At 31.9% G+C, this 144,179-nt stretch overlaps 2 protein-coding genes across 2 annotated transcripts in view; both read right to left on the reverse strand.

The window, feature by feature from the left end:
- Nucleotides 1–6,687: 6,687 nt before the first annotated feature.
- LOC139522914 (von Willebrand factor D and EGF domain-containing protein-like) lies at nucleotides 6,688–109,367 on the reverse strand. The gene is made up of 22 exons (XM_071316549.1): nucleotides 109,232–109,367; nucleotides 99,496–99,661; nucleotides 97,068–97,280; nucleotides 95,974–96,092; nucleotides 90,128–90,385; nucleotides 89,587–89,790; nucleotides 82,452–82,613; nucleotides 80,989–81,054; nucleotides 76,465–76,745; nucleotides 76,187–76,273; nucleotides 70,511–70,894; nucleotides 69,937–70,086; nucleotides 69,257–69,469; nucleotides 66,489–66,700; nucleotides 61,107–61,377; nucleotides 60,733–60,882; nucleotides 58,800–58,986; nucleotides 55,875–56,059; nucleotides 54,119–54,370; nucleotides 49,292–49,331; nucleotides 39,697–39,805; nucleotides 6,688–7,046 (listed from the first exon to the last, which is right to left on the reverse strand). The coding sequence occupies exons 1-22, from the start codon at nucleotides 109,296–109,298 to the stop codon at nucleotides 6,815–6,817; spliced, it is 4,008 nt and encodes a 1,335-aa protein (XP_071172650.1). The 5' UTR covers nucleotides 109,299–109,367; the 3' UTR covers nucleotides 6,688–6,814.
- A 30,284-nt stretch (nucleotides 109,368–139,651) lies between these two features.
- Nucleotides 139,652–144,179, reverse strand: part of LOC139506767 (von Willebrand factor D and EGF domain-containing protein-like) — a 21,900-nt gene continuing 17,372 nt past the window's right edge. Inside the window, exons 12-13 of the mRNA XM_071295545.1 lie at nucleotides 142,823–142,928; nucleotides 139,652–139,862 (exon numbers count right to left, since the gene is read on the reverse strand). Coding sequence (XP_071151646.1) covers nucleotides 139,652–139,862; nucleotides 142,823–142,928 — 317 coding nt within the window. The remainder of the gene's footprint in view (nucleotides 139,863–142,822; nucleotides 142,929–144,179) is intronic.

Here is a 144,179-nt window from a genome sequence, read left to right on the forward strand (position 1 = left end):
TACTGAACTCCGAGGAAAATTCAAAAAGGAAAGTCCAAAATCAAAAGGCAAAATCAAAAGTACAAACACATCAAACGAATGGATAACAACTGTCATATTCCTGACTTGGTAGGTTAGCATGTGTACTGATTAAGCTCTAAAAATCTAAAACAATCCAAAAGAAAAAACCAACGGCCTGATTTATGTACAAAACAACAAGCGAACAAACAATTGTCATACAAACAAACGACAACGAATGAATTACAGGCTTCTGCATTTGGACAGGCACATACAAAATGAAGCGGGATAAAACATTTTTTGGGGCGCCAAATAGTTATCAAAGGTACCAGGATTATCATTTAGTACGCCAGAGACGCGTTTCGTCTACATAAGACTCATCAGTGACGCACATATCAAAATATTAATAAAGCCAAACAAGTACAAAGTTGAAAAGCATTGAGGATCCAAAATTCCAAAATGTTTTGCCAAATACGGCTAAGGTAATCTATGCCTGGAATAAGAAAATCTTTAGTTTTTCGAAAAATTCAATGTTTTGTAAACAGAAAATTTATAAAAATGACCACATTATTTGATATTCATGTCAACACCGAAATGTTGACTACTGGGCTGGTGATACCCTCGGGGACGAAACGTCCACCAGCAATGGAATCGACCCAGTGGTGTAAATAGTTATCAAAGGTACCAGGATTATAGTTTAGTACGCCAGACGCGCCAAACCCTCCCCAAACAATTCTGATAAGTTTATATATAAATCATTGATAGCCTTTGTGTAGTTGTTTTGTGTTACGGTGAAAGGAAGATTGCCTAGCATCGGTTTTATTAAGTAGTCAAATTATTCATCGTGTATTGTTTTCTCATTACAAATTAGCATTACTCAAAATAGAATTGTTTGTTTAGCAATAACTCAAAGTTTCAAATGAATAGTCAATTCAATTTCGGTTTGATAAATGGTTAGCAACAACATAGCAATAGAAATATTGCCTAGCAACGGTTAAAAAATTGTTATTTCTGCCATATGAGGTCTATAATTTAGTAATTTAAAAAATTTAAGACATGATATTTTATCAAATGAAGGATACATAAGAGAAGGGTTGATGGTTTAAAATATAGGATGGTCTACGTTGGCGCTGATGTCAAATATAGTCTCCAAACATGATTAGATTGTACATTTTTGTCACTTTTCGTCGTTTATTGCCTGTTCAAGGTCTTAGTTTGAACAGAACAGCGCACATACCACAATGAAATAATGAGCTATCTGGACCAGCAGATCCTGCAGTTCATTCCACCGGCGAGATTGGTTCCCACTTCAAAGTTTCAAATTTCTGGAAAAGGGGGAGCAGAAACAGCTCTTATCATATGTAAGATATTTTGGACATATAGGTTTAGTTGATTATGATATGTCGATGTGTAGGATAACATTGATAGTCTTTTAAAATTCAGACAAGCTGTTTACTCCAAAATTAGAGTAGCAAAAAACTACTGTTAAGGACACACTTAAATTTCAAGCTTGAAAATATAGAATATAAACTGGTCCACTAAAAACCAAAGATAAAGAACGTCAGAAGTCAATATTGTTTTTAATTTGTCTTCAACAAAGCGAGAAAATCCCGCAATCGGAGACGGACTTCAGCTGGTCCCTAAACAAAAATTTGTAGTAGTAGAGAGAAAATGGATTTCATACTAAACTCAGAAACATTAAAATGAATCAAAATAAAAAAACAAACAAAAAACAACAGAAGACAGATGTTCCTGACATGGGACAGTCGTAACATGCAGCTATCTTAAACATGTTCTGCGAGATCTCAACTCTCCCTCTATGTCTCTAGCCAATGAAGAATAACCAAATACACAGCATAAATGTAAAATCACGAAAATACTGAACTCAGAGAAAAATCAAATCAGAAAGTCCCTAATTGAGTGAATCAATAGTAATTCCGCAAATGGCTTCTTTAATGACCTGACAAAAGTATCGTAATGTCTGTTTAAATGTTTGGTTAGCTTTTTACGGTGAATGACTACATGTTTGTGCCTTGTATAGAATAATCACATAAAGATTCGATGTGAAGCATCTAATCGCATAAAATGACTGCGCGTAGATTTATGTCGAATAATGTCCCTTACCCGATCACAATAACATAAATGGAACCAATTTGTCTGCACCAGATACGCATTTCGACAATAAATGTCTCTAAGTGATGATAAAATATGGTAAATGTTTGGACAAGTTTGGACAAGTTTGCGAAATTTAAAAACCCTGGTCTTATAATTTTTCAGTAGACTTATTCGATTTTCGATTTATTTCATCAAAAATTTAATACGTTTTTACACACACAAGTGAAACAAGATAAAAAATATAAACACCATAAGATAGAAACGTCACCATCTAAAATTGTATACTTGTAAAAATAGGAAATTGAAAATCATCTCTTTTATTTTTGGATCAAGCTGCAAAATTATCTCCTAAAAAAATCTTGTGAATATGTATATGCTGCTGGTCATTGACGAACATGAATAAGGTGCATATGCATGTGCAGGCTATGTGATACCTAGGGATGTCTTGCTGCAAGAACGTCTTCTCTAGAAGCCAGTTTTATGTAATGTTTTTGGTCGGCTATTCGCAGTTGTTGGTTTGTTCAGGAGTTGTGCAAAATGTTACTTTCCGCTAATTTAAGCTTTTACCGAGGTTCAGTCACCTTGCATTTAACCAAGCAACAGCGCCTTCATGCGCATATCAGACTGTTGATAATACTGACATAAATATTGACTTATTACTGTTTTGGAAACAGATTATTTTCATATAATATATGAATATTGCTATTTATAAATCTGAATATACCAGTGACACTCACCGTTTTGTTTGAAACTTTCTTAGCTTTTGTTTTGTCTATTTATTGTTTATTAAGATAACATGCCTACATACTTAGATATACTTTACATTTAGCAATTAACACTGTAAATATAAACATGCTCGTGTGTGCTCATAAGAAGCATGCATTTTCCACTATACCATATTATTTAAAATACAGTTGTTAATATTTGATTTATACCTTGTACATGTAATATTGAGTAATTTTTCAGTAGTCAGACATACAGAAATTACACAAAATCAGTCAGTTTCAAATAAATAAAGTGTAAAAAACACATACATAAATTATAATCCTGATAAAAAGAAAATACAAATTAAAAACCATGATTAACAGTATCACTACAATTCAAAGCAGTAAGTAATAATACACAATTATAAAATGCCCTGAAAACAGTATCGTAACTATATCCCTTCCGAATGGGTGTTTACATGTTCGGTAAGCTTTTGTGTTGAATGACGATATTTTGTGCTTTTATAGAATATTCCTATTAAAAATTGGATGTCCGTTAACTTAAATATAACTACTCAACACCGTCTTCATGCGCATATCAGACTGTACCAAACCTTTGCTATGATGCTTTATCATGTAGTAGTGACATTGTATTTCGTATGTCTTTCAAATGTTTCAAGATTGCAAAATTGCAAAATTTCTAGTCAATGTAGAATAACCAAATACCCAGCATTACTCACAGCAAAAAGAAAAAATAGGGCTACTACCATCTAATGACATACAGTTCTCAATTCAACAGGTTGAAGATTATGTATTCGTCATTCGAAAATCAAACAGAATTTCTCCTGCTAGAGGTATAAAAACAATAAAGTAACAACAATACTGAACTCCGACGAATATTCAAAACGGAACGTAAATAATCAAATGGTAAAATCGATATACCACAACACAACAATCTAATAGATAACAATTGTATATTATCATACCATCATGAGATATACGAGGCGAACATAGTCCATATCAAGTCAACAACTTGTTTAAGAATGAATGTGCGTTAATATACAAATATGTTTATATCAGGTATATGAACGAAGACAAACTTTTTCCGGAGCCTGTAAATCAGTGGTAGTCGTTTGTTTAAGTGTTACATATTTGTTTTTCGTTCATTTTTTGTACATAAATAAGGCCGTTGGTTTTCTTGTTTGAATGGTTTTACATTGTCATTTCGGGGCCTTTAATAGCTGACTATGCGATATGGGCTTGGCTCATTGTTGAAGGCCATACGGTGAACTATAGTTGTTAATTTATGTGTCATTTTGGTCTCTTGTGGAGAGTTGTCTAATTGGCAATCATACCACATCTTCTTTTTTATATTTTTAAATTTTCATTCTCAATTTTATAAGACATATTAAACAAATGCATCAAATAAAGACCTTTTTAATGTGTAATAGCAATGAATAAAACATCTGTCAGTTACAAAAATACATAAGTTCAGTATTGGCAAATATACAGAAATAACACAAATCAGTCAGTTCAAAATACATCAAGTGTAAAAAGCATATACATGAAATTATAATCATGATAATTAAAAAGAAAATACTAATTAAAAAACATGATAAGCAGTATCAATACAATTCAAAGAAGTGTGTTTAGTTTGAACAACTGATATTATACACAAATTCATGGCAATGCATAGCAAACACTCTAATGGAAATTGACATGAAAATTGTTATTATATAAAAAAAATGTTATAAATTAAAAGGAATCTTCAGATCTTTTATACCTTTATCGAAAAAGATTTTTTTGGAACATATTTCATCAAATAAAAACAATATAGTACTAGAACACTAAAAAGAAATCTGTACGGATAAACACACACAAAAAAAGACAATCAATATAGTTTAACAGTTAACAATGTTGATTATGTTTCAAAATTCACATCAAAACAATGATAAGGACAAATAGCATGGTCAATCAAAATCAGACACTTTAAGTCAAAGCAAATCCTATATTATACACAATTATGAAAAAAAAACACTTTTATTTTGAAATTCAACTCTCATATCTAACAGTGTTACATGTCAGTCTTAATCAAGTGTAAAAAATTCTAGTAAAAGTATGATATATTTTATTCTTTAACAACAAAATACTTTAAACACTATATCGTAGAACACATTGGCAAATCGTAAATATTTTTTTTCCTTTCCTTTTCCAGTCATGATTCTACTTCGTCAAAATTATCTCCCAATAACGTCAAGTACTTTTTACAATCGTCATTATAAAGGAAGCAGTTATAGGGATGACGCTCTGACAATTTTGCTCTTGAAAACCGGTTGTATTTTGAAAGACAAATGTTTCTACTAGCATTTGAGCATCATTTAATGTATTTTTCTGCATTTAGTCAACTTTTAATTATTGTCTGATAGGTTGTCAGCTGGAATTTTTGAAAATTCAAACAATTTAAAAAACATTTTATTCACTATTTCGTGGAAGGGTAGACTAAACAAATTCATGGATTGAATACTTATAAACCTAGATAACACACACACACAAAATAAAGTATTTTAAGTTTCTAAATGTTTTAAAAATCCACTTTTAAAGTGTGCAAACATGTACTCTGTTGTTATGACTCTTTAGGTATTTCACTTGACAGGCATATTTCATATTTATTCCTGTAAATTTTCAACTTTTTACTTGTTTGGCTTTATAAATATTTTGATATGAGCGTCACTGATGAGTCTTGTGTAGACGAAACGCGCGTCTGGCGTACTAAATTATAATCCTGGTACCTTTGATAACTATTTACACCACTGGGTCGATGCCACTGCTGGTGGACGTTTCGTCCCCGAGGGTATCACCAGCCCAGTAGTCATCACTTCGGTGTTGACATGAATATCAATAATGTGGTCATTTTTATAAATTTCCCGTTTACAAAACAAAAGATTTTCTTATCCCAGGCATAGATTACCTTAGCCGGATTTGGCACAACTTTTTGGAAATTTGGATCCTCAATGCTCTTCAACTTTGGACTTGTTTGGCTTTATAAATATTTTCATATGAGCGTCACTGATGAGTCTTATGTAGACGAAACGCGCGTCTGGCGTACTAAATTATAATCCGGGTACCTTTGATAACTATTTAATGTTTTTATATCAACCTGTAACCTTGATGTATACAATTAATAGAATCTGAAGCGATATGATGTACCAAATAGTTTTGCTTCAAACGTTTTAAAAACAGAATAGGCAATTCAAACACGCCAAAAGGTGCACTTTTCTTTCTATGAAATATATTTGCACCTACCACAATCGAATGTTTTATTAAAATTATCTATGTTTTAAAAGTTTACATGTAAGATGTGTCAAAGCTCCATACTATATGCACATTTATAAAACTTTTAAAGACCATAGAAACAGATGTAAACAAATTTCAATTCCAATATACCAATTTGACTGTTTTACCTTCTTTAACAAATAGTTCCCTTTCTTTTGTTTAATATCAACTGGGCATTCTCCTTTTTAATTAAACTTTAGAAAACTTATGTACATTACGAAATAAAAGCACTTCAAAATGAGAAAAAAGCATCAAAACATCAAAATGCATCCTTTCCCTATGAAAATAAAGTAAATCAAAATCAGAAAATGTTGAGCGAACATTTGTAATATTATCATTATATATAGTATCATCTTATTATCATTATAATTATTTGTAGTAGTAATTGTATTATAATTTTTATTATTATTATTATTATTATAATTATTATTATTATTGTTATTATCATTATCATTATCATTATCATTTCATTTGGAGTCAATTGATGATTATCCTTTTTCATCATTCGTATTAGTATACTATTGAAACATACTATAAGGAGAGTAATACTTTATAAATTGAAATATCTTGCTAACTTTTTATACTAAAACCTTGATAAACTGAAATCAGGTGATAAACTCCCCTTCTTCGGCTTTCTTTTTGATATCTTTAATTTGTATCTTAAATCACTGCCATTTAAAATTTTCAGGCATACGTTTGTAATGACTTGGTGGTGGTACAAAATGTAACGGTTTTTCGAACATCTCAAACGGCGAGTCACCTCTATTTTCATCGATTTCAAGTTGAAGGTCACTGATAGTTTTATCTCTTGTCATCCAAACCTGGCTTCCGTTGCTCTGATCAAGATAAAAATTAGGCCTTTCTTCTAGTTTATCAGCAGACGCATTAATCTTTGCTCTATAAAAAAACATACTGAAATTAATATGCTGATGACGTATATATGTATGTAAGAATATTTGTTTGTATATATATCTATATGCTAGTCATCGAAAGACAACATATAAAACAATGCTATGTATTAAACAATTATTTATAATTAAATTGAATATTCTGTATATTTCAAGAAAGAGAAAATGCTACAAAAACAAAAAATCTGTCCTGGCATAAACACTTACGAAGAAAATCTCTAGACTTTATTGTAAATAAATAAACTTTGAGTTTTTTAAGTTCGTACCACCTTTGTGTCTATAGTACGCGCTAGACTTAAGAAATATTGTTAGGAGGTACATTTTACCATTGATGTCAATCAGATGTAGATTAAAAAGAATTAAGATCCTCTCCAAAACTTTCCTAACACTCTTAAAATTTATAGTTATATTTTAAAATATCTTATTGTCTAATTAAACAGAGATTTATCTATGAAAATTAGAATAGTAGATCCTTATTTCTCATTGTCTTATTCTAAGTGATGTGAATCCTTGATTTGTGCACCGAGTCCAAATCATATGCACAAATTGTACATGTGATATCAAGAAAATCCCGGAATGATTTAAAGATATGGCAAAATCAAACGTACTTTATTCATATGATTTGCACCACGTGACTTTGGCCCCTTTTTTTTTTTTTAAATTAAATTACTTCGTTTAAAACTTATGTGTTTTTAAAATGTCCCTCGGCGGATTTTTACAAAAATATTGTGTAATTCTAATGGAAAATGCTAAAGTTTTTACTTTTAACGAAATGGGAAGGTTGAAATCATCATGTTTTTAAAAGAATTTGGCCGAAAATTTAAGATAGTTAAAAGTTTTTAAACATTGGAATTCAACCTACAAGGTGCCTCCTTATATGCGGAAAAATCATGAACAATATCTTCTTGCATCTTTATTTTGTGTTGAATCTTGCATTTTTACAATTTTTCGTTTGATTCGATATAGGTATTGGCATATTGGCATTATTATTTAAGGGGCTCCTATTATGGAACGCCGACACTGTCTTATTATGACATTTCTCATTATATGATGTTCATTTGCCATTATATGATGTCATTTTACCCTTATATGATGTGCACTTGTCCTTATATGATGTACACTTGTCATTATGTGATGTGAATTTGTCCTTATATGATGTACACTTGTCATTATATGATGTGAAGTTGTCCTTATTTGCTGTCCAAACACATTTATATGAGGTGCAAGCATCTTTATATCATGTCCACAATTCATTATATGATGTGCTTTCTCCATTATGGTATGTGATTGAGTCCTTATAGTATGTGATGCTTTCCTTATACGATGTAGAAACGGCATTATGTGATGTGCAATCACCTTTATATGATGACAATTTGACATTATCTGATGTGCAAATTATATTATATGATGTGCAAATTATCTTATATCATGTACAGATGTCTATATATTACGTGCAAACTTAATATATGATGTGAACTTATCCTTATGTTATGTGCTAACATCGTTATATGATGTGGTAAGGTCATTATATTATGACAATGTAACATCATAGGGTGTGGTTCGGTTTACATCTTTATATATGGTGTCAGAACATCATGATGATGATGTGCATTCATCGTCCTGATGGTCAATGAACATGATTACGATTAAAGCGATTACTCACTACGTCAGAACTGATTCCGATCTGCTTCTGCGGAGTAACAATTAATCAGGCTCAAACTTATAGCTGTCGTTTGGAAAATGGTTGAGATTTAAAAAGAGATAAACCTTGGCATGTTAGTACTTCGTTTTAATATGTAAGATGTAAAAATCACATCTGATATTGTTGGAAAAATGTCAAAATATATGAGTTTTGTTTTAATAGACTGGTCTAAAATAATAAACATACGGAGTCTGCAATAATGAACATACGGTTAAAATTATCAAATTTAAGAAATCTTCCTTTTTTTCATGCTCTATGCTCATTTTAACAAGGGAGGGCATTATATTTGTCAATTTATGTACACCATAAAAAAAATTCTATAAGAAGTTAATACACGAATTTCTAGTATGTAAATTAATGTAAATTTTGCCTGGCTGATTATTTTAGCTGTTCGAGTTTCTCTTTATATATTCTCAAGATAGACACAAACGAATGGGGGAAACAATCAGACTTTGATAGGGTAATTGCTCATATAAGGGACCAGTCATTTGTAACCCCAAAAAGGGGGGATAGGAAGAAATAAAAGGGGCCTTTAATTTCATCATTTTTTTAATGGAAAGGTGCATTCAATTTTATATAGTTATAGATTTGCGGTATACAATGTAATGTTATGGCGATGTCTTAAAAATCCGTAGGCATCAATTTTTACTCCTCGTTCCGCTCGCCTCAATTTTTAAAACCTGAATCCTTAGTTTCAATAATTTCACTAGCAGAAAATTTTTGATTTTTGATTTTTTGAATATCGAATGAAGGTGTGGTAAATATTAATGAGACCATAACCGGCAAATCCAAATTAAGTTCGTGAAGACACAAACAACTTCCACACTTGAAGATTAAGATCCACTACTGATGCAATATTTTAAACTTATAATGAATGCATTTAGGAACTTTTTTTTGTTATTACGATCAAAAGTATTGAAAATATGTGTATGTGCGTTTGTGTGTAATTGTCAGGTGGTGGCTTTTTTTTGGGGGGAAGAGGGGGGAGGTTAATATTTGTAAGTCTTTGGAAAAGGGGGTATTTATTGACTGTTTTTCCTTCTTCAAGGTGTAGACATGAAAAAAAAAAAGAAAAAATACGAGAAAATCCACTGTTTCCTCACACGTCCCCACCCCAATGAAAGAAAATTACCATAATTATTACTTATTTATTTGTTATAACATTCCGATGTATTGTTACCAAAGAGATTTCTACTAACGTAGCTTTCGTTTCTGGCTGGTCTACCGATTTATAAATACGGACATTCCTTATCGCTTGTTATAAATTTATTTCTTCAATGAATACTCATAAAATTTTTTTTTTAGATCACAGATTAATAATATATAATTGTATCACTACAATATAATAGTTATTACGGCGAGGTTGAATTCCCGATCATTTATTCATCAACCACGCACGAATTTGTCACAGAAAAAAAATATCTCTGTACATTAACATTACTTTATTATTTAATATGATTTTTTTTTCTGAGACAAGTGCTTGTGACCATCCACAAGAATGTGCGGTCATCCGATGATCAGTACTTCACTACTTTGATTATATCTGAGTGTTCTTGTCTATACAAGTTTTCAAGAAAAGGTTTCTCTATAGATAAGTTATCAAGATAATAGCCAATAAAACAACAAAACTCTGAAGAGCCAAAATTGCCCAAAAAGGACCTTTACTATAGAGTATACTCAGACACATTGCTCTTAATTTTTTTTAATCTATTATAGTTCCAGGTTATTAAAACGCAAAATATTAAAAACCGCTGCCGTAAATCTTCACTTTGAAAAATTCAAAACACAACTCTCTATCTGTAAAGAGAACAACAGGGATCAGTAAACAATAAATAAATGCAGTGTTTAAGTTCATTTAGACACCAATATTATTTGATTACAGGTATTGTGTGTTCAAGCTTTGCTTACGCCGATCTGAAAACGCTCAATTCAAGATCATTGGGATTCTCTGGTTTTGTCGGATTGATCCACACCTTCAAACATATGAAGGCTGAAATTTCATTGGCTGATGTAATATTAACCAGGACAGAAAGTAAAACGAAGTGTTGTCAGATCCTTGTAACCAAAGCTTAGACAGATGATCTGTACATTATATATTATTCATTTGTTAGACACCGACTGCAGTGTGGGTAGGAGCACGTGTATTTCCTTGATGGACTTTAATAAAAAAGAACATGGTTATTTTTTTTTAATTTCATCATTGTTTTATTTTTCCCTGAATTTAAATGGAAACAAACTATTTCGCTTCCCTTCTGAAAATATAAAATCTCTTTCAAGAAATTTGGAATCAAACATTTACCAAAAATCCGGCTCAGGGTGTCGGTCTAGTACAAAGCATGGGTTAATATTCATATCACATTACAGCTATTTTCCTAATGCATGCAGTTTGAAGGTTTGTTTGGCTTGCTTGCTTTGTTTTTATAACTGTTTGCTCATGCATTTTAATCAAGTTTTACAATTCTAAGCAACAGAAAGGCTGGGTTTCAGCTTGTATGATGTTATTGAATGCTTGAACAAACATTTATATAGACAAAGAAAGCAAGCCAACCAAATCTTTAAACTACATACATTAGGAAAATAGCTGTTACATGTTTTTGTACGAATATGCTTATCAATTTGCCGCTGCACATCAAGCATCCGTCCATAACCATCTATATTGAAGTTGTGAAATATATGCACGAAAACATAATAAAAAGCTGAAAGCAAATGAAATACACCGAGTTGAAGTTCATTCCATATCTCCTTTAAACAATTTCGGATGAAAGAGATGGGCACTCGCTGTCGAGTGGTGTGAATAGTCTAACTACTGTATCACTAGTCTGTCGACACATTAGGTGTGTGAGTTCGAATACCGCATGTGGCAGGTAAGCTCGACTCCTATCTTAATTGACCTGAATTGTCAGTTTTCCAAACGAAGGTCGGATGGTCTCACTGGGAACTTCGGCTTCCTCCACCAATATAAACTCACCGCCACGAAATAGCATGAAAGTGTTGAAAGTGGCGTTAAATATTAATCAATCAACAAATCAATCAAATCAATCATCCATACCGGTATAATTATGGCCTCTAAATCTATATCTTTATTCTCACAAAGTCAATGTATGACATCAGTAAAGAGATAACAATAATAACTTTACAATATATACAAAACAAGAGAGAGAGAGGTTTCAAAAGTCTTAAGTCAGGAGGACAAACGCATGTGTTTATATTTTTTTTATAAATGAACAATCTTTTAAGCTTATGCAGGACTGGTTTTCGAGTACTCGACACAACATATTAAAAAATTTAAGATATATTTCTAATTCTCTTTCCAGATCTTCTGGTATAGTTCTGTTAAGTCCTGTAATACATTTGTATTTTAACTCACTAAGAATTTGTTTTAGTCAATCAAAAGTAAAGAAAATAGAAAAGGTGATAAGTTTTCTCCTTGTCGAACACCATTGTCACAAGTAAGCAAAGTATTCCGAATTATAAAATTTACTAGAAGATGCCAGCGAAATCGCGGAACAATTGGGCAAGTGTTGAAACAAAGAGTGTGGACACAGTAATAAGGTGGACACAGTAATAAGGTGGACACCGTAAGGATTTGGACACGGTTAATGCAGTTAATTCTTTTTCTTCAAAGAGAAGAAAACGAGGAACATAATGCAAAAGACGGGCATCACCCCATTCATCTCTGTTGGAAAATAAAAATATCAAATACCCTCAATTGAAAAAGTGTGGCAAAGTGTGATTAATAGTGTTTTTCCCCTTTTAACTAAAAAACCGTATGTACTACGTAAAATGCTTTGACATTACCGAAAAGGATGAAAATGAGTACACAATGAAAAAAATCTCATCTAATCGGATGAAAAATTAAATCCAAAACACTTCACCAGGAATCAACTCCTCTGTATCTCAGAAACCGTTGACGCCACTCCAAATCTGTTGACATACTCAATTTGCAGAATTTTATTAGCAATTAACAAAATCTCCATTAAAATAAGTTGAAAATAAACAATCTGTATATATGTTAGCGGCAATAAGTGAAATTAGGCATTAAGCTTAAATCCTAGGCAATAAGCTAACGCCTAGGCAGTAAGTCTATTGCCTAAATGATGTTAGGCATTAGTCTTAAATCCTAGGATTTAAGCTTAAATCCTGAAAAATGTGAGCAGGCATTAAGCTTAATGCCTAAAATGTAAATGCGAGTAAATAAAAGACATTTATTCATTTAAATTAAAATATTTTTGTTACATAATAATATTATGATGACTGTGGCCTGTTTATCGACACTGTCCTAAGATTAGTCCTATAAGATATTCTTAGGACAGAAAATATGATATAGTTAGGATCGACTTACGACATTTCTTAGCATTCTGCACATCGAAAGCTATCTGAGGATTTCATTAGCTGGGATGTCCTAAGTCAGTCCGGAATGCGGTTCGATAAAATTGCTCCCCTTGTTTATTTCGCTCTCCTGTTAAATCATGTAATTTCACTACCTCCAATGGTAGACGCTACAACGATGGGTGTTGTCAAGAAAGGTACGATTAAAGGAATCAGCTAGGAATTAGACGATCACCATTGGTGTAGATGAGTTGTTTAATAGTTGTTGCATTGGGATAAATGCATGTTTTGGATTAATTCATAATCAGGAAAAGCTGGGAAGAAAAGAAACGTGTTGCTACGTGAACCCGGAAAGGCCGGGACGAATTTAAAAAAAAATCTAGAGACGATCGTTCTGAGTGTGCCACCTACACATTCAAACGTGTACACAAGGACAGTATTCTCTATCTATGTAATGTGTTTTCATAATTATGTAATATAGGGCAAAAAAAGGTAGCAGTTTTTTGTGTCTTGTTGTTAAGCATATCCAGGGGAGATAATGTTATTTTTCACGGTGTGTTTGATAGGTTTGTTACATTGTAAAATTATATAATACACACTCATAAAGTGGATTAAAATAGCCTCCCACACTCAATTAACTGAATGTCAATTATTTTATTTACCGTAGTGCTATTACATAAGACTTCGGAGGTTCATATCACTTATATTCAACGTTTTTATATCGGATTTTTTTTACTATTGATGTTGAACGGTTCATAGTAAAAAATAATCAGATAAAACCGTTGAATGTAAATGATATGAACCTCAGAAGTCTTATATATTGTCCTTTAATATAAGACCGGAGGTTCATATCATTTACATTCAACATTTTTTATCGAATTTTTGTTTACTTTCAATGTTGAACGGTTCAACATTGGTAGTGAAAAAAAATCCGATAAAAATTAATGGTTCAATATTGATAGTAAAAATAGATCCGATAAAAATGTTGAATGTAAATGATCTGAAACTCTGAAGCCTTACATTATTGGACTAACGTTTATTAGTTCTTTATCTTAACTAAATGTTTTTTTTGTGGTGTATATTACAAAAAAAGGGGGGCCTTTAAAAACACCAAAAATACCTTACCAATCCTACAATATAAAAAGAAGTTGTGGTATGATTGCCAATTTGACAACTGTCCACAAGAGACCAAAATGACACATACATTAACAACTGTAGGTAACCGTACGGATTTCAACAATGAGCAAAGCCAATACCGCATAGTCATTTATAAAAAGCCCCGATAAGATAATGTAAAACAATTAAAATGAGAAAACTAATATCTGTTTACAGAATGAGAGAGATATTTCGTATTCTAAAACTCATTTTTCTCACATGTTTGTTAGATATGTTGAAAATACAGACACATGTTTAGTACGTATACCCATCCCCTCTTTTTCAATTCATTAGTTCAAGATACAGCTCTGAAGAATATGCAATAACCTAACATTGATAATTGAGCTAACAATAACTTCAGTACATTTTTCTAACAAGTGAAGTACATTTTTCTAACAAGTGAAGACCAATGAAAACATTTGATATGATTTGAAAACATGACCAATTAAGTAGGATCTTGTGGTTTCGTAGACATAAATGATAATTCAACATTTTCGATTTATATTTTTCTTTATTTCATATTCTAGTATATTTGATAGCATGTTTATATTTTGTGACGCATCTGATGTATAAATCCAGTGCCAGATCCGGGAAAGAGCTTTTAGTTCCGATCCGTTTGTACGGGGAACATGTGGTTGCAACCCCTCTTTAATAGCCTGTTCTGTTTTTTGTTTGCAGTGTCGAAAGTAAGACAGCAGTTTTATCAAGAAGTTATGTGAAAGTTCTGCTATACATCTGACAATCAGGAATTATTCTGAAGTACACATGTCGACCAGAGGCATGGAACAGAGAGGAGAGGTTTTAAAGTACCAGATGCTTATCTGAGATTCCAATTTGAACTAAAGAAAGCAATATATAAAGATATGTAGGAGAAATAATCTATATGAATAAAGTTATGCCACAAAAGGAACTTGTTTTTTTTTCATATACAGAATATGTCATACGTATCCATAACAGAAGAGATGTCAATGCATCCTTTATAACCTTGCAATAATGATGGTAATAATGTATATAATTTCTGAGATGATATAGCAGTGCCATTGGTTTCCCCTTTCTCCTTCTTCAAAGAACTTGATCATCTGAACTCTTGTTTTTTTAAACTGGAGCCCTGTTCAAGAACAATTAAAAGATCATATATATGCTTAATTTTCGTTGTTTTTTAGAATCATCATATAACCTCCTTGATATAATGGAACTTTGATATCCTTGAATCTATTTCTGAGTTGTGAAGAAACATACAACTAACACAGTTATTCAAGAAAATTACTATAATACAATCGAGTCTTTATGTGATAAACTATACTAAAATTGAGTTTAATGTAAAACTGTAAAATAAGTAAAGACTTAACGTCTTGCAAATTTTCGACTGTAGGTAAAGTTAACTATTACACTGTGTCTAAACCACACCGGCAAAATTTGTTCGGACTCGATGGTATCTAACATCCGGCACAATGACGGAACATTAATAGACAGAAGAAAGCTAGGTTTCTCCTTATTTTCTTATTTTTTTTATGATATCGAAGAATATAAATACACATACAACTATTTTCTATTGTGATATGCAATATTTTCTACAACCGTTCTATATTAATGGAAAAATAAGTAAAAATGCACGTCAAAATGACGAATTGAGTGAACCTTGCCTCGAAATTGTTTAATTTCTCTTTAAATTGTTCACATTGTACGGAAAGAAAGGTACGGGAAGATAGATATTGACACGGAGATTGCAAATTTAGTTATTATGAGCATCTCAATAATTGTAACTCTGTGTATGGAACGGAAGAAATGGGTCATGTCAAAATGGAACTGGCCGGTTTCGTCAATGTATACAACCCGGTTTCGTCGTAGATTTCAAAATGCATAACCCGGTTTGGTCAAATAAAAAAAATCATAATCGCATTACATTATAATTGATTATTTAACTTCAGCGTTCAAAATGAGTTTTGTGGGTCGTTCGAAAACAAGTTCGTTCACCGGACAGCGGCTTATTATTTATATGAGTCTCAGATTCAAATAAATAATAAGCAAATTCCTACTCTTATAGAACACAAATATTTTAATTTTACTTTGCATTCCGAACTTTTTTAACAGCATATTGAGATTAAAGCTCTCTAAATATGCGTTTTCTATATGAGTTATGGGAAAATATGTTGAACATGTTTAAACTTGAAATTAAAGTTTACGGTCTTAAAAATCGAAACACACAATTGATATGTGATTTTCTCGCACAAAAGAATGGACACCTTTATAAGTAATCTAATCATTCCATGTATGTAATCTTTTCTACCATCGTTAAAAATAAATCTTCTTAAGGATAAACGTTGATAATAAGACAAATGTATATGCATGCATAATCGACATAGAAAATGAATGTAGGATTACAACTACCATGCATTAAAATAAAATTTATTTATCACTAATTGTAACTATACTGCTATGTACAAATTAGTATAATAGTCTCAGGTCATCGATAAAATTCAATAATAATTATTTTGTTAACATTATTAAAACTAGAGGCTCTAAAGAGCCTGTGTCGCTCACCTTGGTCTATGTGAAATTAAACAATGGACACAGATGGATTCATGGCAAAATTGTGTTTTGGTGATGGTGATGTGTTTGTAGATCTTACTTTACTAAACATTCTTGCTGGTTACAATTATCTCTATCTATAACAGTACTTTCTGTGGAAAATGTTATTGAAAATCTTCAAATTTTAAGAAAATTGCTAAAAATTGACTATGAAGGGCAATAACTCCTTAGGGGGTCAATTGACTATTTTGGTCATTCTGACTTATTTTTAGTTCTTAATTTGCTGTACATTATTGCTGTTTACAGTTTATCTCTATCTATAATAATATTCAAGATAATAACAAAAAAACAGCAAAATTTCCTCAAAATTACCAATTCAGGGGCAGCAACCTAACAACCGATTATCCGATTCATCTGAAAATTCCAGGGCAGATAGATCGCGACCTGATCAACAATTTTACTTCCTGTCAGATTTGCTATAAATGCTTTGGTTTTTGAGTTATAAGCCAAAAACTGCATTTTACCCCTATGTTCTATTTTTAGCCATGCAGCCATCTTGGTTGGTTGGCCGGGTCACCGGACACATTTTTTAAACTAGCTACCCCTATGATGATTATGGCCAAGTTTGGTTAAATTTGGCCCAGTAGTTTAAGAGGAGAAGATTTTTCATAAAGATTACTAAGATTTACAAAAAATGGTTAAAAATTGACAATAAAGGGCAATAACTCCTAAAGTGGTCAACTGACCATTTTGGTCATGTTGACTTATTTGTAGATCTTACTTTGCTGAACATTATTGCTGTTTATAGTTTATCTCTATCTATAATAATATTCAAGATAATAACCAAAAACAGAAAAATTTCCTTAAAATTACCATTTCAGAGGCAGCAACCCAACAACGAAATGTCCGATTCATCTAAAAATTTCAGGGCAGATAGATCTTGACCTGATGAACAATATTACCCCATGTCAGATTTGCTCTAAATGCTTTGGTTTTTGAGTTATAAGCCAAAAACTGCATTTTACCCCTATGTTCTATTTTTAGCCATGGCGGCCATCTTGGTTGGTTGGCCGGGTCACCGGACACATTTTTTAAACTAGATACCCCAATGATGATTGTGGCCAAGTTTGGTTAAATTTGGCCCAGTAGTTTCAGAGGAGAAGATTTTTGTAAAAGTTAACGCCGGACGACGGACGCAGGACGACGACGGACGCCGGACGCCAAGTGATGGGAAAAGCTCACTTGGCCCTTCGGGCCAGGTGAGCTAAAAACCGAGTCTGTACTGTCGCCATTGTGTTATGATGATCGTACACTGACGTTGGTCAATATATTTTGACAATATATACGGACAGACGGATTCAGTTTATTTCAAAGTGGGCGTATTTCGAACAACCTTTACATACCGCCGAGCGTAGCGAGTCGAACAATATTTTGATTATTTTTTGCTTTACAAAATCGTTAAATACAGGAATCAATATAGTTTTGGCAACCGAAGGTGGGGTCGGGGCGTGCAACCTATACGTCATCTAGATTCGCCACTTATCTTATAAAGTGTATACCGAATTAAAATATTGTAAGAAATGAGAAAACAGGGACACCCGGGAAATCGGATTATGTGAGTTGGATTATGTTTATTATAATAAATGCCGAATATCAAGTTCTTTTTATCGATTTCTATACATTTTTCTCAAATATATATAAAAGTTATATAGGAAAATGATAAGGCAGACAAATATACAAATAAATCGACTTGGCCGATATCCTAATAAAACTTATTGACCTTTAATTACGATTTTTTTTTCATTTCTTTGCGTTTTTACACGCCCGTCCCAATTTTGACAGGACGTATTATTGTATACACCCGTCTGTCCGTCCGTCCGTTCCTCCATCTATCAGTCATTCGGTCCGTCCGTCTAGCTATCCGTCTATCTTTATGTCCAGCGTAAACATGTCGCACCGTAACTTGAGCTTATCTAGTTTTCATGAAACTTAACAAAGTTATTTCTTGAAATGGTCAAACGATTTGTAAACCTTTTAGTGAAAATCAAATTAAATCTTTTTGAGTTACAGAACTTTGTAAGTAAAACAGGAGTGTGTTTTTTGTTAACATGTCGCGCCATATCTCAAAATGATTTATCATTATTGCATCAAACTTTACACACTTCTTAGTAATATAAATCTTAACTTCTGCATACTTTATGGTGATGTTTTAAATTTTGTTTTTTAAGCGTTAATTAGGTTTTCTTTGTAAAAAAAAAGGGGGTCACATACTGCGATGTATCTCAAAACCTATATAAAAAAAATATCATAATGTTAATGTTAAAAAAATAATTAGATATCAGTGTTTGCTATTGAGTATTTATATTCCATTTAAAATTAGTTTGAAGATCAGTGAAATAACGGGTACGACTTTCATTAGGAAAATGTGTAGTACTATAATTACCTATGTAAATAAATGTAAACACGCCAAGTTTACTTTATAATACATATATATTTAATTTCTTTCGAAAGACAATGTTCAGATCCGTGTTAACGTTGCTTTTCATTAATTGTTGGTTTTAAAAAAATATAAAAAACCGGGTGATATATATAGACGAAACCGGGTGTTGTGTAGTAAACAACAATGACGAAACCGGTGTATTTTTATTTGACATGACCTATTTCTTTCGTTCCATACACATAAATACAAGTATTGAGATGCTCATAATGACTAGTTTTGCAATCTCTGTGTCAGTATCTATCTTCCCGTACCTTTCTTTCCGTACAATGTGAACAATTTAAAGAGAAATTAAACAATTTCGAGGCAAGGTTCACTCAATTCGTCATTTTGACATGCATTTTGACTTATTTCTCCGTTAATATAGAACGGTTGTAGAAAATATTGCATATCACAATAGAAAATAGTTGTTTATGTATATATATTCTTCGATATCATTAAAAAAATAAGAAAATAAGGAGAAACCTATCTTTCTTCTGTCTATTGATGTTCCGTCATTGTGCCGGATGTTAGATACCATCGAGTCCGATCAAATTCTGCCGGTGTGGTTTAGACACAGTGTATTAAGAAAAAAATAAGATCACGGCCGACACTCGGCTAACCGAGAGATAGTCGGTTAATCTATATTGAGTATGCGGCTATATCGGCGGTTGGTCTGTTAATCGGGTTGGTTATACGTCTGTTAAGAGTAAAACGCACAATTTTAATATTGAAATCTATTTAATATACAGATTTTAGGTACATTATAAGAATCAAATCAAAAAAAGAAAAGTGTCTGACAAAATGATATATATCATAGAACATTTTCCAACTGTAAAAACATTTCATAGTCTGCGCAGTTTTCAGTAAAACTAAAAGGCGTCGCGCAAGTATGTAGTATATATGCTTATACGCATATCAATTTTTGTAATGAAAGGCGAAAAAAACAATTTTAGATATCATTTAAAGGACACAAAATCGTACTTTGGTTCTAAAATATAAATTGAAATAAGTAAATATTTCATAATTGTAATATAACGTCAGTAATACCACGTTTTAGTGAACATTATGGGAATAAAGTCTGTTAATGGGTTGGACAATTGAAATTGTGTCAGTTAAGAGTTATTTAGCCACGACAATAGTTGTGCTACCTTTATATTTTCCCTTTGAAAAAGTTAAGAATGAGATGCTCTTGAGTAAAAAAAAATGACAATACGCTAGTAAGAACATTTTTATTTTGACTTCCTTTGCATTTTATTAAGGAGTGTGTCACTTCAATATATGGATATGGATTGCCTGCTGGAATATGCATGAATCTATTATTAACGTTTTCCTCAGCCTTAATTTTTGTGTCTGTTCAAAGTAGCACGTTCTCAAATCCGTCCGAAAGTGTCTTTCTAATACAACACAGGGTACATATAACGTGTTGTCGTTCTCATGTGCACATGATATTTGTCACTGGACGTTAAACTCTAAATCGTCAACATCATTCGATTGGTTCTTTTCTTCTATTACTGAATCATCTGTTGTTTACAAATCAGTCTAAAGAAGTAAATGGAAAGGAGCGAATGCAGCTACATTTGGTTATCTTAAGTTTTAATTCATTTTATTCCGTTTAGTTCCTTTCTACATAAGTGCAGAGGAGAACTGCAGTTGTCCGCATGTAAACTTTCAGCATTTATTACCAATATGAGTACATAGCAATCCGTTACTGTTTCAACACCCAGGGAAGTTTCATGTCTTTATTCTCAAACAGTTATTATTTTGTTCTATCTTTTTTTTATTAATGCATCACTTCCTACTCTCCTTATCTAATATTCTATATTTTCTGTGTTTCCTTCCAGATTCTCGTGTATACAATGAGGGTCCGGATTGGGGGTGTTGTTTATTTCTATATTCTTTAAATTGTCTGTTACTTTTCTCTACATTTTATTTTATCTTACTCATTATTATTTCTTTATTCTTTATATATTCTAGCATCCCAATATATTTTACTTACTGATGTTTAGTTACATTACGACGTTTATCTCTGATTTATATACTGGTTAATATCAATTTAGATACAAATTAGTGTCATTCATGACAACCTAAACAGAATCCACATGATATATGCGACCATTCTTGGATGAAATCAATATGTATAGATTATAACATGCCCTTTTCTATATTAGCCCTGGTATCATCCCGAGACTCCGAGGGCCGATATGGATTGAGGGATGATACCAGGGCAAATATGGAAAAACATGTTATCATCTTTAAGCTTTTTATCACATATTTAAGTGTTGCAGAAAAGAGGGGAAAAAAGTTCAATTATAACAATTTAATGAAACATAAAAGGTAAATCTTCAAAATGTATCCGTATCCATAACAAATATGTGATAAGATATAAAAAACACATAGCTGAGAGGGTGATAGAGCAGATTTGGGTCCCGAGAAAACATTGTCAACCGCGGCGAAGCCAAGGTTGACAATGTTTTTTCGAGGGATACCGATCTGCTCTATCACCCTCTCAGCTATGTGATATTTGATTTATTATAATGAATGTCCTATCATCTTTTTCTATAACAGATGAGTTTTATTATAAAGTATTTTCTATGTAGTCACGTACTTGACAGCGTAACGGGTATTTGAAAAATCATCAGAAGTGAAGTAAATAGACAATAGTAGTGCATTGACTTGACATATAAACGATACAAGGATTTGGCCAGAAACGGGAAAAAAAGCTCTGCTATCAAGAAAAAAAATATTTTCAATTGTTGTTATTTTGTTATTGTTATTTATTTTATTTAAATTTTGGGTAAATACCCCTTTCAAAAGGCCTCATATCTGGCTGAGAAATATACATCACAATGAACATGATGAAATGTACATCACCAGTTGAAACCCATCGATGGTGAACGAATGCGTTTAATATCAACAATAAGCATAACACACAATGATTTATAGGTTTTAAAGTAAAAATATTAACAAGTGAAATACGTTTTTCCAACAATTGTAAAAGGAATAAGTTTGAGTCGTTCCACGCTTCGTTGTATAGTAAATTAGAACTTTAAGCATTGTCTATAAAATAACTTGATGTAGATTCAATTCATTGTCGTTTAAATGCCGATTTTTGATTGGTCTAGCCGAGAGGGTGACATTCCAAAAAAAATGTCACCCGCTCAGCCATGTGATAGAGTAAATTAAAACCTTAGGCAATCAAAATATGGCATTTTAACATGATGTATAATAATACTTTAATATTACACTTTTTATATCAGTTTTCAATATTCATGGCCTAAATTCATTGTTCATGTCAGTGTTTCCGTATATATTATGTTTCATTGCTCATGTGTTGTTTCCGTATATTTTAGCCACTCGTCTTGAGCCTACCCATTTTATCCGATAACACTTTATACAGCAATAAAATTATACTTTTATTGCCATTCGTAACTCTTAACAGACCAATTAACAGACCGGGTTTTATACATCCGACCCATTAACAGACCAGGTTTTAAATAAAGATTGATTTATGTCACCAAAATACAGATTTTTGTGTAGATTTTTCACACAATGATATCAATTTGGTTGACAAACATAATGCCTGTCTTTGTTCGATGTTCAGATACCGCATGCAAGTAAATTCAACCAACGTGTCTTTTTGTGTACATTTTGTGTGTGTAAAATGTGTATAAATTTATTGATGAGTAACACGCCTTTTCATTTTATAGATCGTACATCGAAGCTAGAAAAATAATAATTACACCACTGGATTCGGTACATTGAATTGTTTTGTTAGACATGAATAATTTATATGATAAACATATATTTAAAAAGTTATACAATGAAACATGCAGAATTTCCAATGATTTCCTCGATAACACCTGATTAACAGACTTTAGCCAACCCGATTAACAGACCCACCGCCGATATAGCCACATACTCAATATAGATTAACCGACCAATCCCTCGGTTAGCCGAGTGTCGGCCGTGAAGATATTTAATAGTAAGTTCAAATCGTATGAATCGTATGAATAATATTGACGAACAAAATAAGTATCACATTATGTCGTCGGACAATTGTAAGATGCTATAAGATAGACTAAAAATGTATCGAAAATATAGCACAAAAGAAATCATGAAATAACTCAGTGCAATCCCAATTTAAGATGCAAAGAAAAAAAAAACATCCATTCGCGGGCAACTACCGACTTATTATACTGTATAATCGAACACAAACATAGCCAAAATATGACACTCAAGAAATAAGACGCAAACTAAATTACAAGAATTGCAAGATCAATAAATTATGTAGAAAAAATAATTCCGAACGACAATTGGTTAACACAAAAAAAAAGAATACAACGATATAAATCTATGCTACCCCAAAAACTCAACTTTACAATGGTCAACCAATCCGGGTTACTGTATAACTAAGGTGTAACAAAATGTTTAACAAACCTTTTTTTAATAATACAGAAGTTATGACTGTCGGTGTAATTGTAATTGTTTAGAAAAAAAACATGTCAAGCATGCAAATATTATTTAAAATTTTTTAGTTTTAATCACTTAAAAGTCATGTGATGTTACATATATAGGACGGGTGTGTTCGATGCGCAAATTAATTAACAAAACCCCGTCATATAACATCCAACTTTGAAGTTGCGTCCAAATGTCAAATTTAGGTGTGCCACTTTGGGAATGGTCTTAAACGATTGACAATTCATTTCTTAATTTTTGTAATTTTTCCCAGATTTTTTCTATGTCGGGCAAAAAAAAGTAGCAGTTTATAAGGAGACCCCCTAAATGACGTAACAGCTTGACTTATGGTCGTTTTAAAAACGATTGTTTGCAAGTTGCATTGTGAACAATTGTACAATATGAAAATTAAACAACGTGAATTCAAATATTTATAATGACTTTACTGAAAGTAACTTTTGTGACATCTTGACAACCGTATACAAAGATCATTACACTTTTCTACCTTCTAAACACAAGAGGTCGAATTCTTTTGTTCTATTTAAACCGCATATCGGACTGAAGTATTGGCGTAAAAGAAAATAGCAAATGAAAAAATGAAATATTGTATCAAATTCGACCAAAAACTTTAATTCACACACCGATTAATTATTAGAAAATAATTACTAGTTTTAAATGAAAGGTTATAAATATTTTTTATATTATAATTGTAGATCTAAACTCTTTGAAACAAAATATAAGTAAAAAATATAACTACGTTTTATATTAGAATTGAACAAAATAATTGTAAATAGTAAAAATTAAATATATAATCGGTAAAATCATGTTATGCTTTGAGGGACCAGGGGCCTGGTTTTCGAAAGTATCTTACGACTAAGACATGTCTTATGATGGTCTTAGGACATGTCATAGTCGTAAGACATGTTTTCGAAAGTGTCCCAAGTTACGATTTGTCATAACTTTTGTCGTAAACTTAAGACCCCTCGCGACATGACTTATGATGGTCTTATGATTGTGAACTAAAAGTTTAATTTTCTTTCATGTATTATTTCATGTTAATTGCAATAAAAATATTTGTTGTGTTTCTCAGTTAGCTAAATAGTAAAGATTTTATTTTTCTCAACGACGTGAATTAAAATTTGAATCTCCTGGGACATACGTTTTGGAATTCTTTTCTAACTCATGGTTTTGTATAAGAAATATACATATTATTTCGTTCCCAGTATATTTAATAGTACTATATTAACGTATGTGCACGGGCATTTCGTTAAGCGGATACTCGATGTACCGAATCTAAAAAGTATTCACAGTTAAATAACAATGCATGTTTGATAATACACGAAAGCGAAGTTCAAGATTTATTGTTCAAAATTTATTATATATTACATACTAAATTTAAACAAAATTATTAACTTATATTTTAATTCCTTTTTGTAAAAAATTTCATGTTCATTATAATGAAACAAATAAAATATTCGTAAATACTAAGAATGGTTATAATTAATATGTTCATACTTTTCATTTTTATATTTATCACTTTTTAATCATTATTTAGAATAAATAAATGTTCACTTATGACAGTCATAAGAGCATCATAGCAATGACTCTCTTAGACAGCTTTGATTTTCATCCTATGACATATCATATGATAGTCATAAGATGATCATAAACTATGTCCTAAGATATATCTTATGACATATCTTATGATACTTTCGAAAACCAGGCCCCTGAATTCGAAGCGTCACGGTTTCATACTTAAAAGTTCATAGGAAAATCTCGTGCATCTTCATATAAATACTGAATACTTCAACTATTTTATTTTATTACTGCAAATAACATACGTTTGAGAATGAAAAGAAGAAAAAAATCAAATTTCACCGATTTTAACAATGCAAAAGTACAGGACCCAGTGTCATCCTAAATATAAAAAAGAAGATGTGGCATGATTACCAATATGACAAATCTCCACAAGAGACCAGAAATAAATTTACAAATAAAATATGTTATTTATATTAAAATGCATCAAATAATAATTTAGAAATATAAAAACTTGATAGAAATTTGTGTTAAAAAATCATTTTGTTATCACAAATTGTCGAACTATTAACAAAGACAATTTACTTATCCAATAAATAAAAATAGAAAATGGTGTGATAAAAAAAAAATCCAATCTTAATTTGGTCTACTTTTGACAAGTTCAAACCAGCTCGACTAATGAAGTGTACAAATTTTCAAATAAATATAATTATAATTATTCTATAGAATCTCCCCCCTTTTTCAATTGGATAAAATTACTTTTTTTAAGTCTTTTTGATACTTATTTATACCACACAAACACGAAAAAAGTATGAGTTTATTCTGTTTTTCAAAATTACTAAATAAACTTACTAATTTTGAAGATCTGTCAAATGAATGTATATTTATAAATGTAGAATTAGAAATATAATAAAAAAAAGACTCTTTATCAAGAATAAATCACCCAATATGCATAAATTCCAGAGTTTACTTATTGCCTAAAATTATCTTTGGCAATAGGATGAATAATCATCATCAGATTTCAGGCAATAAGCTTAATGCCTGAAAATTTCAGGCAATAACTTAATGCCTAGGCGTTAGCTTATTGCCGCCTAGGATTTAAGCTTAATGCCTAATTTTACTTATTGCCGCTAACATATACAAATATGAGAACATTACCCAACCTGACCATTTCGCATTTCGCGGGCAGTATGTGGACTAAGCACGCGGTCTCCGAATTTGGATATTATGGCTTATTCTGTGGAAAAAAGATTGTTTAAAGACAAATTAAGGAAGTACAAAACACTACATGTATACGTCATATCACAAATATTTCCGACTTTATATGGTTTAGGAGGAGTAACACTACATTATACATCTTACCATTTATATTATTCAATAATACATCTTGCCATATTATGCATGAGTAGATAATTCTATAGCTATTGTTGTGAAATATTTTTAAAACTGACTGTGAGTTCAATGGTGTATTTTGCAATGAATAGAAATAAGAAGATGTGGTATGAGAGCCAATGAGAAAACTCTCCATCCAAGTCATAGTTTGTAAGAGTAAACAATCATAGTTCAAAGCACGACCTTCAACACGTAGCCTTTGCCTAACCCAAATAGCAAGCTATAAAGAGCTTCAAAATGTTTTATCATATTTTCGCTACAGCCGCAAATTTCTCCAATTAGCTCCTGTATTAATTGATCTTAATCTCCCTCCGAAATGTTTGAAACGTTGATTTTGTTAAATCGCACTGTCTCATTTTTCCTATTAATTACACTCTCGCTAACGATAGACACATATTTGAGCCGGGTTTATAGTTTACAGAAACAGATCGGAATCAGTTATGACGTAGACAGTAATCATTCTAATCGTAATCATGTTCATTGACCATAACGACGATGAAAGCGCATCATATAATGACGTTTCGACATCATATAATGAAGTACATTTTGTAAACCAAACCACATCATATAAGATTACAAGCACATAATATAATGACACAACCACATCATATAAATATATTTCCACATAATACAAGTGTGGACACAGATGAGTGTGGATAGTATGTTTGAATGTTTGACAGTGTTTTATGATAAATGTAGTTCTATGATTTTCCTATATGTGTTATTAACTGTGTTGCACGATGACAACCAACCGGAGCATTAGGAGTATTGTTTATTTTATATGTAGTTTAGTTTTTATGTTCAAGACAGGCATGGAAGAGACACTAATTGCATTAGTTACCAAATGATTATGATAGAATATGTTCCACATCTTTGATTTTGGATACATTTTATAGCTAGGAGAGCAACACATAATAGGTTCAATTTTTCGTGATTTTTTTAAATTGGGAGATGATATCTGAGAACATGATATAAGGAGCCTGTAATTCAGTGGTTGTCGTTTGTTTATGCGTTACATATTCGTTTTTTCTTTATTTTTTGTACATAAATAAGCGTTATTTTTCTCCTTTGAATTGTTACACATTGTCATTTTGAGACCTTTTATAGCCGACTATGCTGCATTAGCTTTGCTCATTGTTGAAGGGTGTGTGGCGACCTGTAATTGTTAATTTCTATGTCATTTTGGTCTGTTGTGGAGAATTGTCTCATTGGCAATCATATCACATCTTTTTTTATATGTATTTGCTAACTATTTGTATGGTTCTATTTATATATACTGTCAGAGTGCCAATGAAAACGCAACACTTGGTTTTTCAAAAATAAAATTTATATTAGAAATCATGATCTTTCAAAATGAATTGTTCTTGAAAATTAACAATTCTAACAATAGATCGATATCAAACAAAAATGTTTCATTGTCATCTTTCGGGCGCAATAGATAAACGAAACATCCAATGACGAATCATCAAATCACAGTCCTAACAAAAAATGTTACAACCCTGTTGTGCAGCGCAATCTCGACAGCGCCGCGGAATTGATCATCCCGGACGTTTAATGTGATCTCGAGGATTGTTATTCCACTTGTCCCGCAAAGCAAACTCAAGCTGACTTTTTGATATTGGTGGTGGTTTTCATCGTCTAAACCATGTCAAATCTGATGCAAAATTTGCTCTATCGGACCTAAATCTGGCGAAACGCATGACTTTTGGCCAAGGCGGGTGCCAAACGTCTATGTAACCACCACTGACGATTTTTGGTCTACAGAATTCGATGTTTACGCCAGACGGCCATTAAGATGTCGGCTGTGGTGTTCTTTAACTGTTGAATTTCTGCGCAAATGGTGCTTTACTGAAATTGCTTCAGAGGATCTACCTTGACTACCATTGAACTCTCGTGACCTTTGGACATCCTTCAGAGTCGATATCGGATATGTTAAAGACCAAATGTATCGGTTTTGCTGAGCGTTTCTTGCTTTTTGAACCCCGGGATGTGGCTTATCATTAACTGATCCATTTTTGTTGAATTTGTGGATGATTTGGGTTATTGTAGAGGCTACAGTCTTCTCGAAATTGAATGCTGTGAAAGGCTTCATTGGATCATGCCGGAAACTGCATGTCGCTGGTTGTCAGAAAGTCCTGGCATTTACTCAGATGTTTATTGCAGTTTCCTTACAATAAGGGCGGGAAAATTCACGACATTAGCCAAGCTTTAAATGACAAAATCGTGAAAATGGTGCGTATATTGAAAAGCGGTGAACTCGGTTTATGTCCGTTCAAAATAACCCTTACTTCGCATTTGTTCCAAAAATCACCCAACTGTAAAGTTGTCGACAATTGTCTTTAAAGTCATTTTCAACCAACTTTACAAAGTTCTAATATAAAATAAATAAAAATTATCAGACTTTTTTGAAAAACAAAAGTGTTGCGTTTTCATTGGCACTCAGTATATCTTTGTGGTGGCTTGTCAGTATCATTAGTATAACACTTTAAAATGTTGAATTGATCGTCAGATTAGAAGAAATTTATTGGATTTTAGTAATGACAATGCCTAACATGATGCTTGGGCCTGATGAGCTAGAAAGTAAGCTTCTGTGCTGTTTTCTATCAATTCTTTGATAATATCTCCTTCAAAGCTGGTGAAAGCAAAACAAATTTGGTCAATGGACAAATAATGTTTGGTTCAAACAAAAAATAAAATGCTTTTATCTCCCTGTTACTTACATTGTACATAGAAATGATAATACATGGAGACATCCTTGTACATGAGAGTTGTCTGTAAAATCTTTACTTCACAAAGAATGAATTGCATAACAATGAACCGAGCTCAAAGCAAAGCACTTTAATAATACACTTAGACAGAGAGCTTAATCCAGTGATATACTTTGTACTACAGGTCCTTCGTGAACATCCATCAACCAGAACCATATCTCAATAACATGCCATTCTACATGGTTGGATCAGAAGTCCTGAAAAAGACATGATTTTTTTTTTTTATCGTATTTAAAGTATATATGCATAGGTTAAAACTTTCACAAATTTGAGGTATAATCATTCAGTGTCTGGCAACTATCAATCGCTTCATGCACAAACTGATATAGGTTGAGCATGAGTGCCCTCTGTTGGAAATAAAAACATACCTCCACCTAATTTTAGTAAACTGATGAAGAAACATTCAAAACTATAAAATGTTATCCAAGACTTGTCAGTGTCTATATATAGCTTTTCACCATCGCCACTGAATCAGTGATATATGTACACATAAATACATGTAAGACTAAAAGAGGCCCCCCCCCCCCGTCTGGAAAAATATGGTTGATTATTTAGAGGACCACTGGAGCATGATCAGAGTGGGCCCTCTCTCAGGCAGTCAGTGGGCCCGCACTTATGAAAATTTCTGGATTCGCCACTAGAAATATCCCTCTAACAGACTAGCATTTAAATCCCAGTTTTCTAATATGGTAGCTAGGTGGAACCTTAAACTAAAAAATTTGAAAAAAATATTTTAAATATATTTCAAATGCATGTATATGTGATAATATAAATTCTCCAGATTTCACTGTATTTTCCCTTTTGATGTTTTTCAACTACAGCCAGTTTGGTGTGGGTTGATGTTTGATTGTTGTACATGTACATGTTATGTAACGACATGAGATTTGTTTATATACATAATACTTATTTCCCTAAATTCAAATAAAATAGATGTGAGAAATTAAAGGAAACCATATGCAAATATTAAAAAAATAATTTGCATTTGTTCTGTTGATTGATAGTGGTACACATATGAAGAAATGGTGAAATCACTTATATATAGTTCTGATCAAAAGTTTCATGATAGACATGCATGGTAAATAAGTAGTAGGTTGTTTGAAGTTTGCAGCATATTCAACTTTGAAAATCTTTTTCAGGTCTACAATCCATATAAAAATCTGTATATATGTGGTATAATTTCCAATGAGACAGCTTTCCAGAGGTTAAAATAACAAAGTAATTATAGGCAACCATACAGCCTTAATAAGTGAGAAAAAAACAGTCTAGACATGTTAAGTAAGCAACAATTAATGTAATGGCCTGATTTGCAACTTATAAACAACAGGTTTGGAACCCTCCCCCCAAAAAAATCAAAGAGCAGATTGCTCTGACGGATACGATTGCCGTTGTTTCGTTGACACATGTACATGTATACATGTAGCTGGATAATATTATTTTCAAAACTAATTCAACTGCACATGTAAAATAGTTACAAAATAGCCAATCCCGGATAAAAGTGTATGAACAATGCGATTAGGCCTATTGTGTTTTATTTTTGTACTATCAATTCCAAGTTTACTTTCCACAGCAGTCACTGAGACTCAGAGTGAGAGAAGGTATTTCACTTCGTGTCTTATCACCTATTTTCCTACGTTAATTCTAGGAGGAACCCCATTCCTAACTCTTTAAATATTTAATTTCCTTTCGGTCAGTGATCATGACTCCTTTCCGTACACATTTATCGGTTTAAATTTCGATCATTTTTAATATAATACACTTTATTGACAGAACGAGCTAATACTCGACATATTGTTTTAATTCAGAATTCACGGAAGTTACTTCCAGAAGGGAGACAATTGGAAACAATAATATGGAAGACTCCATTTTGCCTGAAGGGGTGTTCTACGATGTGGACTATATTTATTTTCATTTAAATGATGCATATGATTTAAAATTATGCAACAATAATAACCTTCAATAGCAGACATACATATAAAAGATCCCACGAGTTTAAAATTAATTAATTGAGTGGGGAATCCAGAGCAACCATTCAATTGAAAACCCCTCAAAGTCAAGAAAACTATACGCATGCGCATAATTTCCAAAAAAAACCTGGAGCAAGAACGTATATTAAATGTTTATTAAACGACCTAGATAGTTCTCTATTTCTTTATGGAAGTACAATCTCAAATATCAGTTTCATAAAGGTAAAATATAAGAAAAACTCCACTTCAGTTCTTATATGACAGAAATAGATTTATCGGAATTCAGAGAACTCTCGCATTTTATCAAACTGGGAATTCCCTCTAACGTGTTTCTAAATTTAGAAAAACACTAAATATAAATACTGCGTAATTCTGATTTTCCGTGTTGTTAAAAACACGCATATAATTAAAATACTAATAACTCAAAATTTGAATCATCACCAAAAAGTATACAGATCTTTAGGATAATATAACAAAGACATGTGTAAAGTTTGAAGCAAAAATCATAATTTGTTTTCGAGATATGGCCGACATGGAAAAAAACCTCCCCCTTTTTTACAAAATACCCAACAATTCAAAAATGAAATTTTGAATCATCACCAAAAAGTACACAGATATTGAGATTAATATAAATAAGAAGTGTTTAAAGTTTTAAGTCATAATCAAGAATGGTTTTTGAGATACAGTGTGATAAAGACACCCCCCCCCCCCCCCTGTTTAGTTATAAAGTGCAGTAACTCAACAATTTTATTTTCACCAAAAACAGATCATTTGACCATCATAAGAAACAACTATATTAAATTTCATGGCATTTGGATAAGTCGTTCTCAAGTTATGGTGAGACATGTTTACGCCAGACAGCCGGACACCAGACATTTCTGTACCATAATATGTCCTGTCAAAATTTTGATGAGCGTATAAAAACAATCCATTGATGTACCTTTCCATTATGTTCATTATTATCTTGTGTTTAAATTTCACAGATTTCTATTTACTTATACTAAAGTAAATATGCGGAAACCAAGAAAAATGCTCATTTCGGCTTTTTTTTGTAGCCCCAAATTCCAAAACTATTGAGACTATAACCCCCAAGTTCTATCCCCACCTTCCTATGGTGGTATTCAACCTCCAAGTATAAAATTTTCAGAGATCCATTCACCAGAACTAAAGTTACTGCAGCAAACTAAATAAGTCTCAGTACGAAGACGCAGACAACATGATAGCATTATATACAACGCAAAGAAATTGTTCTGGTCATATAAAAAAATGTTAAGCGTCTTAATTTTCTTTCAGTCTTAGTACCGCCTACTTAACGTTTTTTTTGGTACAATTTTCAATAAGCACTGTTAAAGTGTGTGAATAACGTATAAATGTTAAGTTTAATAAAAGACACAAAAACTGTATTGCTATCAATTCTAAAATGAGTTTTGAGGGTGGTGTGAAGAAGCAAGCTTATTATAATTATATATGCCAATCTCTTATTATATTATTTATTGGCAACCCTTATTACCCTCGTGACACAAGTTCTATTTATTTTTCACTTTTAAGAGGAAAATAAATGACTTAGGGTTAGCGCTAAAATTAGGGTAGGTCATCAGGTAACGGTAAACAAACATATACTATTTTTTTGCCTAAGACTAGTCATTTTGCCACTGAGTTTTGAGGGCAGTGTGAAGAAGAAAGCTTATGCCAATCTCTTATTATATTATGCAAGTGTATTTCAAAAATTTTGAGGAAAATACAGCAAGATTAGAGTTAGTTTAGCATGGGCTTAGTTTATTTATAAACATAATGTAAACTTACCTAAATTTTCACTATTAACTACTGAACAGGATCCGGAACACTAACAATACTATGGTACGAAAATACTTCTAATCTGCAACACCTACTAAGAGACCAAGAAATAAAGAGAAATCAAAAAGTGAAATAAATAAGTTTGATTGCACCTTGAGTGAATAATTCTACATATTCCCAAGAATTCATTTTTTATTGAATCTTGGATTTCTAAATACCTAAATTGACTGGCTGATTAAACATACACATGTATCAATGAACTTTAATAGATCAGGTTTTCAATGATCTTTCACTATTTTGGTTTCCCTCTTACACCTCAATTGATATCAATAACCCCAAATAAGAGGCCCACAAACCATAAACTGAATACAATTTCATTAAATATCTGGGAATCCACCCCCTTTATAAGTAACGTACCACTCAGAAATATTAATCTTAAATTTATGTAACTGAAAAGTAAGCTCCATAAATAAAATTCAACAATGTGGCTAAAAATTGACCATAGATAGACAAACAATTCACTTACATTCGCATTTGAACTATGTTTTTGTTAGGCCACGGTTTTTTTATTTGTTGGTTTACGGATCCGCCGACCCGATTTTGCCGATTTTCAGAATAAAAATAAAATTGACGTTTCATGCTTTTTTATTCCCGCCGACCCTTTTAAATGCATTATCCCTGAAAAATAATTAAATTTTTCTTTATTATGAAATGAAATGCATTAATCATTAACAAAGTTGACTGTAACCCTTTCTGTTGTGAAAAATAATTTACGTTTCTAAAAATAGACAAATCAATTATAACTGACCTTGAAATGTCTTTTGCACAAATAATTTTGTGGAACGAAACCTGTGTTTAAAACCACTTACAAAATAAGTTCGTTTCCCTTATTTGTCATCAGTCCGTAAGATGCATCATCTCAGAGAAATAGACTTGTCCAAATGTGGACAGGTGGAATACATCAATAAAGTACTGAATATTAACAAATCATTTGAAATTTTCATGTTTCATAGATAACAAAAAATATCGATCATTGTGATAAAAACCGGATTGCATGACAACTGATTAACCCGATATTGTCGTTTTTCCAGTGGACGAGTCTATTACGTTTTTCGACACGTGTGTTGAAACTTATTTTTGTACGACGTTTTTATATTTTTTTCTTTATCAGTTTTTGTGCTTGAAGATCATTATTCACCAAGTTTTCTGGAATTGATTGACAGCTACGCGAATCTGTTTTTCTTGTTTGTGAAATGACGATTTAATTTCGTCTTTGTCCGTGCAACCCCCCTTTTTTACAGGAAATTATTAAACGATGTCATGCGATGTTCATGATCACTGATCAATAATATTTCAACGAACTTAATGTTAAGAAATGATGACAAAACAGCATATAAGACCAACATTTTGTTAGTAAGGTGAAATATTTATTTTATTTTGCGTATTTTTTCTGTTTTGAAAGATATTTTTTTTCTTTTTTTTTCCGACCGACCGACCCGACTTTTTTATGCGAAAAATCCGTAAACCAACAAATTAAAAAACCGTGGCCTTAATACAAATTAAAAGTAAACGTCATTCAGACAGCTAAGCTAATTTGAGGCGCATTGCAATTCAAATTACAATTGATGGTAGGATGTAAACCTTTTCAAATGTGAATTAAACTAATTCAAATTAGTTAATGTCAATCCAATTCAAATTAGGTGTGAACTCTGTATTATTATCAGGTAGTTTTAAAACTGAAAGATACTTTTAAGGGAAGGGAAAGAAACGGTTGAAACCATGTGTGTTACAAACACTGTTTATTCAAGTCAGAATCCTGGATCTCAAAAGCACTTTCGTAATGTCAAATGAAAACATGAATATGATAGTAATATACAAAACTATTTATTACTAAGTAAACGACATTTATTTTAGTGAAAAATCTGCATTCCAGGTGTAAATTGAGGCAAATAATATCATTGAGTGCATTTTCTTGTCAAGTGACCAGCAGACATTGAAATCTACCTTTTGAATGAAAGGAGAACTCATAAGTTGAAAATGAATGATGTAAATCTAGATTCTAATAATAGCAAAAGGGAGCTCACATTCACAACAGTTAAAGCATTGCTGAGTTAGTGAACAGAGCATTTTTCTCATTAACTTAAATCCACCTATTGGAATGGATAAAACCCGAATTTTAAGACATAAGTTATAAAATATCTGATAAAAAGCAGTACTAAGTGTGCATGTTACGCTAGAAACATATTCAAAGAATACAGTTTTATAACTTCTTAATGTCATATCCAATATTTATCAAAACCTAAAGGGGAGATACATGTGTACATGCACCTTACTTCCTATTTTTTTCCGTGGATGTCAATACACCTAATCGCTATTTATTCCATACCGGATAAGTTCTAACATTACACAACTTTTTCATCCAGTTGAAGCTATCTGGGGGCCGTTGAAACAATTCACCATGCACAATACTTTTTAATGAAAACCCTTTTAACTTACCGTAAATACTTAAAACAAAATAATTTTTACTTCAATTTAATTTCGAAAAAAGTGGATCATACTATCTTAAAGTTTCTTGATAATCGCTTTCTAAAGTTTTTCCTCCCTCAGCTCTCTACTGAAAAACCTCTATTTTCAGCCGCATGACCCAAACAGGAAGTTTTACATGTGACTGGTTTTGCCAGATTGGACTAAATAGCAATAAGGTGTATTTTCTGGGATTGTTGAAAACTTGCATATTCATCACTATCTGATTTTATGGGTATAACAATCCAGACAGACAAATAGCAATAAGGTGTTTAGGAAAACATGACCTAAAGCCTCCTTCATATAAGTCAAAAACTTGGGAACTCATACTGAATGGTCAAATGTGTTCAATATGAAAATTGCAGTTAAGATGGTAAAATCACAAATCAGCCGTTAACGAAATGGACTGAAAGTATGACTTTTGCGCAAATTTAAAAGGGAAACAGAGGCGGATTTAGAGGGGGGCCCGCCCCCCCCCCCCCTTTTTGGGAAAAATTTGGTTGCTTATATAAGGAATCACTGAAGCGTGACTGGAGCGGGCCCCCTCTTAGGTCAGTCAGTGGGCCCCAACATATGAAAATTCCTGGATCCGTCACTGGGAAATGACGGGGAAGGGGCAAATTAACATTCAAGCAGAGCAAATGCTGTTTAAATTAGTATGCGGGTTTTAAATATAGAGTGAAAGTGGAGTCATCTTTTTAAACTTAAGTTAAATATAACTTATGTAGACTTACCTTCTAATTCAATAAAAAAAAACACACACACGACTCAGAACTATGTCTAATTCACTTGGACTACTAATATGCAAACCTAAAAACAAAAAGAAATATATCATAAAATAGTGATTGAAAAATTCACAACACTTTGAAAGGATAATCCAGACACGTGTTACACGGGGAGCATGTTTGTTTACAAATAATAATGTCACGTGATCGCACACTGACCTCGCATGTTGCATCGCCCTTACAATTCACCAATACATAACCATTTTCATGCAAACATGCAACGTGAATGTGATTGGTTATCAAATAATACAAAAATAATGCGTGAACCGTTGAAGAAAAAATTATTTCATAGATGGATTTTCACTTTCGACACGAATAGGTCGAGTTGACATTCCTGTCATCGGAGATAGTATTGAGATAAATGGGATAAAACGGACCGTCAAAAGGGTCTAGAGAAGCACATCAGTAGAACCTTAACATGAATAAGTAATACTTACAAAAAATTCTCTAATTGGTAAACTATATGACTAAAATTTCACGAAAATAACAATAAATAATTTTGTTCTTCGTGATGAAACTGCTTAAATTGGCGCGAAAAAATATTCTTACTCCTACTGCTTCACGTAAAAAAAAATGTATAGAATTGAATTCGACTACAGTTCAGCATAAAAAAACGTGAATATGCAAAAGTCTGATAATATGTTAATGAAAAAGTGTGTATAAATTTTCGTAAACGAAGTTACCTGTATACTTCACCAAGAACTACATTTGAGCGCAAAGATCGTATGTGTGATTCGGCTTATGTAACAATCGTCAATCGGAACTACTCGGCTATTCACTTCGTGCAACCAGAAAGGCCGAGTAGTTCCGATTGGTAACAAAGTACAACATGATTAATGGAATTTTTTGCGTTGCTATTAAATCATTGAAACCACGTGATTGAGGCCATCTATTTTTATTGCGGGTTCCACATATCTAAATCGGAATTATAGAAAAAATGGAATTTTGTGAGCAGAATCAAAACAGAAATGATGAACACTGCAACATTTCCATCAAAATAAAAATAGGATGGAGGATCTGTGTATTCACATTATTTGTAAAACTCTCCTTCTTCCTGTGAAGCGTGTGCTTTACATCGAGGCTTATTATGCTAAGCATCGACGCCACAGTACTTCAACCAATCAGACAATGTTTATTTGGGGCATTCTATCTAATTTTACTCAGATTTTGGAATATTTTAATCGAAATTATAGAAAAATGGAACATTGTTAGTACATATAAAATAGAAAAAGATGAATACTTTTAGCTGGAGATAATTTGGATGGGGGTTCTGTGTATTCACATTATTTGCACAACTCTCCTTACTGATGCCATATTTTGGAATTTCCGTGACCTAAATGGTTCGCGAAAATTAATATTTTTATATATAGTATAGTAATAATGGTAACTGCACATCATATCATGATATGTACATAATTTTATTATGATATAAGTATAATTGCACATGATATAAGTATATTTGCACATCATATAAGGATCTTTGCACATAATATAAGTACATTTGCACATGATATAAGAATGTTTGCACATGATATAAGAATGTTTGCACATGATATAAGTATATTTGCACATCATATAAGGATCTTTGCACATAATACAAGTACATTTGCACATCATATAAGAATGTTTGCACATGATATAAGAATGTTTGCACATGATAAGTACATACGCACATCATATAAGCACATTTACACATTATATAAGTTTATATGCACATCATATAAGTATATATGCACATCATATAAGTATGTTTGCACATCATATAAGGATGTTTGCACATCATATAAGGATGTTTGCACATCATATAAAGGTCTTTGCACATCATATAATGACAAGTGCACATCATATAAAGGTTAATGTACATCATATAATGATAATGGTCATAACAAGACAGTGTTGGCGTTCCATATCCTATTGTAATGGCTGTCGTCATGACAAGGCAAAATGGCTGCTATGCAAATTAGCAAAGTACACAAACGTTTGCCATATAATAAGTTTGGTGGATTGATGCTTCAATAAACAGTCGCTTTATAAATGTTAATAATTATACAGTCCTACTATGAAACTTGTTTTTGTATTCATCTGAATCAAAACTCCTTTTAAACCTAAGGAAAATCATCGTGCAAAACTGTAATTCCGTTTTTTTTAGATACATGGTCAGCCTGTTCATTCAATAATAAACAAGAATGTGTCCATAGTACACGGATGCCCCACTCGCACTATCATTTTCTGTGTTTAGTGGACCGTGAAATTGGGGTTAAAACTCTAATTTGGCATTCAAATAAGAGAGATCATATCACAGGGAACATGTATACTAAGTTTCAAGGTGATTGGACTTCAACTTCATCAAAAACTACCTTGACCAAAAAATTTAACCCGAAATTTGCACTATCATTTTCTATGTTCAGTGAACCATGAAATTGGGGTCAAAACACTTATTTAGCATTGAAACTTAAAATATCATATCATAGGGCACATGTGTACTGAGTTCAAAGTTGATTGGACTTCAACTTCATCAAAAACTACCTTGACCAAAAACTTTAACCTGAAGCGGGACGAACGGACGGAAGGACAGACAGACGGAAGGACGAACGAACGGACGCACAGACCAGAAAACATACTGTCCCTCTACTATCGTAGGTGGGGCATAAAAATTTAATGATCGCTTACATCCAATTAATCATAGCGAGCTTGAGATTAACTTTATTACCAAAACTTGAAGATATGCGTCAAGATCTTTTCTTCAATATGCATATTGACACAGATGGACGACTTCGAACTAGAATCTATGACATTCGTGATGATTTTTACTTTTCAATTGCCAATTTCAAATTTTTCAGTAGTAACAAAACACAGATCCATCGTAGTGGGTTTAGATTAAACTGACAATTACGCCCGTACTGTTTTTTTTCCAAATACACTTGAATATGTTTCCTTGTGTACTTAAAACCTTACATTTATATGAACCTTGCATAACATAGCAGGACGCTTTACCTATCGATGTTTTTGTATAATAATCTTTGAAATTGGGTGTCATATTTTGACAACATTCCTGCAAAACAAATTTGACACCATTGTTCAATAAAATGGTATTTCTCACTTTCCGACTTTTTGTCCCGTGTCACATGCATTTGTTATACTTCATATGTAGAACACCCATTGAAGACCCATTGATGTCTGCTCTATGGTCGGGTTGCTGTCGCTTTTATTTAGTCTATGATAACTAACCTTGTGCTGTTCCATCTGACTTTGTAATATATTAATCCAATAATCACCATTATAACGAGAAGCAATCCGCCGATAGAAGCAGCTATCACCACAATTGATTCATTATTGTCTTAAAAAAAAACGAACATGTTTTTGAAAAATTTGCAATTTTAGATAAAGCAGTCAGGCCCTTTTTATATCTTCAGTGCACATGTTATAAACGCACACATAACATCATGTTCATTTACAATTGAAGAAGTTTTATATGCATTTAAATTTCAATTAAAACCACCTTAATGAATACGTTTACTGAAAGTATCAAGTTCGATATTTCCATCGATCTCTAACGGTCTGCCATATTGATAATTTGCCGTCACATAAACGGTTTTTTAAAGTTTTAAAAAAATAACATATAAGTCACAATGAAAACAGTATCATTTCATTCAAAGACACTTGCCAATAAGCTTATATTTGCTACGTATCAGGTACACTGTTGATACATTATCCAACCGTTAGTGTTGTTTTGGAGGTATTATTAAATGCATGAGATTATTTTTTATCATTAAAGAAATTCAAATTCATATAAGCAAAAACTAGCTCAACTTTTTATTTGATTACAATTTCAACGCTTCTAGATGTTTGGTATAGATAAAAAAAAAATGTTTTGTTTATTTATAGGGAAACAGAATTTGGAATACTTAAGATAATGTATATGAACTAATTTCTAAAACACGTGTAACTGATATTGGCTTTATTCGTTAACATGTCAAAATTATGTTGCTTTCATATTAGTTCTTGCATAATTTTGAAATTGGTAATCATTATCTAATAAATCTATTTCGATCGATGATGAGAGAGTTGATCTTAGAAATTGAGGGGGAAAAGAGCACTTTTCTAATTTTTTTCACTATGAACTGAAGATTTTTTGTTTTAAAAATGCATTCTCAAACGAATATCTAAAAATAAATATTTACTTTTATGTTGCCGATAAATAAATAAAAACCACAAACAAATATAAAAAAAACTAGAACAATTCTCATATTGTTACAGTTTATTGTACTGAGGCTTGTTTTGTTTGAATATTTCATTAGAGTATATTTTATTTGACCCTTTCTTTGTTCTCTTAACTTTGGAAAAAAAAATATCATACTTGTGTATTACGATTTTTTGTGAAAATGAAGAAATAAATAATTATCATATATAATTTGAACTACTCAAATAAGTGACAATTTTTAATTCTGTTTAAGAATTGATACTGATATTAATTTTTTTTTGGTTAAAAACCAATATGGTATACATGTATTAAGTGTATACGTATGTTTCAAATCTTGCTAAATCGGTTTAATATGTTCATTATTTAAGGTGACTTCCATTTTATTTTTTATTTTCTATCTTTCTTTTATCTATTTTCTTTTTTCTTTTTCACGAAGTTTTTTGTTGTTGTTGTAGAAAGTATTTATGAGACTAGTTTTGTATTTATGTAGTTCATCTATACATTTTCAATGCGGTCAAGTTTGTATGTTAAAATATTTCTTATTGTATCATGTTTTCTAAAATCCTATTTAAAAATTGCAAACCTATTGATTATATATTGCTATATCATTACCATCGGCGCGGGACGTTTGCAGTTTTTCATAGGACATTTGCCTTTTTTTACATAGGACATTTGCGCTTTTGCAGTATTTGGTTTTTACCATAAAAATTTCTTCAACATAACACAAGCATTCTAAATTGGTTATACATGTAAAATGATTATACCGTTTTCCCTATCGTTCACTTGAAGAAAAATTTTCGGATTTGGGCTCTGTACGGGATAGCCTTCAGAAAGAGTGCACATTTTCTCTTGACTTAGACAAATTAGGTTGAAATCTTCTTACTCTGTACATAGCCTTTGATACAGACTGTAAATCTTTAGGATGCAAAGATTGCTCACCCACATCTTTCAATCCAGCACGAATGATTGTTATGGTCTTTGTGTGAGGTCATCAGAAGCCTTTCGTTTGGCTTAAACTCTTAGCTAATGGCGCTTAATTTTTCTGTCATCACGTTTGTGAGTGCTTATGGTCATTTTTCTGACTCACAATATTAATAGTCACATTATCTGTTTTAATTCTAGCATTACAATTTTCCACGGTACATCTCCATGCAAGGTCTTTACTTTAGAGGGTTTGATCAAAGTGATATAAAAATCCATCATGACATATACATTTTTTCCTTTACTAGTCTCTATAACTAACTTATGACAAACAAAAGGTGAATTTATTTCCGTAATGATTACTTTAATATAAAGCGCAAATGTCCATAATATTTGAAGTTCAAATGTCCTGCCGTTTTATAGGTAAAAAAGCGCAAACTATAATATGTGAAATTCAAATAGAATATGAATGCGCCTTATAACTAGTTTATGTGTTTGCACTTGCAATATAAAGCGAAGTAAATCTTTTATTTCAAACCATTCATTCAACGGTTACATGCATCGATTGATTGCAATCATAATGCCCGCGTCACACTGTCCCGATTTTTACGCCGATGGCAACACGATTATGGAAATTTTCAAAATCGGGACTGATCGTATCCAGATCGGACTATTCGTAGTGCCATCTTTAACCATCGTAGAACCATCGGCCACTTTTTCTAGCCTTCGGGGACAACTTCGGGAAGGGTTCTAAATTTTTTAACATGTTAAAAAAAACCCGAAGGTGCGTCCGATGTTGAGGGTTCGTATTGAGTTCGTATCACCATCCTCACCATCGTAATGCCACCGGGAATGCATCTTTGAACATCGTATTGCATTCGTGTTTCCATCGTTTCCATCGGGCAGTTTTGACATTACGATGTCTACACGAATGAATCACGAAGCTACCCGAAGGTCTTACGATGGCAACACGACTTCGTGAAGACCTCGTAATCCCGTCGTGATGCCATCGAATAAAAGTACGAAGGTGACAAGATGGAACTACGACGGCAATCAATCCAGCTAAATGTAAGTTAATTTTCGCGCTTAAATACATTTAAAGTGCCATGCGCGATATGCACTGGTCAGTCTAATACGACAGTTAAGAAAGACGTTCACAAAACATGGAGCTCATATCATATGATTCTATGAGAACAAGAAAGGCGACAGCACTGTTTCTATTAATTCAAATGGAACAAGAAGAGCAGGTATTACAGGCTCAGGATTTACTTTTACAAATAAAATATTATTTTTTGTCAATTTTTCATATCAAATAACATACTGAAAATCATAAACGCGCCTCGTATACCAACACTGCAGGTACACGTATATAGGGAAACCAACTTTTTCTTCATTATTCTGATTTTTTATGTATCGTCTGAGTTGTTGTCACACGAATGTTTACTCCATAAACATTTTGTTTTCTATATGTCATATGTTGCCGTATTTGTTGCTGTCCCCACATCCTTCCTTTAGTCTATATTATTATGATATTCTCCTGGAAAGAGCTCTTTTTGAATAAAAGGGATCAACGAACCCATTACCGTACCTTTAAGATAGATCAGTAAACATGGGCATAATTATGGGTGATTATTCAGACTAGTGCAAACATTTAACAGTTCAAACAAGGCAATGCCGAGCGTGGCATCCCCTCGTATGTAACATATTGGGGACAAATATGGACACTATGTTTGTATATGACACATGCAGAAAATGGTGAATACGCATATTTGATACATAAACTATTTTTTTAGAAATCAACCAAATTAGTCAGTAACTGGAAATAACAACGGTCTTCCGTCTTATGATTAAACCAAAAATTAAATGTACAATATAATGTATATTCAATATTGATCAAACAATTTAAAACGCGTGATGCCTTCGGCATATAATTTAAATGCATCGTAAGCTGTACACGACGTCTTTTAGACATCGTATGGCCATCGCGCCATCATCGTAAACCATCGTGTAGCCTTCGTGATCCATCTTGTAGGCTTCGGTTGAGATATGAAGCTTAGATACCGTCTTCGGTTAACCTTCGTATGTCCATCTTTTGCTATCGTATATACTTTCGGCACCCTCGTATAGACTTCGTTATTCATCGTACTTGCTTCGGTCACTTTTGGGTATTTTAACGAGATCGGGACCAACTTCGTACGAACTTACAATTTTCGCATTCGGGTGTCCATCGTATATAAAAATCGGGACAGTGTGACACGGGCATAATAGAATACACAAAATATGAATATGTAAATTATCCACGTGAAATAAATACCAAGCTGTAAATAAAAATCCTTCAAATACTTTTGATAATAATTCATAAAACATACGTTGACATTAATGGCATATATGCATTATTTTCCAAATTCCATAAAAGCTTTCATTTCATTCTTCAGTTGGTACGGTAGGCAATTGGGAAACCTCTAAAAGATTTATTTCCCTTGAAATTGCACAGACACAAAAAGCGAACTATAAAGCACATTCAAATTTATCTAATGTTCACCTGTTATATTGATATTGTGGTGCTGAACACCAATATATAGTACTGAACCAGTCCATGTTTTACATGTTCCTTATCATGTATCCGTGACGTAGTACACAGAACACACGATTCCGAACTCTTCACCTTACCACATGTATTGACATATTGCTTATTTCCATTATTACTGTATATTATGTATTATTGTTGTATCACCTGAATAAACCCTGGTGAGTTTCATATATATTGTTTTATATTATTAATTATATGCTCGGATCACAACATTGGCGTCGTCGACATCTCGAATCTGTTGATTTTGAAACTACCGCTCTGCACGGTACGTTTCACACCATTTGCTTTCATTTATTGCAAATTATAGCAAGGCTATATTTTAAATTAAAACCTCCATCAATTTTGAAAAGTTTTAGTACCTTTTTAGTCAATACTACACATTATATTCACTGTTGAAATTTAATGCTTGGATAGTTTCTCGTTTTAGTGAGTCGCCATTTTGAATAGCCATTTATAGCTGTATCTTGTCCAAATTGAGCAGGACGGAAGTTGGATTTCTGCGCATGCTCTGACAGAACTACAGTACAGGCATCGTGGTTTACTACAAACACCGTTCGTGCACAACTACAGTACAGGCAAGGTGGTTGATGACAAACACCCTTTCGTGCACAACTACAGTACAGGCATCGTGGTTGATAACAAACACCGTTTCGTGCACAAATACAGTACATGCATCGTGGTTGATGACAAGCACCGTTTCGTGCACAAATAAAGTACAAGCATAGACAACATACTCACGAAACAGTTTACTAGTAGTTTGAAATAACAATCATAACAAACCATTCAATTTAACCGAATTTTTAGAATGTCAAAACTTATCATACTTATGGATGCCACCTTGGATCAACTTCAATCAGTTGAGGGTATAGACAATGAAATGGCCATACAGATACTTGAGGTTAGAGATGCCTCACATTTCATAGACTTTAATACAGTGTCCGGCATTACTGGTGTGCCAAAATCAACTTTAAAGAAATATTTTATTGAACCTGGCATGTTATTCTTTTATCAGAAAATACATAATGATCTAGTGAGTTTCAGACAGGAAATCAAACAGGACTTGTCCATCATAACTTCAGGACTACAGTCCATTATAACTTCAGGATTACAAGAGGAAGATAAGACAATGGCTGAAGTTGACAAAACGGAAGAGACTACTGGAACATCAGGTATCCGCTTAACTGAAATGGAGACAAGCCAGTTAATAAAGTCAACCACCCAGTTCCAAAATCACATACCATTATTGCAGGACGAACATCGTGAAGTTCCAGAAAAGCTAGATACTTTGATAAAACATAAAAACCAGCAGGTTGAGGAACAATTTGGAACTCAACCTAAGTGTCTTAGTACTTCAGCTAGTTCAACACCATATCAGGACTTTAGCGTGGTGTCACCTATCAGTAAATCTACTTCATACTTTATGAACAAAGACATCATGGGAAACCCTTGTGCTTCAGCAGAAACCACTCTCAAGATTGATACTGCACCAAGAGTAGTTAAACAAAAACATGAGAAACCCAACACTGAAGTTTCTGTTGAACAGGGGCCCTTGGCTCCGCCTATGGATACTCCTTACACTGGGCAAGCTCAGTCGGACACAACATTCACCATTCAAACCCAGTTTGATATGTCTACAATTGGACAGGGGCCTTTGGCTCCGCCAGTATATTTATATAATGCAGATCATTACATAACCAGAACCCATGAAACAAAACTAAATTACCTTGTCTTACCGGGTTATCCTGGTCTGGGGACAATGGTCCCGTCTTCAGAGTATTACCCTATCTCAGTTGAAGACTGCCCTGCACCCAAATTGTCACCAAATTGGTCTTGCAGTAACCTGCTTCCGAGAGTCCAGCACATTGTTGGATCAGCTGTATCGACAGCTCCAGCTTTCTACTCGGGATCAATTAAGAACACTCCAAATATAACTGCAATATCATTACAGTTGACGACTCCAATTGTAATGTCTTCCCATGTCCAGTCTGTGGACAACACTTATGTTAAGACCAACTGTGAACTTACACCTGACAGACACAAGTGGAGAGAACGAAAATGCTGCCACAGGGAATCCTCCTCTGCTTCAAGTGAGGACTCTTATGACCGACAACCATCCCAATTGAAACAGTCCTATGCCAGGGGAGGAAATATGAGTCCTCAACCGCTGAAGGTGCCAATCTTCACTATTTCTTTCAATATATCTTGGGAATATTTCCTGCAGGAACGTCAGAAGGAGGTATCCAGAAGAATAGTAGAGGCAAATCACAGCGCTATAAGTGGAGCATTAAAATGGACCAAGTCTTCATTACCTACCGAGAAAGCCAGTTATGGAGCCAGTATGACTTACGATAGCAGTTCTCAATCATATTTCAAACGACAAGTAAAAATGTCATATATCAACGACTCAGATCATTGTCCACAGAGGCCCACGGCCTCACTGAACAGTCAGACATTTGAAAAGGTACAATCAGATATAAAAGACTGTATATCTGTAGTTAATCAGTTATTAAAAGATGAAAATAGTAAACGACAATTACCTCCTGCGGTGCACCGAGAATATTACAACTCCCCCTCAATGCGCCCTCACAAAATTTATGTCAGATCACCAACTCCATCACGGTCACAATTGAAATTCAGGAGTCCTCAGAATTCACTCTCCCCCTCACAACAAAGTAGTTCAAGTTCTAGTAATAAACAAGACTATACTTTTCAGAGGACCTCGATTTCACAAAAAGACCAATCTTTAAACAGGTCAGGGTCAGGCCACTAGCTCACGCCTGACCAAAGAGGAAGAGAGCCATAATGAGCTTATTGTTAAAACTGTTGGTAGAAGTTTAGATGTACATGTAGCTGTAAATTCCATACAAATCAGGGCTACCATTGACACTGCTGTTTTAAAAGGAACTGGACTTCAACTACTTACGGATATCCTTGCCAATTCAGGGCAATTCACCATTCGTGTCATATATTTGATCGGTACAATCAACCTTGGCCTGCATGGTCTGATTGTATGCAGTGCAATGGTAGACTTGGTTCGCTATGTTCTAAATTCATTTATGTTCAAAACAATGAAAAGGAAATCCTTGCCTGAGGACGATTATGATACTCTCCTCATACAGAACCACCTACCTGTCTTAATATCACACGCCATGGAAATTACACCACAATATACTGTAAACATTGTCAATAATACTGCTAGTGAAATCTCGCCTATAGCAACAGACCTTTTTAATAAGGTGGTCAGTGATGAAAGTAGGTACGTGGACATAACAGATGGAACATCAGATAACCATAAGGTCCGTCGCGAGGGAGTCTCCCAACAGAGATCTGCAGGGGCCCAAGGTCCCGCAGCATCTTTTGTCACTGCATATAGTTTAGCAGCAATTGACAGGAAATTGATAAGTTCTTATTGGAGCTTACCACATCAGTGTTTTGTATGTGGATTAGTGACACAGGCCAAAATGGGTTGCCACGTCTTAAAGACAACTTTGTCATGTTATTTTGAACCACAGACGACCTGCTGGAGCTGTGAAGTTCCGACATGCAATTGAACATAGAGAAGAACGTTCCGTATTTGACGAAGACTTCTTTGCTGCCAGCTTATGCTGGGTTCACGTCATCAAATTTTCACAATGCTATTAGAATATTCCACTCTTGAAGATCTCTTGGATTACATTTTACAGAGAGAACTTTACACTTTCAATACTTACCAATTGTAACCTCAAGAATTTCCGTTCGTACGCTATCACGCAAACTACCCGTGGAACCTACCAGTGATTGCCATTGCCTTGAGTTGTTTTATGAATATTCCGTTTTCTGTGTTAATGTTAACAGTTAATGACAGTGTATAACATATCTTTTAGATTCCAAACCAAGGATTTATACCAATATAATAGTTTCCGGCGTCTTACTCGTCATCTTGTTATTTCGTTTATTAAATTGCGTAACTTTGTCGAACTATATAATATACCGTATTAGATTATGTTTCCAGAGAGGAAGAGACATTTTATTCTTATGACCGTTTGTTTTGCATATTCCATGTACTTTGAAACATTGATAGCGTCTATTAAAAGGAATATAGAACGTTTAAAATGTGTACTTTTAAGTATGAACTTTTATACAACATTGAAACCTGATGTGTTATAGGAGACCTTGTTTATTCAGACATTTCTATATGGATTAATTTTGACAGACAATGCTTTCCTTCTATTTATTATAAATACCCCTGGTCTGGTTCTACTGAGATAGGGTGAGTGTGGTGCTGAACACCAATATATAGTACTGAACCAGTCCATGTTTTACATGTTCCTTATCATGTATCCGTGACGTAGTACACAGAACACACGATTCCGAATCTCTTCACCTTACCACATGTATTGACATATTGCTTATTTCCATTATTACTGTATTTTATGTATTATTGTTGTATCACCTGAATAAACCCTGGTGAGTTTCATATATATTGTTTTATATTATTAATTATATGCTCGGATCACAACAATATTACTGTATAGAATTAATCAGTTGGCATTTTCGGGGTATGCTATTAGAAAAGATGATAGAATAAGAGCTATTTTAAGATAAAAAAAAATTACCTCATTGAAAATGTATTTATAACGAATAATAATAAAACCCTGATACGGCAGCTGTAGTAAAATAATTACATACATGTAACTCGTGTGCCTGTCAATTGTAAGTCTAAAATACTGACCCAATCTAAGTGCATATCTAAGTATTCATTTAAACTTGTGTCATATCGATGATCAACAAACTTTACTGATAAAAAAAACCAGTATCAAGTCTTTGATGGAGAGAAGTCTCATTGGCGCTCTACCACTTCTTCTTATTTCTAGTCACACTCTTCAATAGAAATAGATATTGTCACTTATTTTAGTAGTTCAAATTCATTATTTCTACCATTCTGTTTTTTGTTTTAACTTTTAGCAAAAATCGTCTCACACACGTTTTTATAAATTTTACCAATATTTTTTCAGTTTACTTCTTCCGAAAGTGCAATCGATGAGTCGCATGTAGATGAGATAATTGTCTGGTAAACTAAATAAAAATTAAGTTGTATTCATAAATGTTTTATCTGTAAGCATATGTCTTACCGTTCTTAGCAGAAGAAATAACAGTTGGGCTGCAAAGATCCTGTTAATTAAAAACAATATATATTTTTTAGAATTCTGTTGATATTACTATATTAATTCTGAGTATTCATGTGAAGAGATGTGTTATGAAATTTTGATTGAAAATCACTTAATATAAAACATGTATATGCAACAAAACAAATACAATTTTTAAGATCTGGGCGTCACTGGTGAGTCTTGTGTGGACAAGGCGCGTTTTTGGCGTATTGAATTTTAAACCTGATGCTTTTTGTTATCCATTAATCATGTGTTTCTTTGTCTAATACGTTCTCCTATTTATTTGTATTGTAGTCCTGTAATATTATATTGTCATTTCAATTTTATATTTAACATTGCCATGAAAGTGCGAGGTTTGGCATGCCACAAAACCAGGTTCAACCCACCACTTTTTCCTTTAAAAATGTCCTGTACCATGTCAGAAATATGGCCATTGTTTTATTATAGTTCGTTTCTGTGTGTTACATCTTAACGTTACGTCGTTTGTTTTCTCTTATTTTTGAGTGTAAATTCACATTGCGATAAGCCGTGTCACGGTACTTGTCTATCCCAAATTCATGTATTTGGTTTTGATGTTATATTTGTTATTTTCGTGGGATTTTGTCTGATGCTTGGTCCGTTTCTGTGTGTTACATTGTAGTGTTGTGTCGTTGTTCTCCTCATATGTTTGGTGCGTTTCCCTCAGTTCTAGTTTGTTACCCCGATTTTGTTTTTTGTCCATGGATTTATGAGTTTGAACAGCGGTATACTACTGTTGCCTTTATTCAAGAGGTACATAATATGTCTCTTTAAGACTTCAACAAAACGCATTTGACAATTATAGGTTCGAACGTTGTTTTCAATTTGGACTTAGGCCGTGTTCACATTGATCTAAACTCGGTGTTATGTTAGTGTAATTCACACGTACACTTAAGACGATTACGTTCCCATTGATAACATTCAATGTTTACATGTAGTTTCAATCATGTTTTGTCTACATGCAGTCGATAGTCACTGCAGGCCTTGTGTAGGTTAAGTGTACATATAAATAGGCATTAAGAACTTAAATTTAACCAAGTATATTTAAGGAAGGAACGATTTATGAATAATTTTGATATTTATAACAATTATTAATAAAGTTCTTTACAGAAATATTTTTCTAAACTTGATATATTTATTTGTTATAAAAAACACTTTAGGTAGCTTTACTAACCCCTTATCAAGACTCAAAGCATCATCAATGCCGAACATATAATTAATTTGAAAAGGTATTCCCGAATCGACTGGACATACACGAAAATATTTGCCACTGGTCTTTACTCAAACAACGATTCACTCATAAATGCATTACTAAAAAAAGTGTGAGGTAAATTGTACTGTTGGTCTAGTATCTCATATCCGTTAAAATACACTAAGAAATAAAAAACAAAACAAAACATAAATATCTCCCTTTGCTAAATACTCCTTGGAGAAGAAATACTATTTGAAAGAAACAGAAAAGATAAAAATGTAGTGATCCTTAACATCTCAATCGCTTTTCTTCGTCTGTAAGGACGCTGCTGCAGCCTACGTTTTTTAATGCGAAATCAAGACATCTTAAGTATCTTTTAAAAACTACTGCAATCGTCAAAATGGCTTTCATAAAGGACCAACCACTTAATTTTCAAAAAGGGGAGGGGGGGGGGTATATTTTTTTTTCAGAGTCAGAATTTTTTTTTCGCACGAACGTTTTTATTCAGTTTTTTTCGATACCAGCAATTAAATATCTTTTTTCAATATTCTAAACTGTAATGTATGGGGAAACTCTGGGTTAAGAATATTTTTTATCATCTCTATGACCAGAATATTTTTTTTTATCAACTTAGGGATCAGCATATTTTTCAAGAAAAAATTCATTTTCCCCCTTTTTGAAGTCAAATGGTCGTTCCCTAACTACTAGAGAAGTTGTCCGAAAAATTTGCATTCGGTTCTACGTAATGAACATTTAAATGACATAAAGTGTACAAGTTTGAACAAATCTTATGTACAGGTAATTAAACAAGGTTTTTAGATGTGAACAAATTTAATATGAAACCAGTGTACATTACATTAAACTAAATGTAAACATGTTTACTGTACATGGCGTTTGGTGTGAACACGGCCTTATATACACAAGTCCAAATTGAAAACAATGTTCGAACCTATAATTGTGTAGATAAAAAACGTATTTTTTGGTTTCCATTTGTTATTTGATTTAAATTTATAATTAAGATCCATTATCTACATTTAGTGATCCGTTTATTTGGAAATCGACAATAGCACTCAGAAGGGTATAAGAACATTCGTTGTTTGACCTGCTAGTCAAATGCGTTTTGTTGAAAAATACTTTTTCACTTTTTTGGTAATTGGGAAATTGTTGTTTGTGCTGTATTTAGACTCTTCTACCAAGAAATATTTTTGTTCAGCGCAATCATAGGTTTTGAACGTTGTTTTCTATTTAGATTTGTTTATATATCTACTTTAATTATGACAAGAAGAACAAAAAATGATACAATGCCTGGGTAAGAAAAATTTAAGATAGAATAAACTCATCTTCTAACATAACCTGCAAGATATCAAGAATGTTAGTACTATCTACTTCGAGTTATGATTAAGGAATAAGATACAAGATTCCGATACTCTCCACTCTCAAACAAAGTTGTCTTTTGGACTCTATTGATGGATTTGACTTATCTAAAGTCTGGTTTGATCAAATAGACCTTCACTTGTTTCGGAATTATACAGCATGGGGTTTTCAAAATTTGGTTTTGAATATTCCCGATGAGGGTTAAAACAGACAAGAGACCTACAAAAGCCTGATATCGCTAGACCTGTAATTTCAGTTTCAGGCATTTGACTTATTTGTAGATCTTGCTTTTTGCTGAACAATTTTGTCATATACACTTTCTGTCTTTCTATAATAATACAAAAGATAATACGTCACCCAAAACTGTAAATTTCCTAAATATTGATTATTTCTGGACATCAACTTAACAACAAGTTGCCCTATTGGTCTTAAGATTACTTGACAGGTAAATATAAACCGGATTTACACTTTCACCTATATCAGTTTTACTCTAACGGCTTTTGCATTTAAGTTGGAAGCCCTATGTTTATTTTACGAAAATACCGCCATGTGTTTAAATGGAGCAACTCTCCGAATACAATCTATTAACAAGATACCAAAAAGAACATTCATTTAAAGTTTCATAGTATTTGGCTAAATAGTTTAAGCGTAGAAGATTTTTTTTAAAAAGTAATTAGACTTTCACAAAAAATAAAAAAAAGTTTTCAGGGCAATAATTCCTTTTTAAAGGAGTAAATTGACTATTTAGATCATGTTGACTTATTTGTAGATCTTACTTAGCGGAATATTTGTTGCCATTTATACTGTCTCTCCTCCCATTATAATGTCAAAGAAAATAACCCAAAACAGTAAAATTTAATAAAAACAAACTATTTTCAACTTTAACACAACAATAGGTTGTCGAACTTTACAGTTTCAAAAATTCAAAACAGGTAGATCATGACCCATCTATCACTTGAAATCCCTTTCACTTTTGCTCTTACTGCTGTAGTTCTTGGGATATAAGCAAAAGACTGCTTTTGACCCCTTATGTCAAACCCCTGTGTTCTATTTTAAGCCATTATGGCCATATTTTTTATGGATCAAAACGTCGGATACAATTTATCAACTAAATAACCTAAGGAACATTCATTGAACGCTTGGAGTATTTGATCCAGTTGTTTCAGATAAAAATATTTTTTAGAAAGCAATATACTTGCATGAGAAAATGTAAAAAAATAAACATTTCAAGGGCGATAACTTCTTATGAAATTCAGTCGACTATTTTAATCATTTGCATAATTTGTAGATCCTAATTAGCTGAACATTTTGGCCATCAAATTTTCTATCTATCTGGTATAACATTGAAGATATTAATAAAACAGTAAAATTTCATAAAAAGAATCGGTCTTGAAATTTCATAGCAGATAGATCTCGACTTTTTCATCACTATGACTCTATGTCACTCTTGCACTAACTGCTATAGGTTAGAAATAGAAGCCAAAAACTGTATTTGACCCTTATGTTATATTTTTAGCCATGTTAGCAATGTGTGTAAATGGATCAAAACTTCTGATACACTTTACTTTAAGTTTATAAGTATGAGGCCCAGTTGTTTCAGAGTAGATAATTTCTAAATGTTAGCAAACATGATAAACAAATTGTGTAAAGTTGTCTTTAAAGGGCAATAACTCGTTAAGGAATCAATTGACAATATTGGTTATATCACTTTTTTGTGGATCTTACTTTGATGAACATATTTGCTGTTTGCAGTTTTTTTTTATCTTCAATAATATTAAAAGATAATTACCAAAAACTGAAACATTTTCTTAAAATTACCAATTTAGTGGCAGCAACCAAACAATGGGTTGTTTGGTCTTACAATTTCAGGACTAAATAATCTTAACCTTTCAAATATGTTTATCCTTGTAAGATGTTTGGTGATGAATTTACAAACTAGATACATGTACATTACGATATATTCATTTAAAGTTTGAAGGTATTTTGCTCAGTAGTTTTAGAGCAGAAGATTTTTGAAATAGTTTACGACGACGACGAAGACAGACGACTATGGAAACAGACGACAAAACACGACGGACGACTACGGACGCCTAATGATGACGTTAGCTCACTTGGGCCCTCTGTGCCCAATGAGCTAAAGAGTACATATAATTTAGAACGTGTTACTTTTATTTCTACGGCAGTCATAAATGCAAATAATAACATACCTGTTCAAAGCATGCAATAGTTGTTGAATGACACGAATAACAATTTTCATCATGTATGATAATGCTGACAGATTCTCCAAAATTTGTGCCATCATATGAAAGACTAATTTCATATCCTTCTGCCACAATTGTTTCTGTTGTTGCTCTCTTTCCCTTTGAGGACATTAAATCTACAGATACCATGAACATATTACTGAAATTTGCCTGCAAGACATCGCTTTTCGATATATATTTAATGGAATTCGTTACTTTCTGCAAAAGATAAAAGATCATAATAAGTAGTGTATGAAATAAAAACTACAATATAAGAAGAAGAACGTTCAAAAGTTTTTTTTCTTCACTTATCTATTAATAATATCAATGAGTTCAATAGTTTGATTTTGGAAAAAAAAATATGACAAAATCTACCGACAGTCTATGAGAATAAGCCGATATTTTATTTTCAAGATGCATTTGGCCTGTTTTCCGGCATCTATACATGACATGGTCTACATTATTTGATATGTTGGTGTTCTATGTCGTATTATTATCCTTCAAATACAGTCTTTTGTGGTCAAATTGGACAAAACAATGAATGAAAACAGTACTTAAAAATCATAAAATAATAAAACAAAATATAGGACTTTTTAGAACATATTGAATTTAAGAAAGGCTTAAATTGTCCCTGAATAGGCAAAAACGAGTTTTGATATTTGCTTCTATTTACCCGACAGTTTTGTACTTGAAACTGCTTTAATTGTGTATTAAAATGTCTCATGGCAGTTTCCCTTGGATGGCTATTATGAAAACTGCATAGTTATACGAGATCATAACTTGGGAATCGACTAAAACAACACCAACAGAAATAAAGACCCATAAATCAGAAAAATCCAAACCACCAAAATAATTCTTATTCTTTGTGTACAAGTTCTCAGATGATACAAATTCATTAAAGAATCTAGATACTAAAGGATATTGGTTTCATTCATTGTTTAAGGTGGTACGGTTACCTTAAATAGTTTTAATTTTTCGTTTGGTTAATTGATAGTAGTCGCATTGATATTCTTATAATATTTTATTGTTTTGCATATCAGATTATCAATGTGTACGTCCATATCCGATATGTAACGAAAGTGCAAAAATGGGTACCTATCAAATGACATTATTTAAAATCTGCGAAATATATAAAAAAGCATTTACCTATTTCTGCTAAGCAACAGAGAACATATATCTTAGAAAAGTTGATAGATTCTATATCATTTGAAATATATTGACGATATATTTAAAGATCGAAAAACAAAGGGGACATTCTTTACTCATTTGTCGACGAGAATCTTACAACGAAATGACAAAAGTACGAAAAACGACGAAATACAAACAAGTCCGCACAACACTACAGTGAAGACTAAAGGCTTAGCAACTAATAAACTGTGTTCAAAACTATGAAGGCGAAACATATTATTGTGTTGCAGTTTTTCTAATGACTCGCCTTCGACCAAGGGAAAACTAATGTTTCGTATTTGTTTTCCTGGTTCTCGTATAACGTTATCCGGGTCAACATTTTTGAACTTAAAAATGCAACATGTTTTAAGTAAGGAATGATAATGAAGATCTTACTACATACGGGGATTGACAGTCTATCGTATTACCTCATTTTAAGTAATGAAAATAACAAATATATATGTCCTAAATTTAAAATATTCACGAAAGCTCGAAGCTTAGAAAACAGTAATAGCTTGAACAATGAAGTCGATTTTTTATAATTCTCATACGTTACCTGAAAATACTTTATGTTGTACCAAATTGTCTTGGAAAGAAAACTTCCGAAGATATTTGGGTTCCTGCAGTCATTTGTTCCAGGTATACAAAGTCCATTCGAAGTAAGGCTGATATTTGATGGCGGGATTGTAATTGATTCAGAGCAGTCGTCCCCAATATATTTACCATTACATTCACAAACACCTATATAAATAATTTTAGTTGTATACTTCTCTCGCCTTTCAGGGTGTTGGCTACTCTGCTTTAAATTAACAAAGATTTTCTTGATTGACTGATTGTTTTGTGTCTACGCCACTTTCATCATGATTGTGCTGTTTCGTTGTGGTCACTTTTTATTGTTGGGGGGAATCGAAGTGCCCCAAGAGAACCGCCGACCTTTGGTAACAAAAACTTACAATCCTAGTCAATTACGATTGTACCTATCAAGTGAGAATTATCTGACGAAAAATCAATGACAAGAGCAGCGAACATCCGTAAAGTTTGTTATTTTGAAACAGAGTAGCAAACACCCTTTTTGCCATGCCAATTAACCCCTACTTTTTTTTTCAGAACTTGATTATATATATTTTAAAATCTCGATTTTAAAAATGGTATTATATCTTTGTTATTTTATCGTCGCTTTTGAAAAAAAGGGTCAATAATAAACACCTAACAAATATATATTTATTTCGTCTTCAAGCCATTGTTCCACAACTAAATTGTCTATTCTTCTTACCAGTACACTTGGTACAATCAAAAACCTGATAATAAATTGTTCAAATAAGGCCTTCGAAAATAGTGGAATAAATTACTTTTGGAGTGTCAAGAACTTGATAAATTGCATGCTTATATTGGTGATTTTGAATCTGTTCAAAGTTTTGATTTTTCTACCTTGTATACCACATTGCCTCACATTCTCATTAAGAAGAAATTCACACACCTAATAAAATGGGCATTTAAAAAAAGTCAGAATGTGAATATATATGTTCAAACTCATTTAGGTCATTTTTTAATAGCAATAAACAAATAAACTATGTCAATTTGACATGCTTTGATACTATATATAGCCTTGAATTTATTCTAGAAAACATTTTTGTTCGCTTTGGAGATTCCGTCAGGTTATCGGAATCCCAATGGGGACTAACTGTGCACCACTTATTGCGGACCTGTTTTTGTATAGCAATGAGTTACAGTTTATGAAAAAAATCAGCAAAGACCCATCGAAACAACATCTGATAAACAAATTTAATAATACTTTTAGATATTTGGATGATATTTTGGCTCTCAATAATGACGACTTCAGTATTTGTACTAAAGAAGTTTATCCTGTTGAACTTACTTTAAATAAAGCCAATACTAACAATGACCACTGCCCTATCCTCGGTCTTGATATCTATATCACAAAGCTTAATACTTAAATTTATGATAAAAGAGATAGTTTTTCATTTCCTATCGTTAATTATCCAATTCCAGTTCCCTTGTCACCATCTTACGGCGTTTATATATCTCAACGTGTACGATTCGCTCGTGTATGTAACAATGTTTTAGATTTTAACGAGAGTTTATGTATTATTGAAAAATTATTACACCAGGGTTTTGGATATCACAAACTAGTCAAAACATTTACTAAATTTTATCATCGGTATAAGGACATCATTCGTAAATATAGCTCAACATGCAGACTTCTTATACGTTTAGGTATTTCAAAATCAATTTTTATGGAAATCTTCTTTATAAAGCACAAAAATGTCAGTATTCACCTCAGAAACTAACAAAACCTTTAAATAGACTTATTAAGAAGGGATATAGTTACGATACTGCTGTCAGGTCATTAAAGATTACATATTTTGGCGTTAATATTGATTCACTTATAGGGTCTTTGCATCTGAACTAAACACATTTATTCAAAAACCAGTTGTTGGCATGAGACAGGTTATGTTCTTCTCATATATGTTATGATGGTATGATACTTAACCCCTAACGGGAAGGATTGGGCTTGATATTCATATGATGAAATCATAATCTTTCAATCAGTTTGATTGAGTCTGAAGCTGGCATGTCAGTTAACTGCTAGTAGTCTGTTGTTATTTATGTATTATTGTCATTTTGTTTATTTTCTTTGGTTACATCTTCTGACATCAGACTCGGACTTCTCTTGAACTGAATTTTAAATGTGCGTATTGTTATGCGTTTACCTTTCTACATTGGCTAGAGGTATAGGGGAGGGTTAAGATCTCATAAACATGTTTAACCCTGTCGTATTTTTTTGCGCCTGTCCCAAGACAGGCGCCTCTGGCCTTTGTTAGTCTTGTATTATTTTAATTTTAGTTTCTTGTGTACAATTTGGAAATTAGTATGGCGTTCATTTATCACTGAACTAGTATATATTTGTTTAGGGGCCAGCTGAAAAACGCTGCGGGTGCGGGAATTTCTCGCTACATTGAAGACCTGTTGGTGACCTTCTGCTGTTGTTTTGTCTATGGTCGGGTTGTTGTCTCTTTGACACCTTCCCGATTTCCATTCTCAATTTTACTGTACACGGCGTTTTGTGTGAACACGGCCCAAGTTTAATAGACACCTGTTGTGGTAGGACTAATCGGATGAAAATATAACTCACATGGTCTTCTTTTTTCGGAAATTTTGGATTGATATTTTTCTTGCTGCTGTATATAACTATACGCCCCTATTATCTACGGTGTGCTTGTACTGCTTTCGTATATCTAAAACACATTCTCACTAAACGTAAAGTTTTCAAATGAGAAATTTGTGTTTATTGTCTAAAAAAGCTTAACGTACGTACTTAACTGATCTACGAGCAAATTAAAGATCGTGTATTGGAACACCAAATATTTACACATAATTGTGGGCCTCACTGTTCCTATTCCGTTTACGTCTTGCACACCAATTTTTCATTTGAACAGGTAGAAGAATAACACAATTTTACCCATAGCACAGTTTCCATTTTCACTACAGTTGTTAGGACACAAGAAGCTTGTAACATATTCCACTAAAGTCTGTGATCCTTCTGTTGTATTTAAAAGATACAATGACTCATTTCGCCTTATTTCTGTCATAACGAAAGTCAGCATAGTACCAATAGTATCAGGAAGAAAAGTTGTATCACCGACAAGCTTTTGAAAAATAAAATTTGATGTCAATTTAAACTTAGAAAAATCAAATACTTTAGTTATAATGAAAAGAAGATGTGGTATGCTTGCCAATAAGACAATTCTTTACAAGTGACTTGATGATACAGACATTATATATTTGTTTAGGGGCCAGCTGAAGGATGCCTCCGGGTTCGGGAATTTCTCGCCACGTTGAACCCTGTTGGAGACCTTCTGCTGTTTTTTTTCTATGGTCGGGTTGTTGTCTCTTTGACACATTCCCCATTTCCATTCTCAATTCTATAAAGAACTAAAGCGAACTCTGAAACAGCGTAACGTCCTCTTTACTACGCTACGTTGATAGTTTAGCGAAGCAACGTCACCACTGTTTCGGAGTTTGCAACTAAAGGTCACAGTACGGCTTTCCAAAAGCTCATACCGTATAGTCAGTTATAAAAAAAATCAAGGTGACAGATGTTAAACAATACAAATTCGAAAACTAACGGCCTTATAGACGTACAAAAAATTAAATAAAACCAAATATGTAACACAGCAACAACGATAACCACTGAATTACAAGAAATCTGATTTAGACAGGCACATACATATGTATACAGAATATGGTTGGGTTCACCCTTTAATCGGGATCCAAACCATCAAACTAACCTAGGACAGTCCGATAAATATAAATTGAAATACATCTTACAAAAACACAGAGTGGACGTGGACGGGTACTTGTACATCCCAACAAAACAAAGACAGTACGTACGGATCTGAGAGTTTTCACAGTAACTGACAGCTAGTTCATCAAGGCCAATAACAACTAATAAAACAATCATCGTCTGATATCTGATGATCAATCATTACACATCCAACATCCAATAGATTTAGTGTGAAGACGTTATAAACAGTCAGAAAAAAAACACATTCATTTGTGCAATGCAAAGATACAGGTATCGACAGATTATAGATCTATGAAGATGGATATGTATATAGCAATAATATTTAGTTTCCTTTTAGAATATTAAAACCAATACGGGCATTATTCAAAGATTTAATTACAGTGTTGAATTGGTAACTTTTTATAATTAGGGTATTTAAAGGATCGATAAGTTTACTAGGATCGTTTCTAAATTTATGGGCACAGTAAACAAAGTCTCTGTAAAAATGAGAAATCAAGTTAATCATGTAATATGATTTATGAAAAGCATTACATATAAAAAAAAAAGAAGATGTGGTATGATTGCCAATGAGACAACTGTCAGCAAAAAACCATAGTTCACGGTACGGTCTTCAACAATGAGCAAAGCCCATACCGCATAGTCAGCTATAAAAGGCGCCGAAATGACAATGAAAAACAATTCAAACGAGAAAACTAACGGCTTATTTATATAAAAAAATGAACGAAAACAAATATGGAAAAAGTGCAAATATGTAACACATTAACAAACGACAACCCCCGAATTATGTTTTCTAGAGTGAAATTGTTTTGTTTAACTAAATACTAGAAAAAAACAGTTAAAATCTTTTTTGTTTGTGTCTGATTCGTCCAGTTAAAATTCATATCTATGTTCTTACAATATTGTCATTTAAATTTGATTTTAAATCTTATTCATTTTTTATAGAATAAACTTTACACTACACGTCGGTTGTGTAGTGTTTATAGATATCTTGTTCTTGGATGTTTTGATTAATGAAAATTAAAAAGTTTCATTGGTTTTCTGTCTAATATTTATATTTCTAATCTTTTTACATAAATTTTATGATAACCTTAATATCCAATACGCATGATTCAACAAATTCATCTACAGAGACATCTACCAAGTTGGCCACCTCTTGTGGCAGCGCATTTTGTATTTCGTCCATGCAGGTCTGCCATGCAGTGTTTTCCGTCCAGCCATTTCTAAATGTCTCAGGAATCTATAAATTAAATGAAGAAGTAATTGATCAGCACAAATCCTCTTACTGTTTTTATATACTAATCTTGTATTTCTCACTTTTGTAATGAGCATTCAACAAACATATGACTATTTTCAAATAATACTAAATCGAAAATCTATAATAATTGAAAGTTTTTTTCTATTGAGAAATTATTTTCCATTTTTTAAGCTATCTGTAGTAAGTCGTCAGGCCTAATAACATACCGTCACTTCAGTACTAAAAACACTCTCGTCGTATGTAAAACACGGAATATCAATTACGTCATCATCACCACTAAAGGTGCGTTGTACAATTTTGTCGACATAGTTAACAGATCGCTTTTTTCCTTGAGATGTTGAACATGCAGTAGAAAATGAAGTCATCGTCTCCTCTTCTGTCATGAGTGTTTCTGAACAAAAGTCTGTAATATCAGTTAAATTACACTGTACATTATCGACGCAAAACAATTGTTCAGCAATCATTGTCGGAGATATCCTGCAAGCAAAAGTGAAAAGAAGTTAGTAAGGAATTGATGTCTTTGAACTCTTGAGGAAAAAAGAATGACCTTTGAATATAAAACCAAAAAGAGTGGTTTCATTGCCAATTAGATTACTCCCAACCATAAACTAAATGAGTCAGAAGCAATCAACTATAGGTCATTACATGGCCTTCAACAATGAACGAATCCCTACAGCAGCATGTGGCTTAGTTGAAATATCTGTTGGCGCCAAATTCTACTCTAATCTTGGGCAGTGGTATTACAGCACAAGATAAGTACAAATTTAGCGGTTCAAAGGGATGAATTCATCAGAACGATAAAAAGCTCAAAACAACTATCAAATACAGACACAAAGTTCGACAAAACAAAACGAAATATCTCTGATGTTTATAGTTCGAACAAGAAACAACCGGACTGGAAATAAACTGAATTACACATTATAAAAAATCATTTCAGTGAATTACATTCGTCAAGAAACACAATTATCGTTCTGAAGGGAATTTGAAATTCCAATTGGTTTAGTGCCGATATTGACCCAATATCTTTTTATATGGATCTATAATAATTCATATTAATTTGAACCAATATATATATGGTTGCTAAAAACTTGATAACTTATTGTATCAATAAATGGTCATAAATCGAAATTTTTAAATGATCGTGACCGCCCAAATTTAACCTTGTTACAAAATAATAGCTATGCTCGCTGTAAACATTTTTAAACGTTATTTTGCATTTATTTGTTACCATTTATGACTTTATTTAGTAAAAAGAATATGGGTAAAAGGTCAAGGCCATCGATAACTTTGAACATTGACCAAACTATACAATGAATGCCGAATACTTTTCGTCTTATTTTCAACTTCAACTGTCACGGTTTGTGAGATATTGTGATATAAGTTCATTAAAAAAGTATACTTTTTAGATTTGGTCACTATAATTCTGATATGTTTCGCAATGGTTATCAACAAACAAGGTTTCCAGACAATCTGAGACTAAACATGCCGTAACTTGGTTCTTTGTTACAAATAGTTGCTATTAGAAATTAAACATTTACTGGGTTTTGTAATAAAACGAAATACATAATAATAATTCAATGTTCAAACAAATCGGGAGTTAAACTTCTGAATGATAGAATAATAAAAAAAATACTAGATACGTTGAACAAATCAATAGTCTGTTCATATATTTAAGTTTTAATCGACACGTGGGAACAGCCAAATTGAATGGTGACAACAATCTGTAATTATAATATCTACGCATTTTTCGTATATAGTGGGCTGAAAACGAAATTGTTATAACATTCATTCGACATACACAGGCAAATTTCACTCACATCAATTTCACGTGAATTTAAATTCATGTGAATCTCACGTGAAATTCACAATTTTTTCACCTCAAACGAGCTTATACGTGAAACTCACGTGAAATCAATTTTTGTGAGTTTCACGTGATTCTCATGTGAAACTCTTGTGAATTTCACATGAAAATCACGTAAAATTTTTTCATTTGAAATTCACATGAATTTTTAAAATAGAGTAATTCAAAAAACATCTAAATTTTCAAATTTAATTAAAATCATGAAAAATATCATTTTTTTGTTGTTGTAAATTTCATATGAAATTCATGTGAAAAATTTCACATCAGATTCATGTGAATCTCAATTCACGTGAAATTCACATTATAATTTTCACGTGAGTTTCATGTATAAGCCTGAATGAGGTGAATCTCACGTGAATTTTTTTCATGTGTGAGATTGATGTGAAATTCGTGTGAGCAAATTTTTCCTGTGTATCATGTAATTCAGTAACTGTTATTTGACTAATATGCCTTCTGTAGTCGTTAAATCAAAAATAGTTCGCAAATTTTACGGGAATCGTCAAATTCTTTACGTTTACAGCCTTGATGTTCATGAATCGATTCCAGTTCTTGTCCATTCGTTTTTTATGTGTTTTGTTATTTGATTTTGCCATGTGATTATGGACTTTCCGATTAGATTTTCAGTATTTTTGTGATTTTACTTTTTTCAATGGTTGAAACTTTATAAATTTAATACTGTTATTGTGTTTTGCTAAACGTTGGTAAATTAAGGGCATGCGATCCAGTTTTGATCCAGTATTTACATTTTGATAAAAAATTCTATATAGACAATTTTTTACATGATTAAATCCAATATGTAATAAAAAATATACCTCCATGTGCTACTTTTTTTTTTAGTAAAATGAGGTCGAAATTTTGTATACTTGCTCAAAATTCGGATATGTGGCCGTATTTTCCCTTTCGAAAGAAATACATAACTTTTTTGTTTTAAAAGATAAACACAATTGTTTTTTTGTTAAATAATTTGTAATTTCTGTATTTCATTAATTATCCTAAATATTTTTACATTTTTAATTCGGAAATAACTCAATTTATCGAATTATAATGAATTTTTTACTGTATATTTATCAAATTAAAACAAATTGCACTAATTACGTTTTCATGAAAATTGTCACACATAATCTTCTCGCGTAATCAAACCAAATGGCATTTTCAAAAAGAGGGGTCCATGAACTCGTTTTCAAGATAAATCAGTTTGAATGATAAAAATCAGTCGAAAACTGAATCTTTTCCCGATAAGTCATAGTTTGACGTCGCGAAAATAACAATTTATGTTAGCAACGTCATTACCTCACCTGTAACTGTATCGTATGCCCCATATGGAAAAATTTGGGATAATTTGCTAATTTGCATAGCAGCCATGTTGCCTTATCATGACGGCAGCCATTAAAATAGGATTATATAAGCCCTTTTAATAAAAATGCCGATATGGAAATACCTATGATGAGTGAACAATGTGTTCGAATATAGGTGAATTGTACATGTTTTTAGGCTTCTGTCCCATTCGTCTCAACTCGGCCGATTCCGTACCATCATCTAACGATAGAAGGAGAGCAGATTCTACCGAGGATTGCCGAATGGCTTCTGTCCGTGTACAAATAGAAATTGTCTGCTCTGAAATCTTTCGGCCTTTTTAGTTTAAAAATCGGAAGCGTAACTTTTGTGTAATAAGATCAAATAAACTGACGGAAAATCGTAAAATAGCAAGATTCAAAACAGAAATACATATGCAAGAAGATATTATTCATGATTTGTTCGCATATACTGTAGGGAAACACGTTGTAGATTCAATTTTAAAGTTAAATAACTTTTAACTTACCTGCTTTCTTAAGTTTTCGGCCAAATTCTTTTAAAAACATAATGATTTCAACCTTCCTATTTCGTAAAAAGTCAAATTTTAAGCATTTTGCCTTAGAATTACACAGCATTTTTGTAATTTTCCGCCAAAGGAAGTTTTAAAGATACGTTAGTTTTAGATACCTGACGGAAAAGGACGTAAACCTACAATTTGTACTTGTGACGGTGATCATGAAATAGATGTATTACCGATTTCAATAGACCGTTTCATTCGTCTACTAAAGCAGTTTGTGTCAGAAGCAAACCGCTGCTTATAAATTCCGCATAATGTGAACATGCACATGCGTTAGGTACCAGTTGAGGAATGTTTTTTTTCACAATGAGATTTGACATACGGTTTTAATGCAGAGAAAATGGAGAACGACAATGGAAACGCTAAAATCCTTATGATTGTCATGGAACCAAGTGTTTGTTGAAGTCATCTACCTGTAGTTGTATATATAAAAGTCGTGTGTAGGACACTTTATGAACCTCATTAGCAGAGGGGTGTGTACTCTTGCAAAAAAAAAAACTGGCATAAAAAAAGTATGCGATAAATACCGAACTAAATGACAAATTAAAAAAAAAAACCTAACATATAATGATATTCATGTCAACACCAAAGTGCTGACTACTTTGCTGGTGATACCCTCGGGGACGAAACATCCACCAGAAGTGGCATCGACCCAGTGGTGTAAATCGTTATCAAAGGTACCAGGCTTATAATTTAATACGCCAGACGCGCGTTTTGTCTACACAAGACTCATCAGTGACGCTCAGATCAAAATAGCATGAATCCAAACAAATAAAAAGTTGAAGAGCACTAAGGATTGATTGATTGTTGGTTGCGTAACGTCCAGTGGCAAATATTGCATGCATGTTCAGGACGAGAACAAGTTAACAATAATACAATGGGTAGGTCTTGTCATAATAGAGGCCATTTGGGATGATGGTCGGGGAACTTTGGATGTCAATGGAAAGTAATGGTATATTTGATAGGGACAGAAAATTTGCCTTGCAACAGGCCACCTACGGACCACTCATGGAGTTGTTGCAAGGGTTCTTAACGTACAAGGATTGTGGAACTCTCTAATAACGAGACATCGGATTTAACGTCCCCATTCTGACCGGACATTACAGCGAAGAGCATTGAGGACCTTACATTCCAAATAGTTGTACCAAATACGGCTAAGGTAATCTATGTCTGGGATAAGAAAATCCTTAGTATTTCAAAAATTTCATTCTTTAGAAACAACTAATTTATTTATAAAAAAAACCAAAACATGTATTGATATTCATGTCAACACCGAAGGGCTGAATACTGGGCTGGTGATACCCCCAAGGACGAAATGTCTACCAGCAGTGGTATCGACCCAGTGGTTAAATAGTTTCTTGATAAATATCGATTCTTTGAAAAAACTATTCTTTGATAAATATCTTTAAATGTACTGGTATCCAACAGTTACTGTTTAAGCATAATATATTTATTGTATATATTTGTTATATTGTACAGAACTATATAATAGCAGTCATCTTGAATTTTGATATAATGTACTTTTTCGGAGAGGATTATGTTCAGTTTTTATTTCTTGTATTCCATCTTATTGTTTATTTAGACAATAAAATATATTTAAACTGAACTAAAACATTCGATGATATTATAGTATAACTTAAGATAAATTCTGTATTGTAACAAAATTTCCACTAATAAAAAAAACCCACCCAGGTCATCACTTCATACTTCGCGTAACGAATAAATGAAAAGAAAGAAATATAAGAAAATCATAGGTTCAGTGATCAAATACTCTTAAAATAAACCGAAAACAAATCACCAATGATAAAATGAAGGGGTGTCATTTTTTTCCTCTGTGCATACACAACAAAATAATACCTCCAGGAATCTGCAAATTCCTGGTCGTTGTTAATCGGTCCATTTTGACGATGAGTAAAATCATCTGACTGGTCCTTTGTTGTACTAGGAACACCACACAAACCTCTTGCTTTATTGATATCACAAATAGATGGCTTTATTGCAATCATTGATATAAACTTTGACCGTCGTGATATCGTAAAATTGATTTCTGTTCCGATAGGCAAAGTTATCTACAAAGTAAAAATAACTTCAAGTATTTATACAAGTCGGTTAGTACATTTCTCTAATTTACCTGATTTATCATTTTCCTGACCTGTTTATTATTTTTATTCAATCAACTTGTGGTTCGTTTGATCTCTTTTCGTCATGGGTCAAAATTCGATTATGACATCAAAACTATCTTGCTTTCCTATGAATTTCCTATTGTGACGTAATGAAAAAAAGGCGACCATGCTTGATGACGCAATATAGAAAGAACACACCTTTACACATCATACATAAAGAAGGATTCAAATTGTCTGTATATCGTCTTTAAATCATTATAGAAACAGTTTCCACCACCAAGTTTCGTGCAATACGTTATTTATCCACCCTCGATAGTTAAATTTAAAATAATTTAAACGCTAGGCAGGCCTCTCGTTTTAAATTTGTAAATTTAACTGATCGAGTGGATGGTACATATCGTAGAACACCTGGTACAGTTGTAGAATCTGTAGGTACATGAAATAGAAAAAAACAATAGCAAAAAGTTTAAGAAAATGATTGATGTTTTAATTTAGAAACAATAAATCTTATGAAACAAAGAGCAAAGTCCTGCTTAAACTGGTTTCCTACTCTGGTAACATGCTAACTCATCCGAGGAATTGTGTATCCACTTCCCTTACTATGCACGAACACTGTTTTTATTCTGTCATTTCACATTTACGCTGCAATTTATATTTATTTAAATGGAATTTGTTATGAACAAAATCAAAAGGGCTTAAAAAAGCAGTTGCAATGTTAACTTTGCTTGCAAACAAACTGTTTACCAGGGAAAAAAAGTATAGGTAAAAATGCCAAACTCCAAGGTGAATTTAAAACAGATAAATTCAAGCAGATATTTGTACAAACATTATGAAAGTCTTCTTTAGATAAATATGCTCTTAAAATGTACAACATTTCTTTAGAAATAATGAATTTTCAACACAGTTTCAGGTTTTAGAGAAAAAAGCGTCATTTTTGCGTATTTTCATCATGTACTCGTGTTCAGATTATATCAATTTAAATACTTAAAAACAGTCGGGAAATGCATCTTTTTCTCGATATGTCACAGTTTAATATCACGAAATAACATTTTACGCTAGCAACGTCATTACCTCGCCTGCAACTGTATTGCATGTATTTAACGGAACGAGTGAAATACAACTGTCATATTCTTGATTAAGTACAAAAAAATGGGGGGTGGGGGGGTGTTAAACCTAGCAATTTTAAATAAAACATCAAAAACACATATTTGTAGTATAGTATATTGACAAAGACGCCAATAAAAAAACTACAAGGGCTAAAAACAATGGAAACATCACTGTGAAAAAAACCTTTGGCTACCAAATCGGATCCCAGGTTCTATCTGCACCAAAAACGCCCAAAGTCAAATTCCGATAGATTGAGGCATTAAACTGAGTCACGTCAAAAGTCATATATACATGCACGTTTAAATACGGGTATTACAAATAATTTTTGCGGGGATCGGTATGCAAACACCGCGCCATTTTGTTATAGTGCTATTGTGCTTTGCTTTTTCTTAGTATTTTTTCTGTCGATTTTGATGATGTGCTTTGTCTATATATTGTTTAAATGCCATTTTGTTTTCCTTGTTGACCTTGTCTATTTTAATAGTTATTAAAATAAAAACATAAAAGTGACTGCTGCATCTCAATTGTTTAGCCTTTTACCTATTATGTCGGTATGTTAAGCTCAAACATTGTTGGCAATATAATGGAATTATATGCGACTGTCATACAAGTGAGAGAATAAGGTAGCTTAAAAACAGGTTTAATCCAACTTCTTTACATTCGAAAATACCAATACGAAGTCCGAAATATGACAGCTGTATTCATTCCATTTGATGTGTTTGATCTTTTGATTTTACCATTTGATAATGATTTTTTTTATTGGTATAAATATTGATTTTGTTATCAGTAGATTAAAAGCAAACTAAATATTACTAGTATGTTATATACATATACCAATTTTTAGATCTACAATCTTTCGATACCTGTATTCTTGGTATTGTACAAGGTCATGTTTTTCTATGGCTGTTTATGACGTCTTTACACTAAATCCATTGGATGTTGGATGTGTACGGATTGATAATTTAGTCTTTAATGTATGATTTTTTTCATTAGATGTTAGTGGCTTTAAACAGTCTGTCAGTTAACTGCGAGTTCTCTCAGATCTGTACCTAGTGCCTTTTTTGTTGATGGAATGTACAAGTCACCGTCCATTGTATTTGTGTCCATTTGATGAGTTAAGCCTTTTTCAACTGATTTTTACAGTTCGTACTTATGTTGTACTGTTATACCACGGTCCCAGGTTAGGGAGAGGGTTGGGATCCCGTTAACATGTTTTAACCCGCCAAATTAGAGTTCTGTATTTTGTTATATGACTTTAAATTACTTCATTCATTTTGTCTGTGTTTATAGTAAAAAGGTCGACAGTAGTTTTTTTCTTATACATTTTGACACGTTACAATAATTGTACACCCCGACACTTGAATTAATACTTTTACTGTTTATTTTGTAACAAACCTTGTAACTATTTCTATTATGTTCTATCACTAAATCCTTGTCATGACATCTTAGAAGCTTAGTAATAGGTTCTGGAAGTAAATGCTTCTCTGTTCTTGAAATTGTTTGGCAGGTCCGTAAGACAAACAAAGAATCGCGACTTCTGACAGCTATACCACAATGACACGATGATCCAGCCCATCCAAAACCACAGTTCGTAAATAAACCGTGCACCTGATGCATAGCAGAAAAAAATAATTGGTTTCAAACGGAAATTAAAAAAAAAATCGTATTGATAGTGTCAGAAAAAGCTTCTAAACATTACATTGTTACTGATATTTTAAAATATTCGTAAGCGCCAACTCTTATCTTATACACATTGACCAATCAAAAAGGTCTTGAGGAATCTCCTTTATCTATAGTTCGTGTAAAATTTAATGAACTATTTCGTTTGTCTACTAATTATGAAAATATTGTATATATAATTATATTGTAATATGGATACAACTTCAAGTATTATTTACTCGTGTCTCATCTTTTTTGCTTACATTCACCCAATACAATATGTTCGGGCTGAAAAATGTTAATTTCAGTATACAAATTATTATTTATTATTTTTGCTTGACTGCATCGTAAATAAAATCTGAAATAACTAAATAAAATATAGTTGTGAACTACTCGTTTGTAATATTAGTACATACCGAATAAGGACCTTTGTCATTCTTGTACATTACAAATTCCCCAACGTTCATATAATGATACAATCTCCCGTCAAAAGTAGTTATATGGGGGTCGTTGTAAGACATACATTGTCTGTCAATAAGAACATAATCCTTGTCTATAACTGTGACCTGAAATTATAGACTTTATTTACAATAATTTTATTTTTGATGACGTTGTTTTGTTTATCAGCTCATAGACATAATTTTGTCATGGGACCGTGTCGTCATCAACGTTTTTTATGGTTTAAACCGGTTTAAAACGCAATTTGAAATTAAATTATAAGAAATGATTGTAATATGTTTTCTGTCTATTCGAAATAACATAAAAAATGTGGTGCACAATTTAAAAAAAATCGATACGCAGGTTATTGTGTGCATCACATTTTTTATGTTATTTCTTCATAGACAGAAAAAATATTACAGTCATTCCTTAATTAACACATACTTTTCATTATTATAATTTTGGGAAATAATACGGAAATACTTGCACGTCTGTGCTTATTTATTTGTCAAAAATGGAAAATCGTCATTAAAATATTCAACATATATTAACCATTATATATGGAACTTGTACATCTCTCCAAATATAATTTGACTCCGATACTGCTAATGTAGATATCTTGAGAATTGTTGATCGATCATGAAAGTTATACATTGAGTCACTTAATCCGTGCACACGCAGTATTGTCTCATTTTCCCAATTTAGACTGTTTATACTTAAACCACAAAATTGAGCTTCAAAAACTATATCTGCTTTCACAATGTTGTTATTGCGTGATACTGAAGTTTGGTCAGCCATTTGTTGAAAAATGTAGAAATTCTGTTCACAGTTTGTCTTCACGGCGTCATGTGATGATATACATCCAACGGGCGCTGTTGACGTAAAGGTTATGTCGATTGATTCTCCCTCATTCACAGTATATTCATATTTTGCTGGCTAAAATGAAAACAAATAAAGAAGATGTTGTCGTGAAATAATATGCACAAATGATTATTCTTATTGTTGCACAGCTGAAAAAATAATAAGAATAACTCTCATTGAAAGTAAACTTGAGCTATTAAACTTGATTATGTATACTGCTAGTAAAATTTAATATTATGCAATGTTTATTTCAATAAATATTAATGTATTATTTGGATGGAGAGTTGTCTCATTGGCACTCACACCACGCCTTCCTATATCTATTATAAATTGTATATAATATTTTTATTAGGTCAATACAAGGATATATTGATCTGAAAGAAGTATATTGACTGACGATATACTTCTGTGGGTTGATATATCATGTATTGACCTCATAAATAGGCTGTAACTGTTATATTATTATCGATCTTGGTTGATATGGTTTGGGGCGAACCTTAGATTTAAGAATATAATATTGAATAAATAATATGTAAAATAATAATTAAACAAACAAAAAAATCAGAAAATTATAACTATTTTTGCATAAAGATTTCCCTTGTTTGTTAAGGTTTTTTCTTTATCCTTTTATAGAATGACACGCCTTTATCCTCTGGAATACAGAGTGATAACGACAGTATTAACAAAAGGTTACATGAATTGGATGCACTCTTACAAAGTACAAAATACTCCAAACAGAAAGAAGCTTTAAAATTATACATGTTATAACGGATTAGTTTCCTTAACAATTTGAATCCTCAGAGAGGTCTATCGTCCGCGCTGTCATTAGATATAAGAATGTTTTTAATTTTCAAAGATGGAAAGGTAAAAACACACATGCATAAATCAGGGTGTTCTTCACAGGGAAATACAAAAAAATGCGACAAGTCATGTGAATGTCATTTTAGAAGATCCTCGGGGTCAGTAGACAGTCTCATTGATCAATTAAGAGCAATTTTTCGGGATAATGGCATAGGTACTGACTGGAATAATGTTACAGGCTTTGGAAATCCTGCATTAACTTCTGTTTTATCAGCAATAAGACTGGAACATTCCTCCAGTGCTACCATTTCGAAGCATGCACTGCCTTTATTTAAAACAAACTTCTCAAAATTTCCAGACATATTTCATACAAACTCTGTAACCCAGAGCTTTCGAACGCACAAAAATATATCTACCAAAGAGATCTGCTCGCTAGCATCGGGGATAGAGCAGGTGATCTTGGTTTGTTATTAACAACTTAGATTTTTGTACTTCCGGAGAATAATGGCATTGTAATTCAACTTACCAAAGATAAAACTGTTGACCTTCGTGATCCAAGAGTTGTTGTCGTTTTAAAAACTCATGCTGAATTTTGTCCAGTCAAAATGTTACAATATTATGTACAGCTCTGTGATAGCAAAGGTTTTAATTTAAATTTGAGCTATGCTTTTGGTCCATTAGATTCACATCAGAAATTGAGCAGTAAACCGTTGTCTTCGTCGGCAGCGAATGCTAGATTAAAATTGTACCTTACTAATATAAATTTGTGGGAGGTAGAAACCCCTCATAGCACCCGAAGTGGTTGTGCATTGACATTGGCATGGTTAGGCATAAATAAAGATGCAATAAAACTTCATGTAGGTTGGAAATCAGATTCAATGTTGCGTCAATATACATTAGGTAACGAGATGTGCAGCAAGTTTACATCTGCAGAGGCTATAGGCACAAAAAATAATTCTTCTTTACAATCGATTTTTGAACGTTTCAAGGATTTTTCAAAATTCAAGAATAGAACTGATTAAATTTTATGATAAAATGAAGCTTATTATTAAACATAAGATTTGAATCAGCAAATTGATGAGATGAAAAAGAGTTTAAGTGTAGACACAGTAGCTCAAGCGTAACGTGAAGTAAACGAGGACTCCACTAGAGCGGGAAAGATACATGTTTATAGTCTGCTATTGAAACTCATGCATTTAGATGAGATGGGGAGCAGATAGGATCACAATAACATAGAGTTATTTTCCTTGGTATTGCAACTTTTTTTTGCAATAAATCGCAACCCAGAATTGGCCATCTTGTTACATCCTTATTATGTTCCGCTGCGGAGTCAAAACTATACGAAAAAGAACAGAAAAGTTACATGAAAATATCAATCAAGACAATGAATAAACATCAAAGATTGAAGGAAATAATGTTATGGGAAATGCTTCAAATTCTATAGATCAGTTCCCACCTATGTTCCAAATGATGCAACATTTTATGCCTCGTTTTCCCAACTCAGCACCACCAAGTTCATACTATAACCAAAACAGAAGAGGGGGTGGTACCTCAAGAATCAGGCCTGGTCTCAATTATAGTGGGTGTCATTTTTGTGGCGATTTGTCTCATTTTAGAGTTGACTGTCCACGTAAATAGTGACGACTTATTTTGTAGATTTCATCTGGATCAACGACTGTAAAACCCAATGAATGGGAATATATGCATACTTTTCAACCATGGACAGTAGAGAATGGGTGTTTTCCTCCAAGACTAGTAACTGAAGATAATAAAGTTGTCGATTATTTACCGAACTTTTATCATAATTCAACTCCGTTGGTTGTAAATATGATTCTCCATGATCCCTTTGCTGTTTATGATCCAAAATACTTTGTGGCAGGAAATTTACATAGTCATGTTAAGCAGTGGCGTTCTATAAATGCTGATCCTAAAAGGGAGCAATTGAAATGGCTTGAGAAAAGGGTTAACATCCATGATTTTATGCAACCTTACAAAGGAGAATTTTGGGGAATTTTGGGGAATGCAAATTCCCACCCGCAAGGCAATTAAAAAATGCTCGCAATTCTGAAAATTTTGTGGATTTTATAAATTATGAATTCTTTGAACGTATTAAATCTGGTGCCGTTACTTACCTTGGAAAAGTTCATCCACCCCATATAGTTTCTCTTACCACCATTTAACAATCAAAGCCAAGACGATGTATAAACAGTCATCAAAGGTACCAGGATTATAATTTAGTACGCCAGACGCGCGTTTCGTCTACATAAGACTCATCAGTGACGCTCATATCAAAATATTTATAAAGCCAAACAAGTACAAAGTTGAAGAACATTGAGGATACAAAATTCCAAAAATTTGTGCCAAATATAGATATAAACCTTATGTATTTGAACTGTTTTATGAGAGACACACCTTTTAAATTAGATACATTAGTGGATGTTCCTAAGATGGTTAAGAAAGATAGTTTTGACGACAAGTCCGGTTACGACAACGTATTGGTCTCAGAAGATGCAAAAACACTTTTAGGTTTTCAGTGGGGGGAGGAGGGTGGTCATTATTTTCAATCTAACACCTTGGCTTTTGGGTGGAAAAATTCTGCTTTCGCGTATACAACATTAAATTTCACTGCTATATCGTTATTAAGACAGTTATCTGTTTCCTCTCTATTAAACATTGATGACCGTCTCATCGGGGAGTTCAACGATCCATTATTCAAAGAATTAGATAACCCCATGACTCGGGCTAATATTTCAATACATTTAGCGGTCAGTTTATTCCCTCACTTAGGCTATTTTTTTTTAACATAAGTAAATCGGTGCTCACGCCAGTACAATGCATTACTTTTCTTGGAATGACGATTGACTCAAAAAGACAATCGTTTTTTGTCAACCAAAAAAGAAAATTAAAATTAAAAAAAATCTTAGAATTGAAATCTTACAGAGTCAGAGGGTTCCAGTTACCACAATACAGAAGTTTACAGGTTTATGGATATCTATGTTTCTTGCAGGTGCAAAATTGTATACATCCGCTTCTAACCAAGCTATATCTAACAAAATTCAAAATTTCTCCAATGTCTTAATAGACGATGAAATTAAGGCGGAAATCATGAATGGGAATTTTTAGATACATAGGATAAACTATTTTTATTGGTATCAGGCCGACATTTCATTTTAGAAATATCAACTGATTCGTCAGGTTACAAATGGGGTGCTACAATGTCTGGAAAAGATATGAAAGAAGGAATAATTTCAGATTATTGGGATCAGAACTCTTTGAAACTTCCAATTATGTTAAAAGAAGCATTAGCTTTTAAAAAAAATAGTTTGATAAGCATTCAACATCTCAATCGGTGTAAAAGAATAATTGCTCATGTTGACAATTAGGCTGTTGTTTATGCTTTGGAAAATCAACAGTCAAAAAATTTTGATCTCATCAAAATACTGAAAGAAATTTTTCAGGTTGCATTTATGAATAACTGTTCTTTAGTATATATAAATACTGCGGAAATCCTGCAGATGTTCATTCAAGGTCACTGTCAAAGTCGGACACAACTTTTAGTAAAAGTGCATGGTTGTATATAGTATATCAACGGCCCACATGATGTAGATATGTTTGCCTTGTACCACAATGACTACATGTGAGAGAAAACCAGTATACCATTTTACTCCGTATCCATCTCCATGTACAGCAGGTGTTGATACGTTTAGTCAAATATATGATTCGAGAACAAAAATATTATGCTTTCCCCCTTACTGTGTGTTGCCTTCGGTGATCACGTTTATTGTAAATGAGTATATAAATTGTACAGTTGTTTTTCCTAAATTTGACCCTATTCCTAATTGGTATACGCTTGTTATGAGATATACAGTCTCTGTCAGTGTTGTAGGTTTTCAAGGAGACAAAAGAACGTTAGTGTTTCCCTCCAGAAAAGGGTTTTTGAAAGACAAAAGAGGCTTACTGTTTGATTAACTAGCTGCAAAGTTTATTTTCTCGTACATTAGTGTTAAAATGTCAAGAGTTATTAAGATAAAAAAGACAAAAGATTTTACGCCAATCCTTTTCATTGGGGATTCCATGATTCGTTTTTTGTCAAATTGTATTTTAGACACTGCTATTGTTTCAAGAGGAAGGGCAACACTTTGTGTGACGTTTTAGATATGCTAAAAGTTGAACTTAAAAGAAGAAAAGACAAATCAAATAAGCCGTTGAAGAGCATTAAATACCCACAATTCTTAGGAGAAAAAAAAACAGTTGCGCAAACTTTGACCTCTATCCTTTATGACTAAAGAAGGCAAATCATTCGTGCTTCTAATAATTGCAAATGTTATATTCAATAGATTTCATATAAAAGTAAGAGTTTTTGAAAAAAGAGTCGAACTTGAACATAAAAAAAATGTTTGAGAAATATTAAATCATACCTTTTGACAAAAACCTACTCTGGTCCTTGAACTGTCCTTATATGGCACAATTGTTAAGGTTTCGAAAGAAAAAAAATGTGTACATATATAAATGGTATTATTTGTATGTTTATCAAGTTAATATGTGAGAGAAGTACCCATTTCTTACATAAAGGCCAGCTGTAAAAGTTTGACTGTAAAGATGCAATCCTGGTAATGTATCTATTGAATATCTCATACGAATGCCACATTTCACCTGAAAAAAAATAGAACCGGTTACCCTGTAGTGAATCATTGCGTTTAGACATATGCAAACATTAGCATTATCGTGCAAATTCGTTAAACAATACCATGCAATGCTTTTAACGTTGGTGAAATTTATTATATAAAAAAAAGATAACGTTTCAATGAATGTCATATATTAATTTATCATTTTTAAGCAATTACCTCCATGTTCATCTTAAAGTCATTTATCCAATCTGTATCTCTCAGGACCGTAGAATTGATATTTGAAAACGGTATATTCAAATGGCTCATAACATGAACTCCATTTATGTACCAGAGAACATCATAAACGTAGCTGCCTTCTGAAGCTTCAGTAAAATTACATCGGAATACCGGTAATAAGCTAGGATAATACTGGTTACCATGCATGGGTATAGAATAGTTCTGTCCTACTATTAACACAGCGGCAACATTTACTGGTACAATCTCTTTTGGGACGTTTGCTATTAAAGTAGATGGTAGTAGTATTTCAAATTAAAATGTAACATACACAAATTGTTTCAAAATATAATCTATTTTTAATAATGAACTCGTAAAAAATTATCAAAGACAAGAATAAGGATGAAGTTGATTAAATAAAAAAAATATGAAGTATCACTTCATACATTACAGGCCGCCGAAGCAATATAAACAAGGCTACACATTCGTATCGTTAATAATCTAAATATAAGTTAAAGTTCAAAACAAAAATAAATAGTTTGGAATTAATAGTGATATAGATATTTTTTTTTTGAATAAAGGCCATCGAAAAAAGTTGATAATGGGACTATTCAGGCCATTGTTTGATTTATTTATCTAAATAGAATAAAAAATAAATAGTTTTGGAATTAAAAGTGATATAGGTATTTTTTTGGAAAAAAAGGCCATTGAAAAAAGTTGATAATGGGACTATTCAGCCCAGGGTTTGATTTAATCATCTAAATAGAAACAAAAATAAATAGTTTTGGAATTAATAGTGATATTGGTATTTTTTTGGAAAATAAGGCCATCGAAAAAAGTTGATAATGGGACTATTAAGGCCATGGTTTGATTTCTTTATTTAAATAGAATTAAAAATGAATAGTTTTGGAATTAAAAGTGATATAGGTATTTTTTGGGAAAAATGGGCCATCGAAAAAAGTTGATAATGGGACTATATAGGCCATGGGTTGATTTATTCATTTAAATAGAATCTTAAAAATCGAAAAATATAAAAGGAACTTTCGTTGAGTATCTTTTTATATAATTTGACACCTTTGCTTAATATCAATCTAATCAATTAAACAGTGGTCTAAAAATATCATATATTTCAGGTCCGATTTTAGTCACTATGGCTATTTCAGTTTCTGTCCAATATGTTCTCCCATTTACTTGTATTGTAGTCCTGTAATGTACTGGTGTCATTTAAGTGTCATATGAGGCGAGACGCGCGTCTGGTGTGCTTAATTATAATCCCGGTACCTTTGATAACAATTAACATTGTCATAAAAGCGGGAGGTTTGGCTAGCCACAAAACCAGGTTCAATCCACCATTTTATCCCCTTAAAATGTCCTGTACAAAGTCAGGAAACAGGCATTTGTTATATTATAGTTCATTTCTGTGTGTGTTACATTTTAATATAGTGTTGCTGTTGTGTCGTAGTTACAAACCCGGATTTGTTTTTATAAATTATATAAATTTCGAAGAGCGGTATACTACTGTTGATTTAATGCATAACAGTGTGGTCGACAGTAAAACGTTTGTAGGTTGTAACTTGTTTGTCAACGGCTATGATTTTATGCTCACCCAGTCTGTCAGAGGCCTTCCAGTGGGGATTGAAATATTCACTTGTTACACATTCCGATACATAAAATGAAACTTTCTCTTTACAAAGCTTGAAAGGAATTTGTTTTAAATATTTATTATAATCATCACATACAACCGTGTCATTTATAGGAATAATAATGTTCAGAGATGATATTATTTAATAATAATAAAAAATAGGTTTATCCATTGTAAAAAAACCTATTAAGTTGATGGGGTTAATTCACAAAATATCTCATTGATTAAGAGCACAACTACTTCTACGGTGTGATCATTTAAGAATGGCCTACTATTTATTCAATGCGTATACATGTGGGTTTTGTTTGTGAAGAGTTCTGGATAATTAAAAAATCATTTGATTTCTTTGTTTAATACCATTAAACGATTCATTCTTTCAGACATTTGTCACTTTGCCTTATCTTCAAGTCCAAAACAATTTCTCACGTTTCTTACAAAACTTATATTCTTGTGATGTATTCTTTTGTTGAAAAAAAAATGTATAGATATAGATAGATATAGGAAGATGTGGTATGAGTGCCAATGAGACAACTCTCCTCCCAAGTAATAATTCATAAAAGTAAACCATTATAGGTCAAGGTACGACCTGCAACACGGAGCCTTGGCTCACACCGAACAGCAAGTTATAGAGGGCCCCAAAACTACTAGTGTAAAACCATTCAAACGGGAAAACTAGCGAGAAACGAAAAACACATATGAACTACATAAACAGACGACATCATGCATTGTAACTTTTAAAGCCAATTAAGTAAAAAAAATAATCTGAAAGAACGTGCGATATCATATTCGGAAAATTGATGGTCAAACCATAACAAAAAATCAAGTAAAGAATTTCAAGTATTCAACCTTTATAGCTTGCTGTTCGGTGTGAGCCAAGACTCCGTGTTGAAGGCCATTTTTATTTATTTTCAAATTACAAAGGTTATTCCTGATTAGTATTTTGAATTATTTTATTTAGGCGTTTAGAACCTTTGGTGACCTCACAGTTTAAATTTCTATGATAAGTACGTCGTGAGCAGTGGGCATTATAGACGAACGTTCACCTAATTTTCCCCAGTTAATGAATGGCCATAGCTACACTGTTATGAATTTCATTCTATGTCATAGGGAAAACATGTGAGCGGAACGTATACAAAATAAATTCAGGTGAGATACTGAACAATGAAAAATATATAAATCATTACACAAATCAAATTCGTGCTGAAATTGAAATACAGGGAAAATATATGACGGATATTTAATAAAATTTGGACAATTATTATACCAGAGATACTTTTTCAGCACTAAATATACACAGTTTTGAAAAAATGGATGTTATTATCAAGGATTCATATCATCCAACATTTAAAAAAAAATGAGAATGGAAATGGAGAATTGCGAATGGAAATGGGAAATGTGTCTAAGAGACAAAAACCTGACAAAAGAGCAGAGAACAGCCGAAAGCCACCAATGGGTCTTCAGTACAGCAAGAAATCCCGCACCCGGAGGCGTGCCTCACCCGACCTCTACACAATAATGTGTACTAGTTCAGTGATAAGTAGTCATACTTAAAGCCTTGGTCACACCTTACCGGATAGCACGACCGGACGACTAACGGATGAAAATAAAAGTTATCCGTTGACAAAATTGTTATCCGTTGAGAGTCCATTGATGTACTGAACGAATAAAACAGACGTGTAACGGATACATAACGGACACACACCGGACAGAACGGATGTCGAACGTACATCCAACGGGCGAGTACCGCATAAAACGGACACCTAACGGAAGCGTACCGGATAAAACGGATGAACTATATTTGCTGAAAAATCAAAGGCGACAATAATAATACATGTAAATCGCATAAATATTCAAAATGTTTCTGTGTAAAAGAGGGACGAACGATACCAAAGGGACAGTCAACTGGTTTTGGTTTGTTCTTCAAAATTCCGCCAAAGGGCAGTGTCTGGCCTGAATAAGAACTGCTTGATTGTGAAGACGTGTCTATACTCTAAGATCGATTATGAATAATTATAATTCATGAACCTTAAGAAATCTGACATACCAATAATTGGCATTTAAGACGCGAAATTTTGAATTGGCATTTATACAGATTGTTTCAGATCGTTCATCATCCATTTTATCCGTACTACGTCCGGAAGAAGTCCGTTGGTGAATTTATCTTCCAGACCTCCAAGGGATGTATAACGGACACGTAACGGATACAAAACGGAAACGAAACGGACGAGTACCGTACAAAACGGACGCCTAACGGACGTTTATCGGACATTTTATTTTAAAGTTTTGAACATGCTCAAAATTTTCCACCGGACAGAACGGACATCGATGGATAAAACGTACGCTTAACGGACATGCAACGGATATGGACGGACGTCTAACGGATAAGAACGGACGTCTAACAGACATGAACGGATTGAAAAAAAAAGAGTTATCTGTTAGGCGTCACTTCGAGCTATCCGGTAAGGTGTGACCGAGGCTTAACTCCGAAATATATAAATCTACTTAAATTATAAATCATACAAGTTTGATCAAGTTTCACGAAAGTCAGAGGTTCCTAACTCAGGACAGGCGTTAAAATGTGATGGGGTTAAACATGTTTTTTGAGATTGTACCCCCTCCCCCTATTCTTCTAGCCAATATAATAAACAAACACACAGCAACACGCGTTCATTTTTATAACCGCTTTTTATGTATTTCAAGATTTTAATATTCCCTGTAACATAGCTTCTGAATTTATTTATTAATCTATTGTTCTTAGCTTTAAAATTTGTACATTTAAGCGGTTCTTACGATAACGAATCAAAATGGCGCTTCAGAAGCACGCAAATTACACTTTCATTTATACTCACTTGAAAACAGAAAAGCATAAAGTAAACAACACTTACATGTGCATCCTGGGTAATATCCAGTATCAGATGACATTCCATTAGGACACATAACTGACCCGTTACCTAATTAATAGAATGTTTAGAAATATATGATTAAAAAATTCCAAGTTTCCAAATATCATATTAGTTTTATATAATTGATATATTTGAATATTTAGTTATTTCTTATGTTCAATCACAAATAGAATTATGAATATATTTTTTGAAAACGATATGATAATCCAGAGATTGCTTTTTCTGGCAGAATTTAATTGAAAGTGGTCTACTTCTTACAATTTGGTAAAGGATATTCTGAAACCGATATTATCATAAGCTAAGTTGCAGTTGCGATAGTAACTTTTAACACTATTCCAGATTGCGTGTTACCACTAAAAAAGTCAAATGACATGCGTGTTTCTTTTAACGGAAAATACTTTACGTCCAAGCTTGAGTTCTTAATCTTGCGTTTGTTGCAGGAGTGTTTTTGTCAATTTAGTCTTGGTTTAAACTGACTAGTGTATTTCCTTTATCCTGATGTGTTTTCATTCAAAACTTACACATTTGTATCTTCAAAAAATGTTTCGAAAATGGCGTTCATCAGTTGATGATTTTTTGTTTAGAATCATAGGTTTGCAGATACAATCGTGGTGTGTACCTCAAAACCATAAGAGAAAGTAAAGCAATAGTAGTCACAACTCGCTAAAGCTCTAATAATTTATCAAGACCATCTGGGCCAATCGGTTTACTCAGTCTTTAATTGTTTGGTCGTGTTTTGTCTTTTATTTATGCCATATTGTTTTTGTTCTTAATCTGATGTTCAGTAGATGTCATTTGTTGGTGTGGTTCATAAATGTTTCTCGTTTGTATATTGATTAATTATATTGAAGATGCGAGCGTTAGAATATACGGTTTTTCCCGTTTAAAGGGTTTGACACTATTCAAGTTTGGGGCCCTTTATAGCTTGCTGTTCAGTCTGAGCCATGGCTCCGTGTTGAAGGCCGTACTTTGACATATGATGGTTTAGTTATATAAATTGTGTCTTGGATGGACAGTCGTCTCATTGACACTCATACCACATCGTCGTATATCTATTCATTGAACTATGTTTTGGGTTGCAAAGTTGGGTGTTGTCAATTGTTCAAGACATGAACAGTCAGGTTCATCTCTAATCATTGAAAGTTTTTGTTGTGGTTATTTGGATTTAAACATCATACTAACAAATTTTGATCAAAGGTTTTCTTTGGGTATACTTTAATATTTCGTATAACCTTCTTCATACGTTATCCAACACATTATGATATGCCATTGTGTGTTTGAATATTACATTTTAAATAAAAAATCAAAGGCATTTTAATGCAGTAACGAATTGGAAAGCTAATATTTGTAGTTGTATAATGAATAAAAAAAGAAACAATACTACAGAACCTTTAATAGTTATACTAACACCTCTCCTCATACTTATATTTACAACTTGTACATACCAAAACAAAACGACGAATTGACCGTTGTACTTTGAAGATAATAGATATAAAAGGTTCCACAATTTTTAATCTGTATATCAATTTTTTGTTCACATATGTCATTTTCCGTCTGAATACAAGCCTCTCTAGTCAGATTCCCATCATCATAACTTGGCATTTGTCCTAAAAAGAACGATTATCCAAAATACTGAATCAATTGTAGAAAACCAATTGTTCTCATTTCCAAAATATTTTACATGCAATAAAATGTCACTTCCTTAAACAAAAGATTTGTGTCTTGATATCAAGGTTGGCAAAAAAGGGGTCAATAATACTAGTATTGACCATGCCAGCGGTAATTACCGGGAAATACCGGGAAATACTGGCAAATACCGGCAAATACCGACAAATACTGGACGATTGAAATTTTGGATGTACATTACTATTAAAACCACTCTACCTGGTCAATTACTGTTAGTACTGAAATAATGAAAGTGTTAAAATTCATTTTAAATGTTCTTATTTCAATTTTTTGTTTGTAAATTCTTAATAAAGAGTGATTTACAATGACTTTTTTGTACAAAAGATATAAAAAGTTTTGTCCCTGCCAAGGGAACTCATCAGTTGACTTTGACTTAGAATATAGCATTGCAATCATTACATTTTGCAATGGTTTTGTTGTTGTCTTCTTATACTGTATAAAAGTTCCAAATAGGATCTTTAGGTTTCAGTTTGGAGTTTAAAGTTTAGGTGGTTATACAATGTGTATGTAAACATTGATTATAATATAAGTAAAGGTAAAATTTACACCACATTATATAGTTTTTGGTTTACACCATTAATTACAGAAGCAATAAGAGAAAAGGTCCTTCATACCATCTATTTCCTGTAGGAAGATGATTATTGTCTTACATTTAAAAATAGTCAGGAAAAATTTTATTGTTTAAGGGCATCTTCAAATATCTCTTTTATTACTTTCAATCCAGATTTTGTCATCATTTATTGGGGGCTGTTGTTTCAGTAATTTAATATTAGGCACCTAGTAATGCCAGGTGAAAGCTATATAGGTAATATGACACCTGTAACTTCATTTACTTGTATTTACCTGTAAAAATTATGCATTTCCAATAAAAAATAATATCTGGATTAATAAATATTGAAATAATTAATATGTCTTTATTATTTATATATCTAAAGTATGCAAGAAAATAGTTTATAAGGACTAAATTTGGAGATATAAGAGTTTAAGGTGGTACCCAACACTTTCACTAAAATTAATTAGGCTCGTTTAATTTTCATGAAACTTTGACAAACTTTGACAAAGTATTTACATTGACCCTTTGACAAAAATATACAAAATTCAAAATATTTGAACCAACCAATTTATCAGAAAAAATCTGTAATTGGGTCATTTATAGTAAAGGTTGTAAATTGTAATGTTGTTATGTATGAATGAAAGTTACATGTACTTTAAACCGTAACTGGTAAACCTATAGTGTATTGTTTTTATTAATGAATGAAAGTTACATGCGTTTTATTGAGAATGAACAATGAATATAACAAACATTAACATTAATTATATGGTTTAGGTCAGGCAGACCGAACAGAGAGAATTCTCTCTCTTTTTGTATTGTATTGTATATTTGATATGTTTTTCTGTATTTTGTTTCTACTTAGTTATATAATGTTCAACTACGTTAAGTGTATCACATATGAAATTAATAAGACTGTAAAGCCAAAACTAGATAATGGCTAATTATTGTATCAATTTAACTTCTCTTAATGTAAATGGCTTTGGAAACGATTTTAAACGCAAATCCATGTTTCTTTGGTTAAAAAAATTTCAAAGCGACATCATTTTCTTGCAAGAAACACACAGTACTGAATCGTATGAAACTATATGGAAAAAGGAATGGGGTGGAGATATTTATTTTTCGCACGGGGAAACGAACTCTAAAGGTGTTGCTATTTTGTTTAACAGCTCAACAGATTATATATTAAAGGAAAAAATTGCAGATGAAAACGGAAGGTATCTCATTCTAACTGTTGAAATTGATAACACAGATTTTGTTTTTGTGAATTATTATGCACCGACCAAAAACTTTGAAAATGACCAAATTGAATATATTGAAAAATTAAAAATTTTATTAAATGAAAAGTTAGAACAAAATCTCGTTTTGGGTGGAGATTTTAATACGATACTAAATCCATCTTTAGACATCATTTTCTTGCAAGAAACACACAGTACTGAATCGTATGAAACTATATGGAAAAAGGAATGGGGTGGAGATATTTATTTTTCGCACGGGGAAACGAACTCTAAAGGTGTTGCTATTTTGTTTAACAGCTCAACAGATTATATATTAAAGGAAAAAATTGCAGATGAAAACGGAAGGTATCTCATTCTAACTGTTGAAATTGATAACACAGATTTTGTTTTTGTGAATTATTATGCACCGACCAAAAACTTTGAAAATGACCAAATTGAATATATTGAAAAATTAAAAATTTTATTAAATGAAAAGTTAGAACAAAATCTCGTTTTGGGTGGAGATTTTAATACGATACTAAATCCATCTTTAGACAAAATGGGTGGTTCAAAATATAACACACCTGTCAAATATACGAGTAAATTAGAAGATTTTATAGAAGAGTTTGACTTATGTGATATTTGGAGGACAAAAAATGTTGACTCTAGATTATATACTTGGCGTCAAAGAACCCCGCTTATACAATGTCGTTTAGATTTTTGGTTGATATCGAATTTTTTGTCAAGCAGTGTTACAAAAACATCCATTGTTCCGTCTATAAAATCTGATCATAGTCTTATCAAGTTGACACTGTCAGGCGAAAACTTTAGTGAGAGAGGTCCCGGTTTCTGGAAATTCAACTCGGGTTTATTGACAGACAAAGATTATGTGGATATAGTCAAAAATACTTTATCAGAATGTGATGATAAATATCAAAATTTAGAAAATAAAAATTTAAAATGGGATACCATTAAAAGTGAAATAAGGGGCGCAACCGTCAAATATTCCAAATATAAAAACATGAAATTGCGGGAAAGAGAGTCCAGTTTAAAAAAACGACAAGACGAAATTCAGAAAAATCTCTCTCGTACATATTTAGATAAAGATATAAATACACTTTTAATTGAATTAGATATTGTTAAAGAAGATTTAGAGCAAATAGTAAATAATCAAACAAGAGGGGCTATTATACGATCACATGCCGAGCACTGCGAAGGCAATGAAAGAAATTCAAAATATTTCTTATCATTAGAAAAACGTAATTATAAAAATAAATGTATTAACAAATTAGTTGTAAACGACATTGAAATATTGTCACAAGAAAAAATTCTAAACGAAGAGAGAAATTTCTACGAAAATCTGTACTCATCAAAAGAAGACCCTGATAAATATTCAGGTGATTCTAACTTTTTTGATTTAAATTTTATTCCAAAGCTAACTGATCTGGAAAAGGATATATGCGATGCAGATATTTCAGAATCTGAGTGCGTTAAAGTTTTAAAAACATTTAAAAATAATAAAAGCCCTGGTACAGATGGGCTTACCGCTGAGTTTTACAAATTTTTCTGGATTGATGTAAAAAAATATGTTTTGGAAAGCTATGAATATTCCTTCGAGACCGGAACCCTCTCAATAGACCAAAGACGGGGTATTTTGACTCTTATTCCAAAGAAAGATAAAGATAGAACACTCTTGTCGAACTGGCGACCTCTTTCTCTCTTAAATTTTGATTACAAATTATTAGCCAAAGTTATTGCGGAAAGAATGAAATTATTTCTTCCGAAACTTATAGATCCGGATCAGACAGGATATGTGGCTGGTAGATATATTGGTGAAAATCTACGACTAATTGCTGATATTATATTGTTTACTACTTTAAAAAATTATCCAGGGCTTATATTACTAGTCGATTTCGAAAAGGCGTTTGATACGCTAGAATGGAAATTTATTCAAAAAGCATTGGCTTGTTTTAATTTTGGTAGCAAGTTCCGGAAATTGGTCTTAACTTTATACTCAAATATATCTAGTCTTGTCGTTAATAATGGATTTAGTTCTAGTCCGTTCAAAATTGAGAGAGGTGTTCGACAAGGGTGTCCTTTGTCTCCTTTTTTATTTATTTTGGCCGTTGAACTGCTGGCAATAAATATTCGTAAGAACAACCATATATCAGGTATAAAAATTGGGGATACTGAAATAAAAATTTCACAGTTGGCTGATGATACCACTTGTTTTTTGAAAGATGTATTTTCTGCGCAAATTTTATTAGATTCCTTTAATGATTTTGAGAAGTGTTCAGGGTTAAAAGTCAATTTTTCGAAAACCGAAGCAACATGGATTGGAAGAAATAAATTTAACAAAGAAGGTTCCCTTCCTATTAAATGGACAGATGGTTTTAAAACCTTAGGTTTAAAATTTAACGCTTTTGATGAAATGGTTTGTTCTAACTTAGATACATGCATAGAAAAAATGGAATCAATTATTAAAATGTGGAGGATCAGAAACCTTTCCTTGATCGGTAAAATCGTAATTCTTAAATCACTTGCAATATCGAAGCTTATTTATGTCATTTCATCTACACATGTACCAAGATCTTATGTAATTAAAATACAAAGGGACATTAATAACTTTTTATGGAATGATAGTACTCCGAAAGTTAAATCGGAAGTTATTCAAAAGTCTCCTAGCGAGGGGGGACTGAAAGCACCAAATTTTGAAGTACAGCTGTTATCCTTTCGTATCATGTGGGTAAAACGATTTTTGTCAGAACATGACTCTAAATGGAAACATGTTTCCAAAGCATTCTTCTCCCTTTTTGATTTAGAGGACTTATTTATGAGCAGATGTGAATTTGAGTTTTTAAATTTAAAAGCACCTCTTTTTTATATAGAAGTGCTATCTGCTTGGAAACGTTTCAAGGGTATTTTCATCCCGTTAAATGCATTTCATGTTAGAAAAGAATTTATTTGGTTCAATCCGTTTATCAAGGTTAACAGAACGAGTATTTTTTACAGATCTTGGTACACGAAAGGCATAAGGTTCATTAATGATATTGTAGATGATAAAGGCGAATTTTTGTCTCATGACGCTATTAACAAAAAATATAATTTGAATGTTACTTTTGTAGACATTCTTTCTATTAAACTTGCTATACCACGTGACTGGAAATATTTGTTATTACAACAACACATGTCACCTAAGAGCAACTCTTTTGGATTCGTTTTTGAGCATGAGAATAAAAAAATGCCTATTAGCAAATTATATACTAAAGATGTATATTCACTTTTTATCGATCGGGTAAGTGTTTCTCCTATTTCACAACAAAGGTGGGAAGAAAGTTTTAATATAGAAATTAGTGACGAAAAGTGGAACAATATTTATTCACTAGCTTTTAAATGTACTATTGAAAGCAAACTACAAGCTTTTCAATATAAAGTGTTACACAGAATAGTCTCACATAATTATCTCTTGAAAAATATAAACTTGCTTTAACTAATGAGTGTGCCAGTTGTAAAGAAATAGAAACTATAGAGCATAAATTTTTTGAATGTATAGAAATAAAACGATTTTGGAGAGAATTTTCTAATTGGTGGCATTTAGTTTTTGGAGTAAAAATTTTTTTAAATAAAGACAGTGTCATTTTTGGTATATTGAATTCTGATAACTTAGTGTTAAACTATTGTATTTTACAGGCAAAATATTACATTCATTATGTAAAGTACACACAATTAGACAGATTGTTTATATCTGTGCAATCTTTTCTCAAATTTTTGAAAAGACGTCTGGAGATATTAGAATATTTATATCTTTCTAAAGACAAGCACGAGTCATTTGTCGACAGATGGGGGGAATTTATGGAAGTTATTAATTAAATTTTATTCTCGATATGATCATGTATATTTAATGTATTCCAAAGTATCTTTTACTTGTATCATATACCGATTATTCACATCATTTACTTGTATTTGTTTTTACTATGTCTTATTCGTAAAATATCAATAGTATGACTATGCCATATGTCAATCACTTATATATTGTAAAAATGTATGTATGTATGTATGCACTGTAGCTTGAACACCAAAAAGATCAATAAAAAATAAAAAAAAATTTATCAGAAAAAATACACTGGTTACATAGCAGTTTGACAAACACTAATTTTGATCATGAGAAGCTTAATATTCCCTTAATAACTCGACGTAATTAAAACGTTTAGCTGATTTTACAGAGTTATCTCCCTGTAGTGTTAGGTACCACCTTAAGATGAATAAAACATATTAAAACAACCATGAAAATTTCAATTGACCAGTATTTGCCAGTATTGACCACTTGAAGAGTATTGTCCGGGGCGGTAAATAACGGTAAATACCACTGGTAAATACCGGGGGTGGTAAATAACGCCCAACCTTGCTTGATATATAAGTTTTCCACACCAATAGAAAAAGAAATTTTCATTTATATTATTGAACATTAAACAGACATTAATCAATATATCAATCAATGTCAAAGGAAAATGTTCTTAAGATATTTAAGCATTTGTTTATGATTCAATGGTTTTTTGGAACCTATATACCATTTAGATCTGTAGATATTAAAACATTAACATAAATCTTAATTGTTACTCAATGTGTTGTTTGTTTTATTGAAAGCAATGTTTGCCTTAAGGGCATACGATACAGTTTTGATCCCGTATTTAGTTTGATGAAAATTTCCATATAGCCTATTTTTTGCCTGATCAAATCAAATATGAAATAAAAAATATACCTTCATGTGCTACTTTTTGAGTTATAATTTGTAATTTCTGTATTTTTTAATTATCATCTAAAAATGTATGCATTTTTTATTCAGAAATTACTCATAAATCAAATGATCATGAATTGAGAAAAAAACGTAATTTTTTGCTGTATATTTATCAACATCTTAAAAAGTTTTATAAAATTTGGTTCACATAGTCTCCCTGCAAAATGAAACAAAATGTCGTTTTATCCGTTTTAAAGTTGTACAGCTGACGAACGTGTTTAAATATTGACAGCTAATGACAGAAACATAGTTAATTATTTTATGAGTTAAAAAATGAATGTTTAGATGTATGTGTGTGTATGCTTGGAATATTAAATATTTTGTTTACCTACCATTAAGCCAGATTGGATTAACCGTTCCACAATGTTTATATCCAGGAGCAAAGTTTGGCATAATGTCTCCGTTGTCACTTATAATTCTATACCATTTCGTTTCTAAATCGTGATCACTAAGCACAGCGTCTTTGGAAAAATCCAGAATATAATCAGACGAGCGTTTGTTTGCACTCATAAGACTGACGTAGAAATTGCATTCACCTTAAATTAATATTATAATCAATTTACACTTTTACTGAATATATTTGATTCCTTAAATATTTTTTAAATGAAAATTACACATACAGATGTATCCACCCCAAAACCTACAACCTCACTCTTAATCATAACCCAAACATTACCATTATCCAAAGTGAAATCAAATCACTAAAATGAAAATGATTGCTAGTTTCTTTAGCTAATTAACGTCTATAATATTCGTTGTAATGTCTAGGCTTTTCTTTGATATTGTTTTTTTTATAGTAATTTGAAGCTATTAATATTCTCATCATTCAATTAACTGTACTTTGTAGGGAATGATTAACTAAAATACTACTACCTTCAGGTTTGAATATTTTAACCGCTATGACTGGATTATTTGCATACAAGAGAACATCATATGTTGAGTTTGATTTTTCAAATTTTCCCAAGCCTCTAAAAAAATCAGCGTAATAAATATGAGTACTACTGACATCAATTCCATATCCCGAGTCTAAGCTCATATCAGTATCCTGTACATTTGATCCATTAAGGGAAGATGATCGTATAGGTAGACGAGCGCTAGCAAAAGTGTAATAAATCCTGTCTTCTTCAAAATCTGAAATAAAAATACATTCTGTTTTATCAAACACATTTGCACTTTATTTGAGTTTACAAGAAGAAAGGAATGATATGATATATGTGCACACAACACATATTAATAAAAGTTTTGAAATGGATGAAATGTTTAATTCAAAAATTGTAAAATGGATTCATCAACCTCGTTATTAGACTGGCGTGACAATAGTTTTTACCATAGAAGTTTAAAAATATTGCTTTTAATGACTTTGTCCGGGTTTTGCCTTGATTTTTGTGGATTCTGATTTTATCTGGTCTTTGAATTTCAAACATTTTGGCCGCAATCATTCTTGACGAGTCAAGAAACGTTGAAATATTTAGAGCAATTAAACCAGAAGAACCTTAACTAAGATTAAAAAAGAGAAGTTTTAGCGCTTACATCTACATGAACATTTTATGGAACATATAGACATATTATATATGAAATATTGTATAATAAAGGCAACAGTAGTATACCGTTGTTCAAAAATCGTAAATCCATGGACAAAAAACAAAATCGGGGAAAACAAACCAAAACCGAGGGAAACGCATTAAATACAAGAGGAGAACAACGACACAACATTCAAATGCAACACATACAGCAACGGACCAAGCACAAGACAAAATCCGATGAGAATAACCAATATAACATCAAAACAAAATACATGAATTTGGGATAGAAAAGTACCGTGACACGTCTTATAGCAATACGAATTCACACTCAGAAATAGGAGAAAACAAACCGTTCCTCAACATATCATTTATTAAATTCTGAAAATACATAAATACTTATTTTTCCAATTATCTTAACGGATTGTATGTAAAAAGGATTTTTTTTTATTCAGCCATGCTGCATTTATGTGATCACTCTGACTTTTGATGATATTGTGCATAATTCTAAGTAGAATAGTTATCAAAGGTACCAGGATTATAATATAGTACGCCAGACCCGGTTTCGTCTACATAAGACTCATCAGTGACGCTCATATCAAAATATTTATAAAGCCAAAAAGGTACAAAGTTGAAGAGCATTGAGGATCCAAAATTCCAAAAAGTTGTGCCAAATACCTTTAAGGTAATCTATGCCTTGGATAAGAAAATCCTAAGTTTTTCAAATAAATCTAATTTTGTAATATAGAAAATTTATAAATATGACCACATTATTGATATTCATGTCTACACCGAAGTGTTGACTACTGGGCTGGTGATACACTCGGGGACGAAACGTCAACAGCAGTGACATCGATCCAGTGATGTAAATAGTTATCAATGGTACCAGGGTTATAATTTAGTACGCCAGAAGCGCGTTTCGTCTATATAAGACTCATCAGTGACGCTCATATCAAAAGATTTATAAAGCCAAAATGGTACAAAGTTAAAGAGTATTGAGGATCCAAAATTCCAAAAAGGTTGTGCCAAATACGGCTAAGGTAATCTATGCAGTGGTGTAAATAGTTATCAAAGGTACCAGGATAATAATTTAGTACGCCAGACGCGCGTTTCGTCTACATAAGAACTCATCAGTGACACTCATATCAAAATATTTATAAAGCCAAAAAGGTACTACAAATATAAAAAAGAAGATGTAGTATTATTGCCAATGAGACAACTATCCACAAAAGACCAAAATGACACAGACATTTACAACTATAGGTCACCGTAAGGCCTTCAACAATGAGAAAAACCCATACCGCATAGCCAGCTATAAAAGGTCCCGACAAAGTTGAAGAGCATTGAGGATCCAAAATTCCAAAAAGTTGTGCCAAATACGGCTAAGGTAATTTTTGCCTGGGATAAGAAAATCCTTAGTTTTTTGAAAAATTCAAATTTTGTAAAACAGTCAATTTTTAAATATGACCATTGATATTCATGTCTACACCGAAGTGTTGACTACGGGGCTGGTGATACCCTCGGGGACGAAACGTTCAACAGCAGTGGCATCGACCCAGTGGTGTAAATAGTTATCAAAGGTACCAGGATAATAATTTAGTACGATTATACTTTAGAAAACATACCATGAAACTAATAATGTGTTTGTATGACTTGCAGAATTTTAAGACACAATTTTAATCATCTACTGACAACTTTTGATATGTAATTTGCCCTTAAATTAAATAACGATTGATCGAATAATAAAGAGAACAGTAGTATACCGCTGTTCGAAATTCATAAATCGATTGAGAAAAAACAAATTCGGGTTACAAACTAAAACTGACGGAAACACATTGAACATAGGTGAAGAACTACGAAACAACAGAAACTCAACACTAAAATGTAACACACACAGAAACTTTTAAGGGAAATTTTCAGGACTTGGTACTGAACATTTTAAAAGAAAAAAAATGGTGTGTTGAACCTAGTCTTGTGGCTAGCCAAACCTCCCACAGTTACTTATTTTAGATATACACTTACATATAGTTGCATGTATCTGCGACAACCAAAATATATCTGTAGTAAATTATTGTTTATTTATTAAGGTAAAGGATCAAATAATTAATTCTTGGTTGATACTTCTGCTGGTGGCCTGTTAATACCCAAGGGTGACAACAACTCAGAGGCCAGTACTTCGGTACTGTCATGAAATTACGTCACAAAGATTAAGAAGTTATTTTAAGTTATGGAATATATCTCCCTTCTTTAAAACTTTGATTCCTTGTCCGGCTTCGACTATACTTTTGTTTATCTATTAGTTTAAAGCTTTTCATCCCTTACATATGTAACATCCTTTAAAAATCTTTCTTTCTAATTTAGCGAGGAAAACCATTTTAGCATGTTAAAATGTATAAGTACATAACTGTAATCTGTCAAGCGGTTGAAAGTCAACAGCAAAGGCAATTGATCAATTATTCTTTAATTGTATCAGAAATTTAAATGTTTCTTGCTTGTCCGTTATGAAAGTTGCCAGTTTCCTAGCTTTAAAAATACACGTCGCAGCCCCCTATTGCCTTTTATAATCACATTACTGCCTTTATATTCCTGTCTTATGAATTTGTGTTTTCTGATGCAAATGAAAACCTTTTAATGTAATTCTATCTATGCGAATAAAGTTTTTACATCCACAAATACTCACAATCTAGCAAAATACATACAATTGTTCCAATGTGTTGTTGTAATGTAATAGTTCGTTGCTATGTCATGTATGTATGTTGCATTTTGTACATAAGAAAATACCTGTATCAAGTCAAGAATATGACAGTTGTTATCCAACTGTTTGATGTGTTTGATTCATTTGATTGGGGACTTTTCTTTTTGAATTTTCCTCGGAATTCAGTGTTTTTGTGATTTTACGTATTACATAATAACTCTATCTTCTCAGTAGCAAGTACTGATACTAAAATGCAGATAGTGTTTCATTGAAGTTTGCTCTTGTAAGACGTTTGAATTCACTTTGAATTAAGGAATATTTCTACCGGATACAAAAGTTTGATTTATTGTCTTCATTTTGCTTCAGCTTAGGTCGGTTATGATTTCATCAGCTCTTAAAAATATTTTTATAATGTTTGGATGACTTATAATTCGACCTCGATCATTCCTTAATAAGACTGTTTACCGGATTTGAAATACCATTAACAACACGACGGGTGTCACATGTGGAGCAGGATTTGCCTACCCTTCGTGAGCACATGAGATCACCCCTAGTTTTTGATGGGGTTCGTGTTGATTAGTCTTTAGTTTTCTATGTAGTGTCTTCTGTACTATTATTGTCTGATTGTCTTTTTATTTTAAGCAATGGCGTTATGAATTTATTTCCAATCTATGAGTTTGACTATCCCTCTAGTATCTTTCTTTCCTCTTTTAAGGGATATTTATATTCGGAATGCGTAGCTGGTGCAGAAAAAAGGAATTGTTCATGTTGTTATTGCATAAATTGATGCTTTTCAAACAATATATTTGCAACACATAATGCATTAGGTAACATTTATAAATTTATATTTTATACAAAAAGTACAAGTTCACGTAATTTTACATTCAATGTTTACCTTAAGTTTATCGAGAGAGAAAAAAGAAATTTAGTGATCCTGTTCATTCGGAAAGGGATCAAGATTTTCTTGATTTGTTAAATAGAAGAAAAGTTGTGAATAATTTTTATAATAATTGTTTTATATGGTAATTATAAGTTTCATAACTAGTAAGAATGGGATATCGCTTGATATCATCTCGAGCTATTAAATTTAATATAATAATAAACGAGCATTCGGCGAGTTTTTATTAATATTAAAATAAAATAACGGGATTGGTATTAGCATAGAAATGTGCATCGTCTCAAAATCGTCATGACGTAACGAATAGCTTAGGGAAATGCCGTCATATCGTCTTTAAATGCTGTCTAAGCAAATCAAATTAACGCAGATTACCGTATTACTTTTTCGTATCACACTCCGTACAGTGTCAGAAAAGAAATATATATTCATTCAAGAAATAGATAACTTGCCAGAATGTTTGGTATCAATTTTACTTTTTCCACACCTATATTCATTTTTGTTGTTTTTCCTACTTTTTTTAATTATAAATAAATTTGGTGTATTTACTGTCTTCTGATTGGTTAAAATTATTAGTTTTATTTTCAATGTTGTCAATTTTGATGGCGACACGCCCACTCTGACGTTGCGTATTCATACGCCAACATGTGTGAACGTTGTTATTGTTAATATATATAATATAAAAAGTTCTTTGAGCCTTATTTTTGATAGAAATTTATTTATAATGAATGGCAATAATTCATTTTGATTTTATTGAACCATAAAACTAATTTTTGACTCTTCACATTTTACATAATCCGCTTCGCGGATTATTCAATGTGAAGAGTCAAAAATTAGTTTTATGGTTCAATAAATTCAAAATAAATAATAGCCATTCATTAAAAACATATTCAGTATACAAATATAACAATATCATAAAAAAAAATAATATAAATAAAAATGGAAACCGAGAATGTGTCAAAGAGTCAACAACTCGACCAAAGACCAGAAAACAACCCCAGATTAACAATCCCGTACCCGAAGGTATCTTCAGCTGACCCCTACGGTTTGAATAGGTCATAGAAGAAAATAATAATGATCATCATTAACTGAAAAGTACTGCTAGCAGTTATATGACATGTCGTCAGCTTTAGAACTCTATTAAACTGATCAAACAAATATATCTATGAAAATCCCCTACGTCAGATGGTATGAGTTTTGGTTCTCAATGCTCTTCAACTTCGTACTTTTTTTGGCCTTTTAAACTTTTTTGGATTCGAGCGTCACTGATGAATCTTTTGTAGACGAAACGCTCGTCTGGCGTATATACTAAATTTAGTCCTGGTATCTATGATGTGTTTATTAAGTATCAGGCCATAACAAATTAAACAAATGAAAAATAACCGATATCAAGCCAACAACTTGTTTTAGAATAAAAAATAAAAATCACAAAAATACTGAACTCAGAGGAAAATCAATTCGGAAAGTCCATAATCACATGGCAAAATCAAATGACAAAACGCATCAAAAACAAATAGACAAGAACTGTCATATTCCTGACTTGGTACAGGCAACTGCCTTTATTTCCGTACAAATACAATTATCTGCTTGTTAACTTAAATATTTTTACCTAGAGCTATATTTTCTACGTTTCTTGTTGCTAACGTTATCTCATGGATAACTCGACAATTACTTCCATCTAATCTGCACTGTAATATCTCTATGCGCCTACTAAGGATGTACAACAGCCTAAAAAACATTTACAAACTATTGGAATTTGTTACACTCTTACTCATTTGTACAACATTTTAATGTTCAATGAGAAAACACCATTACTTTGTGAAAAGATTTTTTTCAGTATTCATACAACACTTTACAAAAGAGATAACCAAGCAAGGGAGATAAACAATACGGTGAATGACGCGTTTCAATTATTTTACTTTAGTCAATTACATTTTTCAAATAAAAACTTTTTATTTAATAAAAAAATAAGATTTGTATCAAATTATTTCAAATATAAATAAATGTGTGTGCTAGACATCTGCTGTATACAGAAACACAATATCGAAGTTGACCTAACTTTCAATGCAATGCACTGTTGTCTATATGCGGACGGCGAATGCATTTTATAATTTTTTCCTAGAAAAATATGGTGTACATTGATGTTATACTATGGTTTTGTCACCTTCATCAATGTTGCAAAGTTCCTAAAACTTCGTGTTATGGTCTTATCAGTTTTAAATTGATTTGCCTTAATCATACACGGACCTGTACTTTAAACTTGTATACAAACAGAGAAATGAGTGCATCAGGAGATAGAACACAAACGAAACATTTAAACAGATTGATCACATGAATAAATATCATTTGTGTTCTAAAGGATGACTTAATGTTTAATGAAAAATCTATTTACATTTAAAAATGTGTGGGCAAGGGAAACCATATTAACTGTTTATATATAATTCATTGTGTTATCAAATTTACCAATTTAATTGCGTATTGTTATCTTATTACTTAAAAACATAATTCAATACATTGAAATGAAATTACCAAAATTCCCTTATATCTGTTTCGACTGTCTTAACTGTTCGTTAAAATTCCATACAACTTGTTTGCAGTTTAAAACTGTATCAATTGCATATATGCATAGTGACCTTTATTCTAAACGGCACTAACATTTATTTGAAATAACGTCAACTTTAATGATTCTAATCAATTATTTACCCATTTGACAAATCTAATTCTAAATCCAAGGGCAGAGTAAATGATGCGATTACATTTTTACTGGAACCATTGAGATGCGATCTAAGTATCTGATTGTTGAAAAAATCTGACCAATATAAATGGTCATTAATCGTATCAATTGCAACACCTGTAGGGTAATTTGTATTGATTATGACTTCTGGTGTAGTCCTAACTTCTCCTTGATATTGTAACCTATAAAAAAGTAGGTTAAACAGGATTATGTTTCATCACTTTAAAAATTAATAAAATTATTTATTTTTCATTTGATATTTATTTATTCTTTATTCTTGATTCTTTAATAATTGTACTGCTATTTGTCAATTGTCATTCATATCATTTGAAAAGAACAAACTGATAGTACTCTTTCCTAATGACTTCGTTTACCTTTACAACTTCGTTCGTTAAACACATTATTGATTCCTGGCTTATAATTTTTTACGCCATATGATATATTTGTTTATAAAAAACTCACCAGATAGTTATGTATGTCAGTGGTGTTACGTTTAGCTTTGCATAATTGGTAAATATGAAATCATGTCTGAGGCTCGTTCTCATTAACAATTATACTCAATATGTATTTATGTTTTCTTGTGACAATACTTAGCTATGATTGATCTGGTTAGGTTCGTGTTGCTTACTCTTAATTGGTTGATCCATACGATGTGTCTTTGTCCAAACTAACTAAGGACATTTTCACCACGTGTTAGATTGTGATTTGTCATTATGTCGTCTGATTTCTAAATTACTGAACGTGACTTATTCCCGATTATGACTTTTTGCTGAGTGTGAGTTCGCATTGCTATAAGACGTGTAAAGGTACTTTTCTATCCCAAATTTATGTATTTAGTTTTGATGTTATATTTGTTATCTACATCGGAATTTGTTTAATGTCTTAACGTTTGTAGTTTTAATCTTTATTTTTCTGTTGTATTCGTGTGTTATGGTAAAGATAATTAATCATCCAGTTCATTTATTAGATTTTAGTTTGGATCAACAAAATGTATACAATATATTTGGTTTACAGTTTGATTCAGAAAAAAACACCGCCATAGCTAGATAATATTATTTATTTTCTAATTACTACCACCGTTTGATATTAATTAGTTTTGTAATTGTCAATTATTTAAAATAATCCTAATTCTATCTTACTTTTGTGATAACCTATTCAAATATGACGTCACTAAAGAAACTCAAATGTGACGTCACTGAAGAAATTCAAATGTGACGTCACTAAAGAAATTCAAATGTGACGTCACTGCATTGATGTCTTTAGCTAACTCGGCTGTGTATTTTCATGTGCTAGTTTATCTTGTTTCATGTAATGTTTCCGTTTTTATTCTGTATTTAGTCACCAAATCGGGTTTATCATGTATATCTATTATATAGTCATTTTATAAAATTTTCTGTTTGCAAAAGTATGAATTAGTCTAAATGATAAGTATGTTTTAAACCCAAGCAGTAAACCCTAGCTTTGAACTTTTGGTCCTCTGTGCGCTTTGTACTTTTTCGGACTGTTTTCGTCTGAGAGTCACTGGTTAGTCTTGTGTGAACGAAAACGCACATTTTGCGTATTAGATTTTTAATTTGTTACCTTTTGTTAGCTCTTTTTCGTGTGTTTCTCTGCCTTATATGTTCTCCCATTTATTTGTAATGTAGTCCTGTCATGAAATGTTGTCATTTTAATGTTATATTTAACATTGCCATAAAAGAGGGAGGTTTATCATGCCACAAAACCAAGTTCATATTTTCTATTTACTTTAGTTATATGTATAAATCTGGGACATTGATTATTCTATATTTGTGTTTGTTAATGCTTTCATTATTTAATCTCTACTTTTTCCATCACCAGGCCATACAGTAGAATTATTTTATTTTGTTTATTTACTTATTTTTCTTGTTAATTTGTGTATTGCATATAAATTACAATAAATCAGACATTACTTGATACACCTTTTACTCCTTTTTAATTGTACAATTGTATATGCATATTTCGATTTGTATCATTTGTGTTGTTTTCGAATGTTATTATAGATTTGAGTTTTGTAGTCAATTTGATAATATATAAAATATACAAAACTATGATTCGATAATTTTTTCTGTGTAAACTCATTAAATTCCTCTCTCCTTCACACTAATTGTCGGACTCATTATTTAGATCTATTAAGACACAATTGGTCCGATTATGTTTTTTTTTAATCTTATTTCTGTTATTTCATTTTCACAAGTTGAAATATTTTTCACACGGGGATTGTAGAAATTTAAATTCGCATATTAATAAATTAATTCCGAAATAGAAGAGATCTCAAACTGGAGTATCAAATTCAGATACTGTGTCATGAATTCTGAATCTATATATATTTTTTTTTTATCAAAACAAAAGTGATCCTTCTGAAAATATGTACTTTACCGTGATATAGTTCCTCCATTAGAATCTGACCAGACGATGGACTCAAAATTGCAGTCAAGATACAGAATATATTTGTATCCATCAGCCAAAATACTTATGCTTCCAGTTTGTGTATCAAATAAATTAATTGATGTACCGTCTGAAAACAGCAGATGTGGATTAATTTCTGAAAAAGAGCATAGGGGTAATCGTTGATTATCAAGGAGTTATCAATTGAAGAACATTTGATAGCACTCACTGAAAAATAATTTTACATTTAAATTTCGTAGTGCCACTTGAAATGAAAGTAAAGGCAACATTAGTTTACCGGTGTTCAACGCTGATTTCAGCTGAATTTTAAATTTGGTTCATGAAAAAGAATTACCAAAACAGATAACATAATCTTATTTTAGACGCGGCAAATGTTTTTTTGTGAACAAATACTTTGATATCAATAGATGTATATATTGTTTTACCTATAATGTATGTGATACGTTTTATCATTTGGCAATCGGTATTCTGATAAATAAAATATGTGTCCCTTTCCTTGCCGATTTGTTCCTTAATTATTACGAGGCGGACATACATTGTAAGCTTTTTAAGATACGTTTTTAATAAGCTGGCATTTAAATCCAACTGCTAGCTTTTCAACTTTACGTCAAAAAAGATCATTTCAAATAACCTTTTTTTTAACTGTAAACTATCTATTTCTATGCAAATAGCGCCTGGTTATTGAGTATTACCTTGTTTACACTGTGTAAATTGGTTTGTATTTTCTATTCGGAATTTGTTGATGAATCGGTTCTTCTTACTAGGAAACTACATATATATAAAAGTGATAACTTTGAACGTGTTACGAACAACATCATTATTGTGTCGACTGTTTAGGATAAAATATTTCCATGGTGATCAATAAACAATAGGATAACAAAATTTCGAACTTCAAAGAAAATTCAAAACGGAAAGTCCTTTATCAATGAGAAAATCAAAAGGTCAAATACATCTAATGAATTAGAATAATAGTCATATTTCCAACTTGGTACAAATATATTCTTATGTAGAAAATGATGGATTTAACCTGGTTTAAAGCTTAACACTAATGTGACAGTCCTATAAGATTATATTATATTGACAACGATGTGTGAACAAAACAAACAGATATAATAAGTAAAAATGTCAAAACAGCATTGTGTTATAATCTTAACAAAAAAAAACTAAAACAATGTCACCACAGTAAACAAACTGATAAATAAACAAAGCACATAGGCAAAAATGAAAAACAAGAATACAAATAACATAGCACAATAACACAAAGCAGGATGTACTACTACCAAGTCACAACAAAAGGACGAAATGAACAATGGACAGTACAAACTAAAATTTACAAAGACAAACAAAAAAACACACTATAACATGTACATGTAATTAAGATTATAAACAACCCGTGTGTCTTGTGACGTTTTGGATTTCATGTTGACCATGATCTAGGTATCACGGGTCATTAAAAAGTCAAGGATTTTGTTTTCATAAATTACTCAAACCTTAACTAAATTTATTCATAGATGATAGGATTTGGTTTGAAGTTTGGTTGTTTCTCGATTTTTGTTAAGTTTCAAACGGAAAAGAACATTCTCATTTTTACGAAGATGTTGTTTTACGAGCTCGGAAATTTAAACAGGAAACCCGACAGTCTTATCTATATGAAAAAACGTAAAACGAGAATAAATGGCTCTACAATCTGTCGACACCTGTATCTTAACATTGTACAGAGTCTGTTTTTCTCTGTCTTGCTTATGACGTCTTTACTCAAAATACATTGGATTTTGGATGTGTACTAATTTATGTTTTATTCTTAGATGCATGTTTTTTTTTATATTATTATTTGGTATTGCCATTGGACTAGCTGTCAGTAACTGCAAGTATTTTCAGGTCTTTACTTACTTTTTGTTTTTTGTTGTTGTGGACAGTAGCCGTTTATGTCTACTCTATGATCTTATGTTGTATTGTTCAACCAGTGTCCAAGGTTAGGAAAGGGGTTCTGCCTTAAAACGAGTTCAACACAACCAAATAATGTATGTGACAGGCCCAAATCAGGAGCCTGTATTTCCGGGGTTGTCGTTTTGGGATTTTCAAATAGTTTTGTGTGGAGCATCCCTGAGGACACATTGATTGTCGAAATGCGCATCTGGTGCCAAAAAAATAGTTTATGTTTTTACTGATAAATGCGAGACCATTCTGCTGTTTACAGATATAACGAAAAGAACGCATTAAAAATTAACGTTGTTCGATAATCACACGGCTTTATAAGCAATTCACGACACTCAAGTTTGAGGCTGCTTTATTATATTTTCTGGACAAACATGTTGTTATCCCATTAAACAAAGAACCGAAAAATTAAATTTCATGTGATAAAATCACTTTGAATTGGCTAAACATAAATAACTTGGATTCTGAAATCCAACGAGAGCTTATTGTTATGTACCGATTTATTTGCGTGCAGAAATCATACAAAGTATTCGCAAAGACAAAAACAAATGTTGAAAAAATCTGTGATCTCACTTTGAGATAATTTGATTGATGTCCTGTGACCAGCTCAGCAATATTTAAGTGAGGACTTTTGTATTCCATATATCCAAATAACCATGAACCGTCAATCAAACTTCATATTTTATGTTTTTGTCTTAATATTGACACCGATAAACTAAATCAAATTAGGATGTATGACTAACTTGACTATACCAGTTTTCCAACTGTCACACTTCAATTTCTCAGCATTAACAATATAAAAAAGAAGATATGGTATGATTGCCAATGAGACAACTATCCACAAAAGACCAAAATGACACAGACATTAACAACTATAGGTCACCGTACGGCCTTCAACAATGAGCAAAGCCCATACCGCATAGTCAGCTATAATAGACCCCGATAAGACAATGCAAAACAATTCAAACGAGAAAACTAACGGCCTTATTCATGTAAAAAAATGAACGAAAAACAAATATGTAACACATAAACAAACGACAACCACTGAATTACAGGCTCCTGACTTGGGACAGGCACATACATAATTAATGTGGCGGGGTTAAACATGTTAGCGGGATCCCAACTCTCCCCCTAAACTGGGACAGTGGTATAACAGTACAACATAAGAACGAACTATAAAAATCAGTTGAAAAAGTCTTAACTCATCAGATGGACAAAAATACAAGTACACGTGGGTGGGTACCTATACATCCCGACAACCCATTAATCATTATTGATATATCACTCGAGAACATATTCACAGACTTTAAGTAATGGATGTGCACAAAAAAATCTGAACCAACAGGTAAATGTGAATACCGACTGAAATCGATCGTACATAGAGTTTACGCCACGGTCTTTTACTGATTGGCCTGTACGATGTGTCTTGTCTTATCGTTCATTTTCAAGGTCTTAGATAATAATAAATACAAATGACGTGTTTTTTAATGCCTATTGCTATATTTTGACTAAACGTGGACTCGCATGACGATTGATACAGTACTACTTGAACTGTCGATGTGCAAGATCTAGTTCCATCTTGGTTAAATGTTATCCATTTGGATATCACCCTTATTTGACAAAGCGGTGTTTATTATGATTTAGCATAGATAACTGATGATCGATCCATATACAGAGCAGTACAAGTGATCTTGATGTACAGTTCTAAAGATGCATATCAAATGTACACCTGTAAAGCTGAATATACATTGTACAGCTGTAAAGCTGTCTATAAACAGTGAATATATGCATGGTATCATACAAGATACAGTGGTAGGGTCTTTATGTTTAGCTAATAAACATTTAAAAATGTGCAGTTTATATTCAGTTCTACAGATGTACAGTTTGTATACAGCTTAATAGATGTACAGTTTATATACAGCTTTACAGATGTACAGTTTATATACAGCTTTTCATATGTACAGTTGCTATACAGCTTTAGAACTGTAGATGAAGATTACTTGTACTAATGTATATGCATATTATAATGAGTTGTAGAATGATCCGGAATGTTATGTGCTCTCCAGCTTCGGGTTCGACTCTTCAACTTATGTTTGATTTTTAAAGTGTCATGTGTAGTCTGGCGTACAAAATCCTTGGGCTGATTTTTTTTTTAATAAAATTAAGAATATGAAAGCTATTGTTATAAACAGTATGCTCATTTAAAAAGGTTAAATATTTAGAAACAATGTTCGGAAGATCCAAGAAGATAAGCAAACTCACAATTTGAAGACAAACTGACATCGCTTTGGCCAAAAAAGGAAGAAAAATGAAAAAAAAAATACAACAGTCTACGAAACAAAACATAGAAAACTGAACACTGAGCAAAAAAACTGCATCAACAATCGCGGTTTATCTCAGATGATCCAAAAAGATAATCAGATATCCTACTGAATATATGGCACCCGTCGTGTTAAGGAAAATTTACAATTTCGGTAACAAATCCCATGATACTGTTATATTTGGTTAAGAATTTCAATTTTGTTTATTGAAAAACACGTCATTCAAACGTAACAAATATTTCGTATACAAAATATTGGATTCTGTTGAAATCAGAGTGGCCTTTTATAGAAAATATGTTTTATGTATGGAGATCTGTAACGTAGTATTTTAGATAGTTTGAATTAAGAATGATATAGTGTGTATATGGTATTCTGATAAGAGTGGCAATAAGGATGCATCAGTTATTTGTGATGTCGGAAACACGATCATGTGACAAGTATGTTCGTAACAACCTTTTACTTTATTTATAGATTTAAAATATCGGACGTTAAGTTTACAGTAAGACATTATGGTCTTATTAGCTCACTGAACTTTCAAAAACTATAAAATCAAAATTATTTTGACTATAATCTTTATGTTAAACACATTGATTTCTGAAGTAAATATGCCCCAAATGATACTAGAAAAATAGTTTGCTCTATTTACCAGAAACATTTGATTATTCATATTTCGACTCGTTAAAACCTAGTACTGCTCAACATTTCTTGCAATTCAAAATTTAAAACAAGTGAAAACTTTTCAGTTAAGAGCGTTCATACATCAACTTTTGGACAAATAAAAAAAAAATTAATGAAATGAATTGAAATAAAAGAACAAATAATGATTATTTTGATAAAATTTTATTTAAAGATATCAATAGATATATATAAAACGAACAATATGTTAGATATTTCGGATAACAGATATCCTTCCTCGGTAATTGCACGATGACAAATGAATCATGTCAATTCAAATTAAGACTCTATCAAAATCTTGAAATTTATACAATTTAAGCGAACGCTGGAACAATTCTAAAAGGAGAAGGTCCAGTAAGACACCTTTTTGGCCCCAAAATATAGCAGTTTTACAAAATTGTTAAAATGTAAACTTTTAGTTATTTATTTTACAGTAGAATGATTCTGCTACATAAATATGGGCTGTTTTTGACAATACAATGCACATATTACATATATAAAGATTGAGAATGAACACGGATGCGGCCACTTTCATTTTTGACAAAAACCATCTGAAAAGTGACATTTTTCGTCATATTTGGTAGATTTTTCATATTTCAGCTTGAATCTGGTCGTTTTTAATGACTAAATCAGTTAAAATCTTTCACATAAACTAATAAATTCAAATGAAATAGACACTTATGTGTTTAAAAAGTGGTCAAAATCTTTCGTCAGATGAACCTGAAATTTGAGGCCAAATTCGGTCCTTACCGGACCTACTCCTTTCCAAACACGGCGCAAAGACTACAAAGATACGCCAAAATAAAAATAGTTATTACGTTGTGAACTGGCACAACTCTAAATTCTCAAAGTTGGTGATAGTTGAGATGTTAAACAACTGCGTGGAAAAACAGTCCCAATAAACAGTCCTGACCGATCTAAGCTGGTATAATATTTAAAATATGACAACGGTAGAAAAATAGCAACAGAGACTGCGTATTTAAACATCCCAAATATATAGTAATTTAATGATAAGAAAAATGAGTAATAAATTTTTGCTAAGGTTAAGTAATAGAACGTGGCTGTGTATTTACACATTCCTGCCAACTGTAATTAAAACAATAAATTAAAAAATTCCTGAAAAGTGTAAGAGTCCAGTACGGAAGCCGGAGTTACTGGACACAAGTGATGGCAGGAAATTATTGATGGTAGGGAAAATGAGTGACTCTTATATGTTTTTTCATTAATGCCCTCTGGGGAAACTGTCCTCAGCTTTCTTATCCAAAAACTTTCCCGAGCAAGTCTGTCGGCCTTTGACCAATCCTCGTTGTGCAAGTTAAAGTTTTTGGTAGTTTTTGATGAAGTTGAAGTCCAATCAACTTGAAACTAAGTACACGTGTTCCCCATGACATGATTTGTTAAATTTTAATGCCAAATTAAAGTTTTGACCCCAATTTCCCGGTCCACTGAACAAAGAAAAAGATAGTGCGAGTGGGGTATCCGTGTACTATGGGCACATCTTGTTTACAAAACTTTGGCTTTTTCTTCAAAAATTTACCATATTTACATTAATTATTACTCATCTAGTATATATAGATGCAACAAATACTGATTTGGCAGGAGATGTACACAAAATAGGGTGTTGTAAATATTTTAGCATATGCTGAATTATCCGTTGTATCTATATCACAGAATGTCCTATTAAAACCTTTTTGTATACATGTAGATGTATCTTCTTATTTTTATTTCATTTTCATTTTTATATTTTATACATAAAACAATAAAACAAGATTTGACCTATTACAAGAAAATAATACAAAATGTTAGGATATGACAATGTTCTATTTAATTAATATTTTGTGTCCTACTATAAAGAGGTTGAAAATTTGCAAGAAGAAAAAAACACAACAATGTTAGCATACGCAAATCTTCTATTTAATCATTTGCGGAACAGGTTGAACAGGCGAACCCTAAGATAAAATATGAATGTGATTTATAGCTAGTTCCTTTTTGTCTTTGCAATTTCAAGGGAAATGAATCTTAATCATAAACCGTCCGTGCAACAGTTACTTGCAACGGTTGGATGAACGCATTTTCTGAATAGGGTTAATATCCACGTGAGATGTATAACAAATGTTGGCTAATGATACAAAAATCCTCCAAATACTTTTGGTAATGATTCATAAAGTATACATCGAAATTAAGAACATATATGAACCATTTTCATAAGTTTAATGACGTCCCCTAGTTCGTACCACGGTTGATTCAGTAGCAAATCGGGAAACCTCTAATATGGGTTAGCTGTAAGACATTCTTTACATTATTGTAAAAGGAGTAGGTCCAGTAAGACCGCTTTTTGGCCCCAAACTATAGTAGTTTTACAAAGTTGTTAAAAGATAAACTTTAAGTAATTTATTGGACAAACGAATGCTTCTGCTACATAAATATGGGCTGTTTTTGACAATACAATGTACATATATCGGGTACTAGCACCATTAAGTCATGCTAAATTACTAAAATCTTCAAAATTCTTGCATTATCGTTAAATTTTAGTCGGTTTTCGTGTAAAACGAAAGTGGCCGCATTCGTGTTCATCCTTAATATTGAAAGGTAAGTTGTATTCGATGATAATACATAACATATATAAAGGTTGAGGATGAAAACGGATGCAGTCACTTTCATTTTTGACAAAAAAACATCTGAAAAGTGACATTTTTCGGCATATTTGGTAGATTTTTCATTTTGAGCTGAAATCGGATCGTTTTTAATGACTAAATGAGTTAAAATCTTTCACATAAACTAATTGAATCAAATGAAATAGACACTTAAGTGTTTAAAAAGTGGTCAAAAACTTTCGTCAGATGAACCTGAAATTTGAGGCCAAAAAGGACCTACTCCTTTCGTTTAGGTATACTGTAGTATAAACAATGTCGAGTTTACTTTTTTGCAACGTCGAAATAGTATGAAAGTAACAAAATAACGAATTTCAATGCATATTAAAAATATGGCATTTAATAAAAACAGATATAATAGGTTTTATATATAACTGTAATTAACTGTAATCGACCTTGGTATCGATTTTACTAGATAAGTCTGATTGAGTACTGGATAATTTTGGAATAGTCTGAATATATGAATATATAAGCTTTACTTGACAAAGACTTGTAATTCTTTTGTTAATTCCAACTAGACTTCAAAATCGAATGTAAGACCTTACCCGCTCGTTAGACAAACGCCAACTAATGTACTTACGGATATCCTCTTCAATAATTTGGATTTAACATTTTAAAAAGAAGACGGTAACAGTTTCTAAATAAGTAATACGACACGAATGTCAATGACGATCTTCAGATTATTGATGTCTGATTAAAGATTTTGACAACCCCAAGGCAAAGTTAACCTTAGATGGATTTGGCTATTATTTGAGGTTCCCTTTTTGCTACAGCTATTTCATTGGAGATCCCTGTATATTAGTACCTTAAGACCCGGGTATCCCCAGATATATAATTATAATTTTGTAAGTATACATTATTTATTATTAATACAGATTTTCTCTATTATTCTACAATTCTAACTTTGAATATGAAGATTATATATATAAAAAAAAACAATACTTGTGTTACATCATCAATTGTTACTATCTGATGGATGTCGAGAATAAAACTGAATAACGGATTATAGAGTTTGGTTTGAGGTTTATTATATTTCTATGTTGTCCGGTATAACGGTTTTTGCAGGTTTTTTTCGTGGATTATTAACTTTCACCACGTGTTTGCCAAATATAAATGTATAAGCTACGGAAGCTACATCAAATGTTTGACTCATATAGTAAGCTTCCGTAAAATCACAAATTACAGTATATAAATATGTGGAATAAATAAACGGTACTTTCACTCTCAAAACTCATTGAAATCGAAAATTAAATAACATCTATCAAACAATTAAAGAAAAATAGAGGTCTGTAAATTACATATGTCTAACAATATTGACAATAATATAGTGTTGTCAAATATAGGAATATATCTTTTCTAGTTTTCCTTTTCCATCAATGTTAATATATATTTTTTGTAATAATAATCCTTCTTTAAATTCTGACCTAAAAACATTATATAGATCGATATTATTTGTCCTATATTCTGACAAATAGTGTATTTTGTGTTAAGTAAACACAATAACTGTTAGTAAAAAGTTTATTTCATAATAATTTTTATCATCAATTTTATATCCCCAGATTAATTTTTTTATAGTGAAAATATGTCTACCAATCTTAGCTATTTCAAATATCTTATATATCTCTGCCCAAGACTTGTCTAAAAAGTGGCAAGTTAAAGAAAATATATATGTATAGTACACAATCAGTTGGATCAGATAAACATATAATAATTAGCCAAAAAGAAAAGAAAAGTTTAGCATGTCTATGATTCATCCTGTGTCGGCAGGATAAAGGAAAGTATTATGGTTTTCTAAAGGCCGCTGACACCAACAAGGTAGCATCATAGGTAACTTGAATGCAGTTCATACCAGGGGACGATTCCTTTAGGATATAAGAGAACATTTGAACAATTATGCATCTCAACAAATTAATACATGTATTTTTTATATCTGAATATTACTCAATGATTAAAAAAAAAAGACAGTAAAATCATGTTCTCAAATAAAGGCGAAAATACGTCATGATTTCGCCTTTGTGAAACATGTATATGATTTTCCGCCGTCCTTTTTTTATAGATTCATTTCAGCATATAATGACTATAATAATTAATGATAATGAACTATTAACATTTATCAGAACTTACCTTTGCTATATGTAAATGATATAAAGAGCACAGTAAAAACTAGCAACTGTAATAGTATCAAATCCATTATTGCTTTTGGAATTCTTTTTGCTAAAACTTGAAGAATAGGGAGTTGACTGCATATTTAATATATAACTTGGCGTTATTTTGAATTTTGAATTTGAACATTTGTAATCGTTCAAATGCGTGATACAAGTGATAGAAATCAATGAAGACATTTAAATCCAATGTGTCGAATACAATACAAATATATGTTTATGTAACATTTGCTACTTGTCTAATTGTTATACCATAATCAGACTGACCGTTAATTGTTTGAAATTCCCCTTACATTTTGTTATATCATTGCCTTTTATAACTGACTATATGGTATATATACTTCTGATTGTTATAGGCCTTACGGTGACATATATAGTTGTTTACACCATCGACCTGTATTCTTTGGACGATAGTGGTATCTTTGGCAATCGTACAACTTCCTCTTAATTTTGCATCATTACAGATCTATGCATATAACAGATAACAGGGAAAACCCCTAAATGGCCATTGTGAATCAAATAATTTTGATACTGTTTTTTATTTACTTTTTATTAAACTACATCAGCTTTTGTGTGAACATTTTTGTTAACGTTTGAATTCTAGAGAAAGGTTTTTAAGTAATAAATATCTAGAAATAGACAACTAGTAAAAAACAACTATTACAGTGAGTTGACTGTTAGTGTTGCTCTCCACCAATTGCAACTCATTCAAAATTTTGACCAAATTGCAATTTGTTTTATTAAACCAAATTGTTCAACTGGTCAGAATATTGAACAAATTGTTCAGTCAAAATGTGAAAGTGCAAGGTGATAAAATAAAATAGACTTACAATCCTATAAGACTCTAACTCCACTTTAATGATGTTGTGACAAAATTAGATTATCAGTTTGTATAGTTATATTATAGTCATTTCCATGCTGAAGAGGAACTGTTTATTTTGAATTGCTATAAAATTGTCCAAACTAAGCTTTAATATAGTTTTTCTTTCTAAAAGTATTCTATATTTATAAGAATCAGATATCATTTTAAATAAAACATCATATATTCAGTAAAATATGTGTGAAATAACAATATGCTATTGATAAGTTTTCAGGGGAGATAACCTAAAATATTATTCTTTTGAATAAAGACTTTTTGAAAGAAAAGTTATTATCTCCCCCATGGAAACTTCCTACAAACATATATTGCAATTTTACACATAATTTTTTTTTTTTTTTTAACACTTGAATATAAATTTATTGCACTCAGGAACATATATATTAACGTTAGATATACTGTTCCCAGTTGCACTAAAGCTGTTAACAATAACCTTACCGCTACAGCTTTAACTGTAAGGTACCCTGAAATGGTTAGTATCTATAAGAATAGGGTTTCATATAGATAAGTATTATTTTCTTAAATTTTATATTAGAATATTACAACTAAATACAATGTTCAATAATAATATAATACAATTCAATACTCTGATCTGAAATTAATGATATACTTTTCTTCAATACATAATTAAATAACGCCCATATAATACACTTGTCCGAAATTGATTGTCTGGTGTCAATTATCTCGTTTAAAAATTACATGATTTAAGAGTGTGTGATATCGATTTTCTTGATCGGATGGTTTACCTTGTTTAAAGGTGAGAGAGAGCATGCTTTTTAAAGGATGTGTGTTGAATTTGGCGACTTTATTTCTTTTTATTTGGATTTAAAACATATTAGATAAGTCATTTCTTTATTTATATTAGTTAAGGTGTTCTAGAAATATCTTCTTTAAGAGTGTTTTATTTTTGGAGAAATTAAAGTTTGAAGCACTTGGACTGTAGTATATTCTTGTAGATTGTAGGATCTTACGTATTCTTCAAATTCAGATTTAAAGAGATTGAATACATTAGTAGATTTATTTCTTTGATTGGATACATAGTATGATTTGTAGATAGCAAATCCTATCAGTGTCAGAATTATATTGAATCCGATATACTCATTATCTGTTATTTTGTAGCCTATTACAATATCTTTTAAGTTAATGTTTTTATTAAAATTCATTTGAGATAAGATTTTATTAATGATTTCCCAAAATTCTTTTAGAAATTTACATTCGATAAAAAAAATGTTGATACGTGTCTTTAAGTTGACAAAGTTGACAAAATGGACTAGTGTCGATTTTCCATTTGTAGAGATTTTCTCTATTTGGTAAAATGCAACTTATTAATTTCCATCTAAACATTTTAAGTTTATTCAGTTTTAAATGTTGGTGTATAAACTTAAACATATATTTGGTAAAATTATAATTTATTTCTAATTCATTTTTCCATTTATTTATGCCTATGTTTGGAGAGATTTTTTTTTGAACCAGCAATTGATACACGTTTTTGTTGCTTAAATTTTCAATTTCAATGTTTTCTTTGTTTATATTGATAGATAATCTGTTAACATTTACTTTTGATTTGATGGATTCTTCCGTAGTTAAAGCTTTTAGCCATGAAGTTGGAATTGAGTTTTTGACTTTTGAAATTTCTGCTATCCAATTTTTAGTGTTTCGCAGTTTTTTAAATATTTTATCTTGGGCAATTTTTCCATTATTGTCAATAATATCGTTAATATAAATAAAATCACTGTGTATCCAGTTAAGCATAATAAGCGGCTTATTTTGAAATTTTATAAATTTATTACCCCATATAACTTGCTTTCTTATTTCGACAAAGTTTTTCAATTCTGTGTTGTTCGTTTCATGAAATAGAATCCAACTTTTTATTATTTCTAAGTAAAATTCTGGAATGTCCTTAGTTATGTAATCTAGTTTTTAAAAGTTTGGTTGTTTAAATTCATTCTAAAAATGAGGAAATTTTCTCCTAATTTATTTTAAAATAGCTTTGGTATCAATGTCCAATTTTCTTGTTTTGCCTGTAGCAATCTAGAGACCCATCTTATTTTAAGAGAGGAGAAGTAGCTTTTTATGTCGGTCATTTTAAGCCCTCCCTGGTTGTAATCTGCTACCAAAGTATGTCTTTTAACTTTGTCTTTCTTACTATTCCATATGAAACTAAAGATTTCTCTTTCTATATCAACTATTTTTGAGTTACTTAAAACTGTAACATTTGCTAAAAAAGTAAATTGTGGTATAATGAGAGTTTTAACTATAAGAATTTTACCTAAAATGGTTAAGTTTCTTTTTTTCCACGATGTAATCAGATTTCGACTCTTTTCAAATCTAGTATCCCAATTTAATTTTTCGCAATCTTTTTTTTATTAATGCCGAAATATATACCTAGCACTTTAACAGGTTTGTCCGTGAAATTAATTTCATCTACTTTATCTCTACAATGCTTTAGTTTACCAATCCAAATTCCTTCCGTTTTATTTTTGTTAAGTTGTAATCCAGAAAAAGTTCCAAAAATTTCGATTATATTTAATGCTGTTCGGATTTCTTCTTTGGATTTTAGGAATAGAGTTGTATCATCAGCCACTTGCGTGATTTTTAAGCAATGTGTTTTACTATTAATTTTTAATTCTATGCCTCTTATATTGTTATTTTGCCTTAGTTGGTTAGCCATTATTTCTACTGACATTACGAAAAGAGCACGGGCACCCCTGCCGGATACCTCTTAGGGGTCTAAAGGGGGCAGATATCCAACCGTTATTAAATATAGAACTATTTATATTTGTATACAAGGTTGTTATCCAATTATTGAAGGGTTTATTAAAACCAAAATATTCTAAAGTATGATACATAAAATTTCATTCTAATGTGTCGAAAGCTTTCGAAAAATCTATGAATAAAATTGCTCCTTCTATATTAAACTTATCTGCGTAATCTATTACATCTTGTATTTGGCGTAAGTTAAAACCTATAAATCTGTTCTTTATGTATCCTGTTTGATCAGCATTAATGATTAAATTTAAGATTTTTTTTATTCTTAAAGCTAGAGTGTATGAGAGTATTTTGTAATCACTATTCAATAATGATATTGGTCTATAATTTGCCAGTTCTAAAGGATCATTTTTTTTATAAATTAGATTCAGTAAACTTTGTCTTTGCGTAAATGGAAGATGTTTATTTTCAAAGCTAAAATTAAAAATTTCTACAAGCAGCGGTCCAAGAAGTTCCCAAAACTTTTTATAAAAGTTTATGCTTATTCCGTCCATTCCCGGACTTTTGTTTATCTTTAGATTATTGACTGCAATGGTTAATTCTTCTAACGTTACGTTTCCGTCACAAGACTTACTTTCTTCTTTTGACAGTTTATAATTATGTTTTGTTTTAGAAATGTATTTTTTAACATCTATATCCGGTTTTTGTTTAGTGTCGTATAGATTAGCATAAAAATTTCTTTCAAGATTTAATATTTCATCTTGATCTGTTACTATTACTCCCTTATTGTTTCTCAGTTTCAGTATTGTCTTTTTCGTTTGTTTAGATTTTTCAAGACCTAGAAAATATGCATTATTTTTTTCTCCTTTTTCTACCCACTCTTGTTTTGATATTATTTGAGCTCCTTTTGCTTTGTATTCATATTGATTTTCTAGCTCTTTCTCTAAAGTGGATATTTTTTCTTTTATAAAATTATTATCTTCATTATTAGATTTTTCATATAATATTTTTAATTGTAGTTCTAAATTACGCGTTACATTTTTTCTCAGTTTAGCTTTACTTTTACTGTACTGAATACTGTATTCCTTTATTTCTAATTTGAGGGAGTCCCACACAAGTCTAGGATCTATTTCATTTTTTCCTATCTCATTACTATGTTTTTGTATAATTTTATTTATTTTGTCTTCGTATTCTTGTTCGTTGAGAATACCGTTGTTAATTTTCCAATACCCCGGGCCTCTTGTTTCAGATGATACAGATTGTAATTGTATTGATACTGCTTGGTGGTCAGTACTTTTAATAAGAATAGGCCTAATATCACATGACTTTACGTTTAGTACGAAATCTTTTTTAACTAGGAACATGTCAATTCTACTAGACTGAACTGGATTTTTACGTCTCCATGTATATTGGATCTTTTGAGGGTTAACGTGTCTCCATATATCTATAAGATCATTTGATTTTATTAGATTTTTTAGGCTGTTGACTGGTTTACTTGCTTTTTTACGAATATTTGAACTTTTCCTATCTACATTTTTAAGGGCGTCGTTCATATCTCCTCCTAAAATTATTGTACCTATTGCGTTTTTGTTTAAAAAGTCATTTAATTTTTTGTAGAAGCTATTTCTTTCAGATTCTATATTTGGGGCATATATGTTTATAAGAGAATATATTATATTTTCAAATTCAATATTTATCATAATTATTCGACCTTCTAAATCTTTATGCTCGTCTATTAATTTATAGTCTAGTTTGTTATTAATTAATATTGCTACTCCTCTGCTGGAAGTCGTTCCGTGACTATAATAACAAGAATGATCTGATTCTATTGTTAGAGCGTTTTCTAGGGATGTATTGAAATGAGTTTCTTGAATAAAAGATATTTTACATTTCTGATTTTTTATCCATTGATAAAGTCTCAATCTCTTTTGTTTATCTCGAAGTCCTTTAACATTTGCTGTACAAATGTGTAGGTTATTTAGCATATTTAGATTAAAAGATGTTCGATTTTCTTATTACGTTTACTTAGTGAGCGTACTTTACGTTTGGGTAACATTTCTAAGGTAAACATTATTTCGCCTATTTTGTTTTTATCGCTTTTTTTAACGTGGGAGTTACCTGTAAAAATAATTACATTAGCCAATTTTCTTTTTTGTAATTGGATTATAACAATATTGTTATAGTCTATTTCACGATTGTGTTTTGATCGATATTTAGATGTTAATTTTGAAACAGCATATAAAACATACTCATACACAATTACTACATACTTGAAATATATAATACATATTGTATACAGAACTATAATAACTGAAATTACAAAATGACAGATGTTTTGCTGTTTACAAACTAAAATAAATGTATGGTTTTGACAGTGAAAAAATAATAATCTGTTTCTAGTTTTCTCACTTAGTAATGTATAAATATTGTCAAATCTATGAAACTCTAGTAAAGTACTGCTTGTTTTTGATGTTTTGCTTTTCGTAACATTTTGACAGTGTTTATTTATTTTTTTCTTAATATTTTCCTTTTTTCTATTTTCAGTTACTTTATATGATTTATGGTGTTCAGATGTTCTAAGAAGAGATGTTATGGTAAGTAAATCTTTTCTTTTGATTTGATATTTTTGAGTACGTTTACTATAGATAGAAGTTCTAATCCTAAAAGGTTTTAAATAGAAATCATACAGTTTATCTTTTCTAATATAATTGTTTTTATCTGAATCATTTTTTGTTTTTGGTATTATCAAAGATACTTCTGTCAATAGTAACATTAGCATGAAGATATATATTATAATACAATGTTTGAAAAGTTTTACTTTTCTTTTTTTCATATCTACTCTTGTAACATTTGTTTTTGAATCTTTGTTCCATTCAATTATCTTTACATAATTACTTAATACACACAAACATAAATACAATAGACAAGACAAATAAACATACATGTTTTTTTTTTGTTTTTTTTTTTTTTATATATAAAATGTTCTATAATTTATAGATGTACGGATTGTCTTTTCCCATCTGGTTGATTGGGAGTTGGTGGGGTTCTTTCCTTTGCTGCTTTTGATTTATTGTTGGGGGTTAAAAATTTCGAAATGTCAGGTTGAGTTGATGATGAATTTTTGTTTGCTTCTGCTGATTTTGATGCCTGTTGTTCAGAGGAGTCACACTTTTGTCCTTCCTTTTTTGCAGACTTGTTAGCAGCTTTTGTTGCTTTCTTTCTTTCTTTTTTGTTGTTTCCTGGTGTTGTTTCTTTGTTCAGTGACATAGAATGTGCCAGAATGTCTTCATCATCTCCTTCTGTTAATTCAGATTGTTCATCAGTTTCCTCTATTTTGTCATTTTCTATGGGAGTTTCATTTTGTTGACTTTCTTCATACTTTGCATTAACTTCATCTATAGCTATTGTTGTTTCTTGTTACTCTTCTCCTTCTGTTTCAGATTGTTTTCCACTGTTCTTTTTTATAAAGGTAGGGCATTCAAGCATTTTATGGCCATATTCATTGCATAACCTGCATTTTCATTCATTTGGACAGTTATGTATATTATGTCCTTTCAGTTGGCATTTGTTACATAAGAACATGTCTGTATCTTTCAGTTGACCAAAGTGATATACTCTTGCTGTGTATTTACCTATTGTAAGAAACCTTGACAGTGGTGTGTCAAACTTTTTGCATAACACTATTCTGTCACCTGTCCAGCAGTGGGTAACCAAGTTGTCAACCCTGAGTCTTTCTCTGTTTATACTGATGACATCTATGTTTTTTTGTCTTAATTCTCTGTCAATTTGGCCGTCATCTGCTGATAGTGGGATGTTTTTAACTCTTATTGTTGTTGTTAACCACTCATCCTTTTGATAGTATGGATTCTGAGAATGCAGGGGTATCGTCTTATTTCTTAGGGTGATACCTTCTGTTAGCAACAGCATTCTGTCTTCCGCAGTGTCTAAATATATTCTCCACATTTGTTTTATTCTTTGTATGCCTCTTACAAACTGCGGTTTGATCTTGTGTTCAAGTGCTTTGTAGATTTCAACATGTGTTATCCACAGTTCTTTTGGTGGAGATTTGTTGCCAAAGAAGTCTGATTCTTTAATAAAGATAGGTTTGACTCCTGTAAGCTTTGGTTCAGGATCACTGTAGGCCTGATAATTTGCACTATGATGTTTGACAACATTGGATAAAGATGGCGCCGAGTTATTTTCGCTACCACCGGACGGAGATTTGTCAATTTCAGGTTGTTTACCATCTAAATCTTGCTTGTTGCTTTCATTTTGTTGTTCTGGTATCATTGTTTGATTGTTAGACATTGTTTTAATGACTTACTGTTCTATAAATATACACTTTTTATGATTTTTTCATCAGAGCTATTCACCACTAGACCTTGGTTTAAGGGGCGATAATTATTTTCTGTGACTGTATATTACATTAATTTGTAGGATCCTTTACTATAGATAATTTAGCTGATCTGTAACAATAACATCTTCATGCCTTATATATCATGTACTGTAGTACGCCGCTAGATTAAAACTGACGTGGAAAGGTAACACACGGCCAGCGAAAGCTCTTTTTTTGAGAGCCCAGGTGGTCGTGTGGTCTAGCGGGACGGCTGCAGTGCAGGCGATTTGGTGTCACGATATCACAGTAGCATGGGTTCGAATCCCGGCGAGGGAAGAACCAAAAATTTGCGAAAGCAAATTTACAGATCTAACATTGTTGGGTTGATGTTTAGACGAGTTGTATATACATTATGTACACAGCCATGTATCACCATCATTGATGGCGATCCGATGGATACATCTGTTGTAGAGTTGTCACTGACTCAGACGTACTTATAAATATAATTATTTTCTGTGACTGTATATTACATTAATTTGTAGGATCCTTTACTATAGATAATTTAGCTGATCTGTAACAATAACATCTTCATGCCTTATATATCATGTACTGTAGTACGCCGCTAGATTAAAACTGACGTTGAAAGGTAACACACGGCCAGCGAAAGCTCTTTTTTGAGAGCACAGGTGGTCGTGTGGTCTAGCGGGACGGCTGCAGTGCAGGCGATTTGGTGTCACGATATCACAGTAGCATGAGTTCGAATCCCGGCGAGGGAAGAACCAAAAATTTGCGAAAGCAAATTTACAGATCTAACATTGTTGGGTTGATGTTTAGACGAGTTGTATATATATATATATATATATATATATATATATATATATATATATTTATAGAAACAAAGCGTTCATACTTTAATACTCTTTAATCCCGTGATCGTTATAACCATAATTGCTGCTAAGGTGAGAGAAAGGAGTATGTTTCCTTTTTTGAAGCTAACTTTTCTAATTATGATTAATTGACCAATATCATAATGAATCATAGCTTATACAGGGACTAAATAGGAAATAACCCTTTTGTTGAAAATTTACGTACATGTGCTTTATTCATGACGTCACAAAAAAACTCATTTTGAATTTCCTCGAAACAAATCAATGAAAATGGATAATTTCTATTGATAACTGGACAGAAAACATAGAGCACATACGTCGAGAAAAAAGATTTTTGAAAATAAATTTTGTTAAGATGTTTTACTGTCTATAGATATAAGAATAGATATACGAAGATGTGGTATGAGTGCCAATGAGACAGCTCTCCATCCAAGTCACGATATGTAAAAGTTCCATTATAGATAACTAATAATTACTGGTGCCAGGATTGCCCGAAGAAAGACCTCCGTACGGTCGGTTTTTCATTTGACCAATCATGATACCACTCGATGGGTTATACTTCCTGACTTGGTACGGGCTTTTCCTAAGCAGAACATGGGTTAAACCTAGTTGTATGGTCAACATAACATTCCATTATATTATATTGACAACGATGTTTGAACAAAACAAACAGACATACTAGGTGAAAATGTAAAAAATAGGGATACAGCAGTCAAGATTTTGTAATTATCTTAATAACTATGTAAACAAACATTTACCATGGCACACGTCATATGTAACAAAGAAACACAAGAAGCCATCTAGATAAAGCTTAATAGCAAAATGAAAGACAATAATACAAAAAGGATCATAGAACATTAACATTTACACAAAGAAGGAATGAATAAGTCCAGAGACACTTCAAATGAATACCACTAAAAACAGACTAAACAGTAAAAGTAATATTCATAAAGACTAAAAGAATATAATAACACATTATTAAGATGATAAACAACGTCAGTACCCGGAATCTATACTTCAGGAACATCGTGTATTATTTGTGAAGTTGATACAGAATATTTATCAATAAGGTCTTGGTACCTTCCGATGATTTTTTTTTTTAGAAAAAGGACGAGACGTTTTTTCACATACCGATGGATCATCAACTTTCTGCTGAGACACTGGTGGCGTATTAAAAAGTCTAAGTATTAGCAACATGCTCTTGAATATCGAAAAAAATTAAAAACATGTGTATCCCATATGCAGGTGAAGTTGGTATATTGCTTCTAGGAGGGGATGATAAAATATGCATTGTCTATAACATATCCCAATCAAGGCAATAAAACCTTAACTCACCAGAAGGCAAAAGATCTTTTTAAGTAATAATTTAATGATGGCGTGAAAATCGATTGAAAGTTACAGGATCTTACCGGTTCTAGGCGTGATACGAAGCAATACACCCTGAGGTGTCAAACGATTCTTGCACGATTTTTCGATTGTTCAATCATATTTCATGCATGCTGGGCAACTAACGCAATCCATTTAGCGATTGAATATTTCACGCTCATACACTCATAAGTTAACGTGATGTTAAACGATTTACACAAGATTTGTCTTCCTGTAAATTTATGACTTAGTTTTAGGAAATTTTCAATGAATAACAGAAACATATATGATTTCTTGTCGGCAGATTTGAGAGTGCTTCCATTAAAATTGAGCCTTTTGAAATACGGTTTTAATTAGTTTAATATATATTTAGCGTTTGTATAATCTATAATATATCTTTTTTTCGTGGGGTTAGTTTTGTCCATGTCATTGTTTTACAGTACATGTATGTATTCCTGTTCTCGAATACAAGGGACTATGTTTACCTTATTCATTCACAACATTTATTTAAATAAACATTTACTATTGATCCAAATTGGACCTTTTTAAATTAGTTAATTTCTGGGTTTACTGTTGCACGAATTTTAAAAGCGGGAACATTTTTGTTTATGAAACAACACTTTATAAATACGCAGAAACTTCCCCAACAAAGTTATGAGGTGGACAGATTAAAATTGACACTCCGTAAATTTTATGGACACCATCACGAATTGGTGGATCCATACGATGTGTGTTTAACCAAACTAGCTAAGGACATTTTTACCACATGGTAGATTGTGGTTTGTCATTATGTCGTCTAATCTTTTAATTACCAAACGTGACTTATTCCCGATTGTGACTGTTTTGCTGAGTGTGAATTCGCATTACTATAAGACGTGTTACGGTACTTGTCTATCCCAAACTCATGTATTTAGTTTAAATGTTTAATGTTATATTTGTATTTCTCATCGGATTTTGCTTTGATTTTGGCTTATTTTCACTTATTTTCAAATACTGTATGACATATTGACAAATATTTTTTCCTAAATTGTTAGTTGCGACATGTCCTTACTTGTATATTTTGGTTGAAAGGGAGCGCATACAATAAATTGGAGTTTTTGTCCATCTTACATTTAGAATTGCGCGTAAAGTGGTATTACTCATTAACCAAACATATTAAAGACCTAGGGTCTTATGATTTAAGGTCCTTGATTTGTGACCTTGAAATTTAGGTCAAGGTCATAGGTTAAAAGGACGTTCTAGATTTTGACCTTTGCTTTAAATTCATATAAATACATCATAAAGCCATAGGAACTAACATTTTAAACTGATTTTTCATATTTCAATATCAAAATAGACCTTTACTTGTGGAAAGACCTTCAATTGTTCTCTGAACAATTGGTTTTTAATTTTTTTTTTTATTCTTCCGCCTAAATTTTTTCTTGCGTATTATTGATGTTTCAAAAGATGTTGCTTAGATATTTGGAATATAATATCGTATAGTTTATACGCTTTAAAAATTTTCAACCGCGTAACAAAATACTTTACGTTGTAAGAGTTATCTCCCCAAACACTGTTTTTCTTGTGGCCACTACTCCTTCACAACCGTAAAAGATTACGACAAATTTATTTTACCAAATTGCTCGTTACATCTTCAGAATTAGGCAATTCATTTGGACCGAAGCTTTCCAGAGACTTCATATGAGAGTTATTTCCCTTATGTAAATGATATAAGTATTATGCATTTCTAACTGGTAAACCATAAGTGATAGAGACCTAGGGTCTTCAGATTTGAGGTCCTTGGTCCAAAAAAATGAAAATGAGGTCAAGGTCAAAGGTCAAGGTCATGTTCTAAATTTTGATTTTTGCTTATTTTCACTGATTTTCAAATACCGTATGACATATCGACAAATAATTTTTCATAAATTGTTAGTTGCGACATGTCCTTACTTGTATATGTTGGGTTAAAGGGTGCGCCAACAATAAATGGGAGTTTTTGCCCATCTTATATTTAGGTTTACCCGTAAAGGGATATTACTCTTTAACCAAACATATTAAAGACCTAGGATCTTTTGATTCAAGATCCCCGGTTTGTGACCTTGAAATTGAGGTCAAGGTCATAGGTCAATAGGACGTCCTAGATTTTGACCTTTGCTTTAAATCGATATTAATACATCATAAAGCCATAGGAACTAACATTTTAAACTGATTTTTCATATTTCAATGTCAAAATAGATCTTATACTTGTGGAAAGACCTTCAATTGTTCTCTGAACAATTGGTTTTTAATTAGATTTAATTTTGGTCAACATAATCTGTACGATAATTTAAGTTTGAAGTTGGATTCATAACAAACTGCACATATATATATTATAGTTAATTGCTATTAATAAGTATTGCAATATGCATTGTGTTTAAATGCAATATCAGTATTTAGTTCTATTTTAATCTTTAATCAATCCTAATTCTATCTTACTTTTGAGATATAGTTTTCATATGTGACGTAATTTTTCTGCTGTTTCAGAAATTTCATATGTTCAAATTTTTAATGCCTTTTCACCATCGTATGTGACGTAATTTGTAATGCTTTTTCACCGTCGTATGTGACGTCATTTTCATAATTTACTGCGTTGAGGCCTGGACTGAGTCGGGTGTGTCTATTCTGTGTTGGTCATTCATTATGTATTCGTGTTTGTTTTATGTAATGAGTTAATACTTCAGTTTCATTATGTATATCTGTTATATTCATTTGATAAAATTTACTGTTTGCAATAGCATTAATTGTTCTAAATAATTAGGATGTTCTTATCCCAAGCATGCACACTTAGCCGTATTTGACACACCCTTTTTCAACTTTTGATCTTCAGTGCTGTACAACTTTGTACTTTTTTTCGCTTTCGATCTTTTATATCTGGGCGTCACTGGTGAGTCTTGTGTGGACGAGGCGCGTTTTTGGCGTATTAAATTTTAAACCTGATGCTTTTTGTTATTCATTAATCATGTGTTTCTTTGTCTAATACGTTTTCTTATTTATTTGTATTGTAGTCCTGTAATATTATGTTGTCATTTCTATGTTATATTTAACATTGGCATTAAAATGCGAGGTTTGGCATGCCACAAAACCAGGTTCAACCCACCATTTTTTCCTTTAAAAATGTCCTGTACCAAGTCATGAATATGACCATTGTTATATTATAGTTCGTTTCTGTGTGTGTTACAATTTAACGTTGCGTCGTTTGTTTTCTCTTTTTTTTTAGTGTAAATTGACATTGCGATAAGACGTGTCACGGTACTTGTCTATCCCAAATTCATGTATTTGGTTTTGATGTTATATTTGTTATTCTCGTGGGATTTTGTCTGATGCTTGGTCCGTTTCTGTGTGTGTTAGTTACATTGTAGTGTTGTGTCGTTGTTCTCCTCTTATATTTATGCGTTTCCGTCAGTTTTAGTTTGTTACCCCGATTTTGTTTTTTGTCCATGGATTTATGAGTTTGAACAGCGGTATACTACTGTTGCCTTTATTTGGCACTAATTTATTATTAAAAGAAACCTAAAATGAATATACTCATTCCTCTTTTTTGCCTGGGAGAGTTGGACACTTAGTTGTATTTTACTTGAATTATCTAACCAATTTAAATATACATTGATGATGAAGTAAAGCTAATGCTATGTGACCTAGTTCTAATAAACTATTGAAAGTTAAAATACAACTCGTGTTACATAATATCCTGTTTTGTTAAATAAGCTCTGTGTTTAATAAATCAGAAGAAAAAAAGGACATTGTAACTTTGACTTCAAATTTCAAAATATGATGTTTACAATATACCATAACATAAACACCTTTAACTTTGTCAAATAAAAACAAAATAAACAAAATAGTGAAATGTACTTCTAAAACATTGTTAGAACAGTGTGAGTCATGTTGCAACAACCTTGCGCGTCTGTCCTTCTATTAATCTAACAAACATTTTCGTCTCCTTTTATCAGTACCAGACTACCAGCAGACTACAATTTGCTCACTTGAATTTCACATGAATCTCATATGAAATTTATGATAAAAAAAATTCACGTGAGATTAACCTCAAACAAGCCTATACATGAAACTCACATTCACTTAAATGTTGGTTTTTTTTACATGATTTTAAATTAGATTTGAAAATTTAATGTTACTTGATTTTTAAATTCACATGAATTTTACGTGAAAAAATGTGCTTGTCACGTGAAATTTACGTGAGTTTAAAATGAGTTTCACGTAAAACACGTTTGAAGTGAAAATCACTTGAATTTCACGTGAGATTCACATGCATTTGATTTTGCAGGATATTTATTTGATCGAAATTTCCCTGTGTAGTAACGTTCAGCGCATTTTGGACCAATCATACGTATTTTTTCAGCTTTTTTACACTTTGAATTACCTGAGGGGTATGCCTGAAACTTAGGCTTAGAGTAAAATGCCTTCACCATCAGTTCTTTTGAGCAGCTTGCTCAATTTCTTGATTTCAGAATTGAATGTTTCTTTTTGTTAATTTATTTGAGTGTAAAGGCGTTGACAGAAGTACATTTTGGCGCTTCATTCTAAACAAGTGCGCACGGTCAACGCTTTTACAACCCTATAAAGTCATTTAAAAAAGCATTCAATACTTATTAATTACATTTTATTGCTAGGATGATAAAAACACGGTTTTATCAAGTTTTTCTTTTATTTACATGTGCACGTTATTGTGGAAACAAGTGTAATCATGAATGTGAAATGACAACTAATTTCAGAATGACGCGAGATTGCTGTTAATAGCCAAACAAAATAATGCATTATTATGAAACATACATGTCATGTAACTGTTAAATTTTAAATCCTGAAATAAACATCTTCAAATAAATTAATTTCTTATAAGATGTTATTCAACATTATTCCCTGCTGTTGGAGACACAACAAAATTTATGTTTATAAATTTTTTTATTGAAATAGTTATCAAAGGTACCAGGATTATAATCTAGTACGTCAGACGAGCGTTTCGTCTACATAAGACTCATCAGTGACGCTCATATCAAAATATTTATAAAGCCAAACAAGTACAAAGTTGAAGAGCATTGAAGACCCAAATTCCAAAAAGGTGTCCAAATACGTCTAAGGTAATCTATTCTTGGGATAAGAAAATCTTTCGTTTTTTCGAAAAATTCAAAGTTTTGTAACCGAAAATTTATAAAAATGACCATATAATTGATATTCATGTCAACACCGAAGTGCTGACTACTGGGCTGGTGATACCCTCAAGGACGAAACGTCCACCAGCAGTGGCATCGACCCAGTGGTGCAAAAAGTTATCAGAGGTAACAGGATTATAATTTAGTACGCCAGACCCGCATTTCGTCTAAATAAGACTCACCAGTGACGCTCAGATCTAAATAGTTCAGCCAAACAAGTACAAAGTTTAAGAGACATTAATAACCAGAACAAATTGTGAGATATCTGAACGACTATACATTGTGTTACTCATTTACTGATTAAATTGTGTTTCCATTAATTAAGACTATCAGTATCATTGATTGTTTAAGATAAATGCTATGAATACTCTTTTTTTCTTCGAGGTATAATACCACCATTGATTTTCCCCTATTAGTCTTTGTTCAATTTGAAGTTTTTAAAACATTGAGCAGAATTTATCTTTTTTTTTCAAATAAATGAATACGTGTCATGAGTTAAGTTTTATCCTGTCCAATACTATACAAAAAATTTCACATACTATTTCATTGCATATAAGAAAATAACCATCACTGGAAGTTAACCAAACAAATTTCTCCCCTTATTTAACATGTGTACAAGATTTAGTAACCGTGTAACCACAAGTTTACAAAATATTCCATAGAAACCCCAAATAAAAAATAATTGTGCTCTGGAATACACAAGACAAATGTGTACGACGCAGAAATGTTTTACTGCAATAAAATGTAGGATTCATTACCTACAACTGTCAAATTCAAGGGAATATTTTTTCCGACCTATTTTCGTAGATAACCGGATGTGACGTATCATGATTTGGTTGGATTACACCTTCAAAAGTTAAGGATTCAGTTATTTTAGTACGGCAACAAGTCACTTAAAAATAATCGAGATTAAACATGTCCGTAGTACAATCTTTTTTTCGGATAAGATTGCTCCTTCCGTTTCAACAGAGCTGATTAAAAGGGGTGAAATACACCAAGGTGACATTAAAAATCCATAAGTGGAAGCGACAGTGATAACGGCATGATAAAAGATGGCGAAAAAACAAACAAGTCCACAAAATCCTACAGAGAAAACCAAAGACTGAGCAACACGAACCCGTCCAAAAATTGTGGGTAATCTGAGGTTATCCAATAGGGTAAGCATATACTGCTTCACAAGTGGCACCTATCATTTATCTCATAATAAGTCTCTTGACTTTTCATAGCTTTATCATTGACAAGTATAAGTACTCAAAAACTATTAAAAAATATATCGAATTTTATAATACTTTTACAGATGGTTGATCATTATACATGTAAAAGATTTATAAAAAGAAAAGAAGGGGGTCAATGGGCAAATTTTTTAAAGGCATTCAAATGAATAAAACCAGAGGATTCCGAAAATCTGACAAAAATCCCTAAATATGACAAGCGAACTTCCTTAACACCAGTGCACGATATTTCTGAAAATGCTTGATCGATATGGTAAAAGCTTTCAAAGTCCAGTAGAATTAATGTTCTAATGCGTTTCAAAACTTGCTTATATACATAAAATGGCTAAGGCTATTCTGCTCAATTTTGTATTGTCACCTGAAACTAACACCATCATTATCTAAATTGAATCATGGAAGTAGCTTGTTATATATAATGATGCAGCAATTAAGTTGTAATTCGTGGAAATAATTTTTGACAAAAACGATAAGTAATGCATCATAACTTGTCATATTTTTACCACCCGCAGTGCTAAACTACCCACATTAATTATTATACGCCCGTCAAAATTTTGACGGGACGTATTATGGTATACAAATGTCCGGTGTCCGTCCGTCTGTCCGTCTGTCCGTCCGTCTGTCCGTCTGTCCGGCGTAAACATGTCGCACCGTAACTTGAGAACGACTTATCAAAATTTTATGAAACTTAATATAGTTGTTTCTTATGATGGTCAAATGATCTGTATACTTTTTGGTGAAAATAAGATTTAAACTTTTTGAGTTACAGCACTTTGTAACTAAAACAGGGGTGTGTTTTTTTTCACATGTCGCACCGTATCTCAAAAACGTTTCTTGATTATTGCTTAAAACTTTACACACTTTTTAGTTATATTAATCTTAATATCTATATACTTTTTGGTGATGATTCAAAATTTTATTTTTGAGTTTTTATATATATTGCAAATTTTGTACTGAATAATCCAATAATTGTCTCTTTATACTAGGACTATAAATTAGTCCAATGTTAGAATGTTTGTAATTTGACTTTATAGTACGTTTATATAATTACACCCTGACAGTACCTGTATATTATAGTCAAATGTTTTTTTTTCAATGTGGACTGTGTATAGCTGGGTCCATTATGCTATGCAAAAGAGGACAATATTATTCAATTTACCAAATTCACTCAGTTTATTTAGGTTACAATATTTACTCATGTTTTTCTCACCCCTGCCAAAATTAAGGTAAAAAGGCAGCACAAACAAATCAGTACATTTAAAGGGAGTCGAAAGATACCAAAGGAACATTAAAACTCATAAGACAAAGTATGCAGGCAATGTTATGACAAAAATCCCAAAACACAACCTAGAACAGTAAATAGATATTAGAATTTGTGGTATGAGTGTTAAAGAGACAATTCTTCGCCGCAATTTGTAAAAAGTAAATCATTAAAAGAGGGACGAAAGATACCAGAGGAACATTCAAACTCATAAATCGAAAATAAACTGACAACGCCATGGCTAAAAATGAAAAGGACAAACAGACAAACAATAGTACATATGACACAACATAGAAAACTAAAGAATAAACAACACGAACCCCACCAAAAACTAGCTGGATCTCACGTGAAGGGTAAGCAGATCCTGCTCCACATGTGGCACCCGTCGTGTTACTTATGAGATAACAAATCCGGTAAATAGTCTAATTCGGTAGTCACATTTATGAAAGGGAAGGGGATTGTAGTTACGACGTTAGGAACATATCCGATATAATTTGTGAAACGGTTATTACATAATGGTAAACCAACTCGAGATGGCGTCCGTAAAATTTACGAAGAGATGATTTCAATTTCACCATTTTGAACTCTTGATTCAATAACTTCCTTGTGAGCAACGACCCTCTATCAAGAAAATCATGATAGGAAATGCAAGCACGGGAATATCGTATCAATTGGTTCAAGGTTCGGCCTTCAACACTCGAACCTTCGCTCACACAGAACAGCAAGCTATATAGGGTCACAAAAATGACTAGTGTTAAAATTTGAATGTGTATTGTTTCAAAAAATATTTGGAACTGCAAAAATTTATATATCTAGGTAATTGTAGTATGGTACATGATAATTGTGACATATTTTTATCTTGTGTAGACATCTCTGATTCAGTGTTGGTCTATCATTAGAGAAATTTTTACAATATGCATCTCAGTACAATAGGTATCCAAATATAGTTTTTACACTTCTGTGGCAATATTACTATTATCCTTTTTTATCTGGTTACGTTTTTCTCTTCGACTATATCACCCTGCTGCGCAGATTTTTTTAGCGACGTGAACATGACCAAGGAAAATTATCAAGCTTACTTTCGTCTATTGAAAAACGATTGAAGTGAAGGGAAAAACAACAGAAAAGAAGCAAGATAAGCAGTTTATCGCATTTTACCCTTTAGGAGCACCTGAATTCATTCCCGGTTTTTGATGGAGTTCGTGTTGTTTTTTTTTTTTTGTGTGTATTTTTCAAAGTGTTGTTCTAAATGCCCTTTAGTTTTGTAATTCTTTGTTTACCTCTTGATTTTGATTGTGACTGTCTTTCTGTCTATAGAAAAAGAATACGCACTCGACATCAGAGAGATTCACACTGTGGTTTGAGGCTGATATTTTACAATATCAATGTGTATAATAGCGCACAATTTATACATATATCAAACAAGATTAGAATACTGTTCATTTTTGGTATTTTGCTATTGCTTAAACATCACTGTGTCTAAACCACACCGGCAAAATTTGCTCGGACTCGATGGTATCTAACATCCGGCACAATGACGGAACACCAATAGACAAAAGAAAGGTAGGTTTCTCCTTATTTTTTTATTTTTTTTATGATATCGAAGAATATATATACATATACAACTATTTTCTATTGTGAGATACAATATTTTCTACAACCGTTCTATATTAACGGAGAAATAAGTCAAAATGCATGTCAAAATGACGAATTGATTGAACCTTGCCTCGAAATTGTTTAATTTCTCGTTAAATTGTTCACATTGTACGGAAAGAAAGGTACGGGCAGATAGATATTGACACGGATATTGCAAATTTAGTTATTATGAGCATCTCAATAATTGTATTTCTGTGTATGGAACGAAAGAAAAGGGTCATGTCAAATTAAAATAAACCGGTTTCGTCAATGTTGTTACTACACAATCACCCGGTTTCGTCTATATATATCACCCGGTTTTTTTTGTTTTTTTTAACAAACAATTTATGAAAAGAAACTTTGGCACGGATCTGAACATTGTCTTTCGAGAATTTAAATATATATTTATTGTAAAGTAAACTTGGCGTGTTAATATCTATTTTAAACGGGCACTTTTGGACATAGTTAATTATGATAATACACATTTTCGTAATGAAAGGCGTATCCCTTATTTCACTTAACTTCAAACTAATTTTAAATGGAATATAAATACTGAAAAGCAAACACTGGTATCTAATTATTTTGTAACATTATTATATTTTCTTTGTTTATAATAGTAGTATGTAAAGATGAAAAATAAAAGGATGTGTTTTGATTGTGCCATAATTTTAATTTACTATACTATATTATATACACTTAGTTTACAATATTTACTATCAATTATTAATACATTTATGCATTCAATCATTGACGAACAGTCCAAAACCGACTACAGTCTATACTGTTCTGCACAAATTAATCATGCATGCAGTCCTGCCAGATTTTCTGGTACTATATATACTGTGTTACTTGCGCACTTAAGCGAGTTTTCACACTTAAGCATCCATAACATCGCAGTGAGATTTGTAACTTTCTCCCCGTTTCTGGTAGGCACATTTATTTTCATAGGCATGTTTTTCACATTAATTTTACAGTTCAAATTCATTTTTTGTAGTTCAAATCCAATTGAAACTTCAAGATAACTTTCGAAAACAATATCTGATAGTTTTGTATTTTCAATGTGAATAAAAGTTGGTTTACAAAACATGACCGTCATTTATATCTAGGTCTTGTTAAGAAGAAGTGACGGTAACCACTTATCCTATAAACATTGACAATGAGACAACTTTCTTTTAGACACAAAAATTATGTTGAATTAATCAAGTTTAGGTCAGCGTATGCCTTAAACAATGAGAAAAACACGCAAACTGCATGAAAGCAAGCTATAACAGGGCCCTAAATTATAAATGTAAAACAATTCAAACAAGAAAACTACCTGCCTATTTTATGTTCAAAACGCATATGGTATAAAGCAACCAAAGACAACCATGGAATTACAAGCGTGTTATTCGGGAATGGACTAGGTCAAAGTGTTGTCGCTGACACAAACAGTACAACAAAAGTACAAATAATAAAAAATATTGAAAAAAACAACGTCAGTGTACGATCATCATAACACAACGGCGACAGTACAGACTCGTTTTTTTAGTACATGTAATGTTAACAAAATAATTATTATTGAATTTTGTTGATGACCTGAGACTATTATACTAATTTGTACATAGCAGTATAGTTACAATAAGGGATAAAAAAAAATATTTTAATGCATGGTAGTTGATATCCTACATTCATTTTCTATGTCGGTTATGCATGCATATATACAGTTGTCTTATTATCAACGTTTATCCTTAAGAAGATTTATTTTTAACGATTGTAGAAAAGATTACATACATAGAATGATTAGATTACTTATAAAGGTGTCCATCCTTTTGTGCGAAAAAATCACATATCAATTGTGTGTTTCGATTTTTAAGACCGTAAACTTTAATTTCAAGTTTAAACATGTTCAACATATTTTCCTATAACTCATATAGAAAACGCATATTTAGAGAGCTTTAATCTCAATACGCTGTTAAAAAATTTCGGAATGCAAAGTAAATTAAAATATTTGTGTTCTATAAGAGTAGGAATTCAAGTGTTTGCTTATTATTTATTTGAATCTGAGACTCATATAAATAATAAGCCGTTGTCCGGTGAACGAACTTGTTTTCCAACGACCCACAAAACTCCTTTTGAACGCTGAAGTTGAATAATCAATTATAATGTAATGCAATTATGATTTTTTTTATTTGACCAAACCGGGTTATGCATTTTGAAATCTATGACGAAACCGGGTTGTATACATTGACGAAACCGGCCAGTTCCATTTTGACATGACCCATTTCTTTCGTTCCATACACAGAGATACAATTATGGAGATGCTAATAATAACTAAATTTGCAATCTCCGTGTCAATATCTATCTTCCCGTACCTTTCTTTCCGTACAATGTGAACAATTTAACGAGAAATTAAACAATTTCGAGGCAAGGTTCACTCAATTCGTCATTTTGACATGCATTTTGACTTATTTCTCCGTTAATATAGAACGGTTGTAGAAAATATTGTATCTCACAATAGAAAATAGTTGTATATGTATATATATTCTTCGATATCATAAAAAAAATAAAAAAAATAAGGAGAAACCTACCTTTCTTTTGTCTATTGGTGTTCCGTCATTGTGCCGGATGTTAGATACCATCGAGTCCGAGCAAATTTTGCCGGTGTGGTTTAGACACAGTGAACATGTTGTAATTAATGCAGTTATACATTACTATGTTAGACAATGTATTATAATTAACACAAAACAATGTCTCGTTTACCTTATTTCTAATCATAACTGGAATTTCTTTAATTTACCATAACCATTTTTTAATATATAATAAAACATTCAATGTTATACAAACATGTGAAGTTTGTGACGAAAATCTCTATCATTTTCATGCCCCTTTAAAGTTCATAAATAAAACAATCAAAGAAACAATTAATTTTGCATGTATCATGATGCATTGCTCTCTCCCTTTGCTATCTTTTCTTTGGAATGCTTCGTAAAAATGTCAGTTTCCTGTCTCTTTTCCTCAATTCAGTTCCGCATATGATGTCTTGCTACATGTACAGTGGTAATTCAAGAGGACACTTAAGTTCTAATATGAGCTCATTATAAGCATCCATCTTTAATGTTTTGGTACTTGTACGAAACTCAGGACTCAATGGTTCATGATTATTTTTTTTCTTTCTTTCTAATGAGTGCCATATTGATACATCATTTTGTTTATAGGTCTTCAATTTTCACATCGAACATTTCCATTTCTGCTGCTGTCTCCATTGCTGTTAATCATTCTGAGGAAAGAAAATAAATCGACTTTATAAAGGCCATTATAAACTTTCTTATGTTTCCTCATTTCTGTGTTATGTAAAGATAAAAAGAATGCACAATTTTGGAAGCGAATGGTCATTAAAATGTACTTATTGCTTTATATACTACCAGAAGTCTAGTAATGGACTGGACTTCTGATACTACATGTATATATAATCAATCACTGTTGAAATTTGTTGCTAAATAAAAAAAAAAAGAAAATATGATAATTCAATTCATCATCATCAGAGTATTGGTGTTTGCCAGTGGCAAGTATTGCATGCACGTATAGCTTTAACCATCAATCTCATTATGTGCTCTTTATAATCAGAATCATGAAACAACGACAAAAAGACATTTAAATATATACTTATTACTTTATAAATACAAAAGTACATTAATGCTTAATAGATTGAAGTGGAAATTCAATTTAACGTACATACATTTGTGTATGTAACACTCAGAAACGTGTCCGATTCCCCCAAAACGTGTCCATGTGACGTCAATGATCTGATAAACATGTCAAATTGCACGGACGCCAAAATGTGTTCTGTTTATCAACGTCTAACTGTGTCTTTTTAAAGCACAGAAACCACTTAAGCTTCTGCGGGAAGCCGGTCGTGCAATACCCTTATTGACATACATTTTTAAAAAGACATTTAGGCATCACCGGATAATATTAGAACAAAATAATTTACTTACTATTAAACCATGATTTATACTTTACAAAACTTATTAAATGCAATGTGTATGAGGTTTTTTTCTAAATACGCATGACATATTTGCCACTGGACATTAAGCAATCCATAGTTAATTATGTGTTGTAAACTTAGCCTGCAGCTACATGTATGCTTGTTATGAATAACCTATGTTGAACAAACTAATGCTTATAAATGACATACAGCGAAGCACCGGGGAAAAAATACAATATAAAATGTATTAGTTTTCTTAATTGTGAAGTACCTCTGTCTGAACTTTATTATAATCATATTGATAAAAAAAATCATAAAACCGCCTCAAATAAAAATGACTTTTTGTTGTGCATTTTTTTTTTTTTTTTTTATATAAACCAGGGGTCTGTGTCTACAAGTAACAGTACAAGCACAGTGTAGCATATCTTGGACGTATGCATGTACGGATGACTAAACCTTTCCTCCAGATTTTTTTTTGAAAGTTGCTTCGACTTTTTTTTATTATCCAACCGAACAATACGGGTTCTATCGTATCCCCGTCGCAGTGTATCCCAAACTCTGTCTGACCGACAAAATGTCAGACACAAAAACATTCGGTCGGACAGAAATTTTAAGAATATTTGGTTGAATATGTAGTAGAAAAGTTTAAACTTCTCTTTCGTTCAGACAAACCCTAAAACAGTTTGCACAGACTATCCCACAGCATTAATATTGAATTGCGGTAAACGTTTTTTACTTAACAGAGTATTATTGGGGGTATATGAATTTTGAAATATTCTGGCGTTTTTAACTGGACACATTCTAAAATTATCGGACACTTTTTGGGGATGAGTAACAATAAAAAAAAGTTATTGTCCTAAGTCAGTAGTTGTCGTTATTGATGTGGTTCATAAGTGTTTCTCGTTTCTCGTTTTCATAAAGATTTAATAGACCTTTGTTTGTTTGTTTTTTTTTGTTTTTTTTTAATGGTTTCACACTAGTAATGTTTTGGGGATTCATTAGTTGTCGTCTGTTTATGTAGTTTATAAGTGTTTCTCGTTTTTGTATAGATTAGACCGTTGAATAGTTTGAATAGTTTACACTAGTAATTTTTGGAGTCCTTTACAGCTTGCTGTTCGATGTGAGTCAAGGCTCCATGTTGAAGGCCGTACCTTGACCATAATTGTTTACTTTTATAAATTGTTACTTGGATGGAGAGTTGTCTCATTGGCACTCTGACTCATATCCATAGACCATTGGTTTTCCTGTTTGAATGGTTTTACACTAGTCATATTTGGGGCCCTTTATAGCATACTGTGTAGTATGAGCAAATGCGCGGTGTTGAAGACCGTACTTTTGACCTGTAATGGTTTACTTTTACAAATTGAGACTTATATGAACAGGTTACTTTTCTCATTGGCACTTATGCCACATCTTCTTATATATAAATTATATAAATGCCTCACTGAGCCCCCCCCCCCCCCCCCCCCCCCCCAATTACTCGTTTGTGATGGCTGCCTAGAGTGGTTTCATCGGACCAAAAATGCAACAACATACTGGTTGTGTAGAAACTGTCAATCAAATTAAAATTAAAACAATGTATAAATTGTATAAATATTGTAAAAAAAAAGTTTTCATTGGAGTGCATTTATGTAACAATAACACAATGTAACCGTAGACATAAATATCATTGTTACATTCGTAAGTAATCATGCAGTTTCTTTGTCAACTGTAGGCCTGCATTCTGGCAATTAGCCTAAACTTCATTGTAACAATAACTTTTTTATGACTGTTACATTTCAATGTAACCATAGTCAGTACCAAAACAAAATGAGCAATCTCATTAAAATATAGATCTCCGATTTTGTTATACTACGATAGTATAACGAAATCGGAGATCTATATCTTAATTAGATTGCAAAATGAGAAGTTACCACATCAAATGCACAATGAGAGAAACCCATATATAGCATTACCCAGATCGTATAGTATGCTAACAAAAATATTAAAAAAAAAAAACTCGAAGTAACAAAAATGTTCGTGTAAAAACATTTCAAACGAGATCACTTATAGAAGAAAAAAAAATAAACACAAATTTAGTATATACAGCAACCCCTACACACAGCAGTCAATGTGGCGAGATGAAATAATTTTGTATAATATAGGCACCTGGGACAATGATGGAGTAATATATCAAAATGTTTCCCAAATAAAATGAAGTATCGTTATAAAAAAATCGAGTCAACATTTTTGAAAGGTCGTGCCAAATCTGGAGATAGGGTTTCCAAATAAATTTCCCTTTTCAATTTATGCATTTATCGTTAAAGAGGGGGGTCCAACCTTCGGACCCCTCCCCCTTGATACACAAATGAGTGTACCCCACCTCCCTTTATCCAATCATATGTTCAGAAAAATTCAGGTTAATCATTCTCAAATATCAAATATTAATACTATAATCTATTTAATATGGTTTGGTAAGCAAGTAATAATATGAATATCCTAAACAACCCACGATTTTATAGCGTCTCCATTAGTATTTGACCTAATGTTGTATGGCAAGAATTTTGACATTTACAGAAAGTTCTGTAGTCAGGGGCTGATCCACCCATTTTTTTTAAAAGAGGGTTCCAAACATTCGAGATAAAGGTAAAAAGGGGGTCCCAGCTAAATGTCTCAACTGCATTGAACGTCCAAAATAATTTGGTGTTCCAACCCCCGGAACCCCAGGGGTTCTCCACTTTTTAACGCGTATTCTTCTACTTTGGCTAACGTTATATGTTTGAAATTAACTAGGCTACAATTTTTTTTAGTTTTAAAATATTTAATGTACTATACCTTGATCTACGTTCAATCCAGGAGACGTTTGAACTGTTGAATTGTTAAAATGTCAGTGCGAGTGCAAAAATAACGTTTGTAAACAAGGAATGACGTCATGTCTACATCAAATCACATAAACGTTTTACAACAGGCAATTGTATGTTCCACATTGACGCGCTTTTGTGATTACGATACATGTAATAACATCAACGGCAAAATTTTGAGACAACAGCAGAGAAAATATTGCAGCCACTTAAAGAAAGTCTTAAAGTTACAGAAACAGACGATTGTTACGACAAGTCAAAGATGGATGCAGATCCTTTTCGAATCATCTACGGATTTCTATTGTTCATGTATGTTTTACAAATGTATGTTTTCATCCATCACAAGTTTTATTTAATTTTGTGAACATTTTTCCGGGATATTTTGTCTTCTTTTTTTAAAAAAAAACTAGGCCTATTTCAATGCACTTTTTGAGTGCTAAATCAATAATTAGTTTCTGAACACAAATACACACTTCGTGTAACTATTAAGAAAATGCATTCAATAAAAACGTTTAAAATGCAGGTCTGATTAGAGTCATAGAGATTGCTTCTAAAGTTAAAAGGATAAAACTTGTATCCCTCCATGAACAAGGAATTTTGTATTAACTTTTACAGGCTCACTAGACCTTCGTGCTTCATCACAGATAGCATCAGGCATATTAACAATGTCAATGTATGATGTTTTTCTCAGTGTGTTACTGTGTTGAATTTTACATTTGGTTCATGTGCATGTTGATTCTGTATTCTGTTGACATTTATACAAAAAAATGTCTTTCCCTTCAAGAATTTAGTTCAAACGAGGTTTATAAGGGGAAACAGAACATTAATTTAAATATATATATTTGTTTATAAAAAAGATGTTGTATTAGTGCCAACGAGACAACTCTCCACAAGAGACCAAATGACCAGAAATTAACAACTATAGGTCACCATACGGCCATCAATAATGAGCAAAGCCATTTCACATAGTCAGCTATAAAAGGCCCCGAAATGACAAATGTCAAACAATTCAAACTAACGTTCTTATTTATGTACAAAAATTAACGAACAATGAATATATGTAACACACCAACAAACCACTGAATTACAGGCTCCTGACTTCGGAAAGGCACATATATAAAGAATGTGGCGGGGTTAAACATGTAAGGGTATTCACCCTACACCTGGGACAGAGTTGTAACAGCACTTCATAACAACTAACTATCAAATTCAGTTGAAAAGGGCTTATTTAACTCATCAGATGAATACAAATAGAAATACATTTAAGAAAAACATAATAGACGTTGCCGGATACTTGTATATCCAAACAAGAAAAAGTCACTAAATACAGATCTGAGAGTACTTGCAGTTACTGACAGCTAGTTCAAAGCTACTAACAACTAATAACAAAAATCATGCATCTAACTTCTAAGACTTAGTTCATAATTTTATTCACTTAGAACTGTAGATTATATTTAATCTTAGTTTTTTCCTTCTATTTAAAATAGATTAAATTACAGATGCAATGTTCAACATATATTTTGTTTTAAGACGGCAAATTTGTGTGATAGATTCTATTATAATAATATACAAACTAAAGAGACAGAAAGACATAACTTTTGCCTCAAACGGCAAGCGAGAATAGACCAAGAAACAATTTTCCAATGTCCTTTTTTCACGGAGTTAATGCAACTTCAAAATAGCGGGCTTTCATATCATTCCCATTGTTGTTATAAAGTAGAAAGAAGCAATGAATAATCATAATTTATTGACAGTACTACATCTGGGACTAGACAAAATTCAAAAACCACCAATTTTGTCATTTCAATCACATGGAATGGCTGTTCTCAACTTATTTATCCAAAAGTCTTTTCTCAGTAAACGTTATAGTGTGCTCAATATATGGTCGTTTTGTAATGATAAATGTTCTCTATAATCCGGTCTTTCATTAAAAGAAAAGAACAAACAGGCTGATTATTAAGAAATTTGTTGTTAGAAGGATCATTAGCATTAGATTGATGATCATTTATACTTAAACTGAGTTAATGTAGAGTTCCCCAAAAATAGATAAATCCACAAAGAGTACATTCAATACCGTACACGAAATTGGAAGCAGTACAATTCAAATGTTCATGACTGTGTATATTGTAACTTTTGGTAGTCAAGTTACTTTAAAGAAAGTATCTGAAATTAGTATATCATAGGTTTTAAATTAGTTTACGGTTATATTTAGACATATCGCAAGTTTTCATTGAAATCTAAAATATTAAAAAATGTTTTACATTGCAGGATCGAATATATTATGTAGTTTCAACACTCAATTCCTTTACCAAGCAGTTGATGCCAAACTCTATGTTGGTTTTGCTTTATCTGCTGGAACATCATCACATTTGTCAAAGAGGTGTATTTTTGATGATGTGGATTTTTAACAACTTCGTGTGAATGTATAAATACATAACGCATTTTGTATGCATTGCAGGAGGGGCATTGATAGAATTTTTATAAAAAACTTATCTATAATCAAGATTTTAATTAAACATTTGTTTTACAATTATCTGTTACTTGATTGGTTCTGTCAAGTTATTGAGACTGATCTTCATAGTATACACTATTACAGAAAAAAGACAAGGGGCTTTCATTGGAAATTTGATGCGACGGTCGAACACGTGAGAGGCAAAGGAACAAGTTGACAAGAAAAGGGGCACAGTTTGTCCCAAATGGAATACCAATTGTTTGTTGAAGAACGTACTTCAAACATCATGAATATGCTGTCAATCAAGCAATGAAGAAAAATTTCAGAAAATTTGTTGTTTGATTCAGAGTAACTTTTTACAAAGTAGGATTTATCCTTTGCGTTGGTCATTATTTTATGTATCAAAGCAGGGTAAACCAGATCGTTCAATTTGTCGTATAGTTTGGAATTTAAAATTAGTAAGAGAATTTACAATCTAAAAAAAAAATTTAAAAATCTGGATTTGAGAAACAAATAATTTAATGAGGAAAATATTAATCAAAATTTATAAAACAAATAAAACTGTTGAACATTCTCAAACTTTAAAATACATAGTTAATAAATAAAACGTTTCATACAACAACTTATTAATTTAAACAGTAATATCAACATTCAGAAATTATAATTAAAGAAACAGTAAACAAAGTATATGAAAACATTTATACTAAATCATAAATCTGATAATTGAACATCTAATGTATAGTATCACTGTAATTTCACACAGAAAGTGTGTTTAATTTACATTCGGAAGAATGGCATAATAAGTTATCGAAGGTACCAGAATTATAATTTAATACACCAGACGCGCGTTTCGTTTACATAAGACTCATCAGTGTAGCAAGTACAAAGTTGAAGATTAAATCGGTCACTCTACTGGCGTGATTAAACAAATACTCTGTTTTTAAATTACAAAACCAAAAATCTTTTAACATATCTTTTTCGTTAAGGAAAGTTCTAATTATATTATATGAAAAAAAAACCACTAAATTATTTTTCAAATTATATGGATGACCACATAAAATAAAGTTAAACAAAATCTTCAAAAGTCAAACTTTGAGGATTATATTTACAAAATCATACAAAAACAAAAACAAATTAACATTAGATAAAGGTGTCAATGAATTTGGAATCAGACATTTATTTTGGAATGTAGTTGATTACAACACAGCCCATTTATATTTGTAATTCTTACATATATACATGACCACATAAAAAATGAGTTACTAGTGCCCAATTTTATGATAAGGGGATCTTTTGTTTTCCTTTGGTTCTGTATTATTGAAAAATAATTCATCATAACTAATTCAAAAGACATCAAAATGAAAGGATAGGTTTAAAAAATTAACATTGTAGAAAGGTATAAAAAATCTTATGCTATTTTCTTTGAATGTAAATATGAATATATTGAATATAAGATTACATTTATATTTATTATTTATACTATTATTATCATTATTATAATCACTGTTATTACTTTATGTTTATTTTTATTAATATTGAAATGGGTTAACTTTAGATGTTAAAATAAAACTCTTTATAAACTAAGAAAAGGTAATGCACGTTTCTTCTTATGCTTTTTGTGTGAATTCAATTCGTGGTTTAACAACCTCAGTTTTCTAGGTTGAGTTTGTTGGGACTCTCTGGTGGAAGTTGGTTTTCAAACATCTCAAAAGGTGTTTCACTTCTTCTGTCATCGATTTCAAGTTTCAGGTCACTAAGTGTGGTATCTCTTGTCACGCCAACCCGGCTGTCAATGCTCTGATCAAGATACAAACCCGGCTTGCCTTCTAATTTATCAGGAGTCGCATCATTTTTCGTCCTATTAGTTAAAACATTATAATATAGGTTGATGACTTCATTTATATGTAATAGATATTTTTCTAATAGTAAACAAAATAAACCACACAAAACGAAACAAAACAAAAAAACCCCAATGTAATGCAAATTCCATACATAATAAAATTGAATATTCTGCATCATTCTTGAAAGATGACATTTTGAAAAAAATCACAACTCCGTCCTTTTTTCCCTTTTGTATAAACATAGAGATGACAATCGCCCGTCTCTAAACTGGATACATAAACCTCACAATCTATTTTTTGGGGGGGAAAACGTAATATAGTCGCAAAATATTTTTCTACCACCATCTTTGTACAGTAAACGAATATATTGTTATAATGTAGATATTCAACCATCGGTCTCATTCAATAGAACATGTTCTACAACTATGAAAATTGTAGGAATACAATTTTATAGTAGTATATAATACAAAATCGTACTCTATGAAGAGCCGCACTGAACCAAAAATGGTCTCATTATAAAGAGGAAATGTTTTTAATTGGTTAGATATTGTTAAGAGTTTGATGGATTAATATTTTAACAGACAATCGATATTGCAATGGGTACTATTGTAAGCATTTAGACCGACTTATTTTTGTTCTCATACGTACCAGAATTCATTGAAACTCCTTCTCAATGACAAAACACTTTTAGAAAAAATCTTTACTTTCAGTTTCAGATATATTGATAATATCTTGTAAATCAATAACCATCAGTTCAGTGAGAGGTTTTAGACATAAGTCTTAGTGGAAACAAGAAATTCTGCTTCATATCCTGAGTCTCTCCTCTATATTGACACAGATTGTCGACTACAAACTACAATCTATAACACCTGTGATGATTTCAAATTCTCATGTCTTACCAGTTACAAAATTGTTTAATAACAATATTCACGGTCGTGCTTATGTACACTGTCAGAACTTCATTTGCAGAGGAGCCTAAATAGTACAACAAGAATACCGAACTCTGTGGCAATTAAAAAAATGGGATGTCTATAAAAAATAACTATACAAATAGCATTCAATCAATGGAACAAGTGAAAAATATAACAACCACATTCCTGACTTGGTAACAGTGTAATGAGAATGAATGACTATCAACTTTACGGTCGTCAGTACGATTTGGATAACATATATGATATTTAAAGAATAATACATAGCAAAATCCGTATCATATGTCGTATCATCCCGAGACACCAATATCAGCCCAAGGGCCTTTAGGCCCGAGGGATGATATTAGTCGAGGGTGATACGGGATGTGATACGGATTTTGCCATGTTTTATACGCTTTATCATATATTTCAACAGGAGAGTATTATATTATATGAACTGTTTTCTGATCCATAGCACTGGGTTGCCTTCAGTTCTACTTTTGTCTTGTTTTAAAAGCCTTAAAAGAACTGCTCAATTACTTATCCGAAGCACATGGGTTACCTTACAATTTGCGTGCTGTTGTTTCAAAAATATTTTGTTTATATTTGTATTTTTTATAGTTGCATTTAGTGTGCCAAAAAATATGAAAACTTGACGTTCGTGACGTCACATACCAAACAATGACGTCATTCAATAAATTGCGTCACGCCCGAATGACCGTTCTATTGGACCTATTTTGAGGAAAAATATTTCTTAAGCTTACATAAATAAAAATGGACTTTATGAAAAAAAAAAAAAAAAAAAAAAAAAGTTGGGATGTGATAAAGGGTGTGATAAAGGGTGTGCATCAAAGTTGCATCAAACAGCAGGCTATTTATCAAATATTCAAAACTACTGTATTTACTACTAAACATATGATAAATATTTATATAAATGAAGATGTGGTAGGATATCCAATAAAACAACTCTTCACAAACAAACAAAAAAATGACACAGAAATTAACAACTATAGTCACCTCATGGCCGTCTATTTCTCACTATTTTCATATTTGCAACTGATTTTAAACACAAAAATGTTCTCCTTTCTAGGGAGTTAAATATTCTCGGCAAATGAATGGTCGAAATTAAATTATGACGTAAAGTTTTCTCGACGTTTTATGAATTTCCTCTTGTGACGCCATGGAAAGACAACCATGCCTTCTGACGTGACATATAAAACATACAACTTTCTGCAAATCTTTGAAAAAGATGCGTAAACTTGTTTAGATCTCGTCTTAAAATCACCAGAGAAACAGATTTCACCACTGTATCGCGTGTATTACGATATTTCTCATCTCTCAACAGTTAAATTTAAAATATAATAACAGCTTGGCAAGCATTGTGTGTTGTATCATACAATTGAACTGCCACGAGTTTAAGAAATATCGTAAAACACTTGATGCAGTTGTTAATCAATATGTCTCAACTTAACTAGAGACATGTTTTCGCAGTCTTAGTTCCTGAAATAACAGAATAGTCGTCGAGTCTTATTTTTCAAATTATGATTTTTTGACTGACTGTTAATTCGCCTGACAGCTGATGATAACATGGCAGGAAACATTTATCCTATCAACGCATCAGGTCTTGCTCCTTTGTTAGCAACTTTTGACAAATAAAGCTAAAAATAATTCCCAAAGGTCTATTATTTAGTGGTTTTTTTTTTCTCTCATCAATCCATGCATATGCAAAAAAGGGTAATATGTATTGTAAATTTCTAACTAATTATTCAAATATCGAAACATAAAACCTATGATCGAATAATCATTTCATTTGATGACAATAGTTGTCCAAGTAAATTATATTTTACGATGAATCCGAGTTTTAACTTGAGAATTGGTAGTTTTCCTGACTTGTACACACATGCTTACTATCGACTGTTTTTCTCCATTTCTTCACTTGTTTTCAGATTTTTTTCTCCAAACTTGTACTCAATCTTGTCGTTAAATGTAGCAATTTCCTTTGCTTATATTAAATGTATCATATACTAAGTTATATACATTCATTTTGTTTTATTCACGTAGTTGCTTACCTTGTCATGTTTGATTTGACTCTGCAATATAAACATACAATGACCAAAATTATGACGAGAAGCATGCCTCCAGATGCAGCAGCTATCAACACAAATGACGGATTGTCTGAAAAAAGGATTGATAATAAACAGCAATACATATCTGACTTCATAATAATTTAATGTAATTCAAACGGAAATATGCATAGCTTTTTTAAACTATTTGTTTGTTTATTATATATGAGAACTTGCTTTTGACCAATGGCATTTTCAAGTTAAACAGCAAGGCATATTATTTAAATTCTGAAGTGACTATAATACACATGTACCAATAACACACATGTTTATGCTGTTGAATGATTACTTTGTGCATTCTTAAATCATTTAAAATCTAAAATATTATCCAATTCGTGTACCTTACCTTAATCATGTTAATAGAAAGTTAACTTTAAGCACTTTTATTTAATATATGAGTATGATTTTATTCTATTTAACTCAACACAACTTAAGTACATGTTTGTTCATTTTAAGCGGCAATAAGACACATGTGTAGGCATTATGTTATAGATAATGCATATTTTAAGGTTTTTCTTGTCGTAGAACACACCGAGGGGTGTCATGATTGATCAAATGAAAGACCGACCTAGGTGTGTTCTACGACAAGAAAAACCTTAAAATATGCATTATCTGACTTATATACCGTCAAAAAAATATTTTTTTTTATAAAGATTTGCAAAATTTAGTATCCTATTTTACCGACAACACTAAAGTGGGATATTCCTTTCTAATGCGTTCATGTTTTAATACGCCCTACGGCTATTTAGAATGTGAAATAAAACTCACAAATGAATCTAGATATAAACCTTTTAAAAAATATTATCCATACACAATAAAAAAATATTACTGTAACTGCATGAAGTAAGACACAAATGTATTGTTACCATCCGATAACGGTGTATGACAAATACAAGACACATTGTAAGTAATTTATTGTACTTAGTTTATGGAAAAGGGGGAAGGGTATGTTTTTTTTTTCTATTTGTAATGTCATTTCTATCGTGGAAAAGTGGTAATTTTTTTAACAATTTTAATTGGATCGAATGAAAAATTCAGAAATATTGTCTTTTGAAAAACAATACATTTTATTAACAGATAATCAGGATATAATTATATACCCTCCGCACCCGACCCTTTTCTGAGTTACGTTAATGTTATTCAATAGAATATAAGATTATCTTATTAGTTGATCATTTGATAGAGTAAAAGGTATACATAAATTTAAAAAAGTTAAGAACTGACACGAAGACGAATATAAATACATGTAGGTCACAGTATGATTTCCTATTCAGCGTTTATCGTCCTGAACATGCATGAAATA

Source organism: Mytilus edulis, chromosome 1 (genome assembly GCF_963676685.1).
Source record: "Mytilus edulis chromosome 1, xbMytEdul2.2, whole genome shotgun sequence".
Classification (NCBI taxonomy): Eukaryota; Metazoa; Mollusca; class Bivalvia; order Mytilida; family Mytilidae; genus Mytilus; species Mytilus edulis.

What these genes read in the sequence shown, in the direction of transcription:
- LOC139522914 (XM_071316549.1), bottom strand. Translation starts at nt 109,298, where the DNA reads ATGGATTTGATACTATTACAGTTGCTAGTTTTTACTGTGCTCTTTATA. An exon ending in ATCATTTACATATAGCAAAG is followed by an intron (nt 99,662 to 109,231) that starts GTAAGTTCTGAT and finishes GCTCTTTTTCAG; the next exon opens with AAATTAATCCACATCTGCTG. An exon ending in CATGCGTATTGGATATTAAG is followed by an intron (nt 58,987 to 60,732) that starts GTTATCATAAAA and finishes ATTTTTCAAAAG; the next exon opens with CTTGTCGGTGATACAACTTT.